Source organism: Mercenaria mercenaria, chromosome 17 (genome assembly GCF_021730395.1).
Source record: "Mercenaria mercenaria strain notata chromosome 17, MADL_Memer_1, whole genome shotgun sequence".
In the NCBI taxonomy this organism is placed as follows: domain Eukaryota; kingdom Metazoa; phylum Mollusca; class Bivalvia; order Venerida; family Veneridae; genus Mercenaria; species Mercenaria mercenaria.
Window position 1 is genome coordinate 60,732,363 of NC_069377.1, and position 134,456 is coordinate 60,866,818.

Genomic DNA, 134,456 nt, shown 5'->3' on the forward strand with positions numbered 1-134,456 from the left:
CAAAGTCATTCTCTTGAATTTGACATTTGACCTCTAAGTGTGACCTTGACCTTAGACCTAGGGACCTGGTTCTTGCACATGACAATCCATCTCATGGTGGTGAACATTTGTGCCAAGTTTAATCAAAACCCCTCCATGCATGAAGGAGAAATGCTCCGGACAAAGTCATTCTTGAATTTGACCTTTGACCTCTAAGTGTGACCTTGACCTTAGACATAGGGACCTGGTTCTTGCGCATGACAATCCGTGTCATGGTGGTAAACATTTGTGACAAGATACATCAAAATCCCTCCATGCATGAAGAAGAAGTTACATCAAAATCCCTCCATGCATGAAGAAGAAATGCTCCGGAGGGTCATTCTTGTATCTGACCTTTGGCCTCGAAGTGTGACCTTGACCTCAGACCAAGGGACCAGGTTCTGGCGCATGACACTCCGTCTCATGGTGGTGAACATTTATGCCAAGTAATATTTAAATCCCTTTAAGGATTGTTGAGTTACAGACTAGACAGTAAAAAAGCACTTTTGGCCTTCAACTTCCAAGTGTGACCTTGACCTTTCAGCTAAGGGTCCGGGTTTTGTGCAAGACACGTTGTCTCATCCAGGGGAATGTTTGTGTCAACTGACATTTAAATCCTGTTTTGCATGACAAAGTTATAGACCGGATAGGGAAAAAATCCTGTTGACCTTTGATCTCCAAGTGTGACCTTGACCTTTAAGCTAGGGTTCTGGTTGTTGCGCATGACATGTCATCTCATTGTGGGGAACATTTATGCGAAGTAATATTGTAATCCCTTGATGGATGACAGAGTTATGGACCGGACAGGAAAAAAAAAACCTGTTGACCTTTGAGCTAGAGGTCAGGGTTTTGCAAATGACACATCGTCTCATTATGGGGAATATTTGCGCCAAGTAATATTAAAATCCCTTAATGAATGACAGAGTTATGGACCGGAAACGAAAGAGACCCTGTTTATGTCATGTAAACATTTGACTGCCAAGTATGACCTTGAGCTTTGAGCTAGGGGTCTGAAAGTTGTGCACTAAACATCGTCTTAGAGATTTTCAACTTACTTCGACGCGGACTGCGGACAGCGGACTGCGTACTTACAGTAGGGTTTTTTTTCAAAATAATTAAAGGTTCGCAAGAAAGAAAACATACCTATGGTATACATGTTTCTTTTACCTATATGTGTAGTAACTTTTGCCTTCGTTGTAGAAATTAGTGCATTGTGATATAAGTATCACGTTTGAAAATATATGGATAGTGAAAAGGCTACATTTAACACACGTAATCGCAATTTTCAGATGTCATCTAAATACTCTGTCGCATTTTACTTACCTTTAGTATGTTGTTACGATTGGGTAAATCATGAGGAAGAATTGACCTCATGACCGATATTGCAGAAAATCGATATCAGGGGAGACAACAGCTATATGGTATTGGTAACAGGTGACCGGTATTGCGATGTCGATATCTATTGCCTCCGGGTATTGTCACCTGGATGTTTATTTCAATATCAAGTGTAATAAAAGAGAAGGTTTTTCATAAGATAATTAAACAACCTTAATTGAAATGTCACTGGAGTTACAAACTATGGAAAAGGGATTTTTCATTAGAAATAAAACAAGTCATTTTTATCAAAAGAATGTTTAATATGTAATTTTCTGAACCATAGCATTTCAAACATGTTATTTTATAATAATTAAATTAATTTTTATATCAATCAATATCAGTAATAAAAACTATATTTTCTTATAAAATCATATTTTCATATAAAAATCATATTTTCATACATATTCTTATATAAGAAGAATGTATATTTTAATATGTTTTCGAAAAACAATGTAACAAATCGGGTGAACACTGCTATCTGTAAACCATTTAGATTCAAGTTAAAGGCAAATATTTTTTTTTTTTCATTTTCAACCAAATCTGAAATGTAAATGACCCTTAATCTCTAGAAAAAAGGAGGTTCGTACACTTCCTTTTATATTTATATAGCACTAGCATTGATATTTTTACGGCGTCTCCCATCTATAAAATACGCTGTCGTTGAAAAATAAAATCTGACATATATATTTAAGAAATATGAACTGCTTTTACATTTGTTTTAAATAACGCTGTCTTTAAGTATAATATGTGTAAAAGACCTAAGTCTAAAAAAAACAACAGCTGTTTACAATTTATAATTACACAGGTGTAGGTTTTGATTTTTTATTCTGAAATGGTTGAACATCATACAGTATATCAATTCAGTAATTCTTAACATATTGGCAAAATAGGAAGTTTAATGAATCGAAAATTATGGTATGTTTGTAAAATTAAAAAAAAAAGATAGTGGCAATCAGCGTGGTGGGTGCACGACATTTCGCCGAAACATGTTTGGTCGAACAGACAAATGGACGAAAAGACATAATGCCTAATGGACATTATGCAGAATGCGACAATAAGTCGATAAAATTAACAGACCACGGCACTTGGTCGAAAATAATTTTTTTTATTTTATGTTTTCCAGTGAATTATGGAGTTTTCTCAGTGAAATAAAAGTGATAATCCACAGTTTTGAAACAGTAGATTATCATTTTTATTTTTCACTGTTTTTGCCGAACTAGTTCCGGTACTCAATCGCGATTGAAGTCCTATGAGACCAATTGTACACTCGACTAATTGTCCTTTCTGTCTAATGTCTTTTCGACCAAATGTCTTTCGACGAATAGTCATGGAAGCCATGCAGGTATTTTGCCGTATTCAAGCAGACATTATTCATTTTAATATAACTGCACATATTCCACCAATATATGAAAACTGTTTGCAAAATAAACAAGAAATATCTTTAAAAATGATGGTCGGCGAATTGTAATAAGGAAAGAAGTTTATGAATTTTTCATTTAACATTCATCTTTCATCTAACATTTTTCAAATTGCAAAACTAAACACCGCACTTTAACAATTTAAATGGTTCTCTTTTAATTTTTCGCAAAGGTTTCGTAGGGTTGCAATTTTGTTTCGTTTATCCTTAGACGAATAATTACAGCAGTAGTTTAATGAAGATTCTTGAAGCGGTTCATGAGAAGAGGTCATTAAACGTGTTTATATTTTTAGCTAAATTGGTCCCTATCCCCATTTGTAACAAAATAGCAGGAGACCTTACGATATTGTTACACATCGAGTTTGATAAAAATCCATTACATTTTAGTGGTTAATGCGAAGAAAGGCATATCTACTTTTAGCTATAGTGGTCCCTAATAATGCCCAAGTTCCTATATAAATAAATTTGGAATAGCATATATATAATAAAACAGATTTCAACTGAGTTCAATATTTGCATACAATACTAAAGAAAAATATTCATATATAATAAATCAGTTAAATAATTTATAACAAATATATCAAAGCAAACAAGTACTCATTTAAATATGCAATCTGAATAAGTCACAAAAGCAAGAAACCTTTTCATATTCAGACGACAATTGTAACATGGAAAATCTTTTAAAAAGCACTTCTCTACATAAAAGACTCTTATCACACCCTTATTCATGTGATACGCAGACCGTATTCAGCTCTTTCTTTAATTTGATATATGTTGGTATTTGAACAGGTTTTTATCATATTTATTAAACTTACTTATCATTTTGAAATATATCAATATTCTTGCTAAATATACTGAGCCAAAGGTAGCTTTAAAACTGTGAACAGCGTCGTTTAGGATAAACGCTTTGTCTACATTTCACTCAGCGTAGCACTGTCAACAGAGTGAAAGGAATTGACACTCTCGTCCAATCAGGCAGAGTGTTGCATAAATCTTCCATTTTGATAAATTATCTATAATGCGTTATCAAGTAGTTTGATTTGCAAACTGAAGTCACGTGGCATAGGTAACGAAAACGAATTTAGACGGCGTTCGCCGAAAAATATGCGAAAGATTAAAATCGCATGATAATTATACCTTGTAATTACAAAAAGAAAATACCCGTAATTCAAAACGCAATTATAGCCTTATCAGTGTTATAAACGTCTATGTTGTTTTAACGTTCCTTATTTAGAGGTAATTGGCAGGTTTTATTACAGGTCCAATAAAAAGGGTTTATGCGTGATGCATACAATATTTTATTACTTCTATAAACTATCATTCAATAGGATTACAGTATAGAAATTGGTTTCATGTAAAATTATCTTGAATTGAACATATACAATAAATTATGAAAGTAAATTAATCACGACGACATTTATGATAACTGAAAAGATCATGAAACCAAGTAAAATTTTCACGAAAACAAAAATATATCATTAAGGTACTGAAGTAAAATTCAATTCTGTTTTAAATGCAGATATTATTTACATTGCAAAAACATTCTTTTACACAAAAATACTCCGGACATATTTCCACCTTTAATTTGATCAAGGCGGACCTTGAATTTATTAGCTAAAATTTATTAAGTAAAATATATACAAAAAATTCTATATTTTACCTTTTTGTACTGTAACTGAGTAGAAAAATAGCGACAGTTTGCATTTGTGATCCAAGGGCCGATAGAAAAGCTATCTCTTTTAATGTTTGATTGACATAATTGGCATAATTGACACTGATATTTAAATGTATATGAAATAAGGTGAGAACAACAACATAAGAAGAAATGCGTAAAATAGATATAGAATAATTAAACATTCTGAATAAAATGAAAGTCTGTTTAATTTTTGTTGCATAGTATAAATACTGTGAGTGTTCTCGTAGACTTCCACTAATATTGATAATTGTAGAATGTTCCATAAAACAGAAGTTTTAATAAAATATCTTGAATTATTTCGTTCAACATTTTGTCTTAACATACAGGAATTTCTCATACATGTATCTTGCATCCCCGTCAAAATAATTACCATAATTTAGCGACAACATCCTGAGTTAGTTATGTATCAGCATGTTTGAAAAAAAAAAGAATAGCATATCTGATACATTACCAGAATTTAGCGACGACATCCTGAATTATTTATGTATCAGCATGTTTGAAAATATTAATAAAAAAGAATAGCCTCTTCGTATTAACATAATCTGATATCATATTTTGAAAAATGATCAAGACAGACTCGGTCTTGATGACTAAGGTCAGCAAAGATTGAATTCATGGACTTCAGTTTTCAAAACATTTTGAATCTCAGCTAAGTTTGATAATGAAACAGTTTTAAATTCATGACTACTTTCAAATAACTATTCAGTAAGGATTGTCATGTCTCAACTGGAATTTAATCTTTAAGTACCGTTTAAACTAGCTTTAAAAACTTCAATTTAAAACCCAGCTGAGACCAAAAATTGTTTTGTGAACAACGGGCCTGGGACGCGTCCAAGGTCAAAGTTTTGATTACATTCCAAAAATGTTTATGGCCAGTACATGCATAGAATTGTCAACAAAATTATATTTTGACTTAGTCATCTCCAATGACACCATTTGAGCAATTCTGTGTGATCATTTGATACAACCAGCTTCGTAGTCGAGACTAGGCTTCTTATATTTTAGTTGAGTACCTTTTTGAATATATGCCTATAGATACTCTGCTTCAAGGAACTTGAACAAAGATTTAAACTCATGAAAACTCAAGGTCTATATTGGTTTAAAAATTCATAATGTAGCCATCATGTATATAACGATAGGGTGAACGGGAAAACTGAATGAATTCAGTACCGTATAAAACTGAATGTGGAGGGTTTGAAATGGTTAAGAATATATAATAGTACGTGCGACATTTTTTTTACTGCGGCGCATTAAAATGTCACACATCGTATCGTGCATATTCAAAATTGTGCGTCGTAAAGTAGCAGTTCAGCGTCGCGAGTGCAATAATACGAAACTCCATGTTTCCATATACACTATATACATTCTTTGATACCAAATATTCAATTATTATAATAAGTAATCACTTGTAACATTTGTTGCTGTGATCCCCTACTGAGCTAAAATAGGTGAACCTCTTGCGGCGCAGGGGAAGAGTGTCTGTCTCCTCACCAGGAGGTCATTGGTTCAAATCTTGGATTATAGGGTATGTTAATCGTTGAATCAACAGCCGTTTTCACTGCTAGCGAATACTGGCTAGAACCTCACGAAATTGACAGCAAGCATACAAATAAGTTGCAGCACTTCTAATATAAAAAGAACAAGCATGCGATAAAGATCCTCTAGCTTCTTATTCATAAATATGGTAGTCGAAAGATTAATCAAAAAACGATATAAAAGATAAAAGGGTAAAAATTTTAAGAAATGTTCCCACGCTGTTAAGAATGCTTGTAAAACAAAATTTATCGGTAATTCATATACAATAAGACGGATATTAATAAATCTTATAACTGTCTTTTCTCAGATATTTTAAATGGAAACAGTATTACGGCATTAGAACCGGGTGCTAAATATGCCACTGTTCAGATATGCATAACTTCCTCATATACAGTTTGAGAAAAACCTATAGTAAGTCCGCAGTCCGTGGTCCGCAGTACGCGTCGAAGTAAGCTGAAAATCCTATTATGAGGTATATTTGTGCCAAGTAATATTAAAATCCCTTAATGGATGGCAGAGTTATGGACCAGACAGGAAAAAAGCCCTTTGACCTTTGACCTCCAATTGTGACCTTGACCTCTGAGCCAGGGTTTTGCGCAGGATGGAATGACGGACATAAAAGTGCATTCCTATAGTCCACGAAACTGGTTTTCAACCAGTAGGGGACTAATAAACATGACAGTCCCAACAATTAATTGTTGTTAATTGACACTATTGTTAGGTAAAGTGTGAAAGACTATCAAAGGATCGATTAAAATAAAAGGAGTTTGTACTAGTCTTATTATGAATAGTGCTTGTCCAATGACTCTAACACAACTATGGCAGGTGCAAATAATTCACAAAGATGCGTCGTTTTCTTCAATAACGTGAATGATAAAAAGAAAATCCTTGGTGCAAAACGAAATTTAAAAGATAGTGATAGATTTAATGCAGTTTACATCTACAGTGACCAAACCAAAGAAGACAGGAAAATGGCATCTAACATGCGTGTAATTGTTAAGGCCATTAAGGAAGGAAATTCTAACATTAGTGTAAGAGGATCGCGAGTTGTTGATTCAAATAAATCTTCAGTCAGCAGTCAACATAGGGCTGGTAATGCTAACAACAATAGAGTGTAAATAGAGGTCAGATTGCTGACAGTCCTCGGGGAACAAATGGGAGAAACGATAACGGAAGATCTCAGCAAAGGGGATGGCAACAACGTGGCGGTCAGCGAGGCGGTCAACGTGGCGGATACCGAAATAACCAATCAGGTGGTCAAAGACGGAGATAGATAGCTACAGGATTTTGGAACGTCAATGGATGGAATCCTGATAAGGGCTCCATTAATTTCCAATTAAGAAATGACTGTATTAATTACCTTGATTTGGACATAATAGGCATTGCAGAAACACACCTTAAAAATAATGACACTATATTTCTTGAAAAATATAAATGGTTTGGTAATAATAGGCAAAACTTGCATGTTAATGCTTGGACGGGTTCTGGGGGTGTAGGTTTTTTTGTGAAATATGATCTCTTCCAATTTTTTGATATATCTGTAGAGAATGATAGAGAAGAAGGTATTCTTTGGCTTTGTTTAAAAAATAAGGTAAATAATGAATCTTTGTATATGTGTGTATGTTATTTACCTCCAAAGAACTCAACTAGGCAAATTGATGCATCTGTATTTTATGATAAGCTTTTGTGTAACATATATGAATGTCAGAACAAAGGTGTCATTTATATATGCGGTGATTTAAATAGCCGTTGCGGCGACGAAGCCGACTATATTGAAGGTGTTGATTGTTTACCTATTAGAAATGTAGTTGATTATACATGTAATGAGTATAGCGATGTTTTTATTGACTTTTTAACTGGTGCTAATTATTGTATTTTAAATGGCAGAAACTATGTTAAAAATGACTTTACGTGTATCAGGCCACAAGGGTGTTCAGTAGTGGACTACTGCCTTGTTAGCCATGATGAGCTGTACTTGTATTCTGAATTTAAGGTCATTCGATCTTCCGAGTTAGTAAATATTGCAAATATCTTACAGCCAGTAGGAGTTCCAGACCATTCCTTTTTACAGTGGAACATAGCATTTGATTTTTATTATGTTGATTCTGATGTAAATTCAGGAAAACAAGATATTAAATTTGATGTACAAAATATTTCAAATAGCTTTTTAAAAGATAATGATGTTGTTTCAGATTTACTTGAAACTGTACATAATCTGGAACATGGTTTTCGTTCACAGGTCGATATTGACGCTGCATATGAGACACTATGCAAAACCATAAAGCAAGATCTGTATGATAAAATACCTTTTAAACGTATTGTGCTTAATAGTTCTCGCATAAATAAAAAGAGAAGGGTTGGAAAACCATGGTGGAATGATCATTTAAGTCAGCTGTGGAACAATGTTTGTATATCTGAAAAGAATTGGCTAAATAGTCGATCTTACAGTATTAGAAAAGAGTTAAATAATATTTATAAAAACTGTCGTAAAAATTTGACAGGGAAGTTCAGAAAGCTAAAAGAATTTTTTGGTTTAAACAGCAGGAAGAATTATTAAGTTTAGTAGAAAAAGACCAGAACAAATTCTGAAAAACTATTGGCAAGACTGGTATTACCAAAAACAAAAATCACAAAATACCATTTGAATATGTTGATGAAAATGGTGTACTGGTTACAGATCAGAATAAGGTGTTAGAACACTGGAAAGATAGCTTCAAAGATCTTTTGAATGGTCCGTCTGCTGATGGCCCTGATGGTTTATCTCGTGATTGTATTCAGGATGAAAGGGAAAATTTTATCCCTCTATTAGATAATAATATATCATTTTATGAAATTAAGAAAGCCATAGAAAAATCTGGTTTACGTAAATCTTGTGGATTTGATAATCTGCCTTATGAAGTTTTCAGAAATGACACTTCTATTTCTTTTTTACATGTATTTTTCAATGTATGTTTTGAAACTGGTAAAATACCACGGGATTGGGGAAAAGGTATTATTAACCCCATTCCTAAGTCTAGTACAACTGACCCGTTGAATCCAATGAATTACCGTGGTATTACTTTGACACCAACAATGTATAAGCTATACTGTTCGGTTATCAACGAAAGATTATCATCTTGGTTAGAAGAAAATTCAAAATTGGTAGACGGGCAAAACGGCTTTCGTAGAAAGCGTAGTACGGTTGATCATCTATCCACCATTACCTCTATTGTAGAAACTAGGTTAAAAAAGAAACTTCCAACTTATGCCGCATTTATTGACTTTAAAAAGGCGTACGACTTAATCAATCGCTCAATTTTATGGAATCATATTTCTGACATGGGTGTTAACTGTAAAATGTTACATGTTATCAAATCATTATACTCTTGTGTTAGTTCTTGTATCAAATTAAATGGATATACTTCAGAATGGTTTGATATTAATATGGGTTTAAGACAAGGGTGTATCTTGTCCCCTGTTCTTTTTAATTGCTTTATAAATGATCTAGCTGTGAAAATCAATGCTGTAGGGCTAGGAATTGAACTAGATGATGGTAAAATCTTGTCAATTTTATTGTATGCAGATGATGTTGTTCTCTTAGCAAAGAATGAACAAGATTTACAGAGAATGTTAGATATTTTATGTGATTGGTGTGCCAGAAATCATATGCTTATCAATTCCCAGAAAAGCAATATTGTACATTTTAGAAGTAAGTCTGCACCAAGGACATTGTTTCAATTTAAATGTGGATCAAACAATTTAGCAATTGCTGATAATTATGTTTATCTTGGTTTAGCTTTGAATGAATTTCTTGACTACAATTTCACTGCTAAATTTGTTGCTAAAGCAGCGGGAAGAGCCCTTGGATTACTTATTGCAAAATTTAAAAGTCTGAGAGGTATGCCATTTGATATATATCAGAAATTGTATGATTCTATGGTATGGCCAGTCATTGGGTATGGGGCAGCTATTTGGGGTACAAGGACTTTTTCTTGCATAGAAGCAATTCAGAATCGAGCCATGAGGTTTTTTCTTGGAACAGGCCGATATACACCAAGTGCTGCAGCCGCCGGTGACATGGGTTGGGAACCAATATTTGTTAAACAACTTAAATGTGTGGCAGGCACTTGGTGTAGGTTGGCGTGTATGAGTAATTTAAGAACAAATAGTTTAGTTAATAAATACTGTATTAACCTTGCTGGTAGAGCATGTAAAAATTGGCAATATAGAATAAAGGAACTTTTTGAAAAATACAACTGTGGTGAATTTTTTAACATAAATGGTGTATTGAATAAAAAGTTTTTGATTGATAGATTAACCACCTCATATTTAAATGAGTATCTTGATACATGGATTGAGACACTACATACCATTAACAGTAATACTGGTAGTGGAGGAAATAAATTGAGGACTTACAGAACTTTCAAGTTTAATTTTGAAACTGAATCATATGTTAAGGCAATGTTGCCTTATAAACATAGAACAGCTTTCGCAAAGTTTAGATGTGGTGTCGCCCCTATCAAACTTGAAATAGGCAGATACGAGAGATTACCTTTAAATCAAAGAATATGCCCAATATGCAGAAATGGTATTGAAGATGAAAAACATGTGTTATTATACTGTCAGGAGTATGAGCATATAAGAAAAGATTTATTTACCAAGGCAGTGTCTATAGATGAACAATTTGTCAATTTATCTGATGAAGGTAAAATGTCATTTATTTTTTCTAATCCAGAAATTGTTAAGTGTGCTGCAAAATCCTGTTTCTATATTCTTAAAAGTAGGAAAAACTATCTGTACACCTAAGAATTGTCTTTTTATTTCCTTTTAGTGCATAGGTTATTTTATCGTTGTTGATAATGGACAGATATTTTCTTTTAGTATTAATTAGCAGTTTTACAGATTCTAAGAAGTTATTGCTAATCAGTTCATCTACGATCTGATCGGGGTGATACTCCATCTTTAAAGACCATTTTTTAAGTGCGCGATAGTGCTGGTTTTCCTTATTCAGCTTTTATGGTTTCAGTTGGACATTTTATATGGTTTTTAATACAACGATTAGCAATGACTCCTTAGTTTTATCATGTAAACAGAACTTGAATATTGTGGAAAAGGGAAGATAAATCTATTGGGCATATAAACAGCTACGCCTAATTAGGCTGTTGAGTTGCCTTTCTTTAATACTGTGTTGTATATACGTGTATGTATGTACATTACTTTTTATGTGCGTGTATGTGTGTATATATATGTAGGTCGGTACCTATGTATGTATATGTAAGGTGGATATATATGTAGATGGGTATGTATATACATGTATTTATGTATATGTGTTTATATGTGTATAGCTGTATTTTTTGTATATGGGTATATATGTATGTTAGTATATGTGTGTATATATATGTGTATGTGTATAAATGTATATATGTGTATATGTATATGTATGCATTTATATATGTGTATGTATATATGTGTGTGTATGTATATATATATACATACGTATGTGCTATGTTTATGTGTGAAATATATATGTGTATTTATATGTATGGATGCTGATGCAAGTATTTGTTTGTATCGGTGCATGTGTATTTTATGTATATTGCATACATGTTCTCTGGTTCACATTGAGGGTGTTGTGATCACAGGGTAAATCTTGTTTTAGTTATTAACTAGAAATGTTACGGTTGTAATTTAATGTTTGATTATATAGTCTCATATAATTCTATGTCAAGAATGGTCATATGCATTTTTTAAAGTTGTTTTTATGTTTTATATGTGTTTGTATGCATGTGAATGAGACTTAAATAAATAAATAAATAAATAACGCAATGTGACAAACTTGAAATTTGCGGATACCAATGAATTTATACACATATGAATTAAAATAATATACTAAGTTTTATGTCAAGGATTAAATGATCAATAAAAGAAATATTTTGTAGCATTTATAAGACGATTTATAAGACGATGACAACGATATACAAGAGGGCCATAATGGCCCTATATCGCTCACCTGTTATCATTGCATTTAAGGACAAAAAGGTCAAAAAATCATAATCAAGATCAATCAAAAAAAATCATGAGAAAATGTAGTTGAAATTTTATTAAAGGTACAGATATGTCAAAATACACCTAAAAATTGGAGGTACCATCCATGTTGTACCACAGAAAAGTGGTCTCGGTTTTTCCCTACGGCCAATAATGAAAAAGTTTCTAAGTAAGCTATTTATAGTAACATAAAAGGGAAGTAATTAAAAAAATTATTGTAAGTGAACAAAAGAAGGATCTGCCAAATAAAAATAAGAGCACTGCAATGCAACGCAAATGCAGAGCAATATACACAACAGGAGGGCCATGATGGCCCTATATCGCTCACCTGTTATCATTGCACTTGAGGACAAGAAGGTCCTCAGAAAAAAATATCTAAGTCCAAAGGACAGGAACAACAAAGATAAAAAAATTTAACCAAAAAGAAAAAAAAATCTTACAAGGTACAGATATGTCAAAATACACCTAAAAATTGGAGGTACCATCCATGTTGTACCACAGAAAAGTGGTCTCGGTTTTTCCCTACGGCCAATAATAAAAAAGTTACTAAAAATAAGCTATTTATAGTAACTTAAAAGGGAAGTAATTAAAAAGAAAATTATTGTAAGTGAACAAAAGAAGGATCTGCCAAATAAATCTGTTGACATAAATGAAATTTCAGATCATTATCTTCATTAGTTACGGAGATATACCCATTTTAATTTGAACTAAAGGGAGCTAATTTTACATACAATCAGTCCATAGTTATCTACCCTGATTGGCTCAGTCCAACTAATGACAATACTTAAATTTCAAATACGTCCTATAAATACTTACTGATATAAATCCATTTTGACTACAATCAGGGGAGGTAATCAGATATAAAATAACTCTGGAACCTAAGATTGGATCTGATTTGTCATGGAATCCAAGATTTATTGTTGTTGAAGATATTTTGGAAGTTTGTATCAAATAAAACCACAAATGAAGTCTCTATATGGCTGCAAAAGCCAAACTAGCCAATTTTGGACCTTTAAGGGGCCATAACTCTGGAACCCATGTTGAAATCTGGCCAGTTCAAGAAAGGAACCAAGATCTTGTGGTGATACAAGTTGTGTGCAAGTTTGGTTAAAATCAAATCATAAATGAAGTTGCTATTGTGCAGACAAGGTCAAAATAGCTAATTTTGGCCCTTTCAGGGACCATAACTCTGGAACCCATAATGGAATCTAGCCAGTTCAAGAAAGGAACTGAAATCTTATGGCAACACAAGTTTTGTGCAAGTTTGATTAAATTCAAATCATAAATGAAGTTGCTGTTGTGCAGACAAGGTCAAAATAGCTAATTCTGGCCCTTTCAGGGGCCATAACTCTGGAACCCATAATGGAATCTAGCCAGTTCAAGAAAGGAACCAATATCTTATAGTGATACAAGTTGTGTGCAAGTTTGGTTAAAATAAAATCATAAATGAAGCTGCTATTGTGCAGACAATGTCAAAATAGCTAATACTGGCCCTTTCAGGGGCCATAACTCTGGAACCCAAAATGGAATCTGGTCAGTTCAAGAAAGGAACCAAGATCTTATGGTGATACAAGTTGTGTGCCAGTTTGGTAAAAATTAAATCATAAATAAAGCTGCTATTGTGCAGACAAGGTCAAAATAGCTGATTTTGGCCCTTTCAGGGGCCATAACTCTGGAACCCATAATGGGATCTGGCCAGTTCAAGAAAGAAACCGAGATCTTATGGTGATACAAGTTTTGTGCAAGTTTGGTTAAAAAAATCATAAATGAAACCACTATTGTGCAGACAAGAAATTGTTGACGGACGGACGCACGGACTGACGACGGACGACAGACGAAGGGTGATCACAAAAGCTCACCTTGTCACTATGTCACAGGTGAGCTAAAAACAAAGACATATGACCTTTGACCCCTAAGCGTGACCTTGACCTTAAAGTGAGCCATCCGAAACATGCGCTCTGCACATCGTTTCGATGAGGTGAACATTTGTGTCAGGTTTCTTTGAAATCCTTCAAGGGGTTCAAGAGTTACAGAGAGGAAGGGAAATTGCTAACCAACAGATAGACAGACAGACGGACACCCAGGCGATAACATAATACGTCCTTTTGGGCGTATAAAAAGGAATCGAGATCTTATGGTGATACAAGTTGTGTGCAAGTTTGGTTAAAATCAAATCATAAATGAAGCTGCTATTGTGCAGACAAGGTCAAAATAGCTAATTCTGGCTCTTTCAGGAGCCATAACTCTGGAACCTATTATGGGATCTTGCCGGTTCAAGAAAGGAACCAAGATCCTATGGTGACACAAGTTTTGTGCAAGTTTGATTAAATTCAAATCATAAATGAAGCTGCTATTGTGCAGACAAGGTCAAAATAGCTAATTCTGGCCCTATCAGGGGCCATAACTCTGGAACCCATAATGGAATCTGGCCAGTTCAAGAAAGGATCCAAGATATTACGGTGATACAAATTGTGTGCAAGTTTGGTAAAAATCAAATCATAAATCAAAGACCTGAAGGGCCTGAGAGTCGGCTAATGATTGATGTACTGGTAGTATAGTCTACCAGTTTCAGTTTGGTTTTAGTTTTTTTCCCCAACTGAACAGAGATTTTGTTACAATAGATGAAATGGACATTCAATCGATGCCTAGTAAAACTTTGACTGACATTATACAAGTATTTAAACCCAATATATTTCTCTAAAGTTGAAGAGTGGTTCGCAAAAATAAAAATGTTGAAAGTACAAACTACAATTTGACAGGTGACACTAAGATACTCCCCATGACTATAAATATTTTTCCAGTAAACATTTGCCTCCGGCATTACCAAACAGGCAATTATCGGCGGTATATATTCGCACATGATAAAAATTGAATATGAAAATTCATGTATTGAAATTTATAGCGCGGATTGCCACATACAATTTGTAACGGATGGACGAAAAAAACTGTTCAGATATTTACAGATAAGGGCCTGGCAATAACCGTGTCACACGCTAGGTATTGTTCAATCATATTATAGGGATGTGAATTTAAAGTATACTTACTTTGCGTTTAAAGATATGTAAATGTTGCTGAGTGTCAATATATAGTGTCATGAATGTTACACTGACAGGAAAATTGTACTTTCGAAACTAAGAGAAGTTACTCGGACTAGCTACCAATTTCGGAAAAGATAACCAATATTAATAAATGCAGTTCTTTTTAGTTAAAACCATCATTTATTCTATTTCAGACCTGTTAACCCCTTCAAAACCATGTCAGTACTCCCCAAGTCTGTGTACTTTCAATTATCCGTTTGATTCATGTAGACAGACAGGCCCAGACTGGGCTGAAAAAATGTTTGAGCCATTTTACGTGGTCGGTAGCAGGGTGGGTTTGGGGAGGGGTGTTCCTTCCCGCTTTGAACTGCAGTCGATTTTGAAAGGGCATTGTGGCAGGTGGTAAAAGGGCAAATGTATCAAAACTGTAAAAGTGGCAATATGGGGGAGGTTGTGGGAGGATACCCCCTCCTGCAATTAGGGTTTGGGTATCACCAAAAGGGAAATTTTGAAAATGTAGACCCTTGATACAGCCTTTGGTGCGATTCAAAACTGAAAATTTTATGTTTCAATTTCTAAATATTACCTCTAGATTCTTTTTAGTATTACAATATTCAAAGTATGAATGACTGTCACTTCATATTTTTACTTTCAGGTCATGCCTCAGCAATAGAATATAAGTCTGATATTGATTCTATGTATGTATTATAAAAAAATTCTAGAATCATTTCTGTTACAATAATATCTATCATGTCTGTTACTTTAATGTTTTAATTTCATAACACAGCTCGATATTTACCAAAATATTATATCCGGATATGATTACACTTTCTTTTATACCGCCAAAATCTCCAGTTTCAACAATATGTTTTACAAATTGTGATGATATGAAGACAGTTTAGCAGCAATTGGCAGTATCTGACATTGAAGTTTATGGTGAAATTATTTAAATCATTTCATAAAAAAAAATGTTTCGTTTCGTCAAAGCACTCTAACATAGACGATCTACTTTCGATTTCAAAAACTACAAGAAAATGCAATTTAATGTTTCGCCGATTTGTTTATTTCTCGAAAAATAAGAAATAAAATCATTTTTAAAATCAGTAGTAATTAAACAAATCAGTAAGAGCTCTTTCTCGGGATAATTTATCCGCTTACTGACTGCAAAAATCAAGCCATGTGTCATCATGAAAAGCAGAATGGGTGACGGTTTCATTTTTTTGCGAACCTGAATCGTTAGCTAAATATCCAAACCAGTCAAAATTCCAGAAAGGTTACGATCTAGATTCTTTCTAGTATTACAATATCCAAAGTATGACTGTCACTTCATCTTTTTACTTTCAGATCATGCCTCAGGACTAGAATACCAGTCTGACATAGATTATATGTAGGTGTAATAAAAATAAATTCTAGAATCATTTCTGTTACAATAATATCTATCATGTATGTTACATGAATGTTAAAATTTCATAACACAGCTCGATATTTACCCAAAATATTATATCCGGATACGATACACTTTTCTCCATTTTCAACAATATATTTTACAAATTGTGATATACGAAGACATTTAGCAGCAATGGCAGTATCTGACATTGAGGGTTTTCGGTTAAATTACCTCTTATTTAAATCTTTCATAAAAAAGTTGTTTCGTTTCGTGAAAGCAGCCAACATAGACGATCTACTTTCGATTTCAAAAACTACAAGAAAATACAATTTAATGTTTCGCCGATTTGTTTATTTCTCGAAAAAATAAGAATTAAAATCATTTTTAATATCTGTAGTAACTAAACAACCAGTAAGGCTTCTTCTTCCGTATAATTTATCCGTTTACTGACTGCAAAATTCATGTGTGTGTGTAGAAACCCACGCAAAGTTTATAGAAATCATACGATGCGGTGATACGTTCAATGTGGGAGAATTAAGGCTGATCGGGATCGGCTATGTTTCCTAACGCATCCAGACGATTCAGATTTTGTTTTTAAAAAAAGCATTGTGTGCATTTCTGTAATTTTATATACGTTTTGAAATTATTAGACATGCGTATTTGCATTATTTTATACGTAATTACGCTAATACGCATCTATCTGGAGCCCTGTGGGACTATTTTTTGTCTTTCGCTGGATGTTACGCAAGCTTTGTAAGCCTGCGCAATTCATAAAATGCACATTTATGCTTAATGAGTTACATTCGAGTATTGCACAATTACAAGTCATAAATATGACAGATTACATCGTATATTGGTCATAGCAAAGGGAATTCACGCAACTTAACTTCATTCATGCAGTGAACTGTTTGAAGTTTGAGAAATCTAATGGAACTACATCCCTTCACTGTGTTATTTGGTCCATTTAGACTTAGAGAATCGCTGGATAGCAAGGACTCGTCAAAACGATTTCATCGTTTAGCCGACTCAATAAAGCTGCTATTGCGCAGACAAGGTCAAAATAGTTAATTTTGGCCCTTTCAGTGGCCATAACTCTAAAACCCATAATGGGATCTGGCCAGTTCAAGAAAGGAGCCAAGATCTTATGGTGATACAAGTTGTGTGCAAGTTTGGTAAAAATCAAATCATAAATGAAGCTGCTATTGTGCAGACAAGGTCAAAATAGCTAATTTTGGCCCTTTCAGGGGCCATAACTCTGGAACCCATAATGGGATCTGGCCAGTTCAATAAAGGAATCAAGATCTTATGGTGATACAAGTTGTGTGCAAGTTTGGTAAAAATCAAATCATAAATAAAGCTGCTATTGTGCAGACAAGGTCAAAATAGCTAATTTTGGCCCTTTCAGGGGCCATAACTCTGGAACCCATAATGGAATCTGGCCAGTTCAAGATAGGAACCGAGATTTTATGGTGATACAAGTTGTGTGCAAGTTTTGTTAAAATAAAATCATAAATGAAACCACTATCGTGCAGACAAGAAATTTTGGACAGACGACAGACGATCACAAAAGCTCACCCTGTCACTGCGTGACAGGTGAGCTAAAAACTAGCGTAAGTAATCCAAGCGTCCGTAAAGAATAAACAATTAATATAAATAATCTAATCAGATTTCTTAATCCATTTTGGTAAAGTTTCAACATTCTGGGTCAAGTGGTTCTCAAGTTACTGACCGGAAGTGGTTTTCCATGTTCAAGCTCAATAGGGGTCATCAACTTTGCATGACTAATCATCCTATGAAGTTTCAACATTCTGGGTCAAGCAAATCTCAACTTATCGATCGGAAATGGTTTTAAATATTCAGACCTCTGTGACCTTGACCTTTAACGAAGTGACTCAAAAATCAACAGGGGTCATCTACTCTGCATGACCAATCATCCTATGAATTTTCCACATTCTGGTTTCTCAAGTTATTGAGCGGAAATGGTTTTCCATGTTCAGGCTCCTGTGACCTTGACCTTTGACATAGTGACCCCAAAAACAATAGGGGTTGTCTACTCCAGCAGCTCTACCACCCTATGAAGTTTGAAGGTTCCAGGTCAAATGGTTCTCCTGGACCAGTTGTTGATCAGAAATGAAGTGTGACGTACGGAAGGATGGACGGACAGACAGGGCAAAAACAATATGTCTTCCCCCTGCTGGGGGAGACATAATTACCGTGACGAGCAACCTTCAAAACTAATTGGTATTTTTGGAGAGTAATGATCCCTTAATTGCGTAAAAAGGATTATCTAACAGTTTGCGATAACAATGATTTTAGAATATTACTGCGCATGAGACGTTTCATTTTGGTTTTAAATTTAGTGGGCACCTGTGCTTTGTTGCGTAATAATAATTAGTATGTCATATGAATGACTTAACTTATTATTTTAACTGATTTCATACCGTTTTGTTAGTAAGTTAATAACATAAATGAACGTTTACACTTCAGATGAAATTCTGCAAAAAATAACAAGAGGGCCATGATGGCCCTATATCGCTCACCTGAGTGCCATTGCTTTAACGAAAAACAAAAAGAAAAAACTCTTACAAGGTACAGATATGTCAAAATACACCTAAAAATTGGAGGTACCATCCATGTCGTACCACAGAAAAGTGGTCTCAGTTTTTCCCTACGGCCAATAATAAAAAAGTTACTAAATAAGCTATCTATATTAAAACAAGGCAGTCTGAAAGACACCTAAATCCCCCGCCACTGCTATGGATAGTGAAAGGGTAAAACCTTTGATTTTAGCTGTGACCTTGACCTTGAACTGACATGGCTGACTCATGAATTCTGCACAACGTCTTGATGAGGTGATCATTTGACCAAAGTTTCATGAAAATCCTTCAAGGGGTTTAGGAGATACAGAGCTGAAACCTTTGACCTTCAGTTGTGACCTTGACCTTGAGTTGACATGGCTGACTCATGAGTTCTTGGTGAGGTGATCATTTAACCCAAGTTTGATGAAAATCCTTCAAGGGGTTAAGGAGATACAGAGTGGACACCAAATGGAAGGCTCAAACCTTCGACCCTTAGTTGTGACCTTGACCTTGAGCTGGCATGGTTGACTCATAATTTCTGCACATCGTTCTGATGAGGTAATCATTTGACCCAAGTTTTATAAAATTCCTTCAAGGGGTTTAGGAGATATAGAGCGGACACAAATGGAAGGCTCAAACATTTGACCTTGAGTTGTGACCTTGACCTTGAGCCGGCATGGCTGACTCATGGGTTCTGCACATCGTCTTGATGAGGTGATCATTTGACCCAAGTTTTATAAAATTCCTTCAAGGGGTTTAGGAGATATAGAGCGGACATAAATTGGCAGGCTCAAACCTTTGACCTTGAGTTGTGACCTTGACCTTGAACCGACAAGGCTGACTCATGGGTTCTGCACATCGTCTTGATGAGGTGATCATTTGACCCAAGTTTCATGAAAATCCTTCAAGGGGTTTAGGAGATATGGACCGGACACGATTTTGTTACGGACAGAAGGACGGAAGGACCATTCCTATAATCCCTCCGCCACGGCGGGGGATTAATAAAAGGGAAGTAATGAAAAAAAATATTGTAAGCAAACAAAAGAAGGATCTGCCAAATAAAAACAAGAGCACTGCAATGCAACGCAAATGCAGAGCAATATTCACATAAAACAAAGTCATATGACCTTTGACCCCCTAAGTGTGACCTTGACATTGAATTTAGCCATCCGAAACATGCGCTCTGATTAACCTTTCAATGAGTGAACATTTGTGACAGGTTTCTCTGAAATCCATCAAGGGGTTCAACAGTTAAAGAGAGGAAAGAAAATTGCTAACCAACATACAGACAGACAGACAGACACCGAGGTGATAACATAATACGTCCCTGCGGGCGTATAAAAAAAGAATCGAGATCTTATGGTGATACAAGTTGAGTGCAAGTTTAATTAAAATCAAATCATAAATGAAGCTGCTATTGTGCAGACAAGGTCAAAATAGCTAATTTTGGCCCTTTTAGGGACCATAACTCTGGAACCCATTAAGGGATCTGGCCGGTTAAAGAATGGAAATAAGATCTTTTGGTGACACAAGTTTTGTGCAAGTTTGATTAAATTCAAATCATAAATGAAGCTGCTATTGTGCAGACAATGTCAAAATAGCTAATTTTGGGCCTTTCAGGGGCCATAACTCTGGAACCCATAACGGAATCTGGCCAGTTCAGGAAAGGAACCAAGATCTTATGGTGATACAAGTTGTGTGCAAGTTTGGTAAAAATCAAATCATAAATTAAGCTGCTATTGTGCAGACAAGCTCAAAATAGCTAATTGTGGGCCTTTCAGGGGCCATAACTCTGGAACCCATAATGGAATCTGGCCAGTTCCAGAAATGATCTTATGGTGATACAAGTTGTGTGCAAGATTGATTTAAATAAAATCATAAATGAAACCACTATCGTGCAGACAAGATATTGTTGACGGACGGACGGGCGGACGGACGCACGCACGCACGGACTGACGACGGACGAAGGGTGATCACAAAAGCTCACCTTGTCACTATGTGACAGGTGAGCTAAAAAAAAGCATTCAAATTCCCCCCATGTACAAAGAACAAGAGGGCCATGATGGCCCTATATCGCTCACCTGTTATCATTGCACTTGAGGACAAGAAGGTCCTCAGAAAAAATATCTAAGTCCAAAGGACAGGAACAAGAAAGGGAAGAAATATAACCAAAAAAAAAATTCTTACAAGGTACAGATATGTCAAAATACCCCTAAAAATTGGAGGTACCATCCATGTTGTACCACAGAAAAGTGGTCTCGGTTTTCCCTACGGCCAATGATAAAAAAGTTACTAAAAATAAGCTGTTTATAGTAACTTAAAAGGGAAGTAATTAAAAAAATTATTGTAAGTGAACAAAAGAAGGGTCTGCCAAATAAATCTGTTGACATAAATGAAATTTCAGATCAGTATCTTCATTAGTTACGGAGATATACCCATTTTAATTTGAAATAAAGGGAGGTAATATTTGACATAAAATCAGTCCATAGTTATCTACCCTGATTGGCTCAGTCCAACTAATGACAATAATGAAATTTCAAATAAGTCATAAGTACTTACTGATATAAATCCATTTTGATTACAATCAGGGGAGGTAATCAGATATAAAATAAATCTGAACCTACGCTCGGATCTGATTTGTCATGGAATCCAAGATTTCTTCTTGTTGAAGTTATTTTGGAAGTTTGTATCAAAAAAAAACCATATATGAAGTCTCTATATGGCTGCAAAAGCCAAAATAGCCAATTTTGGACCTTAAAGGGGCCATAACTCTGGAACCCATGAAGAAATCTGGCCAGTTCAAGAAAGGAACCAAGATCTTGTGGTGATACAAGTTGTGTGCAAGTTTGGTTAAAATCGAATCATAAATGAAGCTGCTATTGTCACGGTTAGGATGCGTACACCGGATATTGCCATTAAATGATAAGGTATTTTCCGAAAACGTGATTATTTTTCGTCAACAAGGTAAGTAAAACCCCGATTTACTATTGTATTATACTACTACAGAAGAAAAGAGCATTACTTTTCATAACTAGATACTGTGTATATGCTCTCACAAGCGTAGAATGAGTCAATCAAGTAGAAATGCTAAAATTTGTGATAAAATTATTGATAAATGCATGCCGTAAACACATTTGTCCCGATACCATAACCTATTTGCATTGTGGGTAAATTCTGAATCGTACGATTTATTTGTTACATACAAAGAAAAAATGTGCAAAATTTCAGCTTTGTACATGTTCAAATCACGGAGAAATCGGTGATAAATGAGCGTCGATTGTGTACTGTGTATTGAGTTTTCAAAGTAATATTTGTACTGTGTATTGCAGTTTGGTGTACTGAGTATTGATATTGAAAAACGTGCATATTTTCAGCATTTATGGTCATTAGATAGACAAAGCATGTAATTCCATTGGCCCAAATGATGGAATTTCTTTTTCTGTTTGCAGATGGCATTAGACTTCACAGGGAAAATAACAAGCACCAGTTTGAACACTGATATTACAACTTACAATTACAGCGGCATGCCAATAGTCACTCCGAGAAACTCTCTAAAGACTAGCCATTGCCGATAAAAGGCCCAGCTACGAAGTTCAGCCGTGAAGTTTTATAATAATGTAACACAGGATATGATGACGATAAGAGTGGGAAAGGTCTCTCCTTATAAGGGAAGCAAACATGAAAATAAATTTTCCTTTTGCCTTCATACTACAGAGACATAAACCTTGGTCAGTAGACGACCTTTATCGATTATGGTGTCAATAGTTCAAAGGTCAAGGTCGTAGGGGCTTTGAACTTTTAAAGTGATTTATCTTCAATAACCTTAGACTCGTTTGACGTAGAACCCTCGAACTAGTTTCACTTGAAATTTTCTTAAAATAATATAGTCAAAGCTATTTTTATTGCTTTAAATGCATTGTTCTGAAAGGTAATTAGCTCACCACTTTCTTCATACGAAACAAAATGGGTGTCACATACACTGAGCAATTTGTTTTAGAAGTAGGAGGAAACAGTGCCATGTGTTATTCTTGCACACTTTATTTGCAAGATATATGTCATTTCTATGCAAACAGTTCGTTATCATTGTTATGTGATCAACTTCCCTGTTAACCAAAATAGAATATTTATTGTCAAGGTCAACTTCGAACTATTTCAAACGATCGGGAACTGACTTGAAGATCATTCCGATTTTTTTCATGTATTCAAACTGTTGAATGTAAAATGTTTATGATCTTTGGTTTAAACATATTTATTCCCAACAATATACATAACTATATTTATATACTAACATTACAAGTACAGTTGGGGGAAAGGATTAGAAAGAAAGACAAATCTTATAGAGTTCTTCTACTATCTTATTATGATCTTTGTTATTTTATGAATTTGTGTTTAGGTTTCAAGTTTGTTTAATACATGACTATTTGTTCTTTATCAAAGTAAAACTTGGCTTTTACAATATTGCTTGTCAAATAATGTTTGATAAAATAAATCTGTCACAACAGAACCTATTTCAGTATCAATGCCCAGTCTTATGTGGAAGTAAGGTACACTCATCACATTTATGCAGTAAGTAGCTACTTCTTTTAATGTCAATAAGTATTTGTCTGTTTGCTTTTCTCTTTCTTCTTAAGTTAGCGTCAGAAATGCGGTCTCTGTTATGCAAGCAGTTGTATAATTGTAAAATCATTGGAAGAGTTATAAGCCTGCTCTTCAAAACAACTTGCAGTCTTCACTATACCTCATATTAACCAAGTTGTCGATGAAAACATTTTGCGACGTCAAAAAATATAGGAAACTATAAAATCAGTAAAAGAAAACGTTTCTTGGCAAACAAACTGATTAAAGGCTATTTATTCATTCATCTATTTTGTCACATTTTTTCATAGACTGTGTAACAATACTCTCCGAAAATCTTGTCTGTCCATGGAAATTGCACTCTGTGTAACATTGAAAGTTCCATGTACACCGCCGTGTATGTGTCTCTAGATTATATTTTTGTACTGGTAACATTGTGTAAATGTTGAGCTAGATGGCGTGGTAGGTAGCATACATTTCCACTATCGTCAGTGAACAGGCTCCTCACCATTTGCCCAAATCAAAGGTTTCTTTCTGTTGCAAATTGGTCCCTTTTGTAATCGGGTTCCTTTTTAAAACATGTATGTTAATATTTTCTGAATCAACAGTATTTTTTCTGCTTTTTTTTCTCTGCATATGTCTGATGCTATCTTGTAATTTACTTTTTTTTTTTCGGTTTTGGCCGTTAGCATACGAAAATATTCTCGTCATTTTGGTGGTTTTCAACAAAATGACATACAAGGGCCTTTAATTCGTTCGTTGAGCCAGTCATAAACACACATACACAAGTTGAATCTGCAACGAAAAAAAATCACAATACAGTATTTATTAGCAGGACCGGGCTTTCTGCAAGATATTGAGAGTAAGTCTAAGTGGCATCCCAATGCAAAATTTTAAAAGATACCTTTAACTGTTTTTGAGATAATTCATTTAATATCAACTTAAACAATGCTCAATTGAAGAATAGAATATATCTATACATTTACAACTGGTAAGCATAACAAAAAATATTGCCCACTGTTGCACCATGGTGTAGACTGTAAGTTACGTTTAGAGCTTATTACATGAATTACAACGGAGTAAACGCTATAAATATCAATGTAAAACATCACGTATCTTCAGGGCTAAAGAAATTACTGTTTTGTACTTTGAAAAGGAAATGATAATGTACATTTTGTAAGATTAATTATATAAAACTCAGCGATAATGTAAACAATACACAGTACAGTAAAATGTGACACAGGTCAATACACAGTACATATATTTGCAATACACAGTACACCACCGACGCTCATTTATCATCGATTTCTGTCATTTGAACATTTACAAAGTTGAAATTTTGCACATGTTTTCTTTGTATGTTACTAAATAAACCATATGATTCAGAATTTTTATCACAAGACAGTAAGTGACGATATCGGGAGAAATGTGTCCCCGACCTTCATTTATCAGATGATAAAGTTGTCATTTTATCACAAATTTAAGCGTTCCTTCATAAGATTGACTCATTTTACGCTTGTGAGAGCATATACACCGAATCTAGTTATTAAAATTAATGCTCTTTTCTTCCATAGTAGTATAACACAATAGTAAATAGGTGTTTTACTTACCTTGTTGACGAAAAATATACACGTTTTCGGAAAATACCTTATCACTAAATGGCAATATCCGGTGTACGCATCCTCACCGTGATTGAGCAGACAAGGTCAAAATAGCTAATTTTGGCCCTTACTGGGGCCATAACTCTGGAACCCATTATGGGAACTGGCCGGTTCAACTAAGGAATCAAGATCTTATGGTGACACAAGTTTTGTGCAAGTTTGATTAAATTCAAATCATAAATGAAGCTGCTATTGTGCAGACAAGGTCAAAATAGCTAATTCTGGCCCTTTCAGGGGCCATAACTCTGGAACCCATAATGGAATCTCGCCAGTTCAAGAAAGGAACCAAGATCTTATGGTGATACAAGTTGTGTGCCAGTTTGGTTAAAATAAAATCATAAATGAAGCTGCTATTGTGCAGACAAGGTCAAAATAGCTAATTCTGACCCTTTCAGGGGCCATAACTCTGGAACCCATAATGGAATCTGGCCAGTTCAAGAAAGGAACCAAGATCTTATAGTGATACAAGTTGTGTGCCAGTTTGGTAAAAATCAAATCATAAATAAAGCTGCTATTGTGCTGACAAGGTCAAATTAGCTAATTCCGGCCCTTTCAGGGGCCATAACTCTGGAACCCATAATGGGATCTGGCCAGTTCAAGAAAGGAACCGAGTTCTTATTGTGATACAAGTTGTGTGCAAGTTTGGTTAAAATAAAATCATAGATGAAACCACTATCGTGTAGACAAGAAATTGTTGACGGACGGACGGACGAACGGACTGACGACGGACAGACGGACGCACAGACGAACGGACGAAGGGTGATCACAAAAGCTCACCTTGTCACTATGTGACAGGTGAGCTAAAAACTAAAAATTTCCGGTAGTCCCACGCTGTACGATGTCGGTAATGTGGACCCGGTAGTCAGTCGGTGTATGATAGCGGTAATAGCGACCCCAGTTTTTATGGTACGCATTAGTCTGCTATGGTAGCCGAAAGGATATGTATACTGTCTGTAAATTCTATGAATAGTGTGTTGGATTGTTATTTTTTTGGATTGTTATTTGTTTAAATATCAGCATTTTTATAAGATAACGTAATTATGGAGTATCCTTGCATTAAGTGTAGAAACGAAGTCAGACCGCGTCAACATGCCATTGCCTGCGACTTGTGTGGCAACTGGCAACACAGAACCTGTGACACAGGTAAGTTATACTCATTTTATTATTGATTGCTTGAATTATTAGATTTCAGTAAACAATATCTTTTGTGGAATACTATCATATTCCTAACTGTCTAACTACTTTTTTGCAAATATGTAATTTTCTGGCTGAACTATACATCATATACACATTATTCAGATATATACATTATTTAAGGAACAAAAATGCCCGTTACGTAGTGTTATACATTTTGTATTTTTACAATTTATCTTGGTTGTGCAACTGAAATAAACAAGGGAATTAAGTAATAATAATTTTCAAAAACGTTCATTTCTAATGAATTTCAGCAAAAATATACCTGGTAATGCAAATCTTTAACAACTTTAAGCAGTTCGGCATATAGAAATATTTCCAGTTAAAACCTAACATTTAGAAAACAAGAGGGCCAAGATGGCCCTATATCACTCACCTGTTATCATTGCAATTGTGGACAAGAAGGTCCTCAGAAAAAATATCTAAGTCCAAAGGACAGGAACAACAAAGGGAAGAAATTTAACAAAAAAGAAAAAAAAATTCTTACAAGGTACAGATATGTCAAAATACACCTAAAAATTGGAGGTACCATCCATGTTGTACCACAGAAAAGTGGTCTCGGTTTTTCCCTACGGCCAATAATAAAAAAGTTACTAAAAATAAGCTATTTATAGTAACGTAAAAGGGAAGTAATTAAAAAAAAAATTATTGTAAGTGAACAAAAGAAGGATCTGCCAAATAAATCTGTTGACATAAATGAAACTTCAGATCAGTATCTTCATTAGTTACGAAGATATACCCGTTTTAATTTGAAATAAAGGGAGGTAATTTGACATAAAATCAGTCCATAGTTATCTACCCTGATTGGCTCAGTCCAACTAATGACAATAATGAAATTTCAAATAAGTCCTATAAGTACTTACTGATATAAATCCGTTTTGATTACAATCAGGGGAGGTAATCAGATATAAAATAACTCTGGAAACTACGATTGGATCTGATTTGTCATGGAATCCAAGATTTATTGTTGTTGAAGATATTTTGGAAGTTTGTATCAAATAAAACCATAAATAAGTATCTATATGGCTGCAAAACCCAAAATAGGCAATTTTGGACCTTTAAGGGGCCATAACTCTGGGACCCATGATGGAATCTGGCCAGTTCAAGAAAGGAACCAAGACCTTGTGGTAATATAAGTTGTGTGCAAGTTTGGTTAAAATCAAATCATAAATGAAGCTGCTATTGTGCAGACAAGGTCAAAATAGCTAATTTTGGCCCTTTCAGGGGCCATAACTCTGGAATCCATTATGGAATCTGGCCGGTTTAAAAAAGGAACCGAGATCTTATGGTGACACAAGTTTTGTGCAAGTTTGATTAAATTCAAATCATAAATGAAGCTGCTATTGTGCAGACAAGGTCAAAATAGCTAATTCTGGCCCTTTCAGGGGCCATAACTCTGGAACCCATAATGGGATCTGGCCAGTTCAAGAAAGGAACCGAGATCTTATGGTGATACAAGTTGTGTGCAAGTTTGGTTAAAATAAAATCATAAATGAAACCACTATCGTGCAGACACGAAATTGTTGACACACGCACGCATGGACGGACTGACGACGGACGAAGGGTGATCACAAAAGCTCACCTTGTCACTATGTGACAGGTGAGCTAAAAAAACGTGATGGGCACAAATTAGTGTAAAAGACCAGTTTTTAAAGTTTGGAACAAATCCATTAGCTGACCAAAATCTGATTAACCACCTTTAAGCAACATTTTTATGTTATTTTATAAAATTTTGTAAAATCTGGTCAAAAATAAATAAACAATATACGGATCATAATCACAATATGAAAAGCAAACAAATTCAAATATACAAGCAATCAGTGCATTGTCAAGTTAATCCAATCAGAGGAGATAATGTGTTTTAACAGGAACAGATTATAATCAATAGGTGTTAATGCAATCAAGAGATTCTGTATATTGAATGGATCAGTTAAAACAAATGAGAAAATAAATAATTTTTATTTATAAGTATCAGAATTTAAAAAAAATACTGGTATATGAAGAAATACACAGATTATTTATTTTTTATTTTTTACCATTTCGGACAGGAAATAAATTCTAATAACTATATATAATAGCGCGGTCTTAAATTCGCACATCGTTTGTAGTGAAATACGCAAAAATTTGTCCAGCCCGAACAAAAATGATTTCACAGTACCTCTTGAACACATGCTGGAATCTATCCAGTTTTCAAAAGGAACCAAACTTATTGTGACTTAAGTTGTGTGAAAGTGTGGTTAAAAACCGAAGGTAAAATATCACTTCTATCGTGTTCACAAGGTAAAAAGTAACAAATTTTGGCTCTTTCTGGGGTCAATCAGGGGCCATAACTCCTGAACCTATGATTGGATCTGACAGATTCATCATGGAATCCAAAATCTATTACTGTTAAAGATATTTTGCAAGTTTATATTAAATCAAACGATACTGAAGTCTCCATATGGCTGCAAAAGCCAAAATAGCAAATTTTGGCCCTTAAAAGGCCGTAACTCTGGAACCCATGATGGGATCTAACAAGTTTTCGGAAAAAAACGAGATATTATGCCAAACTATTTGTGTGCAAGTTTGATTAAGACTGACTGCAAAATGTGGTCTCTACTGTGTTCACTAGAAATTGTGGACGACGGACGATGTTCGGCAGACAAAGAGTGATCACAAAAGCTCACCTTGTCACTATGTGACAGGTGAGCTAAAAATGGAAAGATGCCATACAACCTATCAATGTGTTGGTGTGATGTCAAACCACCAAACCATTCTGAATGGTGTCCCAGATAGGCTAATCAAATCCCATATAAACACACAGAGCTCCTTTGGAATTGCTAATATTTTATTGTGTGAAAATATAGATTATATAGTCTCCTATATTATAACATGAAATTTGCAGAAAAATGTGCATAATAGAGCAAAGTTACATAACAGCAGAAATACAGTTACAATTTGTTCATAGATGACTAAGTTGTGACGAAGAAAAGCAAAGTGTTGTTGTTCTTTGAAAATCTTATATGTCGGTTTTGGTCACTTTTATCTGATTTATTTCTTCCAAAGTTTTCAAAACAAAACTGTTACTGACTCCCCATATTTATGCTGATAGAGGGAGGAAGTACAGTATTTGGTTCTTTAAAAGTCTTGTAGGTCCCATTTTTTAATCACTTTTTTGAGTTATGAAAAAAAAAATTATTATGTTTTTGATTAAAAAAAATGAATAAAATGCGAAATGACTGGAGATTATGAAACTAAGTACTCCTGATGAAAGAGAGAACAAAACTTTTCAGGTCAAAACAGACATAAAAGGTTTCTAAAGAACAGCAGCAATATCTAAGCTATGTTTTATATCTATATACATGTATCATTGCTGTTTACAATCATTGTAAAACAAACAAAATAAATAAAACAACAATACTTAACAAGTGAGGAAAACAGGAATGAAAACAAATTATTTCTACATACAATTTGCACTTTTTAACAACAAAAATATACCTGTATAAATGGATAGTAAATTATTTTCGCTATTGAAAAATATTTCTTAAGCATTCACTCATTTGCACGTTCCACAAAATTCATTCTTCGTTTTTGATCAAATGTGAATCTTTAAACAGGCTTTTTTTCACTAAAGTAAGATCTCTTCAAAACAAACACTGCCAACTTCTAAACATGAAGCAGATTTGAAAATTGAATACACTCTGACAGAATAAAACTGGTTTTTATCTTGAACCAAAACTTCAGTCTTGATGACTCTGACTAAAGCGAGTATAAACTTTAGTAGGACTATCAAGGTCATATCTGTGCCAGGGGCTGAAACAATCTGCAATACAATGCACATCATCAATTTAAAGTAAGGCACTTCATAAGAATAAATTATTCAATTTATTAAACTAGCAATCAACCTAAAACACTGATATCAGATTAATTAAACTTACACTAAAACATATATGTCTTCATTTATCAACATGTCTTCATTTATCAAGCCCTTACACCACTTTTTTGTTTTGATACATTGATTTCTAAATGGTGTCATGGTACATTTACACCTCTTAGTGTCTTAGTATACTGGCATGTGACTGGTGTCAAGATACATTTATTTTTGACAGGCTTCAAGTAAGTTTACTTCTGATTAATGTCAAGAATGGTGTCAATGTATACTGACATCTGACTGGTGTCAATGTATACTGACATCTGACTGGTGTCAAGATTGGTGTCAATGTATACTGACATCTGACTGGTGCCAATGTATACTGACATCTTACTGGTGTCAAGATACATTAACTATTTCCTGGCTTCAAAATAGATTTACATCAGACTAGTGTCGAGTCTGGGGTCATGGGACATTTACATCTGACTGGTGCCTAGGTAAACTGACACTTGACTGGTGTCACCATACATGTGCTTTTGACCGGTGTCAAGATATCAAACTTATCACTAATACAGCTACAACTTCAAGGAGTAAAATATAAATCAACTGCATATTTCACTATAATGTGAACTATTATAAGAAAATGAGGTCAAATTTCAAACATCTTTATGTATGGGCCTTTTGTTTACATCTCTCTCAGTCATAGTGTTTCACAAACTGTGAAAATAAATGCAGCATTAAAAAACCATGAACAAGTCTATATAATTGTGCATTGTATTAATTTCATATTTACCACATTTCTCAGATTTACTTCCTCATCTGTCAATACTTAAACAATTCAGCGGGGAAAACAAGTTTACACGAAATAAATAAAGCACTTAACAAAAGAAAAATACAGCATACTTGAAAATTGGTCTTGACAAACTGTATAAGGAATGGTAAGAAATCAGTATGTATGTAAAAGCCAACACAAATCATATCTTATACAAGAACTGTCGGAAGACAGCATGGCTCGACTATTCAACAGCCTTGTCATCTGAACAAATATAAGTAAAAAAAGGGGCACAATTTTGTAAAAAAGCCAAACAGAGTTATGGAACTTGTGCAATGTAAGTCAGTTCTTCACAGTGAATAAGTGCTTGGTTTCAATCCATTGCCACAAGTGGTTACTGAGTTACCACTTTACACACAAATACTGAATTCCGATGCCAACAAATGGGCGAGTCCAATAGCTCTACCTTTTCTTTGAATAGTAGAGCTAAAAGCATCTTTCTCAACAACATGCATGTATTATTTACAGATATATTGCATGCAGTAATACCTCTGGCTTTACAAGGCTACAAAATAAAATTTGGAGACCAGTCTTAAAATGCTGTCGTGTCGTTGGTCAATTTCAATAATGAGTTCAAAATTAACCAATCAGATACTGGAGATTTTTAGCTGGTCTCCAATCTTTTTGTAACTCTAGGCCCTGTTAAAAGCATCTATGTGAAGCAAGTTTCTCCCTTGAAAGGCAGATATCTATTTTCAACTTCATTTTGTAAAATAAATAAACATCTCCATGGCAACAAACTCAGTACAAAAATTCTCATTATTTCAGAAGTAATTTTCTTATTGTAAATTTTGCTCACACCAACTGAAGACAGTAACTGCCTGTCAAATGCAAAATTTCAGATTTTTTTCCTAGACTGCAGTTTCAGCTGCATATCCGATTTCACAACACCATGTGAAAACAAATTGTTTAAAGGTAGTAGTCCCATAACGACACACAGCAAATTCCGTGTTATTACTTATTCTTGTTAGGCATTCTTCGAACGTAAATGTAGCTAAATGCATGTATGACTTTTCTTAAAATCCAGAAAATGCCTAAACCACATACAGATAATACATAATTTGCAGATCAACATTACGTGTCCACTACCTTCAATCTGTGATGGGGAAAAACAAAGTTTGTTTTTCCCTTTGAACATTAGATTCTGTAAATTATATACTACACCTATCACAAACCTGTCTGCAAAGACCAACCTTAGGAAATACAGTCCATCTTCATTAATAGGTGTTCTTTCAACACATGTTAATAAACATTATCTATGGTTTAACAAAAAGAGAAAAAAGTGGCTTTTATTAGAAATTCTTTAAGTTGCCTTAACTTGGAAATGGTCTTTTGGATATAATGTATATGCTGATAGTGATGACAATTGGCATACTTGTAGGAAGAAAGAAACTGGGCTATCATATTTGATCCGCTATTTATTTGATTTCACATGAAATACATTTTAGTAGAACTGAAATAATATATATAACATATAGATTTATAATATATTGTTTTGTAATCAATTTAAAAGCTCTGCTTTAATTATACCCAATACAGATTATTTCATTCAAGCTTCTGAAATTATTCATTTGACATATACCTTATCCTTGTGTGTTATTAAATTAGAACGGAGCATTTAACCTGATTGTTGTGTTTACTTAAAACACACTTCAGCCTTCTGAAATTATTCTATGGGACACATAACCTTTTCATTGTGTCTAAATTAATTGAAGCACACTGCAGCTAAAAATTATTTCTAAATTGAAAAATGTAAGCAAAATTGTAACATCATAAACTCTTAACTTAGTTATACTGGCATTTACATCATAGCAAAACAATTATCTCGTGCACAATACGTAAAATTGATGGAACATATACTTTAAAGTGTCCAGTTCAATATTTACACATGCTTTAGCAACATTTACCTCTTAATACTAATTTAAGATTGACTAAGTTAAGTTTAAGCACTAAAGAGATGGATCTCAAGTTTTCAAGACCTCTAAAACAAATCTGAATAATTCTGACAAACATGTCAATTAATGCCGCAGACAAATGAGCAAATTTAATAAAAAGAATACAACTAATCCTTACGAAATAATATACCCTAAACTGTGATCTATCGTTGAATAAAATCATTGTTTGCAGTTCAGATGTGAAGGAATTTTATCAAATAGAGTCCAGCCCGAGTGATATAATAATACGCATCTGAACGACAATGATTTATTCAAGAACAAATCACTGTTTGAGATATATCATTTTGCTTCTAATACGTTTTCAAGGATTATTATCTGTATTAAGCTATTCACAAAATATTTGGGGGTTTTTTCCCAGTGTGCCGCTATTAAGTTTGATGATATAACAAAATAATAGTGACATACAAACAGTGCATGTGTTGCATAATAACACACAGAAATGAAGTGGTTTGTGTTAGAATGGAAGTTAACTTCATTTGAGCCGTGCCATGAGAAAACCAACATAGTGGGTTTGCGACCAGCATGGATCCAGACCAGCCTGCGCATCCGCGCAGTCTGGTCAGGATCCATGCTGTTCGCTTTCAAAGTCTACTGCAATTAGAGAAACCGTTAGTGAACAGCATGGATCCTGACCAGACTGCGCGGATGCGCAGGCTGGTCTGGATCCATACTGGTCACAAAGCCACTATGTTGGTTTTCCCGTGGCACGGCTCATTTATACATTTTCTCATTTAAAAAAAAATCATACAGAGATAAAACCCATTTGAACACATTTTGTAGGTATTAAAATCATTATATATTCTCTCGATTTATTGAGTACATGTATATTGATCTAAAAATTTTATCAACTTGACCAAAATTTCTATTAAGAAACACAATATAAAGGTGGTCAGTAACCTTTAAGCAAAACTTTATGACATTTTTCACTTTTCCTATATTCCTTTTTTTTTTCTGATTTAACGTCACACCAACACATGATAGGTCATATGGCGACTTTCCAGCTTTAATGGTGGAGGAAGACCCCAGGTGCCCCTCCGTGCATTATTTCATCACGAGCGGGCACCCGGGTAGAACCACCGACCTTCCGTAAGCCAGCTGGATGGCTTCCTCACATGAAGAATTCAATATTCAATTAGATTTGATTATTAACCTTTAGCCTGCTAAATTTCTAAAATGGACTGGTCCATCATTCATTTTGGGCAATACCATTTATTATTCAAAGGGGTGTTCACTGAAAATGTACTGACTGAATAGCAAACAGTGCAGACCATGATCAGCCTGCATGGATGTGCAGCCTGATCTTGGTCTGCACTGGTCACCAAGACAAAATCACTTGCTGGCAGCAGGCTCAAGGTTAAAGGAACAAAAAGACCCTATACAAAGAGTTACATCCCTATTAGCAATGTATAATTTATTTCTTTTATAAAATTTTGTAATTACCTCCCACCTCTCTAGCACTAATGTCTATTTCTTTTGGTTTCAAAGTAATTTCTAGTTTTACATTTGCATTTGATAAATAATTGGATATTTCAACAATCTAAATTAAAAGGAAGTTTTTCTGTTGTGTGTAGCTTCAGAATTCAGTTATTTCTATCTGTCTTGGCTGAACAAATGAGATGGGCTAAGGAAAGTAATAACAATTTTACAAAATTGCATCTAGGTTTGGCAACAAGAAATTGAATTATAAAATATATAATGATTGTATTAAGCACTTAGTAAACATAAGTAACTGTAAATGAACATATGTTAAAGTTTTGAACATTTCCAAATTCCACACTGACCAAAATCGATCAACCTTAAACATTTTATATATCTACTGCAAATATGCACAATTTCATATAATAAATGATTACTAAGTCAGCAAATTATTGCAGGAAAAAAGTAGTTCCTAAAAATGTTCAAACTGATATTTAATAAGCTGTACCTTCATCATTGCAAATCAATACTATAGATTGCGTAATATTTGTGATTGTTTTGTTTTCACAAACAAAGTAACATGATAATTCAAGACACTTGTGAATATATAACAGCATTATCTTCTACTGAATATCATAAAAAACTACAAGGAGTGAATTCTTAACAGGAAAATGACTGATCTCTACCGAATCACACACTAAAAGTGCCACAAAATTTTCCCAAATCCTCAGGCACATTCATTATAAAAAAATTCTCTGAGAAAAAATACAAAATATTTGCCCTAATGCGATATTCTAATAAAAAGAAAAACCCGTAGAAATACAAGGTATGTGTTTTCTTAATAATCTATTAGTATCATGCAAACTTAAAAAAAAAATTTTGTCTGTGAAATTACTACAAAGCATTTTTGTCTAACAGAACAGACTGAGATACTGTGTAACGCAACAGTGTCAGAGACTCTTGTACATCTGGCTGTGTGCTGTTTGTACTTTCATTTCAACTATTTGTGTCTCGTTCAAACATCTATTCATAACTCTGGAACTGGTCCTGAAAAAAAATAGAGAAAAGCGTTCAGTTTACACTTACTGATAATTAGACTAGTATTGAAAAATATACATGAATTCTGCACGGAAATATTGCGCAACTTTATGAGCGCAATATCATCCAACAAAAGAACGAGTACAAGATGTTGATGAATATGTAATAAAAAGATCATTTGATCATTAGCCCGAGTAAAACTGAAAACACTGTCAGAAAAATTTTTAAACATGATGACACACATGAAACTGACGTCACAAATGACGTCACATACCACATATGATATTTAAACAGTATGTAAAAGTATTAATGTTTCAGGATCAATTCAGAAACAATTCTAAAACTTAAATAAGTCATTCTTTACATATCATTCTTGATGGTATTCATTATCAGAGAAAAAAATTTCCTTTTTAATACTGAGCACCAGAAACTATGGTACCATGTTTTATGCCTTTGGTGTGACATAGTCAAGGAGTGAACTCTCAAAGCAGATGCTCAACCACTAGCGTCAAAGCTAGTTTGTAATCCAGCGCAAATATAACTTTTACACTGCTTACAAAACATATCCCTATATCTCTAAAGGTAGGTTTAATAGTAACTCAGGTATTCTCTAACATAAAGGGGAGTGTAAAAGTACCTCAGATATTCCCTAAAATAAATGGAAGTGTAAAAGTACCTCAGGTATTCCTTAAAATAAAGGGAAATGTAAAAGTACCTCAGGTATTCCTTAAAATAAAGGAAAGTGTAGAAGTACCTCAGGTATTCCCTAAAATAAAGGGAAGTGTAAAAATACCTCAGGTATTCCCTAAATAAAGGAAAGAGAAAAAGTACCTCAGGTATTCCTTAAAATAAAGAGAAGTGTAAAAGTACCTCAGGTATTCCCTAAAATAAAAGGATGTGCAGAAGTACCTCAGGTATTCTCCAAAATAAAGGGAAGTGTAAAAATACCTCAGGTATTCCCTAAAATAAAGGTAAGTGCAGAAAATGCCTCAGGTATTTCCTAAAATCTAGGTAAGTGCAGGAAATACCTCAGGTATTCCCTAAAATAAAGGTTAAGTGTAAAAATACCTCAGGTATTCCCTAAAATAAAGGTAAGCGCCGAAAATGCCTCAGGTATTCCCTAAAATCAAGGTAAGTGCAGAAAATACCTCAGATATTCCCTAAAATAAAGGGTAGGTGTAAAAATACCTCGGGTATTCCTTGATATACAGCTTCATCTTCTTCATCATCTGTGTCCTCACCTGACGAATCATCTGGCATGTTCGTTATACCTGTAACAAAATATATTTCATTCATTTGATCTCAAAATACAACTTTATAATGTCTACATTAATACTTTTACTAATATCCCCATGAATGGCAGTTTTAGCCAAAAGATATCTGATGCCAACAATATTAATTTGTATTATTTGTTCTATTTATGAATGGATAAACAAAATTTACAGTAGTTTTAATAATGGAAACACTTAGCTTCAAATACCAGTAAGGCATGCAGTGAAATCATTTAATTTCCTGGGTGTGAAATCTCATGTTGTTTTTTTTCCAGAATGACAATTTGTGGGAATATCAATTTGTGAGTTTCATCTTTTGAAGATAAGATGAATGGATTTTTTGGTTTCGAATCTGGGCTACATTTAGCACTGGAAAATCTCCTGAAACAAATAAGGCAAAGGCAGCCTCTAAGACTTACCTGATTATGATGTGCTTTTGGCGCTGGAAAGTTTTCTGAAACAAGTAAGGCAGCCTCTCAGACTTACCTGATTCTGATGTGCTCTTGGCACTGGAAAGTTTTCAGAAAGAAGTAAGGCAGATTCTCAGACCTACCTGATTCTGACGTGCTCTTGGCACTGGAAAGTTTTCCGAAACAAATAAGGCAGCCTCTCAGACGTACCCGATTCTGACATGCTTTTTGCAAAGGAAAGTTTTCCGAAACAAGTAAGGCAGCCTCTCAGACATACCTGATTCTGACGTGCTTTTGGCACTGGAAGGTTTTCCGAAACAAGTAAGGCAGACTCTAAGACCTACCTGATTCTGACGTGCTCTTGATACTGGAAAGTTTTCCGAAACAAGTAAGGCAGCCTCTCAGACGTACCGGATTCTGACATGCTCTTTGCACTGGAAAGTTTTCCGAAACAAGTAAGGCAGCATCTCAGACATTCCTGATTCTGACACGCTCTTTGCACTGGAAAGTTTTCCGAAACAAGTTAGGCAGCCTCTTAGACATACCCGATTCTGACATGCTCTTTGCACTGGAAAGTTTTCCGAAACAAGTAAGGCAGCCTCTCAGACATACCTGATTCTGACATGCTCTTGGCACTGACTTTTCCTAAACAAGTAAGGCTGACTCTAAGATCTACCTGATTCTGCGTGCTCTTGGCACTGGAAACGTTTTCTGAAACAAGTAAGGCAGATTCTAAGACCTACCTGATAATATTCTGACGTGCTCTTGGCACTGGAAACGTTTCCTGAAACAAAGCAGACTCTCAGACCTACCTGATTCTGACGTGCTCTTTGCACTGGAAAGTTTCCCGAAACAAGTAAGGCAGACTCTAAGTGGTTTTGATGACTGTTGAGGTAACAGCCATCGTTTACTGGAACAATCATCACATACAACTAGTCCACATTTTCGACAATGATGCTGTAATAATAACATATAATCTTAAAAGTGCTGTAATAATAACAGATGTGTCGCATGATCTGATTAAGGGTACAGTAATAACATAGAATCTTAATAAGAAAACCAAGTTTATTTCAAATGGCAAGCCAATTTAAGAAATACATTTGCATCTAAATGGTTCTTTTCTACTTATTTGGCAAACAATTTTTTTTCTAGTTTTAGAAATAGTGAACTTTGACCCCAATAAAGGCCTATATCCTCATTTGCAATCCTAACTTTACTGTATTAAGTACACATTATCATTTTACAGCTCAACTTTCATTTTATTCATTCTACCCTACCTTGATTTACTGAGCTTACACTTTTTCTATTTTTAGTAACAGTGACCTTAACTTTTGAACCCAATGGCTCGACCACAATCTTACCATAAGCTACCTATAATCCAAGTTTCATTTGAATATCTAAAACTAAACTAAGTTACTAAGCAGACATGGTAAGTTTGAGATGGAAAGCCTACCTGACAATATTTGGCATTCTCATAAACAGGTTCCTGGTGTTCAATTTTGAAAAACCTTGTTAAAAATTGTTGCACATATGACAGACTCCTGTATACATCTATTTTGGGACAATATCCCACCGAAATCCAAGTTTTAACCATTAAAATTTGTAACTGCTATAAAGTCAGTTTTTGCTCATCTTTGTTGGCATGGCATAGTTTAGTTGGTGTTTATTTTGCAAAATACTTCTTTGGGATCTAATCTAAATGTTTTATAATTTATCCTTAATCCAGTCATAGGCATGAAAAAATACTTCAGATGAATCTTTTTTTTCATATAGCAATGCACTTGTATTTTTGAATTTTTTTAGTTCTAGCCTGGTTTTAAAAAATACATCACCAAAGCGAGGGTACTTGTTACAAATTTAGTATCTGTCATTGACCTATTTACCACAAAATGTGAAAACTGTATCTTAAGTCAATGTAAATTAATACCGTCAATCTTGCTCATCTATTAAGAGACCACCAAGTCTTGCATTAGGAGACCATTTCAGGTCCATTTTTGGCTTACGGAAGGTTGGTGGTTTTACCCAGATGCCTGCTGTGATGAAACAAATGAATGAAGTATTGCCATGCAATACAAAGTCCCCTACTAGAAGGCACCTAATTTTCTCTACTGCAGTAAAACATAATGAACTGTTGTCTGTCAATGATGTATAAACAATATTGTACTATATATACAATATGTTATAACAAAACACTTTGATTAAAATTTGTATATATAAAAACCTACAGTTGTTTTCATATGGCATTTTTTTGGCCAATTATAAAAAAGTTATCATGTAAGTTATTCATAGTAACAACAAAGGGAAATTAATCCAAAAAAAAAAAAAAAATCTATATAATGTAAGTCCACAAGAAACTCTTACCCAGGTAGAGATAGGTCAAAATACACCCAAAATTGGATTTAACATGCATGTTGTACCACAGAAAAGTGGTCTCGATTTTTCCCTATGGCAAGTAATAAAAAAATTACAATATAATCTATTTATAGTAAAAACAAAGGGACGTAATTCTAAAAAAAAAAAGGGTGCCTCATGGTGGTGAACATTTGTGCCAAGTTACATCAAAATCCCTCCATGCATGAAGAAGAAATGCTCCAGACAAAGTCATTCTTGAATTTGACCTTTGACCTCTAAGTGTGACCTTGACCTTTGACCTAGGACCTGGTTCTTGCGCAAAACAATCTGTCTCATGGTGGTGAACATTTATACCAAGTTACATCAAAATCCCTCAATGCATGAAGAAGAAATGCTCTGGACAAAGTCATTCTTGTATATGACCTTTGGCCTCTAAGTGTGACCTTGACCTTAGACCCAGGGACCTGGTTCTTGCGCAAGACACTCCGTCTCATGTTGGTGAACATTTGTGTCAAGTAATATTAAAATCCCTTTAAGGATTGTTGAGTTACAGACTGGACAGGAACAAAGCCCTTTTGGCCTGACTTCCAAGTGTGACCCTGATCTTGCAGCTAAGGGCCTGGGTTTTGCGCATGACACATTGTTTCATCCTGGGGAATATTTGTGCAAACTGATATTTAAATCCTGTTTTGCATGACAAAGTTATAAACCAGACAGGAAAAAAATCCCATTGACCTTTGATCTTCAAGTGTGACCTTGACCTTTAAGCTAGGGTTCTGGGTGTTGCGCATGACAAGTCGTCTCATAATGGGAAACATTTATGCCAAGTAATATTGTAATCCCTTGATGGATGACAGAGTTCTGGACCGCACAGGAAAAAACCCTATTGACATTTGACCTCCAATTGTGACCTTGATCTTTGAGCTAGGGGTCCGGGGATTCGACAGAGTTATGGACCGGACACGAAACAGACCCTGTTCATGCCATGTTAACATTTGACTGCCAAGTGTGACCTTGACCTTTGAGCTAGGGGTCTGAAAGTTGTGCTTGACACATCGTCTTATTATGAGGTACATTTGTGCCAAGTAATATTAAAATCCCTTCATGGATGGCAGAGTTATGGACCGGACAGGAAAAAAAGCCATGTTGACCTTTGACCTCCAATTGTGACCTTGATCTTTGAGCTAGGGGTCCGGGTTTTGCGCACGACACATCGTCTCATCATGGGGAACATTTGTGCCAAGTAACATTAAAATCCCTTCATGGATGACAGTGTTATGGACCAGACAAGAAATTGCGGACAGACGGATGGAATGGCAGAATGATGGAAAAGCACATTCTTATAGTCCCTGAAACTGGTTTTCAACCAGTAGGGGACTAATAATGCACAAAGGGGCACCTGGGGTCTTCCTCCACCATCAAAGCTGGAAAGTCACCATAAATATTGTCACAGAAGCAGGAAAATATTACCCAAAATGTTAAATATCAAAAGAGTTTTAAGTTCGAAAGGGGACATAATTTGACCAAAATGCATATCAGAGTTATGGGACTTGATGCTATCAACTAGTTTTATAATCCCATGAAACATGTTACGTTTCAATTCCATATCTGCATTAGTTTTGGAGGTAGTAAACTTGCATGTAAAACTTTAACCAGAATTTTTTAAGTCCAAAGGGGGGCATAATTTGCCAAAAATACATGTTACAGTTATGGGACTTGACCCAGTGAGCTTGGTAATTGATCTAGAAAATGAAAAAATAAGTTTCAAATCTATATGCCTTTAAGTAATAGCTGTATGTACTTGCACGCAAAACTTTAACCAGAATTTTCTAAGTCCAAAAGGGGGCATAATTTGGCCAAAATGAAGGTCAGAGTTATGGGACTTGGTGCTATCAATTAGTTTTATAACCCCAAAGACGCGTGTGAAGTTTGAATACAATATCTGCATTAGTTTTGGAGATAGTAACTTGCATGTAAAACTTTAACCAGAATTTTCTAAGTCCAAAAGAGGGCATAATTTGCTCAAAATACATGTCAGTGTTATGGAACTTGACCCAGTGAGGTTGGTAATTGACCTAGAAAAAGAATAAATAAGTTTCAAAGCTATATGCCTTTAAATGATAGTTGTATGTACTTGCATGCAAAAACTTAACCAAGGTGTGACACCGACGCCGACGCCAGGGTGAGTAGAATAGCTAGACTATTCTTCGAATAGTCAAGCTAACAAAAAACAAATCATTATAGAAATTAAGCAGGGTAAGGGTTATTGTACTGAAAGTTTAAATTAATAAATCATATGTACTTACCCTTCTATTAAGCATTGAAAACTGAGAACGTTTACAGTGCATACATTTGGAGGCTGATGAGTCTGGTACCCAAACTGGCGAATCATGTTCTGTATTGGCTTCTTGAGTTAAACCTCCTGAGAGACAAAATTTAATCATTTTCAAAACATGGAATTAGAAGTTAAAGATATTACATAAATAAGAGACGATATACTGTTTTTTTTTAGATTTGTTTCAGTGGATTAAGAAATATTTGGGTACTTACGCTGCCAAGTTTTAAGTCTCACTGAAAAAAATTAATGTGACCTTGTAACTTTCCAGCTTTAAGACATGCATTTCTTAGAACTTACGTTTATGGAGTAAATCTGACACGCATTTCTTGATATGTGAGATCCACTGTTGTTTCTCGACACCAGTCGCTGCATAAACAACAAATGACTTCTTTGGACTGATCAGCTTCCAACCATTTCTTAAATCTGAAGAAAAAACAAACCAAAAGATATTAGTACTCCAATTATCTAGTGTTCACTTATAAAATACGATCACATTTCATTTGTGTGGAATTATATTCTTTTTTCTATACTCAGAAAAGATCGCAATTGAAATAAAGGCCAATGGTTAACACAGAGATGTTTGTAATTTTTTTTAGAAACTACCTAAGACATCACAGGATATCAGAACATTTCCAGAACAGTTTAATCATAGAAATGGCAATAAATGTTCACACAGTTAAACATACAAAAAGCAATTAATCTTCATATTTAAATTTAACCAGAGAAAAAGCAGTTATTAATTTTTTTTCTTGGTGGGTGGAATTAATTTCACACATTTAAAGATGTGCCACAGAATAATTGTATTCTTTTGTATTTCCATTATACATATATCTACTAACAAATTGGCAGTGACATAAATTAGGCCATGACAATGTGTTTAATGTCTAAACATTCTATTGAATAAATGTAGTATTATGCACAGTATTTCAATTTGATATATTAAGCTGAGTTTAGATCGACCTTGTTTGTACAGGGTAAGATACTTGTTTATCTATGTTTTTAAAGCTATACTGAACAGAGATTGACTGACTAAGTTTGTAGATGAAGTTGTGAAAACACATTAATTCAGGGAGGGCATAAATTGTCCACCAGACATCATGCAATATAGCTGTATTATACCAGTACTACCAGAATGATTTTCACAAAGTTCATGTGGGAGGAAAACGTAGGTCACTAGGTTATGGTGGGTCTTTAACCATAGAAAAGCAATCATCTATCAAACATTTAATCATAGATAAAGCAATTAATTTTCAGACTTTAGCAGGAAGTTCTGATCTCCATCAAGACATATTAATGTGCTTTAATAGCTGCTACAGACCAAACAACACACAATAATTTCATATGGCCATAATTACCCGAAATAAAAAAAAAAACAGATGAAATCAGCTGTGTTTCAAGCCTTGTTTAAAACTTTCCAAATGAAATGATTTGATACAAAAATACAAATTTGGTACATAGCTTCCCATAATCTTGCTATTTTTCAATAACAATGAAATGTTGCAAGAGGCCAATTATTCTTCTTCTAATTTTTTTAAATCAGGACTCAAAAAGCATTATTTATAATTTTATTAAAAAGATAAAGATGGTTAAACACAGAAAAGGCAATAAATTTTTTTGTATTAAACCACGGAAATGACAAAAACTTTTCACATGTTATACCAAAGGAAAGGGGAAGAAAAAATTCACACTATAGTATCTACATCCCCTTCAAAACATACCTAATGTAAAGACACTAAAAGATAAAACAACACACACAAACTTAAATGTTACCATAAGTATCTGAAATAAGAAAAAAACAACAGAAATCAGATAAAAGTTACAAAACTTTGTTTAACCTTTACCCTGCTAAATTTCTAAAACAGACTGGTCTATTATTCAATTTGGGCAGTACCATTTATTAGTCAAAGGGGTGTTCACTGAAAATTTACTGACTGAATAGCGAACAGTGCAGATCATGATAAGATGTGCAGGCTGATCTTGGTCTGCACTGGGCACAAAGGCAGAATCATATGCCGCCAGCAAGCTAAATGTTAAAGGTTCATAAAGCCTTGCTTAAAATGTGGCTGTCAAATTTTCTGTTTGTAACATGAAATACTCGGTATATTAATTTCATATTAAATCCAATTTCCGATAATTGTTTTCTCTAATATTTGTCAAAGATTTGAGTATTGATGAACATACATAGTAGAAAATTTTGTTAAATCTGTTGTTTCTATTATCTACCTTTATGACTAATGTAAATTTTAATTTGCAGTATTAGAAGTATCTCTTCTCTAACCATGTACTTCTGAATATCATCTGGCTATCTTTTTCATCTGTTTTAACAAAATTTAAAGACTTCAAGGCTCGCAATTACAAATCGCAGGATAATTTTCTCTTTGTTAAAATGTTGCAAACTGTGACCAAGTCCTACAAGTATCAAAGTCCTTTATTTAACATGGATATAAAAGAATGAAATTAATGGTATTATCATAATGAGTTTTTGATATAAAATTTTGTTAACTTTTTATGACTTGATCAGACTTGTTGTAAGTAAGTTAAATGAAAACTGTAGACATTTTGCTGTTCACACTGTATTTAAGTTTAAAATGTTTCCAATAAATTTCCGGTAATACTCTCTTGTGACTAAATATTTCCCCTAACAGTTCTCGCCTTTTATTTTCCTGCCCAAAATTTAATCACATACTTTAAACAACACTTCTACTTTACTTTACTTTCTAGATGAATTTTTAGTTATAAACATACTGTGAAATAATCATTAAAATCAAACTGGGATAAAGTTCTATGAACTACAGTTGTGCCAATCCATAAACAAGAGGGCCAAGATGGCCCTAGGTCGCTCACCTAAGAAACACTCCATAACAGTGTAAAACATGTTTGACCTAGTGATTTCATGGAAACAAATATTCTGACCAATTTTCATTAAGATTGGACCAAAAAATTGGTCTCTTGCGATAAAACAAGCATTTTCTTAGATATGACCTAGTTTTTGACCCTAGATGACCCATGTTCAAACTCGACCTAGATTTTATCAAGGCAATCATTCTGACCAAAATTCATGAAGATCAATGAAAAATACAGCCTCTATCACATACAGAAGTTTTTTCTTTGATTTGACCAAGTGACCTAGTTTTTGACCTCAGATGATCCATATTCAAATTCGACCTAGATTTCATTAAGGCAATCAACCTGACCAAATTTCATAAATATCAACTGAAAAAAAACAGTCTCTATCGTATACACAAGATTTTTCTTTAATTTGACCTAGTGACCTAGTTTTTGACCTCAGATAACCCATATTCAAAACCGACCTAGTTTTCATCAAGGCAATCACTCTGACCAAATTTCATGAAGATCAATTGAAAAATACATCCTCTATTGCATACACAATGTTTTTCTTCGATTTGACCTAGTTTTTGACCCCAGATGACCCATTTTCGAAATCAGCCTAGATTTTATCAAGGTAATCATTCTGGCTAAATTTCATGAAGATCAGTTGAAAAATACAGCCTCTATTGCATACACAAGGTTTTTCTTTGATTTGACCTAGTGACCTAGTTTTTGACCCCAGATGACCCATTTTCGAACTTGGTCTAAATTTCATCAAGGCAATCATTCTGACCAAAATTCATGAAGATCAATTGAAAAATACAGCCTCTATCGCATACACAAGGTTTTTACGTGATATGACCTAGTGACCTAGTTTTTGACCCCAGATGACCCATTTTCGAACTCGGCCTAGATTTCATCAAGGTTATCATTCTGACCAAAATTCATGAAGATCAATTGAAAAATACTGCCTCTATCGCATACACAAGGTTTTTCTTTGATTTGACCTAGTGACCTAGTTTTTGACCCGAGATGACCCATTTTCGAACTCGGCCTAGATTTCATCAAGGCAATCATTCTGACCAAAATTCATGAAGATCAATTGAAAAATACAGCCTCTATCGCATACACAAGGTTTCTCTTTGATTTGACCTAGTGACCTAGTTTTTGACCCGAGATGACCCATTTTCGAACTCGGCCTAGATTTCATCAAAGTTATCATTCTGACCAATATTCATGAAGAAGAATTGAAAAATACAGCCTCTATTGCATACACAAGGTTTTTCTTTGATTTGACCTAGTGACCTAGTTTTTGACCCCAGATGACCCATTTTCGAACTCGGCTTAGATTTCATCAAGGTTATCATTCTGACCAATATTCATGAAGATTAATTGAAAAATACCACCTCTATCGCATACACAAGGTTTTTCTTTGATTTGACCTAGTGACCTAGTTTTTGACCGAGATGACCCATTTTCGAACTCGGCCTAGATTTCATCAAAGTTATCATTCTGACCAATATTCATGAAGAAGAAATGAAAAATACAGTCTCTATTGCATTCACAAGGTTTTTCTTTGATTTGACCTAGTGACCTAGTTTTTGACCCCAGATGACCCATTTTCGAACTCGGCCTAGATTTCATCAAGGTTATCATTCTGACTAATATTCATGAAGATTAATTGAAAAATACAGCCTCTATCGCATACACAAGCTAAATGTTAACAGACGACGGACGACAGACGACAGACGCCAGACGACAGACGACGGACGCCGGACATTGAGCGATCAGAAAAACTCACCTGAGCATTGCTCAGGTGAGCTAAAAACAAGAGCTGTCACTAATGGTGATAAATGCCCCCGCATTGTCTTTTGACCTGGTGACCCCAAAGTCAGTAGGGGTCGTGTACTCAATAAGTACTATCAGCATGTTTAGTTTGAAGGTCCTGGGTGCAGTTGTTCGCGAGTAAAGTGCCTTCATGCAAAAAGTTAACGTTGTGACAAACGAACGAACGGACGGACAGTTGAAAACTAATATGCCTCCCTTTGGGGGCATAAAAAACAAACCATAAGAAAACACTTGAACTGGTTAAAGTACCCATTTTTTTTTTACATAAATAAAATTTAAACAAGAGCTCGTCGAACATGAAATGCCCCTTGACACATTCAGAAACTGCACACGGAACAGAAATTATTTGCTCACTGTAAACAGAAGTTCTACTGTTCTGGTTCAATGTGACATTGACCTTTGACCTATTGACCTCAAAATCAACAGGGGTCATAATCAACTTCCCTATTAAATTTAGTGATCCTAGGCCCAAGCATTCTCAAGGTATCTTCCGGAAAGGGTTAACTGTTCCGGGTCAATGTGACCTTGACCTTTAGCCAACAGATTTCAAAATCTATAGGGGTCATCTACAGGTCATGACCAACCTCCCTTTCAAGTTTCATGATCCTATGCCCAAGCGTTCTCAAGTTATTATCTGGAAACGGTTTAAATGTTCTGGGTCACTGTAACCTTGACCTTTGACCTACTGACCTTAAAATCAATATGGGTCATCTGCTGGTCATGATGAACTTCATCATCTTTCATGACCCTTGGCCCAAGCATTCTCAAGTTATCGTCCAGAAACCATTTAACTGTTCCTGGCCAATCTGACCTTGAACTTTGACCTAATGACCTCAAAATCAATAGGGGTCATCTGCTGTTCATGATCAATCTTCCAATCAATTTTCCTGATCCAAGGCCCAAGCATTCTTGAGTTATCACCCTGAAACTGTTTTACGGTTCTTGGTCACTGTGACCTTGACCTTTGACCTACTGACCTCAAAATCTATAGGGGTCATCTGCTGGTCATGATCAACCTCCCTATCAACATTCACGATCCTAGGCCCAAGCAATCTTGAGGTATCATCCGGAAACCGTTAAACTGTTCTGGGTCACTGTGACCTTGAACTTTGACATACTGACCTCAAAATCAATAGGGGTCATCTGCTGGTCATGGCCAACCTCCATATTAACTTTCATGATCCTAGACCCAAGCGTTCTCAAGTTATCATCCGGAAACCGTTTAACTGTTCAGGGTCACTGTGACTTTGACCTTTGACATACAGATCTCAAAATCAATAGGGGTCATCTGCTGGTGATGACCAACCTTCCTATAAACTTTCATGATCCTAGGCCCAAGGGTTCTTGAGTTATCATCCAGAAATGGATTGGTCTACATACAGACCGACCGACCGACCGACATCTGCAAAACAATATACCCCTCCTTCTTCGAAGGAGGGCATAATAATCTATAAATAAAATAGAATAGAATGCATGGCTGTGTTTGGGGTGCTCTGTGCTTCTAGGAAATCTATCCTTACCTTTTTTTTATATTCCACTACCATATATTCCCTCAAAGTATTAACCCAAACCAGAATAATAAGATAAAATGACTTTACAGCATTATACAGTAGGACCCATAACAAGCACAGATGTTCTGATTCTACTAACATCCATGCAACATTTTATATAAACATACAATTGGTCTATGTCTTTTGAAGCAATACTGTAAAATCGTTAATTTTTGTGGGAGACTTTTTCTGCGGATTGGGTGGCCATCAATCCATGAAATTTAATCCTAGCAAATAGGTAAAATTTCTATTTATTTTACTTTCCAAACTGAAATCCACAAATCTATATCGCCATAAACAGTAATTTTGGTCAAAATCACAACAATTTTGTGCCCATCAAATGAAACAGTTTTACAATACCATACATGTATATATTACAGGTTTTAAACAAGACAGTTAAGAACACTTACTTCCTACATCCTCTACGCTCTCAATTTTTACATCCTCTAGTGGCATAATGTGCTGCTTATTGTACTGGAAATATATAACATTACATTTTTAACCACACAGTTGACTTAACTTTTACAAAGTAATCAATTATCCCTTTTTAAAACATATTTATATTCATTTCCATTATACAAGGCAGTCAAATATCCACTATAAAACCTAATAAAATCACATGTAATTTGCAACAGTTTTTCTGTAAGCTTTTTAATTGTAAAACAAGTACAGACCAATCTAAAATTAGAATGTCTTAATGACCAACAACTAGAAAGAAAATAGCGGTGAAACATAAAAAGACCATATAAAATAAAGTTTTAAATCAATGAATACTAGACCGTCCAATATCATGACTGGTGTCATCTACCACTAAACATTTAATAAAACTAGAAGATGCTTTTGTAAAAAAGCACATGTCTCCCCCAATGCATAGTCGTACAGGCAAGAAGTCAAAAGGGGACAGGAGCGAAAGTCAAAGAAACATTGATGGTTGGCTGCACTAGGGATCATCTACTTGGCATGTCCAATCATCCCACTAAGTTTCAACATTCTAAGCCTAGTGGTTCTCAAGTTATTGTTCAGGCTCCTGTGACCTTGACCTTTGACCAAGTGACACCAAAATCAATAGAGGTCCTACTCTGCATGTCAAATCATCCTATTAAGTTTCAACATTCTGGGTCAAGTGGTTCTCAAGTTATTGGTTGGAAAGAGTTTTCCATGTTCAGCCCCCTGTGACCTTGACCTTTGATAGTGTGACCCCAAAAACAAGAGGGGCAATGCATCTACTCTGTAAGTCCTATCACTCTATAAAGTTGGAAGGTTCTAGGTCAAATGGTTCTTAAGTTATTGACCAGAAATGGATTTCCATTTTCTGTCCGCTGTAACCTTGACCTTTAATAGACTAACCCCAAAATCAATAGAGATCATCTACTCTGTATGTCCAATTATCCTATGAAGTTTCAACATTCTGGGTCAAGTGGTTCTCAAGTTAGTGTCCGGAAATGATTTTACATGACCAGGCCCCTGTGACCTTGACCTTTAATAGAGTGACCCAAAAATCAATAGAGGTCATCTACTCTGCATGACCAATCATCCTATGAAGTTTCAACATTCTGGGTCAAGTGGTTCTCAAGTTACTGACCAGAAACGGTTTTCCATGTTCAGGCCCCTGTGGCCTTGACCTTTAACAGTGACCCCAAAATCAATAGTGGTCATCTACTCTGCATGACCAATCATCCTATAAAGTTTCAACATTCTGGGTCAAGTGGTTCTCAAGTTACTGACCGGAAACGATTTTCCATGTTCAAGCCCCTGTGACTTTGACCTTTAACAGACTGACCCCAAAATCAATAGGGGCCATCTACTTTGCATGACCAATCATCCTATGAAGTTTAAACATTCTGGGTCAAGTGGTTCTCAAGTTATTGATCGGAAATGGTTTTCAATGTTCAGGCACCTGTGACCTTGACCTTTGACAGAGTGAACCAAAAATCAATAGGGGTCATCTACTCTGCATGACCAATCATCCTATGAAGTTTCAACATTCTGGGTCAAGTGGTTCTGAAGTTATTGATCGGAAATGGTTTTCAATGTTCAGGCCCGTGATCTTGACCTTTGATGGAGTGACCCCAAAAACATTAGGGGTCGTCTACTCTAGCAGCCTTACCGACGTATGAAATTTGATGGTTCTAGGTCAAATGGTTCTCCCGTTATTGATCGGAAATGAAGTGTGACGTACGGACAGGGCAAAAACAATATGTCTCCCCCAGCGCGGGGGTGGGGGTGGGGAGACATAACTATTACTCCTGAGGCATGAGTCTTATAAATGTCTATTTATCATTTAAAGAATCCAATGCCCATCCTCCCTTAAAGTATATTTTCATTTGTGTCTAAAAATGTCATTTAGTGAAAGTCAATTGTTAAAAAAAGACTTCGTTTTTTTAGTGGTAGTACAAATTTATTAAGTTTTTACTTATACATGTTTTGTGTACAATTTTAAACCTTGTGCATACAAAATTGTAGCACTGTTGATATACATAAACATGTTGATTTTATATCTACACATAATTTGTGTATAAATCATTCGAACTTTGATCATTTGAGCATCGCTCTTCACTCAAACTCATCGTCAGGTCCTGACAAAATCCCTGTATAATGTACGGTATATTGTTCCACGGCTCAGACTACTGATAACTTGAACAAATTTTGTCAGTACAGTCCAGTTCAAGCAAATGCTGTATGATTGTATGGAATTTGTGTCTAGTATACCTTTAACCCTTACCCTGATCATGATCTACACTGGTCGCAAAGGCTGGACCAATCGTGTCCAGCATGATAAGGGTTAACTGGCAACTAAAGTGAATAAACAGACTCACCTTTTTCTTATTTATCACAATATTGCCGTATACAAGTACATCATTAAAAAGGAAAAACTGTCTAGGTTTGGGCTTCTTTCTACACATCTTTGTAAGTACCCCTTCTCCCACCAACACTCGGCCTGGCACAGCTAGTGGCTGAAAAATACACACATTTAGAGGTGGTTAATTAGAAATTATATCAAAGTTATCATTTTAAGTCTTTAACACACACATGTTACATTTCGTGTAGACTTTTCGTACATAATATAAGACAGAAATACAATTCAGTGCTTTCATTCAGTACTTAAATTCAGAATATTTTCTATGAGTAGTTTTCACAGCTTTTCTTTCTTTGTAAATTATTTGCAGACTTGGCCTAAAAGAAAAAAAATATCTGTTAAGGGTTACACATCAAAATGAAAAGGAAGGCTGTTTTAACTGAACTGTTACATAGGTCAGAAAATAAAGTTGTTTGTGTTTTACTTAACAGATAGAAAACGTAAGAGATTGTATTGACAACTTAAAAAGTCTATTTGCATTAAATCCCATTTAAAGACACTTGCCTCCAGATCATAAAACGAAAAAAAAAACACACATTAAAAAAAACAAAAATAAAGCTGAAGTATCAGGAAATTAATGCTATATTTCTTAAAAATGCTTTGAAACTTGATTACTGGCAATATATATGTTATAGAAACACATGACAACTACTTGTTTTTACTAATTCTTACAGTGATAATAGAAAAGTGTTTCTAATGCTTTACTTGAGGTTACTATCTATATTTAATGTGTTAAACATATAATTCTCCGTGGTGGTATTGGTAAAAACAGCAGAAAAGTTTCTAAAAATATTGCCGCCAAGGCCTGGGATTGATTCCCGATGCAGACATCTTTTTTTCTTGATTTGGCATTTTTAAGTTTAGAAACAAAAACTCATATTCCATTGTTCAACTTCATAATATGACCAAACTTCAGTTAAAAAGAAAGATCATTTTTAGCCAGGGCCTTTAAAACTCTATATTTGCTAAGTTACAAAAGTTCTGCTACATAACTGAAAAAAATCTCTAAGGCAGGGCTTTTTTTGCTGGGTTACCCTAAACAAACAATTTTTAGGCCTTGGCTTACAGTACTTTGGGTATTATCAATAATGTACATGACAATCCATTTCATTCATAATGCATCTAACACATTATTGAATTTACCTGGCCTGATGAGCCAAAACACTGCTCCACACATGCTATACGTCTTGTGTTGGACTCACTGTTCACTGAAATATAAATATATGAGCATTTAACTTTGTATAAATATATGAGCATTTAACTTTGTATAAATATATGAGCATTTAACTTTGTATCAAATCAATGGGCCAGAAGAAATGGCAGAGCTCCAGATAAGCTTTTGGTGCAATTGGGTATTTACCCATCACTTTTTGTCTGAATTGGGCATTGGAAATTTGAATTGGGTAAAAATAATATCATTACCCAGCCTTTTCAGAAGTAATTGGGTATTTGCTAAAACCAATTGCAGGGACTACATTAGCCTGGAAATTTAGGGAAAAGTGACTTCTCCCTCCTGGGGAAACAGGGAGAAGTTTTGAAATTTTGGGAGAAGTTCGGCAAACGTGAGACAGGACATTGCTTACATGCATTAAATAACAATAATAATGTTTATTCAGTTCCATTTGTAGTATTATCTTGCTATGACTTAAATAAAAATGGTGTAATGTTTCAACAATACAGTACATATTTGTACTGTTTTACTGCAAAATGTTTAACAACTTGACACAACAAATCTTTCCTCATATAATCAGTACTTAATATTTCTTGGATTAAATTTCTTCCTTCCTACAGCAGCTTTCTCAGGTATGTGAGCATTCTGAATTTTTTATGTGCCTTCAATTTGACAAACTACAGAGTTTAAAAAACTCTCAAACTTACAATGAAATGTTATTTGTATTGATCAGTAGATAAAATACTTAAAAATCAGGGGCAATATTTTTTAAAACTACATATTTTGACATAAAAAATCTAAAAATTGGTTAAATGTATCACCTCCCTTTAACACATTTCAGAATTAACTAAAAGAGTTGTCTGCTATTTTTATCAAACAACAAATTTAATAGTTTATCAAGGGCCATATAGTTAACTTATATATGTTTTTAATGAAAGAGAAATGCAGATTAAAATGAATAGTAAGCAGATCCCAATTGTAAAATAAACGTCGGGAGTAACGGCTAGTTTACACTGTGATGGCAATAAAAATTTCGAAACGATTTTTATCTGAAAACAAGAATAACTGGATAAGACAAGTACCGAGGGCGTTCGGTTGACCCGAGGTTCCGTGTTTTGACCAGCGAAAATCAAGAAAAATTCGTAGTTGACCCGCACAAAAAAGTGTCCCGTGCGTCGGCTCGATCCGCGAAATGCATCTCGAGTTCGAAGTTCTGCAATGTGAATCAAAATCTCGGTGAATTTCAATTGTTCGCCGCCACAAACTAAGTATGGCAGTAGGCGGAGCATCGTATGTTAATTATCTACTGACAGATGTCAGTCACTCCACGCGCCGACTGACACCTAATTAGGTTTGTAATTCGGAAGTTAATTATCGCCGTTTTACGAAGTTTTCAGGCTCTCTGATCTCCGATGTCGGTCAGCTTTAATTATTACTCTTTCATTCTTTAATTAACGTTTACTGCAATCACATTAAATGCAAACAATTAGCAGCTTATCATGCGGCGTCAATCTGAAATCGAGTGATCATCTTTTGTTGCCATGGACACGTTTCGCCGCGCGTGCCTCCCGGTGACATCCTGTGTATTGTGTATTGTGTTTACAGACTTTACATAACCAAGAGGTATAATATCGGCGCACTTTATTGCCGATTATGTCTTTTCATCCAATTTTAGGGCGACTTGAACTTTGCTTTTTTGGGTGGGAAGGGCGAAGTGAAATATTTTAAAGCGAAGTTTTCGCTCAACTTCGCCTATAACGCAGTCCCTGCAATTGGGTATTTTACCAATCTCTCACTAACAAAAAATAATGAGTATTTTTGTTTACAGTATACATGGTATATATCATTAGACAGGATTGACTAAGTACCTAAGTACTTTAATGGCGCCCTTCAATGTTTAATACAAAAATGTATTTAAAACTGTAATGAATGTTCCATACTGTTGTTTCCTTTTTCACTTTTAATGCAGTCGGAGATCAGTTCATCCACAGTATCCCAAATGATGTGGTCACCGCAATATGCATTCTCCCAAAAGATGTCATCCAGTATTGGTGACACTAAATCGTCACAAACAGATAACTGTCATTGTTGAACAGCAAAATACCCTACTAATTTGTTTGTTTGTGGCTTTGTGCTGCAACAATGTTTCTTCTGCCACCTCCTTTACATTTTATCGGCGTAAAAATTGTTTACAAAGCGTCCAAATAACACCGATCAGCCGATTGAATGGTCCTGTGATTTTCCGATAAACTGCAACCTGTTATGCGGTAACGTATAACCAGTCAGTTAAATCTAGCGTTAAAGTCTTGTACCCATTCTAGTAATAAGGAAAATGCGATATGCAAGCGATTTTTTACGAATTGGGTATTAGGAATTTAACTTGCGTTTCAGTACGCACACTGTATGAATTCAACTGGGTTTTCTGCAATTTTAATTGCGCAAATACGCAGCTTATCTGGAGCTCTGAATGGTTTTGTGTAACATGTCTTTTTTACTTCCAGGCCCAATTAACATCATTTCGATGGGTCAGTGCAACATGGTCGTAACTTGATTTTTTTTACCAAATACACTTTTTTACATAATTTGCCTTATTTAACAGAAATACATCACTTGTTAAAATATCTAAATCACATTCTTAAAATTAAAGTGAAAAAAGTAAAATTGTCAAAAGGTTGTATCTCAGGAAGACACTTTCAGTCAGTGCAACATGGTCGTAACTCAACATACGTCTTTGTTGCACAGAGTTAGTATGCTATTTCACTTTGAAATTTCTGTGCAACATGGTTGTAACTCACAAAGAGTAACATATTACAATAGTTAAATGATAAATAAGGATGATTTTAGTTTTTAAACAACTTAGAAATGGTATTTATACTACAAAATTAATATTATTACCACATTTCATATTTTATCAATGCAAAGTGATGTTTAGAATTTATTGACCAACATGTTCAGGATTTTACCAAAACATTAAAAAGTCTTGCTCTGTTAAAAAAATACTCTGTTAACTATTTCTAAGCAAAACCTCTTCCAAATTCAGTAGTTTTTAGCATCAGAAGCCCTATTCATAATGTCTTGACTTAATTTTAAGAGGAAAAAATGCACCTTTTTCAAACCTGTCAAGACACACGCATTTCGGCCCTAGATCACTCTCACATGCCTTCTATTCAAGGTCACACGCATTTTAAAGAAATAAAGAAATCAATTGTTTTTTTTTTTCGTAGAAAATTTATAATAATACTGAATCAAACATGCGAGGAGACATTGACACGGTGTTTCCATACCGTATAATAAAGCTTTTACATTCACCAGTGCAACGTGTTATTTCTACCGCATGAATAAATGTCACAAAAAGTAAACACGGAGGGAGACTATTCAAAACTAGATATATTTTGTGTTAAAAATCTATATTTTCCGTGTGAGGGCGTTTCCGGCTTTTAGGGATTATCGCCCTCTAAACCCCCATGAGGGAAAACCTTCCCTTTGAACCCCGATCACACTCGTGGCCTTTGTGGAGCCTTGACAGCTATGCTTTTAATACTTGTAATTTTTAAATAAACTTTCCTTTATGCAAGTTTCATGTAAAACTGTGAAAGGATAACAATGAACATTTTTCCTTTTGTATGCATATTTCCATGAATTGTGCAAAATACAAAATGGTATTATTAAAGGTGGAAATTTTTCTGTGCTATAAGTGAAGCATGACTTCTGCTTGTAAAGCTCGTATTCCGATAAGTTTTATTTGGATATACAGAAGATTTTGTTAGGTATATCGAATATTTGTATAAGTTGTTAAACCACTAAAACATAAATGATCAGCATTAATAATTTTACATTTAAATTTAGTGAATGATTTACTTGATTTTTATGTTGCAAAACACCAACATAAAGGCCTGGCTGATCAAGGGCCATGGCCAAGAGAGCCCATGCACCCCCTATATCCCCCACCCCACACTGACTTAAACTCATCGAAGTTGCATGCAAACAAAATAATATTTTCTCAATATATAGACCCAAAACTGCACCAGAGGCCACCATTTCATGCCTGCATTTCAAAATTTCCAGGAGGGGAGATGCTCCCGAGCCCATAACAGGAGGGAAGTATCCCCTCTATACCTAAACATATAGACCGAGGCAAATGCACTAGAGGCCATTATTATGTCTCCCACACCACTGTGTGGTGGGAGACATATTGATTAACTCCTGTCTGTCCATCCATCTGTCTATCACAGATCTTGTCCACACTCTTTAAGTCGAACAGTTCTCATCCAATTTTCCCCAAACTTGAAAAAATGTGTTTGCCAATAAGTCCTCATCCAAGTTTGATAACTAGCCAAATCAACCCAGGCACTTTGGAAGTATGGCCCTTGAAACATTGGTTTTTGATAAACAACTGAAGCACTGAAAGTCTGATTGCATTGTATTTGATAATCAAAGTTCTGGAAGTCTGATTAGGTTGTATCAAAGCTCTGAAAGTCTGATTGGGTTGTTTTTGATAATCAAAGAACTGGAAGTCTGATTGGGAATTAAGAATATATAGGGAGAAGGGTTTACGCTTGAACATTTCTCGTCCTATCTCATACTACTATTCTGACGACTTGGCAGCTGTGGGAGACATGTGCTTTTCTCAAAAGCAGCTCTAGTTTCATACCTAATTTTCAAAAACTTCCAGAGAAGACACATTACCCCTCCCCAAATAGGAAGGAGGTATTATACCAAACAGGAAGGCGTTATCCCCTCCTGTACTTCGAAATTTAGGCCCAGAAATGCACAAATGGCAACCATTTCATACCTAAATTACAGAAATTTCCAGGGGAGAACCCTTCCCCTCTCTCCTCACTTTAGTCTTACTAACAGTAGGGAGGGCTAACCTCTTGTACCTCAAAATTCAGACCGAAAAATGCACAAGAAGCCAGTATTTCATAACTATGTTTAAAATATTTCTAGGGGGAAACCCTCTGAACCCCTTCTATACCTTTACATTTAAACCCAATTGCACCTGAGGCCAACATTTCATACCTATATTAAAAAAGAAAATCCAGGGAGAGAACCACCTGACCCCCTTAACAGGTGGGAGGTATCCCATCATGTACCTCAAAGTTGTGACCCAAAAAGGCACTAGAGGCTTCTATTTTATACCTATATTCCAGAGGGAGACCCCCCTGACCAACCTAATAGGAAGAGGGGACCCTCTTAATACCTGAAAATTTAGACAAAAAATATGCATCAGAGGCTGCCACTTCATACATATATTACAAAACTTTCCAGGAACAGACCATACTGACTTTCAAATTTTACATCAGGTGTATGGCATCATTTTTGATGTTAGTTTCATGTGACTGTGTTGTTGTGTTTATCATGTTCTTTAATTGTAACATTTTCAGTTTTACTCAAGCTAAAGAACAAATTTATACCATTGATAATTGTTTAAGTGTAGATTTTTATGTAATAAAAAGACATTTATACTTGTATCAAGAAGCATGCACATGTTTATTTGCAGAATATTATTTTGCTCCTGGGGCATGTGTTATTCATGCTGCAGAACCGGTGCATATTTCTTGTTGAAAATCTAATAACTAAACACAGACATATTCAAATACCTTAGACCTTAAAGGCTCATAATGCCTATATTCTGTAAAATATGCAAATATCTTGTACTTTAAAGACACTCAGTGTCTACATACTGTAAAATATTCAAGTACCTTGGACCAGTCAAGCACTTTTTGTCCGTTTACTGTAAAATACTGAAATAACTTTGACCATAAAAGCTCTCAGAACCTATATTCAGTAAAATATGTAAATATTTTGGACCAGTCAAGCTTCTATTGTCCATTTACTGTAAAATAATGAAATAAGTTTGACCATAAAGGCTCCCAGTGCCTATATTCAGTAAAATATTCAAGTACCTTTGATCAGTCAAGCTCTTATATTATGTCCATTTACTGTAAAATACTGAAATTACTTTGAATATTAAAACTCTCAGAGCCTACATTCAGTAAAATATGCAAATATCTTGGACCAAGTCAAGCTCTTATTGTCTTTTTACTGTAAAATACTTTTAATAATTTAAAATGTGTTTTTGTAGTAGTACATTTTTATTTCTACATATTGTATGATTTTTTTTTTGACATTTTTGCGAGTAAAACAAGTCAATGAAAGTACAGAAAAAGATAAATGGATATGCTTAAAAATATTGAATTAATAGACTTTTGAATAAACATCTCTGTTATGAATTATCTCCAATAAATTATTTGATATCATTTAGTTACGACCTTGTTGCACTAATTTTTTGACAAAATTTCCACACATTTCAGCGCAACATGGTCGTAACTGGAAAACTTTCAAATAACTCCTCAGTGAACATTTTTTTGACATTTTTTCCCATAGTATTGTAGTTATTATTGTTATTTGATAAAAATAATATAGGTTGTATTGTTTTTCATTACATCATTTGAATACAAAAATGTTTTTTGCTTCTCCTGTAAAGTTTTCAAAAAATGAGTTACGACCGTGTTGCACTGACCCATCGATTTTATGACTTTATTATGATTTATTGGTTTGAAAAAAATATGACTATATAGTTACTTCCCCAAATTGCAATAAAATGTAAATCAGACAACTAGATAATTATGAACTCTAAAACTTTTACACTGTAAATGTTTATAAACACTATAAAAAGTGGAACAAACAATCAACACAGGATGGTTTTAAGGTTTGTTTACTAAATTTTTAATGATTATAAACAGTTAGAATTTTAACTAACTTTTTACCATTAACAGTTGGAGTTACGTTTCCTGTTTTCATAACTTTTACTAGTCAAAATAATTCGACTTTGTTTTATATTTGTGACGGGCAATCTTAACGTCAGAACTTTGAAGGACCAAAATAAATGGAAGTTATATCACAGTACACAGTCATGTAAGGTTTTATATGGCGTGTAAACACAAAGTAAACGTTGATCGTGTACAGTACATACAATGATACAAAGGTTTAAATCACCAGAAAATTCGTAATTTTGGATATCAGGGTTCGAATTTAAGCTCGCATACTCGCGAAATGCGAGTGCAAATTTCAAACTGCGAGGTGAGATTTCAGACACCGGCATTTTTTTGCGAGTGAAAATTTTTGGCCGAATAATGTGCATTTCTAACAGTCATCTTGATCTTACACTGTTCTTTCTTTAACAACTCGCGGTCATTGCAGCGCATTGTCATTTGCAGAACGAATTTCGGAGCACTCTTTCATCTTTCGTCGTAAACGGAAGTTTTACACTCGATACGTCCCGTGCGCATGTCTTTTCAACTGCTGACAAGTACCTGCGCTAATTTTGATGACGTTTACCGCATCCGGTGGGTTTTTTGGTAATCTATAATAAGTTACTATTTACATAGCACAGATACGATTGGCTTGACTCGTCACGTGGATGTTTGTGTTAATGTTGTAATAAAGTGACAAGTCGCGGAAAATGCAAGTTGTTTTTTCATTTAGCAAGTTAAAAAAAATACCACTTGAGAAAAAATGCAAGTAGAATATCTGGCTAAATTCGAACCCTGGATATTATTTGATAAGTTTAACATAGATTAATGAGGAATTGAACCCCCTTTTGATACATGTAAGTTATATTTTAATTTATGTCCAATTTGTGAAAGGCAGTGGCTACGATTACGGTACCGTAATCCTAGCCTCCAGTTCTAGGATTACGGAAGTTCCGTATTCCTAGAAAACCCTATGAGAATAGGCTAGGATTATGGAAGTATTTAAGAGGCATCAAATTTATGTTGGGACATGCATTATAAATGACATTGTAAACTTACTCATTTCACTTAATTTCACTAATATTTCGTGCTATCAATCGGCCGTTTGGGTTAGTATAATCTTAATGGCGGTGCGCGGAAATATTTTAGAATTATCTATGTTTCGTATATACCTGCATTTTTTTTCATCAAGTCAACACAAAAACATACAATTTGGTTATAAATCATATAATTCAAAGTATAGTTTTTTTGTTTGTTTTTTTTTAAATCTAACTTTGACACTCATATTTCTAATATATTTCCGCGCGCCGCCATTAAGATTATACTAACCCAAATCGGCGGCTAGAAAACATCAAATAATAAGGCAGGCATGAAAAATTAAGTGAAATAAGTAAGTTTACAACATCATTTATGCGTGTCCTAACATAATATACTTTATGCCTCTTAAAATACTTCCGTAATCCTAGCCTATCCTCATAGGGTTGTCTAGGAATACGGAACTTCCGTAATCCTAGAACCTGAGGCTAGGATTACGGTACCGTAATTGTAGCCACTGCCTTTGTGAAATAATAGCCAGAACTAGACGTGCATGATTATGACCATTTTGCATTTGATTTCGACAGATTTTGCATTATTGTTATTGGTTTTATAGCAACTTGTTGCAATATATAGCTAGATTTAGCTATATAGCTAATTTGTGACTTTTCTGGGACCTGGTTACCGGACCCCTAGCCACTTCCTAAAAAAAAGGCGGTGAATAGAAAGACCGGAAAGCACCGGATAGCACCGAAACACCGGAAAGCACTCAAAGGACGGGATAGGATAAGGACCAAAAATGGCCCCCACTAAATATGCATTAAAAACAACACCATTCAATTGGTAATTAACTATATTTTTCAAAATCCACTAAGATATAATGACCAGACGTCGGTAATGAACCAAAAATAATTGATTATTACACCTATCTAAGACTTACGCTGAAAAGATATTTGATCATTTAGAACGGGGGTATAGAAAACTATTTTGCAATATATTTTATTTTATATTGCTGAACCCTATAAACTGTATGTCGTCACAATACACAGTGATCCAACTTCTAGAAACGATTTTTTATTTTGTATTCTAAGACAGAATGATCGTGCAAAAACAAGGAAAACAAGGGAGATAACTCTTTCATGTAAGGACGACCGAAACCTCTTTAAAGAAATAAAAAAAAAAATTATTTTATACATCTTCATAGGCGTATTCTCTACTTATTATGTCTGTTTCGTTTTATTTATTATCAAGAAAATTTCTAAAACTAAAATCCAAAACTTTCATTTCATATGCGTTACCATAGCAACATAGAAACAGTTTTGCATTTTTTGGATTTATAGTAATTTAGCGAGTTGTTTCACATACTTGATGAAATATTAACTTTTAAAAAAAACATTTTTGCTTCTATATCTCCTTACATATTTAGTGTTTTGTTTTTTTTGTTTCGTATACGGAATGTTCTTCTTGTGTAATAAATCAAGAGGCAGGACTTTGTCTTACAAGTTTAAATTTTTCATATTTTCGGTGATTTTTTATTTAAATATGTAATAAAGTATTTTCATCAAGTAAGTTGAAAAAACGACAGTGTTCATTTTACTTGAATAAATAATATACGACTTGAATATTATTAAATCCTTACCACATAATTCAAACATGTACCCGCAGAAATGTCGCCGGAAACGAGTTAGATCGGTATACAACTATGGAAGCATATCTATGTAGTTTATTCAAATTAATTTCTTGGATTAAATCAAAAACGTTTACTTTGACACGAAACTATAATATCGATATGAGAAGCACGAAATATACATTAGCGTATGTAAGATCATTACGAAGGAGTGACATGAAAGGCACGTGCAGTTTCCCGCCAAAATTCCCTTATATATGTAACGTAAAATGCTTCCGATTTCCTGCAAAAGATTTTGGATTATAAATGAAAGAAAATTATTTGATTTTAGTCCATTATGTTATATTCCAATTACAATTGTTGCATTTATATTATATATTGCGTTTATATTAAAATCAGTTTACAAGACGACCTGGGATATACCCAAGTAGTAACATTTGTATGCGCGCATGAAGACATTTGATTTTATTCTAATGGCATTGAACACTGAATTCATTAGAGCGGTAGGTATAAATTGTTTACAAAATAACAATAGGTCATGGTTGCACAGTGAGAAGCAGATGACCCGGCTTTCCTCTGGATTACCGCTTTTCCTTTCCTCGAATAGAAAGACAGACAGATTCGAGACGAAACGGCTGCAGCGATAAAGAACCGGCATAGTTGCCAAGTACGCACGTGTTAGTCTAAGAAACATCTGCGCACGTGCCCACGTATAAGCTAATAAGTGATGTCTATAGTAAGCTTCAATCATGCAGAGTGATATGTGCGCAGAGGTATTTTTTATACTAATACGTGCGCAGATGTTTAATACAATTACGTGCGCACGTAACACGTAACGTAATTCTTATTAAGTGCGCAAGTAATAGATATTTCGTGAACACGAAGTAACTAATACGTGCGCACGTTTTAGCATGACAAAAACGTCCATGTCCCCCTCTGTGATACCTTAACTACATGTATATACATTCCTCGGTTTTTTAAAAATCATTACTGTTATTCCAGAAAAGAAAGAGATAAAACACAACACCTGTATATGTGCCTTTATTTCAAAAGCGTATTCATTAACAGTGCTTATTACATGAGTACCTATAAATAGTAACAAATTTGTGCTGAAAATTCTTCCATTATCGCATTGCTTCATGCATTATCACATTATCATAATAAGCCCCGAGGCCATTATCGATAATGGCCCTGGCGTTAGCGCGGGAAATTAACGTCCGTAAACAGAAATGACGTCATGGCGTTTCGAGGAGGTAAAACAGCGAATATTACCGTTTTATTTTATCATCTTGAGCGTAACATCGTGTATTCTTCGTGAAATATCGTATTTTTATCCCTAAATTATGCAATAAGCAAGAAAGTACATCTATCCAGGTATTTGATTTTATGCAGTAAATAGACTCTTATACTAATAATATAGATCTAGAAACTGAAAAGATGAAAGTTATTGTGCCGGAAGATGCAAGTACCCATAAAAATGACACAAAAACATTTCTTACTATATTATAGGTAAACATGTAATAAACAGGTAAATACATGGGAGAGCGGTGCCTTTGAGTGATAATGGCCCTGGAAGAAGATAATAGCCCTCGGGCTAAAGCCCTCGGGCTATTATCACCTTACCAGGGCCATTATCACTCAAAGGCACCGCTCTCCCATTTATTAACCTATACAGAAAGCCTAGTTAGTCCGGGCCCGCTTCGATGAATGGATTCATCAGGAATGAAATGTCGAAACTGATTTATATAAGTTGAAGAACTTGCTTCGCAAGCTGAATAAGGACACCGCAGATTTGCGGATCGCAGGATCGCAAGTGCGATCCCCGGGCGAGGCTTTTCATCTCCGTGACGATTTGATAGTGGGTATTGTGACTATAATCATTCGTCCTCCATCTTATAATCATGCGGGTAAGTTTACAACTACTTGCGGAGAACAGGTTTTTACTGGTACGGAATCCAGGAACTCTAAGTTAATTGTCCGTTACTGTTGAAAAACGGCGTTAAAACGCAAAACAAAACAAATCACAATCAACCTGCAATAAATTATTAAAAACAATAATAAGATGACGCGTCTTTCGATATTTTAGATATTTCAAACACAAATATAGCTTAGCTATTGTGTTTTAAAAATGGCTATATAGGGATTTTATCTTTTATTCATAAAATAAAATATTTCACACCGGAAATGACATGTCAGTGACATTAATTGACTCAACATACATTTATTTATGAAACTTCGTACGGCGATGAAACGGAGTATTTTAAAATTGATGAAACAATTCTGAGTTGTTGACTTACTATTTTTCATACGTCATAAAAATGAGGTATAAAAACACATGTTTATATTTATCACAGACACAGATAAAGAATAATTGACTAATTATAGAAATAACGCGGTTAAATAGTTTAAAATATTTTAACTCGCGGATAAAATATAAAATCTAAATATGGTTTGCAACTCACCATCAAAGAATAGTACTTTATGTCGTTTTTGACAGAAAAAAAAGTTTAACAGGATTTGTTGGGAATCGATCTCGCATACCACTGACACTAGGCATAAAATTTCGTTTCAACCGTCGTGCGTACCGATTGCGTCACTGAGACTTATATACAAACTACGTCATAATTTTTACATAAAAGAACTATCTACATGTGTCTACTAGTTGCGGTGTGCATGAGTTATCTTTCTTGTCTCTATAACATTTATGTAAACAATAACAATTTTCTTTTTAAACAACTTTAATTACACTTTATTCTTTCTTTTAAAATGCCGCTTAAACAAAATCAACTTGAATATAATCCCGAAATACAGTTCAAGTAGATGTAAAACATGTAACTGATCATTAAAATGTCTAGATCTACTTTCAGTTTCACTTTTGCATTAAACTCGTCTCTAAACATTTAATTTTCTTATAAAAACAACAGTTGGTTATCAGTTTCATGATTAGAACAAAACTCCCGCGTATCTGTTTGATGCTCGGTTGCTTAGAGATGAGCATGTTATCCTGTTTCCTTCAAAGAAAAGTGAGCCTAAAAATTGCGAAAAAAGTGGAAATTCAATATGAGCCGGACCGAGTGTCAAGCTGATTTTTTCTGAAAATGTATATTTTAGTAACCTTATTTCCTCAGCAAAACTTCAGCTTGACACCAGCTCCGGCTCACAATGAAATTCGAGCATGTAATGTGTAAATTGTGTGTAAAAACGGAAAAAGTCAAGGACCTCGAGTATTTTAAAGGTCTGAGTCGTACAAATAACTTGGTTTTGAAGTTTTTAAAAGTCATAGTTTTAACGATTATGATCTTCTTTTTTGTTTTAGATAGTTAAAATTTCAATTATGGAGTTTTCATATTCTAATTATTTAGGGGGCCATTTCGCATATCTTATCATATCCCGTCCTTTCTTATAAAAAACATATAAGGGATGTTCTGGGCGGGTTTTCAATGTTTTAAATCGATTTATTATTGAAAAAAACATATATTTTGATTAAATTTGGACCAATTAACTTGCTTGTATCAGGATAGTATGATAATTGACAATTAGCGAGTGCTTTCCGGTCAGTGAAAAAAGAAGAAATATATATATTTCTGTTTGAAATATACTGCAATTTTATCTTTCTACATGCTTTTAAGTGGTTTTACTTATTTATTAAGTAATCTGTTTCACATAGATTTATATTTGATCATATTGATGATGTGACTATGTTCATTTGAGTAGTGCTTTTCGGTCAGAATTAAAAAAAAAAATGTGCTTTTCGGTCAGAATTTAAAAAAAAAAAACGTTGGATAAAGTAATGTGAGAAATATTTAAGATATATAATAATGATGCCAAAAAATATGTAAATGATGCAATTACGTTGGGTCTATGTGAGTAAACCATATTCCCCAAGCTGTCGAAAAGCAGTTCATAAAAACATAACATCTGAAACCGGAAAGCACTAACAGAAGTGTTTTTGTAGAAATTGAATAAAAAATAAAATAAAATAAATGTGTTTTTATATTTATATTTTAGTTTTCAATATCTGGATTATATGTAGCAAAAACAGACCTATATGAACTCACTTTGACTGACTATTAAACATTTCTAGATCACCGGAAAGCACATAAGACATCACAATATATTACTTAAGATATGTAATGTTAAAAAAAAAACTCGCTTTATTTATAAAGTTAGACAGTTAATTCATCATTAGAATACCTGATAACCTGATAAGAAACTTTAATTTAAAAAAAAAATGATAAACACAAGAAATAAACACGAAAAAAAAAAACGAGCAAGAAACAGACTTAATAAACTCAATATTCACTCGAGATCACCGGAAAGCACACACGACGTCAGCGGGATCAGAACTATTATTACTTAAGATTTTTAATTCATAAATATAAGTACTTTATAAGAAATATTAATTCATTATTATGTGTACTTGATAAGAAACATTGATTAATAAAATTAACGATAACCACTAGAATTAATAAAAACAAGTAGATCTAGCAGTAGTATAACAAGTGTTAATCTAATCAATGATTAACGGTTTAGCGGCCTTACAGAGGTGTTAATTTAATCAAAGATGATTAATGGTGTTGTTTATCGAAAATGAAAAGAAATTGCACCGACCGGTTGGCTTTAATTTTGAAAAAGGATATTATTAACAGCGGTTTATCAAAAGCATATATGGCCAAACTGAGGAAACATTTAATGTACGATCCATTTAATTCTTTTATTTATTTTTTCTGAGATAATTAGTACAGACACCTTTTTTTAAAGAGATGACATGAGAATTTTCCGACAAATTTTCAAACGGCGGTTTCCTTTTGATAAACACACCATACACCTTACATTAAACAATATATGTGACCAACAAATAGTTAATAAAGAACAATTATTTTTTGAGTAGAATCTACATTTAGTATATAAACACTGAAAAAGATATTCCTTTTACCATTCGATATTGCTATTTATGCTTATCTTATAGTATAACGATATCACTCTTGTGATCATCAGGCTACAGTATGGCCCTCACTCGAGCTCATTTCCAGCTACTTCATTGCTAGTTATCCTTTCTGTCGGATTTGAGTCCGAATTGCCAATACATAATTTGTGTACATTTTGTATATACAATGTAATATATTTAAGTAGTAATAAGGAAATGTGCTTTACACATCTATTTTAAGTCTCAATCTGATCAAGTTTATATTAAATCAAGAAGGAGGCTCGAGTGTGGCCCTCACTCGAGCTGTGATATGAAAAATATTATGTGTACATGTACAAAATACACCAATGCTGATGCAAATGTTATAGATCTACCATGAAAACGGATTAAAAATGAAATAAAACCAAGCAACTCTATGAAATGGATAATGAAATGTCATTCTATTTACATAATAAATTAATAACTTTAATAACTTATCATTTTGAATAGTTAAATCAAGTCTGCCTCATATTCGATGTCTGTAATTTGTTTTGTGTACATAATTTAAGACAAATGTATTGTTTATATTGTGTGACTATTATATTTCTGACACATGTGGTTGTTTTTATTCTGTGTATAATCATTATAATGTGTTCTTTTATATGTATGTTTTATGTATTAACTTTATTAACTTTGTATATAGAAATTGTGATCCGGAATTACTGACACTTAAGAAAAATAATAAAACTAATATAACATGTTATTTTTTATTCCTCTCTTCTGATAAGACCACCGTGATGATTGGATTAACGCCTATTAATTATCGCTAATATACAATCGCTGTGATTAAATTAGCACCTCGTTAACTATAGATGTACAATACACGATGTGACAAGTGCTTTCCGGTAACCTTGAATTTGCTTTTCGGTACACAAATACAAATAATATTGAACGTAAACAACTGTAAACATGTCATATCATAAAATAGTTAAAGAAAAAAAAATGTTTAGTAATTCTGGATCATCGTATTTTTAATGTTTTTAATGTTTTTATATGTAAGTCTTGTCTTCAATTTGTGATCATAAAAGTTCAACAACTACGATGAATTTTACAGACCGTCATCTGCTTTACGTTTGTATGTATATTATATGTCGTATGTGCTTGTACATGTTTGTATGTTATTTTGACAGTTGTCACAAAAATAAATATGAAAATTGTTTTCAGATATGTTTTTTTTTTTTTTCTGTTTAACAAGTTTATTTATTTTAACACAGTTTTCTCAAAACCGGAAAGCACTATTGAAATAAATATTATCAAATGAACGTAATTATGAGACTTAATTTGACCAAATATTTATCACTTTTTATTACTTTTTCAATCATTACAAGTTAAACAGATTCAACGCTATGATTAAAGATTGCTTTCCGGTCGTGTTGATATATTCACGAAGTGAATGGACATGTGCGTCGGATATTTAGTTTTCATGTAGACATTGATAAATTCGCTTATAATCAATTAATATAATAAAACTTTAAATAATTATCTGAATTTCTGCTGCTCTTATAAATTCCAATTTCCTTCAAATATTATTAATCTCTTATAATTTAACAGGATCGTAGAACCGGAAAGCACTCGCGAAATGTCAATTATCATACTATCCTGATACAAGCAAGTTAATTGGTCAACATTTCATCAAATTATATCTTTTTTTCAATAATAAATCGATTTAAACCATTGAAAACTCGCCCAGAACATCCCTTATATGTTTTTTATAAGAAATTTGAGTGCTTTCCGGTGTTTCGGTGCTATCCGGTGCTTTCCGGTCATTCTATTTACCCAAAAAAAGGAACCACAAAAAATTGACCAAGCCAAGGTCGTTTATGTATGCAAAGCTTACGACCATAAAATGTTTACTTCCAGTTTCTCTACAAAAACAGGTGGTTATTTCTTACGCATGTCAACGCAAACCGTTCATTTAGGAACTAAGTGTGAAGAAATGCAAAAAATAAAGAATTTTACCGAGTCTGTCAACCATCTTGTGGTCTTGAATCACTTCCGCATTTGAGTTTGCAATAAACACCGCCTCAGACCGTTTCGTTGGTCCGGTAATATTGGTCATAAACCACCACTTATTTGTATTCTTACCTCTGTTGTTAGGGTGGCAAGATATCAGTCTTCTATAACCCCCTCATGGATTTGTACCCAGTTCTGTTCCGGATGGGTGGTATACTTTGCATTTCCCATATATGCCTGTTTCTCGTCGATTCGAGCTTTCTCATTGATTCGAGCCCTTGTGTTCCAGTAAAATTCATGCTCATGTAGCATGTTCTTCCATTAGAAACTTGTGTCATTCACATTTTAAAATGCCTTGGAAAATGTTAGTCATGAAACCACTGAAAAAATGAGTAAATACCTGTTTTAATATTTTGCATCAAAAATTGCTTATTTGTAAAGGTAATTACATAGTGGGTAATATTGTGAGCCCAAATTTCAAATTAAAAGCATCCTGCGCATATTTCGACTGTTGTAACGAGTGAACAAGAAGTCAATCTTGATAGAAATTTGCTTTATGGAAATAAAATATGCAAACATTAACACTTAATGACCTTCCAAACAAAGGGCTCGAATCGATGAGAAAGTTTTAAAATGATGCGGAGTTTGACCTCCTTCAGTCTTGTGCAAAAAAATACATATAAAAGATGATAAAAGTGTAATTCTTATTTCCCATTGTTAAATGCAAATATTTTTGTAACTAAAAACAAAAATTATTTAATTGAACAGGTTTACAAAAATATGCACAACCCTAAACGATCTAAGAGGCTCGAATCAAGGAGAAAGCAGCTATAGGTATCGAGTCTATTCTTGAAACTTTTGATCGATGGTTCACTAACAATAATGTTTGGGAGTCCATTCCATTCAGAAATAACCCGCACTGAAAAGAAGTGTTTCCTAATTTCTTTTTTACAGGATTTATTTTTCAATTTAAAGTCATGACCTCTTGTGCTAGAGTTTTCATTTAATTCAAAGAAAACTAGCAGACAGGCGTTGGCCCAACGTTAGGCCAACTGCAGACTCTTCATTGGCCCAACGAAGATTGCCAACGTTGGCCCAACGCCATTTTTATAATTGGCACAACGTTGGCCCAACGGTTGGTACACCGTTGGCACAACGACTGGTATCCTACATTTATCATTGGCCCTCCATTGGGCCAACAACTGGTATCATACACTTATCGTTGGCCCTCCATTGGACCAACAGAATTTTTTCGTCTATCATGGTTTGTTCAAAGAAGTATCTCTTTGGTTTGTTCAACGTTGGGCCAACTCTATTTCTTTGTTGGCCAAAAGAAGGATGCCAACGTTATCCCAACGATTACGAATTTGGAAAAAATCTAAATCTATATTATTTAGTACATATATTTATTTTCAAATAATTGGTGATTTTGTTTAACTGAAAAAAAAATCTGTCATTTTTCTTTTTTCAGCCGCTTATTAAATCCTATTAAAATGAATTACTGTCTATATTTTAACTCAATATATATCATGTTCTGTCTGACTGTTTTCTTTTCTACTGAAATTGTAGCTTTCTATAGTTCCTTTTTTCCTGTGCACTACAGTGCTATATAGTGCCACGAAACCTTCGATAAGCAAGTGTTGGAATTTCAGTGTTTTTAGACGTTGTTCATACAGTAATGTCTCACTTCTTTAACTAGCTAAGTAGCACGTTTCTGAACTGATTTAATAGCATTTATGTCCTTTTGAAACGAGGATGCAAAATAATCTTTATGTGCGGTATTGGCGGCTGTAAAAAGCTCCCCCCCCCCCCCCCCCCCCCCCCCCCACCCCCCCCCGTACTTAAATTCAGGTTGTTATATTTTCTGGCCCTTTGGGATCATGGAGTACTCTCATTTTTATTGTAATAGAATTCCACTTAAGCCGGTACTAGGGGGCGTGAGGGTTTTGCACCTTACATTACCTCTCAGAACAGACTCAATCCAACCAAGTCTGCTATTAGTTTGCTGGTTGCATTCTATGCTTCCAAAGGATCTCTTTACAGATTTTATAACTATCACAACAGCAATCTTTAATTGCCATGTGGCGGCCGTACTTATATTCAGTGTTGTTATATTTTCTGTCCTATGGGATCATGGAGTACACTCGTTTTTATTGTAATAAAATTCAGTTTAAGCCAGTGCTAGGGGGCGTGAGGGGTGTTGCAACTTTCATTACCTCTCATGAACAGGCTCAATCAAACCGACTCTGCTTATTAATTTGCTTGGTTGCATTCTATTGCTTCCAAAGATCTCTTTACAGATTTTGTTATCAGCATTGCATACCATGTTGATGTGTTACCCTAGGTTTTACTTATAATCTGATTGGTTATTTTGTTGTTTTAGTTACAAAAATATTTTAGTTTTATTGGTCAATCAATTATAAATATACCATTCTGAGATTTGTTAAGAAGGGAGAATAGTTTGGGTTTCCAAGGGATAACACTGTGGTTCTCCACTAGAAAATAATTTGATATTGTTTTAAATATATGCTCTTCATTTGTAACGTCCAAGCTAACGTTTAACGAACTTGCTATTTATTAATGTTCTCTACTTAGAAAGTAACATTAAATGTATAAAACGGAACTTTGTGTCAGTGATTAATTGCACAAACACGTAGTGCCAGCAACTAACAACTACAACATCACAATATATTCAAGGCTTTTACATAAGACGGGGCATCAAGATGAAATAAAACAGATATATCAAGCTGCTCATTTATGATGAGCTTTAAAAACTGCCCATTTGTTGTATGACCCACTCCGTCTATAATAAAATCTGAAAAGTAGATCCCTCGGAATCATCGAGAACAAGGCAAACAGTGAAAAGTGCAGACTCGATTTGATTGAGTCTGTTCATGAGCAGTATAAGACAATAATACTTTTGTGAGGTTTGCGAATGATGTTATCCGACAGGTACCTGATATCCCATTGAATATTTATTTATTGGGCGTCACATGCTGCAGACTTGTTTTTTTATTGCTGTGAATGAGATTTCATTTTAAGCTTGTCTCCAGATATGCAGATAAATATTAACAATATTGAATTTACACTAAGCGTTCTAAATTCATCCAATCAATGACAATATTGGAAAATGGTAAAATTGATAGTAAAATACAACTCCTCAAGCTGCAGAAAAAAAACACATCTTTCGAAAACATAGGACATCTCTGCATTTTCTGATAAAGAAAAGGCCAACACATGAAACGATTTCTTTTGTTTCTATTTCAAGGATTGATGATTCACAAGCTAATTTACCAGAATTTTAACCAAAATAAAAACGAGTCATTACTGTTACAGATAAAGATGTTGTGATGTTGTAGACATTTGATCAAACCTTATCATTAATACAAGAGCTCGTCGAACACGAAATGCTCCCCTTGATGCATTCAGTAATTGCACAAGGAACAGAAATTATAAGTTCACTGCAAACAAAAGTTCTACTGTTCTGGTCCGATATGACCTTTGACTTTTAACCTATTAACCTAAGAAGAAAATCACAGAGTGATCTTGGCACCGACCACTGAGCCATTTTTTAATGTCCAAATTTCAAGACTAGCTCAAGATCAAAATCAAGATTGAATTTCATTTCGGGACAAAACACTGTGCATGTGGTCCAAATTTGAAAGCTGTGGCTTGAGAAATTTTGAAAGTTGGTCACTAGATCATTTTCAATGTCAGAGTTTATTTCGGTAGACAGAACCATGCATGTGCTTCAAATCTGGAGGCTTTTGCTTGAGAATTGTGAAAGTAGGTCACTAGGTAAAAAACCAATGTCAAATTTCAATTCAGAACACAAAAATATGCATGCAGTCCAAATTTGAAGGCTGTAGCTTCAGAAATGTCGAAGTAGGTCACTAGGGCAATCTCAAGATCAAAGTTCATTTTGGTACACAAAACTATGCATGGTTCAAATTTGAACGCTGTAGCTTGAGAAATGTGAAAGTAGTCACTAGGTAAAAACCAATATCAAATTTCAATTCAGAACACAAAAATATGCATGCAGTCCAAATTTGAAGGCTGTAGCTTCAGAAATGTCGAAGTAGGTCACTAGGTCAATCTCAAGTTCAAAGTTCATTTTGATACACAAAACTATGCATGTGGTTCAAATTTGAAGGCTGTAGCTTGAGAAATGTGAAAGTAGGTCACTAGGTCAAAATCAATGTCAAATTTCAATTCAGAACACAAAAAAATGCAGGCAGTCCAAATTTGAAGCCTGTAGCTTCAGAAATGTGAAAGTAGGTCACTAGGTCAATCTCAAGATCAAAGTTCATTTTGGTACACAAAATTATGCATGTAGTTCAAATTTGAAGGCTGTAGCTTGAGAAATGTGAAAGTAGGTCACTAGGTCAAAATCAATGTCAAATTTCAATTCAGAACACAAAAAATATGCACGCAGTCCAAATTTGAAGCCTGTAGCTTCAGAAATGTGAAATTAGTCACTAGGTCAATCTCAAAATCAAAGTTCATTTTGGTACAACAAAATTATGCATGTGGTTCAAATTTGAAGGCTGTAGCTTGAGAAATGTGAAAGTAGGTCACTAGGTCAAAATCAATGTCAAATTTTATTTCGGAACACAAAACTATGCATGTGGTCCAAATTTGAAGCCTGTACCTTCAAAAATGTGAAAGTAGGTCACTAGGTCAATAACAAGGTCAAAGTTTGTTTCGGTACACAAACCTATGCATGTGGTCCGAATTTGAAGGTTGTAGCTACAGAAATGTGAAAGTAGTTCACTAGGTCAAGATTAAGGTCAACTAATGCCAAGGTTCATCTTGCAACTTAAAACAATACATGTGGTCCAAATTTGAATGATGTAGGTTATAGACATGAAGATTCTAAGTGTTTCCCTATATAAGTCTACATGAACCATGTGACCCCCGGGGTGGGGCCATATTTGACCCTAGAGGGATAATATGAACAAACTTGGTAGAAAACCACTAGATGATGCTACATTACAAATATCAAAGCCCTAGTCTTTGTGGTTTGGACAAGAAAATTTTCAAAGCTTTTCCCTATATAAGTCTATGTTAACCATGTGACCTCCAGGGCGGGGCCACATTTGAGCCTAGGGGAATAATTTGGACAATCTTAGTAGAGGACCACTAGATGATGTCATATACAAAATATCAAAGCCCTAGGACCTGTGGCTTTGGTTAAGAGGTTTTTCAAAGTTTTTTCCTAAATAAGTCTATATAAACCATGTGACCCCCAGGGTGGGGCCATATTTGACCCCAGGGAAATAATCTGAACAATCTTGGTAGAGGATCACTGGATTTTGCTACATACCAAATATCAAAGCCCTAGGCCCTGTGGCTTTTGACAAGATCAGAAACCGTTCAACTGTTCCTTGCAAATGTGACCTTGACCTTTGATCTAATGACCTCAAAATCAATAAGGGCCATCTACTGGTCATGACCAACATCACAATCAATTTTCTTGACAATAGGCCTAAGTATTCTTGGGTTATTGCCCGGAAACCATTTTACTGTTCCTGATCACTGTGACCTTGACCTTTGACATATTGACCTCAAAATCAATAGGGGTCATCTGCTAGTCATGACTAACCTCCCTATCAACAATCATGATCCTAGGCCCAACTGTTCTTGAGTTATCATCTGGAAACCGTTTTACTGTTCAGAGTCACTGTGACCTTGACCTTTGACATACTGACCTCAAAATCAATAGGGGTCATTTGCTGGTGATGACCAACCCTCCTATTAAATTTCATGATCCTAGGTCCAAGCGTTCTTGAGTTTTATACGGAAACCGTTTTACTAATCAGGGTCACTGTGACCTTGACCTTTGACAGACAGATCTCAAAATCAATAGGGGTCATCTTCTGGTGATGACCAACCTCCCTATCAAATTTCATGATTCTAAGCCCAAGAGTTCTTGAGTTATCATCCGGAAACTGATTGGTCTACATACAGAACGACCGACCGACCGACAGACCGACCAACATCTGCAAAACAATATACCCCTCCTTCTTCGAAGGGTGGCATAATAAGGCTGACGGGCCTGGTGATATCAGCAATAGAATGCTTTATAAAGAAACTTCTCATTCGATTCGCAAGACTTTAACTATAGTATACTTTTCAATAAATCCATTCAACTAAATATATATCCAATTATACGGAAAGATCTACAGTTTACCGACCCGTAGACATTTATCATCATATTTGCAAAGCATTTAATGACAGAGAAATGTATAATTTTGGGGACATACATACCATCAACTGTGATATTGAAAAAATATGTGGGCAAAAGAATTGTTAGTGTAGTTCAGCGCTGCTAAGTCTGAAATAATGTACTTTTCACAGTCCAGAAATAGTCGCGATTCTCTTAATATATATTTTCAAATCAGACTCTTAAATTTCAATGACTTACATAAGCAACAAGGTGAGACATTATAAGGATGATGGAACACGGCATAAACATATTTTAGATATAGCATCGTCTACCTAAAAAAATCTTGGAACAATGTGAATAATTGGAGCCACGTATAATCAAATTTATATATCGGAATTTAGACCGGTTTTGAATACTAGTGTGTATCCTTAGTATAGGATAGCCATACTTAATATGTACGAAAAAAGTTCTTGAAAGTATTAAGTATGACGCTGATCGAATAGTGACAGGTCAAACCAGGACTCTTTCTATAGATAAACTTCTCCGCGAAATCTCATTGCCAAAGAGGATGAAAATGCAAAAATTAATTTTAGTTTACAAATACAGCCACGGCGAATAACCTGGTTACTTGAACGATATTTTTAAGAAATAGTTCGCGATACTAATACATATCATTTCAGAAATAATGACAACTGTACTACAGTTGCTCGACGTCTCGAAATATATTCTATATCAGTTATACCATCGTCTATTAAAATGTGGAACAATTTCGATATGGACACGCGTAATACACTTTCATCGTTCAAATGCAAACTTAAAAATTGTTCATAACGCCAGACGTTACGTCATATTTTTTCTTGGTGACAGATTTCTTCAAATACATCATACTAGAATCAGAAACAATTGTAGCAATCTAAATGCAGATTTCTATTACAATCACTTACTCGATAATTAAACATGTTTTCAAGTGTCCATAGTACTCGGACCTGATGTGTATCTTATTTACTCTTTGGAATAAACCATTTAAGTGACGAAGACAATAAAAGACTATTTTAACATGTTCACTGTTTTATCATATCGACAAGAAGGTTCGAACATGACTAAATATGGTCTAGATTTAAATTAAAACACATTTTAACAATTACTGTCTGACATGTATGTCCGGTGTTTGCGGTTGGGGCTTTTGGCAGATAAATATCAACTCAGTTTTATTTCTTCCTTCACTCTTTTTTTCAAAATAAAGTATTTCTCATTCTTTGTACTTTTCTTTACTTTTTTCCTTTCATTTATTTTTTGAACTTCATTATTTATATAAATATCCTTATTATCATTTATCAAATGTTACGAAAATACAAAGGAAATAATCTCATTCTGAAACTCTCAGTATCATGATAGGGAAGGGCTAATAGAAAAAGTAGAAAACTACAGGTCGCCCAACACGACATAAACGAAAATGTTGCAGGCTTGGTTTGATTGAGTCTGTTCATGCACGGTAGTGGAAATGCAAGCTACCGTCCACACTCTCTACCCCCGGGTTCAGCAGAACTACACACTCATGTTAAAAGTACCAGAATACAATTTAGAGACACCCAAAAATGTATTCATGGAACTTTAATTCAATGATACAGAGTGCAATTCCATAAAAAGCGGCGAATGGTCCCCATTTAACAGAACTAAAGAAACAGGAACTTTTGGCCCGATCCTATTGCTTTTATATATAATATGTATAAACATGCAATCTTAAATTTAGTTCACCTTTTGCATGCATGTCTTGTACATTTGCATTGCTATGTGAAGAAAGCAATAGAATGTGAATAAAGCAGATAAATGTCGCTACTGCATTTAACATCCATTAACGTTATCTGGGCGATATATTATACACGAATAATTTAATGAGTAGAATAATGTACTTTGACACCATAACCATTTATATTAAAATGATAAACAGGTCTGCACGCTATATGTAAAATTTGACTATACAAGTAATGTTTCTCAAATGTTTTTTTTTTCTTTAACCTATCATGTTTTTGGTTAAGCACTATACATATTTTAATATTAACTACTATGAAAACTGCCCGATAACACTTGCCAGATATTGTTTGTTATCACGTCAATGTCTTGATATTAAACAAAAACTGGCCCTCCCATCATATTGACGGACTAGTTTTTACATCAGTTCCATTCCAGATTCAAGTCCAGTCCGGTTTTAATGTTGTATTTCTAAACAAATTCTATAATCTCACCTAGTAATTTCCTTAAATCTGATTGAAACAAACAATAGACTAGAATATAATGACACCATTACGTACATCATGACATCAGAATGTTTACATAGATCGATTCATGGAAAGGCTTCTACACTTTAGACGATATTCTTATCGTGCACTCTTGACTGCATAATTATGCCTAATTCTAGGCATTTATTTTTGATTAGGTAGTTGCAAGTGTGGTGTGTTAAATTTGGGGATTAATAGTCTCTCTGACTGAGTCTGGAAGTAACATTATCGGCGCTTGGGGCATGTGACTGTCTGTATCAAATGTTTAAAAATATGGAAATTAAGTATGTTCTGATTTATTCAAGAGGGTGATTTTTTTTTATTTTTACGAAGGTGGGGGCTGTTTTTATTGTTAGTTTTTATAAGAATATCAGGAAGTCACTAAATATTTTCTTAGCTGTATTCAACCTTCCGTATTGTTTATTCAGATGTTCTAGGAGCGGATGAATTTTCAAATCCATAAACTTTTAATTTAATTTATCTATTGTTACTTCAGAAATCATTTACGCAATATGATAAATATATGTTGTTCTAGGCATGTTATATGAGCTCATGATAAATAGAATAAGAGATAATTGTCTTTTGATATCAATTTTACACACTATTGCCAACATGTTTATAGGGCAAGGAATGTCTGACAGTAGTTACTTTTAAATAAAATCCATCTTCAAAACATGATATTTTTTCCATTATATCTGGAAAAGTAGAGAAATTATTTACAGAAACAAGTAAGTACAGTCCAAATAGTATCTACAAAATTAATAAATCTGCCATTTTGTCTTTTGTTGTCATGGAAACAAAATAGCCGCTGATTATTTTCTCATGTTTAAGCCAATTTTGGAAATTCTTTCTCTTTTTAAATTATTAAAGAAGTTTCTAAGCAGACGGAATTACATACGACAACATTTCCTTTATCTTTACTTGAACTTTAAGATAAAAGATGAGATCGACAAGATAATAAAAAGCAGTAATAAGAGATAACAATTCTTACAAACCTGACAAATGTAGTTCTAGTGATAATGCGTTTATGGTTAATCATTTGACTAGATAAATAAATAAATATAATTAATTCCATCATTATATATGTGACTGATATAAGTTGAACAAAAAATCACTGATACATGATTGCAACAGCACCTTAACACAGATTAAAGAGTCATGCAAATGAAGCATAATGATATTACATAGATGTCAAAGGTAAAGGTAAAAGGTAACGGTAAGCTTTATTTAACGTCGCATATAATCCAACATACAACATGAGGTATAAAGCTCTTGTGCTTATTTTACTCCTGGTACAACCTTTCAGTGCTGAGTGCCAAGCAGGGAGCTAAAGTGGACGCATTGGTCGAGAGGGCTAAGACGCTTTCCTACGGAGGCGAAGACCTCGAGTTCGATTTCTGGCTACTCCCATTGTGGTGTGTCCTTAGGCAAGGCACTTTATCGTGATTGCCTCAGTTGACCCAGCTGTAAATGGGTATCAGCAAATTGCTAGGGGTAATGTATAATTGGTTTTAACTGTTCTTAAATAGTGCCGCTCAAAAGATCTACAGAGCTTATGTTCATTGTTTCACAAAGCGACGGTAAATAAGATATACCTTTACCTTTACTACCAGTACCATTGTTCACGTCTTTGGTATGACGCGGCCAGAGATCGAACCCCATACCTCCCGCACTCAAAGTGGACACTCTACCACGAGGCTACTGAGGCTGAGGTCAATCAGCAACAAGGCAGTCATGTAAGCAAAAAAGGTTTCAAGCAATATAGTGCAAACCAAACATCAGACAGCCAAATAAATACATAAATAAATTAATTAATTAAGTCACTAGGAAGCTAGGACAAGCTGATCAATTCGCTTCATTGCAGTAGGATCATGTGTCTAAGTTTACAACATCATTTATGCATGTCCTAATATATATTTGACGCCTCTAAAATACTTCCGTAATCCTAGTCTATCCTCATAGGATTGTCTAGGAATACGGAACTTCCTTAATCCTAGACTATGATTACGGTACCGTAATCGTAGCCACTGCCTAAAAATAAACCAATAATTTGCTATCCAGGCAAAAAAGGTTTGGAAGCAATATCGCATGTGTCAGACAAAACAAAACTATTAAAAATACGCTGCTAAAAGAAATCAAGCAGCAAAGATTTGTCGCCAATCTAAGTTAAATTTTGAACGCCTTCTTGCAAAGAACACTAAATCTGATAGTAAATCCTTTTGGAATTACGTGCGTTCACAGTCAAACACTCATAGTGGTATAAGCGATTTGAGAACTGAGGATTGATCATTATCAAATACTGATCAACAGAAGGCAGAACTTTTGAACTCGTTTTTCTCAAGTGTTTTTACCGATGAGGATTTGGATAATGTTCCAGAACTTGAAGATAGGGGATTCATTGGCCCATTAATTAGTATTAACATGGATGCATCGCTTGTAAAGAAGAAATTAAATGCTTTAGAAACCAACAAATTTCCAGGCTTGGATCAGATTCACCCGTTGTTTTTAAAGGAATGCAGTGCTGAGATTAGTGACATAGTTTCCAAGCTTTTTACAATTTCTTTAGAGACTGGGGTTTTACCAGATATATGGAAAAAGGCACAAGTAACAACATGGGTTCAGGTCAAACAGATCTTGTGTTACTCAGTTATTGGAAGTAATTGAGGAATGGTCAGATATCCTCGAAAAGGGTGGTGATCTGGACTGCACATACTTAGATTTTGTGAAGGCATTTGATACTGTACCACATAAGAGGCTTCTAAATAAACTGTATGCTTATGACATTAGGGGTAATGTGTTAAGGTGAATTGAATTTTTTTTAAATAATCGTCAACAGCAAGTCCGCGTCGGTAATATGCACTCTAACTGGGCTGCAGCTAAAAGTGGTATCCCTCAGGGCAGTGTTTTAGGCCCGACATTATTTCTGATTTACACTAATGATTTGCCTGAGGTTGTTGAAAATATTGTAAAATTATTTGCTGATGACACTAAGTTGTATCGTGAAATATTAACTGACATGGATAGACAGAGTATACATTCGGATTTATCAGCTTTATCAACTTGGTCAGATAAATGGCAACTAAAAATTTAATGCCGGGAAATGCAAGTGTATGCATCTAGGGAAGAACAATAGTGGCGCACAGTATTATATGTCTGGTAGTTCTGGAAATACCCCTATTGAAAATATCAAAAAAGAAAAGGATTTAGGTGTAATCTTCGACGACAGACTCAGTTTTAATAAACATATTGCACAAAAAGTGAAAAAAGCCAACCAGTCTTTGGGGATGATCCGTAACACCTTTACTTCATTGGATGCTGATAGTTTTGTTCCTCTGTACAAGAGTTTTGTCAGACCTCATCTTGAATACGCAAGTGTAGTGTGGACCCCAAAATTTAAAAAAGACATTATTTCAATTGAAAATGTCCAGAGGCGTGCTACAAAACTTGTGAGCGGAATGAAGGATTTTACATATGAAGAGAGACTTAAGAAATTAGGCCTGCCCACATTGTATTATCGACGTGAACGGGCTGATATTATACAACTTTTTAATATAATGCATGGATATGACAAAGCCTATATTCCTAACATAAAGTTTTCAACATCTACGTCTACAAGAGGACACTGTTACAAACTATCTAAAAATCACGTAAACAGTCTAGTGAGTCAACATAGGTTTTCCAACAGAGTCGTAAATAATTGGACCAATATGTCCCAACAGACAGTAGTAGCAGAAAACGTAAATGCCTTTAAGAGTGCACTACACATAGAATGGAAAAATAAAGATAATAAGTTCACCCTTCAGTAGACTATGAAAATATTTCACCATCCTTAATGTGTGCGTACATGTGTAACATAACTTTTTTATTGTGAATGTATGATTTAAATTGGGCCAACACGAGTTTTAACTCAGAAGACGGCTATCAACATCAAGGTAAATCAAGGTAAATCATTTAGTGTTCTTAACCCTGTGGGAATGGGAACGGGGTTTAGCGGTTATTAATAAAACCCGGCCCGGCCCGGCCCGGACCAAACCACGGAAATAGCCGATTCCGATTGTACGGAAACCACCGGAAACTTACGGACGGTAGGCTAATATAATTACGAATGAATGGTGATACCGTCATCTTAATCAAGGCAAATTTATGAGTATTTTATTTCATTATTACAGAAACTTACGGACGAAAGGCTAATATAATTACGAATGATATCTTGTCGATATCAACTTACATATTTAGAATTTAGTAAAAAAACACTGAACTTTATCATGCCCGCGAGGAACTTCTTTGATGAATGGGTTAAGACTGCATATGTTCTTTCTGGTTGCAAAAAACGTCTTAATATAATTTGTAAACTTGTGCACAGAGGAAGTCGTTATACATTATATGTATAGTGTTGTTTTGACGAGCCTTCTAATTATTTCCGAAATTTTGTATCGTTATCATTATATACTATTTATAATCACGTATGTCCAAAAAGTTGTTATCTTTCGAAGAAAGAATTCCTCTCGGGCCTCAAAGAATTTTTGTTTCACCTGTGCATTTCTAAAGCCTAAATAATCTTTTGTCCGGTAACATGCCTAAAAATAGGTAGTAAATAGGCATATTTTTTTAATACATTTTTTGTTCAATGAGACTTTACGGAAATTATTTTATGTTAAAAAAAATGAATACGAATAATTTCTAATATCACTGACACTTTTTTAAAGAATAGAATGAGCAGTTTTTTAAAACTTTTTATTAAAAAGTTTTAAAAAATCTCAAAGACCATAAAACATTTAGGGTCATCTGGAACAACTGGTACGTATTAGACCCTCCTGGGGTCATGTAAAAAATTTAGGATAGGTCGGGATACCGATTACACACGAAGAATGCAGCGTTGAATATTGAAAAGTTTTACACACGGTACCCCATATTTTCAAAATATTCTGTATAAATATATAGAAACATACTGAGATAGGTTTGTTCACGCAATATTCTGAGTATCTCTGGAACTTGGTCGACTGAATTGATGTACGATGAAAGTCACAAATTGAATATATTGTGGTACATTGCAGTTTGTGGCATAGTCTTTGCACTTTCGATAACCGATTTCGTATTCGCAGGTTGCTATGATTTTTAACATTTTTTTTTCAAGTTTGCAAGTAATCTCTGAATAAACTGACTAACTTAAGTTATATTCAAATTAGTTCAAAACTATATAGAGTAGAATCGAGATACAAATTTACCTTTTTTCATTTTTGTACAGATGTCTCGTAATCCGGAGGTCGCGGGGTTGAATCCTGTCAGGGTGAACCAAAACTCGACGCGAAAAAAGAAATCTTTTAAATGGGAACAAAATTACCATTTAATGCACTCAATATATAGAACGATTCACACTGTTTCGTGAAAAAGACCAAGTAACTTGTTAAGGTTCGTTTTGATATTTACCAATGCTCTATACTTTCAGATTATGCATTTAGATGCTTTCAAGATTAAACTTCAATGGTTAGACATATCTTGCAAAACTTAGCAATTTATTTAGGTTGATTTGATATATTATTGTATACAGAATGCCCTTTCAGTCAGTTTGCTAGTGCTCAGCATTTTTGATACATACAACAGAAGAATCGTTTGAGCCCGCTAATCATAATTTACAAATAAGTCTGGAAAAAAGCAAATAAAACTTTGTATGGATTGTTGTTTCTTCAAATCTGACAAGATTTTTTGTAAATCTATCAGTATCACAGTGTACTGCAGACGATTTACTCTAACATGGCTTACTTTACTATAGTCACGTGACCACACCGGAAGTGAACTGTACTTGGATCTATATTGAGCAGCTTTAATGCTGTCGCATTCTGAGACCCTACGTTTTGTGAGTTTTTCATTGGTAGAACCAAACCTATTGTAATTATGCAAATTAAAATGTTGCTCTTTTTTATATACAGAGTAATTGCACGATAGTTTGCAGTTTTTTACGAGGGATCTGAGTGTAATTCTCCAGCTAAAATGGTTTGTTAAACTGCCCATGTGTGGCCAAATCCATAAAGCATCTCAGAAAAGTTTTAACCTTACACATGTTTTCAACTTTACGGTAAAGAAAGTGTAATGAGCGGGTTTTTTCCAAAAAACAAGTTGTATCCTTCATAACTTGTTTAAATAATAGTAAAAGTTGATCTTCGCCCGATAAAAGGGCCCGCCCGCTTAGCTCAGTAGGTAAGAGGGATCCTCGGGCGGGGCGTATGTTCTACGTGACTATTTGATAAACGACATTGTGTCTGAAATCATTAGTCCTCCACCACTGATAATTCGAGTGGGGAAGTTGGCAGTTACTTGCGGAGAACAGGTTTGTACTGGTACAGAATCCAGGAACACTTGAAAGGTTAACTGCCCGCCGTTACATGACTGAAATACTGTTGAAAAACGGCGTTAAACCCAAAACAAACAAATCACCCGATAAAACATTGTATTGAAAAGGTAAATTCGTACTTCTTACGCAAATCGCGTCGAGAAATCACATTTTAGCCCTCAACCCTAAATATATAATAGTTGTGACGTTTCTGTTTTTACGGAGATTAATTTATTTTTGGAGTTGTCCAATATATCCAAACGGTAATTATGTTTCATTTGGTGTAACAGGCCCATTGAAACCTATATGTTTTCAAATGGAATGGCTAAGTAGTGGCGTTTTTTTTTACAAATACAATTATGATAAAAAAAAAATTGAATTGTAATATGAGCGAAAGTAAACAGGGGTCTCCTTCGTTTTCGCGTATTGTCTTAATTTTCTCCTACCCTATTTTCACGCGCAGGTATTGCACCCTCAATTTTTACATATACAAATGCTTGTATCTGAGGGAAAAATAAGTTAATCACCAAAAAAAAGTTTACAACAGCATAAATTTCATTTTAATTATATTCTTATTTTGTTAGCCATTTTCGATTTCTTTCCGATCTTTATTGTTACGAGGTGTATACCTGAATACATGTTACACACAAAAGCGGCGTAATGAAAAACATAATATAGTACTTCTTATTAAACATTTTACTGATCGTTCGCCGCTCAGTATGTATCTTTTATTTTCTGAAAATGTTCCTGAAATGTTTTTGAATGAAATAAAATATTAAAATGACTACAGGTTCATTTTCATGCTGCAGTGCTAGAAAAATTTGACTGTGCATATCAAAGTCCCCGACCAACTTAAAAGTCAGAATTAGCCGGGAAGAATTATTTCCTGTTGTGGCTTTTTAGGATTTTAAGCCCATTTTCGTCAACATTTTATTATACATTTACATTTTGAATACTAAACTCTTTCTCTATAGTAACTTACAATTGTCGCATTGAAAAATATTAGTCACGGATAGAGTTATTTCGAGGGATCACCCTCTCAGGAATACATTATTTTTTTATTATACGGAAAATAAATGAAATGTTTATTTAACGTTAAAAAAGTTATTACTTACCAAATAATGAAGACAAAATTAAGGAGGCTTTACTAGTAAGCATTTAGATTGTCGCGACTTTGCTGTATAAAAAGACTTTTTGATAAGTATAGTCTTGAGGTTACATATCGCTGTATTTATGGGCATACTTCAACAAAATCAGCAACAGTAACATTCGGAAAACGGCGATAACTACGGAACATATAAGAGAGCACTCATTTTCTTAGTAGTTAGTAGTTAGTTAATTTCCAATCCGATGGTGATAGTTTCAGTTTAATATTTGATAAAAAATTGTTTTCAAATGTTGCATGTAGAACAAATCATTCAAAAGCAGAAAAGAAAAATAGGCCGGGTGCATCTATGAACACAAGATAAAGTAATTTAATCCTATGTATAAATAAGCGCATCGTCTTGTAATCAGTACGAAAGTATCGATCTCTCATAGGGGACATGAAAATGTAATATCGCATGCGCAGAAAAACAAAATAGCGTTGTTGCGCATGGGATATAAGAATAATTATTTTTATCATTAAATCAATATTATAGTCCTTTCCATTTTTCTAGATGCAGTCAAATATTCAACGATAAAAAGTCGGAGAGTATTTTCTCGAAGGCGGAGTCAAACACACATTTTGACCTCCAGCTGTGACGCCCACGCGTTATACGTTAAAACAATGCGACGTCGTATACAATTAACTACGAATTTCAAAGATGACCTAAGGCTGCAGGACATTTGTATCTAATGTTTATACTTATGAGTAGGCTGGATTTAATAATAAAACAATTGTCGCCTTTTATGTGTGATCGATATGTGGATTTATCGACCTGTTATACGATATCAAGTCGATAAATTCGCCCGAGGTTGATATTGCTTTTATCAGGCCGATAAATCCACATATGAGCCACGCCATGAGAAAACCAAACATTGTCTACTGCGATTAGAGAAACCGTTAGCAAACAGCATGGATCCTGACCAGACTGTGCGGATGTTGGTTTTCACATGGCGCGGCTCATATCGACCCCACCAAAAGGCAATTATTGTATAATATGATTAGTTGCACAGAAGTTGAAAATAACGATTTTGCGCACGAGATATAAAAACACTTGTAAATAGTGATTATTATTCAAGTTAAACTAGTGGGAAAATTGCATTGGACATTGTGTGGGGTATAATAAATTTAACATCTGAATTGCACACATTTGTAATCCATTTTAAAAAACAAAAAAGTTACCATCGTGTGAATAGTTGTATAAGCATAAGCTGAATAGTTCGTAGTCCGACCAGACCGGGGTTTGTTTTTTTTATTCTGTGTTAAAAAAGATATGCTAGTATTATTTCAAATATAAAAGAAAGAGAAATAAAAAAATAAATAATTAATTGAAATATAAAAATAACGTTAGCAGTAAATTGTTAAAACACGAAAGTTCATTGCTATCACTACCCTCCCATTTATCCATATTAGATATTTACCGTTTTTTTTTTTTTTATTGTTTTGTTTTAAACAGACTGAGCGCTAAGCGGGCATGTTTCGAGGGGTGGTGGGGGTGGGGGGGGGTTGCGGGGTCCGGGTCGAAAACTTTGCGACCGCTCTTTCATATTTTTATACTCAGTTTATTCATTTCTACAACTTACTGTAACTCCAGGTATCATGATACATATCACCCGTTTTTGTTTAAAGCTAAATCATATGATTATCATTTGAGCAACATTTTATGATATTTTTTTCAGTTTTCTTGTATTTCAGGAACAAAGATCTATTACACAGAGTTATACCTCTACTGGAAATGTTTACTTTGACACTTTTTATGAAATTTTGTAATTGCCTCCCTTTAATATGAAAAAAAAAATGTAAAATGTGGACTATTTTTTTAGCTTTAGATATAATTTATAGTTTTATATTCAAATTGAATACCTCAACAACCTGAAACAAATGGCAAGTATGAAAACAGCGCATAGCTTCGAAGTTCATCTATTTTCGATCTGTCTTGGTTGCGCAACCGAGATAGGCAAAGGAGTATAATAATAATTTCATAAACTTACATTTCTAGTTAATTTTCGCAAAATGTGTACTTATCAATGCAAATCTTTGACAAACTTAATATAAGAGTGTTATATTTATATGTTCCCTAAGGCAAGATATTTCTATTAAATTATACTTATATGCTAAAACGCTATCTTGGTCGGGCAAACAAATTTTATAAATACTTCCAGTGCACGTTATAGACCCCTTCGTCGTACTACACAACATAGTGTCACACTCTTAGGTGTGAAATAACAACGTTCCATTAACTAGCCTGTCAAGTACCGTTGAAAGTATCTGCAAACTGCTATATCGTGTCAGTCCGGTACACAAAATGACACATCGCCGTGACTGCCGAACGTATTACTTCTTTGATTGAGTGTGATTCAAATATCTTGTTATTTTAGGTCTTTGCTTATGTTAAGTGCAATACTTCATCAAACATACGTATCATCAATATTAAATACTTTGCTTCTACTTTTGTAATAATGAAATAGAATACTCATAAATTTGCCTTGATTAAGATGACGGTATCACCATTCATTCGTAATTATATTAGCCTTCCGTCCGTAAGTTTCCGGTGGTTTCCGTACAATCAGAATCGGCTATTTCCGTGGTTTGGTCCGGGCCGGGCCGGGCCGGGTTTTATTAATAACCGGGTTTAGCCATTCATAGATTCATAGTCAGATGACTTCCGGTTAAAATAAATATTGAAAAATATTCACAAAAGTTATTCAGCCATGCCTATTTGTGGCCCAAAACTCTCAATATGCTGTACATTGTTAAGCATATGGGGTATAATCATGTTGGTAAGTACATACTCTACATTTGTGGTCACTGGAAAAAGTATGATTTGCCCACTAATAAAAATTTAGTGGGAGGGGTACTCGAGTCGATTGTTTTTTCCTCCTGTGTTGGAATCTGTATTGGTTTAGTATAATCTTTTGCAAGTATGGAAAGCTTGCTTTTACATCAAACTAATATTTCTTCTATTTTAGCTTGATTATATGGAGAGCTGTCCTCATCCCAACTTTATGTTAGGAATATAGGCTTTGTCATATCCATGCATTATATTAAAAAGTTGTATAATATCAGCTTATTAATTTTACCCAGGAACTTTATAGTAATTTAGAACAAGGCCAACAAACTGACGTCATCGTAATGGATTATTCTAAGGCATTTGACAAAGTTGACCATTTGAGGCTAATTTACAAGTTACAATCCCTAGGTGTTAGTTCCCAAATAACTAATTGGGTCAAATCCTTCCTCTCTAATCGTACCCAGAAGGTCGCAGTTGAAGGTCACCTGTCCAGCGAACTTCCAGTCCTGTCTGGAGTTCCACAGGGGTCTGTCCTTGGGCCTTGCCTTTTCCTTGTATACATTAACGACCTGCCTGACTCAGTCAAATGTAAAACCCGTATGTTTGCAGATGACACCATCGTTTACCTCACTGTCAAATCAAATAATGATAGCATAGCCCTTCAAGAAGATCTCCATAAATTAGAACATGGGAAAGAGTCTGGCAAATGGAATTTAACCCCGACAAATGTGAAGTCCTTAGAGTAAGTAGGAAGAGAAATCCCTTTATATATCCCTACAGGTTACATAATACAGAGTTAAAGTCCACCTCATCAGCTAATACCTAGGAGTAACTATCTCCAATGACTTGAACTGGTCACAACACATAGAAAACATAACTTCAAGGCAACCTCTTCCTTCGATTTATTCAGAGAAATGTCAAGACAGATAACATAAAGGTCAAAGAAGCTGCATACACCACCTATGTCCGCCCACAGCTAGAATACTGTTCAACTGTGTGGCATCCCTGGCAGAAAACCCTCACCCATAAACTTGAACGAGTCCAAAGGTCAGCAGCTAGGTATGTTATGAATGATTACAACTATACAAGCAGTGTAACTGAAATGTTGAAATCCTTAGAATGGAAAACTCTCCAGTACCGTAGGTTAAACTGTTCATTACTTTTGTTTTACAAAGTAAGGACCCAGACCGTTGCTATTGACCAAGGTTACTTGTCCCCCATTAGAAACCTGAACTACTTGATCCCTTATTCCAGCACTCAATACTTTGCTAACTCTTATTTCCCTAGAACCATCCGTCTCTGGAACTCCCTCCCCACATCAGTCAAAGCTAGCCCCAGCCTCAGTATCTTTACAGAGAGGCTGGCGGCGGTCACTATGTAATTCTTCAATTCTGTCCTATTTTAACTGTAGCATACTGTCCTTTTATCTTTTACTTTTAATACTGTAATATACTAAATTTCTTTAACAACTGTTTCTCTGACAGCGCCGACCAGTCATAATCGGAAATCGATTGTTGGTTGTAACGATGTAGATGTAGATGTAGATGAATGTCCTAGTCTAAATAATGAGACCTCGAGTAGACCGATTTTACATTCTGATATTTCACGTTGTCTACCTGGAGTTCTCAACAAGAAAGGGAGTGGCTATTCTTACGGTCCGTAAGAATAGCCTCGCAGGCTATTCTTAGGCTCTCCCTTAAGAACTGAAAAGCCTGTAGGTTGTTCTTTTTACGGCATTGTTTTTATTACAAAACATAGTACTGAAGTCATTCAACTGATATATTTTCAACTGATTTCGGAAATGACATGTAAACACACTTGGTCATTGTGTTACAAATAATTTGTCAGCTTTCAATTGCTGCAAACATGTCAGGCTGATGTGTGACAAACGTCCAATTAGTAACTAATGTTCTGTAAATGTTCCATGTATTACTGAAATAAAATATGTTTAAACTAAGTATAAAAATAAATTAAAGGTCAATTAATATGTTTAGAGTGGTGAGAGATACGTGCTGTTTTGAAAAATTTGCATGCATATAAACGAAACAGATGAATAATTCTCTTTAGAACTGGTTTAGTTGAAAACGCTTAGTAAATATTTTTAGTGTTTCATTATTAATAACATGACATTGTGTATTAGCATCTACATCTGTACAACCAACAATCTTTTTCTGTCAAATTTCACTTAAATAGGTATTTTACACTAACGACAAATCACAGACGGGCTTTGCACTATTCTTACGGGAGAGCCGTAAGAATAGCCTGTAACACTTCCAACCAGAAACAATCAAAACTGTGGTCGAAAATGTGATCGATTGAAATTCCGATTTATCTGTAGCAGGGCTCACGCTGTCGGGCGCCATTTGCAATTATTTTATTTAAATGGCGGATATTTTTTCATTTTTGACTACATGAACTGGCGATTATTTCATATAATAGCTGCATAGATAATTATGCCATCCGCGGTCAGCTAGCATAGAAAAATCAATAAAGCAGACTGTTTATTGCCTCGTGTATTCCAAACAGGACTGGTGTCAACTATACCGATACATAGCCTACGCCACTATATGTATAGTGTCCGTTGACCTGTGAACATTTAGTAGTTGTATACATTGTGCATGTGGGAGTTGTTCCCCTTTGTTTTGTGCTCGCCATCTGTACTACCTGAAATCGGTTGTAATTAATAAACATAAAGTCTATCCCGTATTCTTGTTTACTGGCGTGGTGGCAGCTGGATGACGACCCAGACTTCCAGAACAATTTAATTTCTATCGTCATTAACGGACAGTTTACAAAAATTTAGCCAAAAGCGGCCGGGAAAAGACAGTTTAACGTACAAATCGGTTCCAAATTCAAGATGGCCACCCATCGTGCTCCCAAACAGTGGACTCTGACAAAGCATGAGACAATTACTTCGTTTGAGTCTTGGCATCAAACTCTCCACTACATTCTCTCTTTGGACACAAACTTTGCCCCATTTTTGGTTGACGGGTTTACATGGCTGAAAAAATCTGGTAATCCCTTGCGTGGTCTAACTGATGATGGTGAAACAGTTCCGGAGGCAAAACGACGTACAGCGGAACAGAAAGTGACTCACCTTGATTTAACGCTGGGACAAATTGCGAATTACTGTCCTATCATTTCAAGAAATACGATCGTCAAGAATTCAACATCCTTAGTTAACATATGGCAGGCTATTCGTCTACATTATGGCTTTCAAAGCTCGGGGTCAAACTTTTTGAACTTTAATGACATTAAATTGGAACCCGACGAGCGCCCTGAGGATTTGTACCAGAGACTAATTAGTTTCGCAGAAGACAACCTTCTCAAGGCAGGCAGCAATATTACACATTACGGGGACGTTCCAACTGATGATGAGGATCTTTCCCCATCCATGAAAAATTTCATCATTCTGACATGGCTTCGCTTAATTCACCCAGGTCTTCCAGCTTTCGTCAAACAGCGCTATGGAATTGAGCTCCGGTCGAAAACTTTAGCTTCAATCAAACCCGAGATTTCACAAGCGTTAGACAGCTTACTGGATGAAATCCAATCGCTCAACGAATCCAAGGTTCTGAGAACTGCATTCAAATCCAAGTTACCTTCAAGCCCGAAACAAACACCAATCTGCCCACTCTGTAAACAAGCTGGCAGATCACGTTACCAACATTATTTAAGCAAATGTAACTTTTGACCAGACTCTGATAAACAGTTCTTAAATTCCAGAGTGAGACAGACCACCGAAGATAACGATTACGTTGAGAACCGTTACCAAACCGATGATCAAGATGATCAGTATGAGCATGAGACTGATGCCCCGCAAACACATTATCCCGCACCCCCATCTTCACGTAGAGTTAGTACTAAGAAATCACCTACGATGAAAGTTTTCTATAAGCATTACGCGTTAACTGTCACGCTCGATACTGGCGCGGAAATTAGCATGATCAAAAGTTCTGTTGCTAAACATATTGGAGCAACTATTCAGTCAACCAGTCAAAACGCACTTCAAGCAGATGGGTCAACTCCGCTTAACATTACGGGGGAGACACATATCAGGCTTTCACGGGGCAGTAATCACTTCAAACTTGATGCGCTTGTAGTTGATAATCTCGATGTTGATGTTTTAGCTGGTTTTACATTTATGGCATACAATGATATCTCAGTCAGACCTTCGAAACATGAAATCACTATAGGTGACTCTGAGAAAATCAACTATGGTGCTTTCAGATCCGAAACTGAAAACTCTAATGTGCGTCATGTCCGACCGTTTGTTTGCGTATCTCCTCCTCTACGGTAGTTTGGCCCGGTGAATACATTGAAGTAGGTATTTTAAGTGATGCTCACCCAGATGCTACTCTTGCCATTGAGAGGCGTTATGATTGTGACAAGACTGTTGCTGACTGGCCATCTCCTCAGATAATAGAGGCTGTCAATGGCAGGATTCGCATACTTAATGACTCTACGGAGCCGCAAAAGCTTCATAAGCATGACCACTTTTGTCAAGCTTGACTAACCTCCCCTGTTGCAACCATGCAATCAGCTTTAGACTTCCCTATTTCACCCCCTTCTTCGGTTCATTTGAAGAATTCCCATGATAACCTCACTGCTAACTCAGATTCGGTTAATCTAGATCCTGACAACATCCTCCCACCCAAGTCACGCTCTGAATTTCAGGCCCTACATGACCAGTATGATAATGTTTTCAGTACTGACATAAATAAAGGCTACAATGGTGCTGTAGGTCCCTTTCAGGCTAAAGTCAATATAGGTCCTGTACAACCTCCCCAACGAAAAGGGAGAGTACCCCAATATAACTGAGATAAGTTAGTTCAATTACAGCAAAAATTTGATGAACTTGAATGTCAAGGCGTTTTCTGCCGTCCAGAAGATCTTAATATGTCTGTTGAATATCTTAACCCATCATTTTTGGTTAAAAAACCCCAGGGCGGTTACAGATTAGTTACAGATTTTGCCGATGTCGGCCGGTACAGTAAGCCTCAACCATCCCTTATGCCTGATGTAGATTCGACTCTTCGCATTATTGCTCCTTGGAAGTACATTATTAAAACTGGTCTTACAAGTGCTTTCTACCAAATTCCACTTTCCAAGGATTCTATGAAGTACTGTGGTGTTGCTACACCATTTAAAGGCGTAAGGGTCTATACTCGCACTGCTATGGGTATGCCAGGGTCTGAGACAGCATTAGAAGAACTCATGTGTCGAGTTCTGGGTGTTTGCCTTCAGGATGGCATTGTTGCTAAGTTGGCTGATGACCTATATTGTGGTGGTAACAGTCCCGATGAGTTGTACACAAATTGGAAACGTGTCCTTGCAGCCCTTCACAAGTCCAATTTGAGATTGTCACCTTCCAAAACTGTTGTTGCTCCTACTTCAACAACAATTCTAGGTTGGACATGGTCAAATGGTATCATCACTGCCAATGCCCACCGTATTTCTGTACTGTCCTCTTGCCCACCTCCTACAACAGTACGTGGCCTTAGGTCATTCATTGGTGCTTACAAAGTGCTTGCAAGAGTTATACCTAATTGCTCCCCTATACTTGCCCCACTTGATGACACAATTGCAGGCCGGCCTTCACAGGAAAAGCTTGAGTGGACTGATGACTTAAATGTACAGTTTGCGAACGCTCAAAAACTTATAATGACACATAAGGCTATCATACTTCCTAGGGCTTCAGACCAGTTATGGATTGTTACGGATGGTTCTGTTGTCAGACGTGGCATAGGGGCAACTCTTTATGTGACAAGAAACGACAAACTTTCACTAGCCGGTTTCTTTAGCGCTAAGTTAAGAAAGCACCAAGTTACGTGGCTACCTTGCAAAAAATTGAAGCGCTTGCGATTGCCGCTGCAATAAAACATTTCAGTCCATATATTGTTCAGTCTAAACATAGGTCATGTATTTTGACAGATAGCAAGCCATGCGTACAGGCTGTTGAGAAACTCTACCGTGGAGAGTTTTCTGCCAGCCCTAGATTGACATCGTTTTTGTCATTAGTTAGCCGGTACAGTCTTAACATTAGGCATTTAGCAGGATCCGCAAACATACCATCAGACTTCGCAAGTCGCAATGCCCCAGACTGCACAGAACCGCACTGTCAGATCTGCTCTTTTATAATTGAAACAGAAGATTCTGTTGTCAGATCGGTTCAGGTGAATGACATTCTGAATAATTTGTCCAATTTACCGTTCACTACGCGTTCTGCATGGTCGGATATCCAGTCTGAATGCCCGGATCTTCGCAGGACTCATGCTCATCTTAAACAAGGCACTCGTCCTTCAAAAAAACTGACCAATATTAAAGACGTTAAACGTTATCTTAATGTGGTCTCAATCGCAAAGGATAATCAATTGGTCGTACCGAAAAATGATCCGCTTACACCCTTCAATGAACTCATAGTTGTACCGCGCTCAGTCATTGATGGACTTGTGACAGCATTTCATCTAAAGCTTAATCATCCAACCAAGCATCAAATGCAACTTGTAATGAAAAGGCACTTTTATGCTCTGGACATGAATAAAGTCATTGATCGCGTTTGTAAATCGTGTCATACCTGTGCATCATTGCAGAAGTATCCAGCTACCCTGAATAAACAGTCAACGACACCTCCACCAGAGGTTGTTGGAATTTCTTTCGCGGCTGATGTTTTAAAACGGAATAAACAACTGATACTTGTGCTTCGTGAAACTGTAAGCTCTTATACCGCAGCTTGTATAATTGAAAATGAAAAACATGATACACTCCGAAATGCTTTGTTGAAACTATTCCTCGGGTTACATCCACTTGAGGGTCCATTTGCTGTTATCCGATGTGACGCAGCTCCAGGGTTTGTAGCCTTGCGAGACGATGAAACACTCAAATCCCTCAGAACTGTGCTTGAAATTGGTTGTGTGAAAAATGCTAATAAGAATCCTGTAGCAGAAAGGGCAATTCTTGAATTTGAAAATGAACTACTCCGTCATGATCCATCTGGTGGTCCCGTTTCAGAATTGGGTCTTTCAGTTGTTCTTGCAAGACTGAATTCGCGCATTCGTAATTGTGGTTTATCATCACGTGAACTGTGGACTCAACGAAACCAGTTTACAAATGAACAGTTACCAATATCAGATAGAGATGTTATTTTAAGTCAACATGAAAACCGTCTCCACAATCATCCCTACAGTGAAAAATCAAAAATGAAGGGAGATAAGCCTTCGACATGTCAAGAGTTATCAGTGGGCGATATTGTTTACCTTGTTTCTGAGAAAAGCAAGCTCAAGGGTCGAAACAGATACCTTATCGTCTCTATTGAAAATCCATGGTGTTACGTTAAGAAATTTTCCGGATCACAGTTAAGAGCAACATCGTATAAAATAAAACTTAGCGAGTGTTACAGAGTTCCAAGTCAGTTTAGTGAGTGTATACCAAATCAAGTAAAATATGAAAGTTATGATGATCTTAATGAATCTGAAGGCACGGTACCACCAATTATTAACATTCCAGACACTCTTTCTTGTCCGGCATATGAACCACAAAATGATCCTATACAAAATGAAAGTGATTTGTTAAACTTGTCTACGGAAATTGTTGACGAGTCTGATCAAAACTGTAGTGATTCTAATGTTGAACTCTCTGATCATAGTAATACAAACGAAAGGCCACAAAGGGCTCGAAAACCTCCTAGCTATCTAAATGATTATGAGTTATCTTAATATGACATGACAATATGTATGTAATGTATGCACATTTGCATTAGTTGGTATGAATATTAATCTGCAGTTATTATGCCTTTTGATTTAACACGTTATTGTTTTCAAAATGTTAATTTTGCTTAAAACTAACCATTTACTCAGAAGATGCTTGACCATTTAATTTTATAGGAGACATATATTATTTCTTGTACAACTTTATTATTAGTTGGGGAAAGGAAAAAAGGAGTCACGCCACTATATGTATAGTGTCCGTTGACCTGTGAACATTTAGTAGTTGTATACATTGTGCATGTGGGAGTTGTTCCGCTTTGTTTTGTGCTCGCCATCTGTACTACCTGAAATCGGTTGTAATTAATAAACATAAAGTCTATCCCGTATTCTTGTTTACTGGCGCTAAGGCGGTAGAATGCAGACGACAATTAAACCGATTATAACTGGAAAGCAGTCTTACTTATCTAGCATTTAAGTCACATTGAACTGGTAGGCTACTTTTTGAGAACATTTTCAAACACCATCCCAAATTTTCTTCAACTCAATAGTCAGCAGACGACACTTAAACCCAAGTACTGTTAATTTTGTATGTTGAAATGCAATTGTTTGAAGTGAGAAAATCTCAGTTTTTCGATTTTCCAGAATTTGGAAAGAACACGAATGTAGTCTACATGTTGAAATATTACAGGCCAGATTTTTTTTTTACCAAGACTATTCTAACGTAATAAAAAAATTAATAAATGTCTGTTTTGCACATTAAACCCAGAAGTAATTGGGAAACCCAGTCTTGTTTCTATTTTTAGTAACATGGCCAATACGGGCAGGCTAAAAAAAATCAACAAATAGATTTGCTTCCATGCTCATTAGCATAAGTAAAAACGTTCTAAAACACATAAAAAAATAATATTTATTGAAAAAAGCATCAAAACCTTGTTGACAAATAGCTGTAATCAGAGTTTTCCCTCGGAAATTTTGATAGGGGGTCATTATGACCCCTTAATGTTTGACTTTAGGGGTCATTTTCAATTTCAAGGGGTCATCTTTTAAGTTTCAAAATATGAATAAAATGGTAGTGAAATCTATACTGTATGAAAAAATCCAATAGAAAACACTGTGTTTTGTTAACTTGCGATGCACTGTTTAGAACAAAGAGAAATACAGGTACATCTACAAATTAACTTTTAACACTTTTTAGCTCACCTGAGCAATGCTCAGGTGAGTTTTTCTGATCGCTCGATGTCCGGCGTCCGTCGTCCGTCGTCTGTCGTCTGTCGTCCGTCGTCTGTCAACATTTAGCTTGTGTATGCGATAGAGGCTGTATTTTTCAATTAATCTTCATGAATATTGGTCAGAATGATAACCTTGATGAAATCTAGGCCGAGTTCGAAAATGGGTCATCTCGGGTCAAAAACTAGGTCACTAGGTCAAATCAAAGAAAAACCTTGTGTATGCGATAGAGGCTGTATTTTTCATTTAATCTTCATGAATATTGGTCAGAATGATAACTTTGATGAAATCTAGGCCGAGTTCGAAAATGGGTCATCTCGGGTCAAAAACTAGGTCACTAGGTCAAATCAAAGAAAAACCTTGTGTATGCGATAGAGGTGGTATTTTTCAATTAATCTTCATGAATATTGGTCAGAATGATAACCTTGATGAAATCTAAGCCGAGTTCGAAAATGGGTCATCTCGGGTCAAAAACTAGGTCACTAGGTCAAATCAAAGAAAAACCTTGTGTATGCAATAGAGGCTGTATTTTTCAATTCTTCTTCATGAATATTGGTCAGAATGATAACCTTGATGAAATCTAGGCCGAGTTCGAAAATGGGTCATCTCGGGTCAAAAACTAGGTCACTAGGTCAAATCAAAGAAAAACCTTGTGTATGCGATAGAGGTGGTATTTTTCAATTAATCTTCATGAATATGGTCAGAATGATAACCTTGATGAAATCTAAGCCGAGTTCGAAAATGGGTCATCTCGGGTCCAAAACTAGGTCACTAGGTCAAATCAAAGAAAAACCTTGTGTATGCAATAGAGGCTGTATTTTTCAATTCTCTTCATGAATATTGGTCAGAAGAAACCTTGCTGAATTAGAGCTTTGCCAGTAAAAACTACAGCTATCACTAAAGGTGATGAATGTACCCACCCCGATGCACTGACACAGTACATTGCAATTTGACGCACACAAGATTGCATAATTATGAGGACTGTATGTATATAGACTGTATGTATACAGTATAGTAACAAAAAACAAAGTCCGATAACTATGCAGAATATTTATCTAAAAGAATGTAACATGCACCAAGCACAACTAGGGTTGGTACTGATCACTTGTGTGAAGTTTGATTAAATTGTGTGCAAGGGTTCGGAAGATTAGGCGCGCACAAGACTGCATATGCAGACTGTATGTACATAGTATGTTAACAAGAAACAAAGTCCCATAACTCTGCAATTTTTGTCGTTGAAAGAACCTAACATGCCCCATGCACAACTACTGTTGTTACTGATCACTTGTGTGAAGTTTCATTAAATTGTGTCAAGGGGATGAGGAGAGATGGTGCGCACAAGATTGTGTCTATGTATATAGTTTAGTAACAAAAAACAAAGTCCCATAACTGTGCTATTTTTTTTTTCTGAAAGAACCTAACATGCCCCATGCACAACTACTGTTGTTACTGATCACTTGTGTGAAGTTTCATTAAATTGTGTAAAGTGGATGAGGAGAGATGGTGCGCACAAGATTGTGTCTATGTATATAGTATAGTAACAAAAAACAATGACCCGTAACTGTGTTATTTTTTTTCCTGAAAGAACCTAACATGCCCCATGCACAACTACTGTTGTTACTGATCACTTGTGTGAAGTTTCATTAAATTGAGTCAAGTGGATATAGTAACAAAAAACAAAGTCCGATAACTATGCAGAATATTTATCTAAAAGAACGTAACATGCACCATGCACAACTAGGGTTGGTACTGATCACTTGTGTGAAGTTTGATTAAATTATGTGCAAGGGTTCGGAAGATTAGGCGCGCACAAGACTGCATATGCAGACTGTATGTACATAGTATGTTAACAAGAAACAAAGTCCCATAACTCTGCAATTTTTGACGTTGAAAGAACCTAACATGCCCCATGCACAACTACTGTTGTTACTGATTGGGTGAAGTTTCATTAAATTGTGTCAAGGGGATAAGGAGAGATGGTGCGCACAAGATTGTGTCTATGTATATAGTTTAGTAACAAAAAACAAAGTGCTGTAACTCTGCCAATCTTTTTTTCTGAAAGAACCTAACATGCCCCATGCACAACTACTGTTGTTACTGATCACTTGTGTGAAGTTTCATTAAATTGTGTGAAGTTTCATTAAATTGGATGAGGAGAGATGGTGCGGACAAGATTGTGTCTATGTATATAGTATAGTAACAAAAAACAAAGTCCCATAACTGTGCTATTTTTTTCTGAAAGAACCTAACATGCCCTATGCACAACTACTGTTGTTACTGATCACTTGTGTGAAGTTTCAATAAATTGTGTCAAGTGGATGAGGAGAGATGGTGCGCACAAGATTGTGTCTATGTCTATAGTAGAGTAACAAAAAACAAAGTCCCATAACTCTGCAAGTTTTTTTTCTGAAAGAACCTAACATGCCCCATGCACAACTACTGTTGTTACTGATCACTTGTGTGAAGTTTCATTAAATTGTGTCAAGGGGATGAGAAGAGATGGTGCGCACAAGATTGTGTCTACGGACGGACAGACAGACAGGCAAGCTGAAACCAGTATAACCCCCCTTACAACTTTGTTGTTGGGGGGTGGGGGGGGGGGGGTACAAAATACAAGTTAAAAAGGGACATAACTCTGTCAAAATTCAAATCAGAGTTATGGGAATTGTCTCCTGCTGTAGACTTTGACAGTAAATAACTGTATTGAGTTTCAAGTCAAAAGCTTTAATAGTAACAGAGATATTTGACTTTATCAAAAATTTTAACAAAACATTCTAAGTTAAAAAGGAACATAATTCTGTCAAAATTCATATAAGAGTTATGGGAATTATTTCTCCTGGTGTGGACTTTGATGGTAAACAAGTATTTTAAGTTTCAATCAAAAGCTTTGATAGTAACAGAGATATTTGACCTTACCAAAAACTTTAACCAAAAATTCTAAGTTAAAAGGGGGCATAATTCTGTCAAAATTCAAATCGGAGTTATGAGGATTGTTTCTCCTGGTGTGGACTTCGATTAATAATAACTATTTTGAGTTTCAAGTCAAAAGCTTTAATAGTAACAGAGATATTTGACTTTATAAAAAATTTTAACCAAAAATTCTAAGTTAAAAAGGGGCATAATTCTGTCAAAATTCAAATCGGAGTTATGGGGATTGTTTCTCCTGTTGTAGACTTTGATGGTAAATAAATATTTAAAGTTTCAAGTCAATAGCTTTGACAGTAACGGATATATTTGACTTTATCAAAAACTTTAACCAAAAATTCTAAGTCAAAAAGGGGCATAATTCTGTCAAAATTCAAATCAGAGTTATGGGGATTGTTTCTCCTGGTGTAGACTTTGATAGTAAATAACTATTTTAAGTTTCAAGTCAATAGCTTTGATAGTAAAAAGAGATATTTGCCTTTTTCAAAAACTTTAACCAACGCCGACGCAGACGCCGAGGCGAGTACAATAGCTCTACTTTTTCTTCGAAAAGTCGAGCTAAAAATGTCTTAAAATTAGCATGAAATGTCCGGTTCACTTTAATCTTGGTCAAATATCTCAAAAATAACACATGGACCTATACATTTTATCTCTCCAAATTATAGATCATGTGTTTATTTAGAACTGTGAGAAGTTTCATCAAAATCTACATTGTAGAAAAATTTCTTTTCTCGAAAATGTATATGAAAGTTATGATTTTCCCACAGACTCCCATTATGAAATACTGTGCGAGTTTCAAATTTTTCATATCAGTCTAGCAAAAAATCAAGCACACGGCCCTATCTTTTTTATTTGGTGAATTTTCTTGGTATATTCTGAAGTTTTGACAAATCAGAGTTTAATCAAATTCTACATTGTAGAAAAAATTTCGATCCAAACATGCAGAACTACCTTAAGGATCAGACAACTGGCCATCTGATAAGCTTGGAACCTGGTACATATGCGCATTAATGTTTTAAAGCAGCTAATTAAACCTCATTAGCAAATACTCAATAGTTTGATCTGAATTACACCATTTTGTGTATGCATATTAAAAGTACACCATATACTATATTTCTCACAGGATCAAAGAAACTTGAAAGCGACATTTTATGATAACTGTTTTCAAGATTTCAAGATTTTATTTCATTTTACCTATGGTGGCCTCTAAACATAGAAGAATATGTACAAGAAAATGTAACACCTGATTTCATTGCAGGGATCATCCTACAAGGCGATCTGAGCGATATCGTCGCTTTAAAGTCGGCCACTTCGCCTAATTATCGCCTCCGGGCGAAATCAAAATCGCCGAGTTTTTCAGCGAGTTATTATGTTTACTTAAAGTTGTAAAACTTGATGCATATTCTAGACAAAATTATCGATAAATCCATAGTCAACCCTGCCTACTCGCCTGTCAAACTTCAGCCAATCGTAGCATTAATATCCCACAGTGTCAATCAATAATATTGTAAGCCGCCACCATTTTGAAAATTTTCAATCAGCGTGTAAAAAGCCGATATACTTAACGAGAGCATTAATGATCAGTTAATTTAGTCTTATGCAACAATTGTATATTATTATTCTTTTTTATTAAAGATTACTTCAAAAATTATTTCAATTACCATGATTACGGTCAATATTTCTGTAAATGAATTGCTCGGGTACTGTGGATAAAAAATGATTTCGCGGACGTCAGAACTGCCATACAAAATATTGTAAAAAGATCGCCATTATCTACGAGTTTGATATAATTTTCGAAAAAAATAATAAATAAATTAAATGTATAAATCTGAACAAGTTGATGCAAAAATCGGGCATTATAAAAGCAAGAGAATCGAAACATGAATGAAAATTTCACAGCGTTTTGATCGTACTTCTGTTAAATTTACGAGTTTCGGACATGTAAATTTCGGATAAAAATTTAAAGGCAACTTTTTCATAGCTAAGTTTATACTTTATTTAGAAATTCATGAAAATGATAACGCAAGAATCAATTTCCTTAAATAATTACCGTTTATAAGTTACAGCTAGACCCACAGAAAGCGGATATATATAGGCAGGAAACTGAATGCTATGCCGATTCTTCTCCTTAAATTCTTCAACTTATCCCTACATTCTGTGGAGGGAGGTCACTTCTCCCTAAAATTTTGACCTAGGATGATCCCTGCATTGGTCAGTGAATTTCGTACATTCTGGTATTTAGTATGATCCTAGAGTCATACTAATTCAATTGTCTTGAAACTAAATAATATGTCTTTAAGTTATTTCAATTTAGTACGACCCAGGGTCATACTAATTGGAATATGTCCAACCCTGGGTTGTACTAAAGATGGCTGCTGTAACTGAGGGTCATACTAAATCGGAATTGTCTTAAAGCTTATTAGAATATATCCGACCCAGGGTCATACTAATTGGAATATGTCCGACCCAGGGTCATACTAAAGATGGCTGCTATAATTGAGGGTCATACTAATTCGAAATTGTCAATTAGAATTAATTGGAATACGTCCGACCCAGGGTCATACTAATTGTAAATATGTCCGACCCAGGGTCACACTAATTGGAATATGTCTGACCCAAGGTCATACTAATTCAAATTGTCTTACAGCTAAATAGATTTATCTTAATTCAGGGTTGTACTAATTTGATTTAGTATCATACTAATTGAAATTGTCTGACCCTGGGTCGTACAAAATGAAATAGCTTTAAGCTATAATTCTCAACCAGGGTCATACTAATTGGAGTATGTCCAAACCTGGGTCATACTAGATCGAATTGTCTTAAAGCTAAATTGGCATTTTTGACCCTCACACAAAGAGCTATAAAAAAAAATAGACTGGCAATTTGAAAGGCATATAAAGCAAATCTCACCAACATCCCAGAATAACTGAATGAGATCTTGTTTACGGGAAGTGAGGCTTTCTCCATGCGCCATTTTGTATGCGAAAGCAATTATTCATGGGTATATTAATTATCACAGTATGAACACGCTTCTTTTGATGGCAAGAAAGGTGTACTTTGTGTCTTAAAGACTGTTTCACATTAAACTAATGTTGTTTTAGAAGCTGACATGTATAGGAGAGATTGCCGTGACATCACGCGCACCTGATTTATTTATGTAAACACCGCTGGTGGGCAAAAAATCAATTCACCGTTAGCACCGGCGAGTCAACATAATAAATTGTACAAGTATTCTACAAATAAATTTAAGCAATCGTTCTGGAAGCATACACTGACCGAAATCATAAAGTAATTTAATACCATATCTCTGTCTTGCCTCCAGAGGTAACTTTTTTGCATAATCTGACAGATTAATTTCATCAGATAATGGATCAATTCTTTTACGGGTCAACAAAAAGTCATCCATTGTTGTTTGTTTTGCCCACCAGCGTAGTGCGCATGCCCGGAAAAGCGTCGGTTTGTTTACAAACACAAGCTCTCCTATTTTAAATGTAGTTTTAAAGGTACAAATTGTTAACTCCATACTCGATGTTTGTTCTTACTAAAAAACGCCAATTCATGCTCTGGCACAAGATCACGTGAGATTACAGCCAGTTGCCATTCTGTGTTTTTTATATTTCTTTGCCTCATGGCTGGAACAACTGATACGGGGACTGGAATGCAGCATTTATCTTATCTTATGCTGTTGTCCAATCGAAGTGTATGACGTAGCTTATTCTGCTATTACTCAAACACTTACGCCTTACAGTTTAACTCGTCCTTTCAGTGAAAATCTGGGAAAGCATTTGTTGCATTTTTTGTTGAAAACAAGTTCTGCCATGAAATTATTGCCTGCATCTGTTTTTAAATGGAAAATATCTACATTACTGTTACTTTTCACCCTGTGAAAATGGCTAAATCTAGGCTTGTCTTACTCAGAAAGAAAGATGTTGTTTTTTACATGATATTTGCCTTGTTGATTCAGAGTATTTACAACAATAAAATTAGGCCAAATTTTAATGAAAATATCAAGTTGTAACTGTAAACTGTTGCCTGAAAATATTTGTTTATGATGTTGCTTTGTTCTTCACCATTTAAATGCGTGTTAAACCTAGATGATTTTCTGCAGTTTTATCTAAACATTCGGAATACTAAATGTAACTTAGTTGTCGGCCTTTTTTAAAATTTCCTTGTTATTTTAATTTAAAGACATTGTATTTTTCACACATCAGTTTTAAGATTAAATTAATTTAACTAATTTTTGGAGTTTAAACAATTTCGTTTGAAACATTCTCTGCGTTCAAGATGTAGAAATCTGACATTATTAACAATAATTATAATCATGGTTCACAAGATTAAAAAGTGTCAGCTTTCTGTTGTTTTTTCCATTTTATTTATTCAAATCCAACAAAAATCAGTCCTTTGATAAAGGTTTGAAGTTATGTGGTAAAATATTTCTCCAGGGAAGTGAGCTCGAGTTAATTCGTGATAATTAAGCATAACACCACATGCAGTCGCATGCTGTTTTTCCTTCAGAATCCCTTTAGATCAATCTCTAATCATCTAATTATCGCCACTTAACATGTGACTGGTGAAACTTTCAACAAAAAGTGTTATAGCTCCATGATTAACATGAGCAGGTCTAGGAAAGTAGTATATTTACAGATTATCTGTAAATTTACAATCTATAAATTTACAGATTTTTCGATCTATAAATTTACAGATCAAATGTTTGAAAGCTGCTAAAATCATACTTGGACTCAAAATCGCAGCTTGAAATTAATTGATTTACTTATGGTATGCATAAATAAAGGTCAATTGTAACTTTCAGTCATTTCCGTTGACACTGATTTTTTGGAAAATGCCAATAACTCAGTCAGTAAAAATGGCTGAAACTCACAAATGACGTTAATTTATGCATACTGTAAATAAACCAATTAATTTCAAGCTGCGGTTTTGGGAATAAATGCAATTTCATCAGTTTTCATACTCTCAATCTGTAAATTTACAGATCGAAAAATCTGTAAATTTTGAGATTATTTGTAAATTTACAGATAATCTGTAAATAAACCACTTTCCTAGACCTGATGAGGTAATATGCTAATTACACGCTAATCGATAGTGGCGGAAACAAAATATCAATCGCTAACGACTGGTTGATATTTACAGGTATGAACAACAGCATAATACAGATAAATGTATTGATTTATATAGAGTGTGTACTCCCCATATTAGACCTTCCTGCTCATGGTAGATTCTACCACAGGAGTCTGAAATTCTATCAGTAAGACCATAGAACAATGTTTATTTTATATATATAGGGGGTATTTTTTGTAAAGATAGACTTCTATGGTCTTACTGATAGAATTTCAGACTCCTGTGATTCTACTCATATTTGCAAGACAAAATTTGCTTAAATAAAATTCAATCACAAACTCTGAACTAGCTCTAGATCACTAGCAACATCGACCCTGCCACATACAGGATTTGGCAGGAGAACTATTGATATACCCAGTGCATGACTTCGACCTGCTTATCAGAAGATGGCAATGGACTGGCCACTTAGGGCGGGAACATCATTACAGGTGGGTGGGGTGTAAGGGTAAAATTTTTAAGAGATTTCTGGCAGCTGAAAAAAAAAAGAAACCATATCAATCTTACTGAGGTCCGTAAGCTCTTCCTGTGTAGAAGGCACTAAGCCACAACAAAGAAAACGAACAGCACGACTTAAGAAACTCATGCAAGACATTTTCAAATTGAATGCGTTACCGACTTTTTACACTCGTATCATTCAAAGATTTCCGGTCGACAAGCCCCTTATATATAGGCACTATCACGTGACCCAGATTAGCAGTGGCGGCACGGGTTATGTAGATAAATTCACCCCTTTGAAGCAGTCAAAAGCAGACTTTCGCAAGAATGACGCTGACAAACAAAACAGTGAGCTGAACCGAACGTAGACTTTAAATTGGTCAATTATGCTGATCTAAGTTTACTGCCTCACGCCTCTTGCGAGTATTATGGGCAGGATGCACACCGGGAGTTAAGTGAAGATAAAAGTGTAGGCCTAAAAGTAAAACCGGAAGAAGACTTCCAGGCATAGTAAGAATATAAGACATAGATCTAGCATGGTTGTTAAAATGTTAAAAACAGTAGAATAAAAGAAGGTTAAAAACAACTGCTATAATATTTAATACTGGAACAGGGCCACTGCCTGCTTTCAAGAAGGATTCAAGATCAGGCAGAGTCGCAGTATGCGGGGGTAACCTGTTCCACAGGACTGTGGTGTGGGGGAAGAAGGAGAATTTAAAGAAGTCCGAGAAGTACCTCAAGCTACATCTTATGGGGTATATATTTCTCAATTAATTCGGTTTGCCAGAGCGTGTAGTCATGTCAAGCATTTCAATGAACGTAATCAATATATTACAAATAAACTTCTTCAGCAAGGCTACCGTTATTACAAATTGCGTAAATATTTTGCTAAATTTTTCTATCGTAATTCTGATTTAGTTTTAAAATTCAATAGTAATTTAAAGACACTTCTGCGAGAAGGTATTTCTAAACCCGTTTTTTATGGGGATGTTGTTTACAAACTTCGTAAGATATTGGGTCATGGTAATTTTCCAAATGTATTTGGTAAAATTATAAAACGTTTTATTTAAAGAGGTTACGACCCAACTGTTTTGAGACATACCGCATGTTTAGTGTTCAACCCGTTTACAGTTGGACACTACGCTTCCCTCTTTGATTGTGTCTGACGGAAGAGGGGGAAGACTCTATGATAAGCAGTTTATAAATCCTACCAGGACTGAACTGTTTTGATATTTGTCTTCTGGCCTGTTTCGTCGGGCCCTTATGGGTGTTTCTCTTGTTGCTCTGTCTTCTGAAAAGGCATTGAGTACATACGTTTTTGGTTCTTAAGGTTTGCTTTTTATGTATTTATACACGAGCATTTTTGTGTTTTACATGCCATGCCTTTTTGTTTCCATTACGTGTGTAAGAGATTCACCTGGAGGGGATTACTTTTATTTACACTGTCCCGTGTCTTTGGAACATGGTGGGGGTAAGAGTGAGGTTGGGTGCGCACCATAAACTGGTTTAAGCTCCCCAGTGGTGTTTTTGCCACTGACCGTTCCAAGGCGGTGCCCCACTGTGTTCCTTTGTTTGTTCGTTTTGTAACGATTACTGAATGCATAAAGGGAAGTTATTCCATTAATATGCAAATTTGTAAACCTGTCAATTGTCATTGGAGTAAAATGACAGTATATATGCGCATTAAATCACCTTTGGTGATGAGCTAGCTTTTCACCGACGGGATTTGTGTGGCACTGAAACGTTACAAATGGTGGCAGCGGTGGGATGAAGTCAACTGCCGGACTGGAGTTGCCTTACCCATGTATTTCCCAGGCCAAATCTTGGGACGAGATTTCTCGGAGGGGAAAGTAATGTAACGATTACTGAATGCATAAAGGGAAGTAATTGCATTAATATGCAAATTTGTAAACCTGTCAATTGTCACTGGAGTAAAATGACAGTATATATGCACATTAAATCACCTTTGGTGATGAGCTAGCTTTTCACCGACGGGATTTGTGTGGCACTGAAACGTTACAAATGGTGGCACCGGTGGGATGAAGTCAACTGCCGGACTGGAGTTGCCTTACCCATGTATTTCCCAGGCCAAATCTCGGGACGAGATTTCTCGGAGGGGAAAGTAATGTAACGATTACTGAATGCATAAAGGGAAGTTATTCCATTAATATGCAAATTTGTAAACCTGTCAATTGTCATTGGAGTAAAATGACAGTATATATGCGCATTAAATCACCTTTGGTGATGAGCTAGCTTTTCACCGACGGGATTTGTGTGGCAGTGAAACGTTACAGTTTTTTCCTGATGTGTTGGCTTTGTGTGTGTGTGTGTGTGTGTGTGCGTGTGTGTGTGTGTGTGTGTGTGTTCCTTTGTTTGTTCGTTTTGTCCTAATGTGTTGGCTGTGTGTGTGTGTGTGTGTGTGTGTGTGTGTGGTGCACGCGTCTGCGTGCTGTGGGTTTCGTTTTGAGGAGGCTGCGTTTTTGGTGCGTGGCATTCCCTGTTTGATATTTGTCTTTGTTTTTTTTTTGACGTGAATTTGGCGGAGACTGATGGGGTGCATCTGTCTGGTTAACCTGGTTGGGACTTTTAAGTAAGTTGGGAGGGGGATGGCTACAAGATGGTGATAAATCTTGTAGAACATGACCAGTTTTGGAGTCTAGACGTCTCTTCTCAAGTGTGCTCCAGCCTAAGGTGTTCTGTAGGTCTGTTATGCTTGTGTATCGTGAATAATCATTTTTGGTCCATCTGACTGAACGTCGCTGGACCATTTCCAGCTTGTGTATGTTAACCTGCGTATTGGGGGACCATACAGATGATGCATATTCTAATTGTGGTCTGACCTGTGTTTTGTATGAAAGTGCTTTGACCTTTTCGTGTTTTGTTTTGATGTTGCGTTTGAGGAAACCTAGTGTTCTATTTGCATTTGTTGTTATTCTGTTGATATGTGTGTTCCAGTTGAGGTCGTTGCTGATATCGACACCAAGGTATTTTGCATCCTTAACGGGGGATAATGTTTGACCATGTAGCTTATAAGGAAACTGGATGGGCTGATTGAAGCAATCAATCTGTATATAGCTCTAGCTCTAGTAAATAGGTGCTGGAATTATTTTGGGGTCCTGGACTGTCTGTAAATGTTGTTGTTTTTTTTTTAAATAATATATAGCATCATTATTGACCTGACAAATGCGCCGAATGCCTATGCATAAGTCGAACTAATCGTACAGTCTGTTTTATATTGTCACGGGCCGAAAATGTCAGAAATTATATAAAAGACAGTAAGCTGTGAGATGGTAATGTTATTCCTTAGATCGTGTCTTTGTATCATGTGTTGTAATAATCATTATGCTTTTTGGGAGTTTAGGTCTGCTATCGGTGATAAACTTCATAGTTATATATTGGGTTTATAACGATGTCATCAGATGTTTGTCCCCCAGTCAGAATCATTATATTCTGTATATATACAGAGATTATTACTTAATCCTCTGATATTGAGCTTAATCCGGACCCGCAACTGAAACCCAGTAAATACTTGATGCAATTAACGAATCAAACCATAAAATTGAACAGGTGAGAAGTTAAGTGTTGGCTGTCAGATCTGAAATAGTGGAGGTAAAAAAAATCAAGTGTTTGAAATTAAGTTAAGGTAGAACGCGACACTTTGCAAACTTTCGAGTAGCGTCTTGAAATTTTGCATGTGTAAAGTTGACCATATTTCAAACAAGATGTAGTTGATTTTATACCGATAGAGCAAACCAGTTTTTGTACACGAGACGTCAAAGTTCACCACCAAAGCCCGTTTTTGAAACTGACGTTGCCGCGTATCCTTGTCAACTGTTACGGGTACTGCAACGGCACCAGCAAACAAATTTTCTCAAATTATACATTATTCGACGAGAATTAGTTTTTCCTTTATGGTGATGTAAAAATCATTGTTTTACACCGACAAATATTTGAAAAATGAAAAGAAAATCGCCGTTTTTGACTAAAAATTGACGTTCAGTTTCGCAGCATTTTTCGACTTTAAACCAGCATATTACAAAATCCCTGTATTAAATTTTTGATTTTTTTCAATAAACGGTGTTTAAAATGTATACCGAGTCCAACAGACAAATAAAACTGGGGGGTCACCGACTTAGTTTTTTTGGTACATGTGATTTTATTTCCCCCACCCATATGCGTAAAATGACGTCGCCGCGTATCCTTGTCAACACTGTTACGGGTACTGTGACGTCACCAGCAAACAAATTTTCTCAAATTATACATTATTCGGCGAGAATTAGTATTTCCTTTATGGTGATGTAAAAATCATTGTTTTTGACGGACAAATATTTGAAAAATGGAAAGAAAATCGCCGTTTTTGACTAAAAATTGACGTTCAGTTTCGCAGCATTTTTCGACTTTAAACCAGCATATTACAAAATCCCTGAATTAAATTTTTGATTTTTTTCAATAAACGGTGTTTAAAATGTATACCGAATCCAAATGACAAATAAAACTGGGGGGTCACCGACGTAGTTTTTTCGGTGCATGTGATTTTATTTCCCCCACCCATATGCGTAAATTTTGTACCATAATTCGACGTCTGCAGTTACGTTTGAGACATCATGGTTTGGCCATTGTGTTTAGCTTATCAGCTGCACCATTTAGTGTTTTGCTGGTTCTTAAAGAACTTTATACAAAACAAAAATAAACATTTTGTTCCATGGCAAAACGTTTATATATAAACAATGATGAAAACGTATTAAAAAGTGAAATCTTAGTATATTTCAATACATTATATAACCATGATAACGTGTCAATGGTGCAAAACAATAACAAAAACAAAACAATCCAAAGCGTTTTGGTATCTTTAAATGCGTTAAGTGGACACAATTTGCTATAAGTAAGGAGGAATGCGTCTAAATTCAGAAGTTAGTGGGTTCCGTTTCGACATTTTGTTTAATTTAAAATTCAGCATGTTCCTCTTATAATGCGTATTTTACATTTTTGATATTTCTGTAACTTTTTTTCTCCGCAAACCTTAGACGTCCATTTTTGATGAACCGTGATTTCTCGTCCGTCGGACTGTTTTCGTAAATCGTTCTGTTCAGTCAACAAATATCTGCATTTAAAATGGTATATAATTTGTGGAGATCACTTAACCTTAGACCCGATATTTACGTTAAATAATAAAAAATATGCTTTAATCTTGTCTAATGTAAAGCCCAGACAATATAATTTAACTAAAAAGTAATATGATGATAAACACTTTATTTAATTGCAATGAGTATTTGTTTCTGTAAATCTTCATTTTAAGATAAACTCTACATTTAGATCAAAATAGCCTTTAAAACTCGGTACCGTGGGCGAAATTATTACGCTGAATTATATTACTCTACCCCTACCCCAGATACAAATACGTAATTAAACGGGTTCTCGTACGTCTTGTGATCAATTTTTAACCTATTTTAAGAAGAATTAAGTCAACAGAGACCTTTACAACTTTGCAAGGATTTCTTGAATTTCCTCTTAAGTTCATGATTATACATACACTGACGAGATAAAGAAACGCCTCATTCAAACTCGGTATACAATTTTTCGTTAACCGTGATTCAAAATTAGAAAAGAACAATTCCATTCGCAAATTAGATGCTTTACAAGAATTTATGGTCAATAAGAAATCATTTCATTGTCGCATTAAGCTTAAATCTTGAATTTTAATAGCCCGGTCGGAGAAATTGCATTAGAAAACTCAGTAGCGCGTGTGGCCACCTCTGCTAGCAACCACAGCAGCAAGGCGACGCCTCATAGAGCCGCACCAGTTGCGTAACAGATACCGTGGGATTCTGGCCCACTCCTGGTGCAGCGCTGCTACCAGTTCCCGGACGTTTGCTGGCTGGGGTTGACGTTGGCGTAACCGCCGTCCGAGATAATCCCACGCGTGTTCAATCGGATTGCAGTCCGGTGAACACGCCGGCCAAGGTAAAACATTAATGTTTCTAGCCTGTAGAAAGTCCCTGGTGACGCGTGCAACGTGAGGTCGCGCGTTGTCGTGCTGATAGACTAATCCTTGACGTTGACGGAATAAAGGGACAACTACATGACGTAATATTTGGTCGATGTAACGCCTGGCTGTGAGATTACCTTGGCAAACGACGAGTTGGGACTTAAACCTATGGTTGATTGCTGCCCACACCATTACTCCACCTCCACCGTAACGATTGTGCTCCAAAACGCAATTGTTTGCGTAGCGTTCATGGCGTCGTCTATAGACACGGATACGTCCGTCGGCGTTCCACAAGTTGAAACGCGACTCGTCACTGAACACTACGTTCTGTCAACGCTGGCCGCGATGGTTGCGGGCCCAAATAAGACGTTGGTGACGGTGGCGTAACGTTAGAATTAGACCGCGGTAGGGCCTACGACAGGTAATTCCGCGTTCTCTGAGTCGATCTCTCACTGTATGTCGACTAATTGGACGTCCACGGTTACCTACAACTATACGTGACGTAGATTGCGCCGTCACAAATCTGTCACGTAAATGACGTTGACGTATATAATTATCCTGTCGTATTGACGTTACACGCGGTGTACCTGAACGTGGTCTATCGATAGACGTTCCCGTGTCTTTAACACGTCGAATAAGACGCACAATTGTCGAACGAGAGACGTTAAAACGTCGAGCAACTTGTTCCTGCGTTCACCCACATTCAAGCATAGCCAAAACCTGAGCCCTCTCTTCAGAATTCAGCCTCGGCATTACGAAAACTAATGTTTTTTTCAGAGAATAGCTGAAAATATGGTTGTGTGTCGTATTACACATGTACATGTGCAAAAATCGTTCAATCAAACCACATGGTTTACATGCACGGACTGCACGAGGAAATCATGACCAGGTACATGAAGTGAACAAATGGCTGAATGAAATCGCGCGAGTTTTTGTTCACTGTGTTTGTCGGTCAGAGTACATGTAGATTTATTACATTTCACAACAATTAAAAGCGTTAGGAAAAAAATAACGCCAAATTTCAATGAGGCGTTTCTTTATCTCGTCAGTATAATTAATACACACGTCATTGCAAATATTTACAAAAATAATAAGAAAAAAATAAAAGCCCTAATATCTTTGGAATATACATCGCAAATTTATTTAACTTTATTATAAATTTTACGTTTTGAAAATATTTCGATTGTTTTAAGAGTAGTTAGACACCCCGATTTCAAATAAAGTGCAGCCACGGGGAAACAGAATTTTATTCATTGTACGGAGGCTGTTGCTCTGAAAAGGTTAATTTATTAACAACGTTAGATAGAAACACCATCCTTTACAAAGAGGTTTAGCTCTCCAGAGATGTGTTTAAAGAAAGGTTATCCTTGTATTCATACACACATAGTAGAAACATATTCCATATATAAATATTTTTCCTAATATTAGAGACCTATCAGACATAACAAGTACGAGTACATACTCCGCTAAAATGATAAATATTCCATAAAATAAAAAGAAGAAAACTGTTTGTTTTAGGTTTAGCGCTGTTTTCTGTTACGATAGGCGGTTAACCTAACCAGTGTTCCTCAACAAGTAACTTTCAACTTCATCACATAAAATCGGAGGTGGAGGACGAATGATTTCGGACAAATACCTTCTACCAAATTGTCACGCCCTACCCCGGGTCGGAAAAAGCGATTCATAGAATTGAGCTAAGCGATGGGGTAAAAGAAAGAAACACAGAAAACAGTGGTTGTGATGGAAACTCGCTGTAACTCATCAGCGGTTTAAACATGTATAATTCTATGTTGTAATTATCTATTTGAGCGACTCAAGAATCGTAACATTGTACCTAGAACAACTGATACGACCTTCCTGATTGTACAGAGGACCGACGGCTCAAACTTGCTGGTCTTGGTTTCGTATTTACGAGATACTAGGATTTGTACCAGTATAAAAAATAAAATTATGTATATGTGTAAGATTTTATATTTTATTTATTTTTATTTTAATAAGCGTCTGAGATGTCAACATTCAGAATGTAACAATTTTCAAACAATTTAGCAGTTCACTCATCATAATTTTATTAAGCTACGCTTATGCGTTAATGTAACTTTAGGATACACGGTGGGGAAACCACGTGACTAACTTGGGTAACGTGCACGCAAAAGTGCTAAAAATAGGCCCGCTTCAGGTATGTTTTTTTCACTATAACTTTTTGATCCGCAATTGTTTTTAAACGAGATTACGTGCTTTAAACCCCGCAAAAAAAAAGCTCTTTCATCGGATGTATGTAACTTGATGAAACTCTCTCCCGTTTTTACGTAATCCTTGCCCCAACCGATTCGAAAAGATGCAAAATATTTGGTAACGAACACGTCTGTTCTCAAGTTACGCACCTAGCACAGATTCTGCAGAAAATTTTTTCGCTGGAATTTAAGTTTAAAATAAAGCTTGTCATTGTCCAAAGTCCTGTACCAAATAATTAACATGACTATTCAGGAATATTAAAGATATCGTAAGACAAAAGGTGCGGTAACGTACACGTTGCGGTTTTTCAGGAGGTGACGTACACGTCATTTTTCCCCAGAGGGTAACGTACACGTCAAAGACTATTTATCATGCATGTAGACCATCTTTGTCTTTAAATGACTGAATTGTTAACATTTTGACATTGTTAACAAAGATGCAAATGCTGGGAATAGGCTGTTTTTCTTTCGGTATGTTAATATATACAGAAATGCTACAGTGAAAATGTGTAGCGTCGGTCCTCATCCTAGCTTGGAAATAATTACCGTTTACAGCTCTTGTATATCTATACATAAATAGGCAAGATGATAAAATTTTGAAATTATTTTGCTCTAAATCCATCATATGCGCAACTGACCATGTATCTTTGAGTGAAAAAGTTGACAGTTGCTTACGGGTGATGGAAGCCTAGTACTTGTTCTTTCCAGTAACGATAGTTAGTTTAGTTGTCCGCACCATAATTATGATTCTGACTTTTGAATAGAGACAAACAAAAAGAAGTATTAAATACGCATAAGGTATAACTGTTGCACCGAGAGTAACAGCAGTAAAACTATTATCTATTTATAGCACGGAGAATGAATATATTTGCCAGGAGTGCGAAATGTCTTTTCGGAGAAAAAGTAATTTAAAGGCGCACGAGAAGAGACATAGTGGAGCGTGAGCCTACCACTGTTGTGGGAAAAAACTTTTTTCGGACGACCCATTTTTTTAAAAATAACAACAGAAAAAAACTTGTTACTTTTTTTTTTGACATGTTTATATTTTGTATATCATTGATTTTACTTGGATTCCATACAAGTTTCTTATACATACAGAGAGGTAATTAAAAATGGAGTCAGTAAGAGTTATGATTCCTTATCACTGCACTTTCTTTCACTGACCTGTATTAATGTACAAAGTATCAAATCAATCCTTCATAGTTTTTGGCTTGGGGTTCAGTCAAGCTTCTTGCTTTTCCTTTTCATGCATAAAGGGAGGTGATTCAAAAATGGGGTCAGCTAAAGTATGGTTCTTTGACACTGCACTTTGCTTCACTGACATCTATCAATGTATCAAGTATCAAGACAATCCTTTATATGGTTTGGACATTGCCCCAGACAAGTTTTTTCCACAGATAAAGGGAGGTTATTCAAAAATAAGAATCATTAGAGTTATGGTTCTTTGACACTGTACTTCCTTTCATTGGACCTCTATTTATGTGCAAAGTTTCAGTCAATCCTTTAAATAATTTCGACTTGGGCTTCAGACAAGCTTTCTATATAACGATAAGGGGAGGTAATTTAAAAATGTGACCATTACACTGCGCTTCCTCTGTCAATGTGTAAAGTATCATCAAATTCTTCAAATAGTTTTTGACTTGGGCTCTGGACAAGTCTTTTTTATAAGGATAAGGGGAGGTAATTGAAAAATGAGACCACCTAGAGTTATGGTTCTTTGATACTGCACATCCTCTCACTGTGTTCGATCATTGTATGAAGTAACAAATTAGCACCTTTATTATTTCTTGAGTTATGCTCCGGATAAGAAGCGTGACGGACGCCAGCCGGTCGCCAACGGACAAAAAGACGGACGACGGAAAAGTGATTCCTATATGTCGCAGCTACTTTGTAGTAGGCGACACAAAATCTGTCTAAGTCAACTGTACTTGGTTAAAAAAAAATCAACTTTTTTGCGACATTTTCTAACTTTTTTGCGATCCAATATAGCTTAGTTTAGTAAAATAGTTAATTGTAATCTCGTTAATGCTTATATAAGGTATTTGATTTTGTAAATGAACAGCCTAAACATAACCGAGGCTGTTACTTTAAAGCTTTGAATGTAACTGACGCATTTATAGATCTATATTATCAGAATATGTCAGCATTTATAATTTAATCAACCATGGAATGACTATGTCCTTAGATATGCAAAATTTAGGTCAATACTGATATGTTGTTTCAGTAAGGAGGTCTAAATGAATAACTAGCTGACCAACAAACTGTCACTAACCCACAGAAAGAATAACATTACTCCCGCACGATAATTTAAACGACAACGTGTTTATATTATTGGCTGATTGTTATGGTCCAATGCATGATAGAACTCAAACAGTTTGTCAATGATTCAAATAAGGTGCATGCTGTCATATTAAACAAAAAGATTTTCTGTATTGTAACGTTTTAGTAAAGAAAAATCATGGTTATCAAGCATGCTATCGTTCCAGTTATCGTCCAGAATTTATACTAATTTCAGCATCTTTTTAACAATATAAAAAATGTTTACAGTTCAACGGGTCATCAAAAAGATTTGAACATATGGATTTGATTAAACCCTGCTGACAGACGGACATGGTTTATTCCCAGAAAACTAATTAACTTTTGTTAGTTGGAGAAAAAAAAGTTGACATTTAAAATGGCAACTGCTAACAATGTCTACTTGTCAAAATAACATACACGATTAGACCATAAAATTCCAAATGCTATTCATTTTCACTGTAGCATTTCTGTATATATTAACATACCGAAAGAAAAACAGCCTGTTCCCAGCATCTGCATCTTTTTTTTAACAATATCAAAATGTTTACAGTTCAGTCATTTAAAGACAAAGATGGTCTACATGCATGATAAATAGTTTTTGACGTGTACGTTACCCTCTGGGGAAAAATGACGAGTACGTCACCTCCTGAAAAACCGCAACGTGTACGTTACCGCACCCTTTGTCTTACGATATCTTTAATATTCCTGAATAGTCATGTTAAATATTTGGTATAGGACTTTGGACAATGACAAGCTTTATTTTAAACCTAATTCCAGCGAAAATTCTCTGCAGAATCTGTGCTAGGTGCGTAACTTGTGAACAGACTTGTTCGTTACCAAAATATTTTGCATCTTTCGAATCGGTTGGGCAAGGATTACGTAAAAACGGGAGGGAGTTTCATCAAGTTACATATATCCGATGAAAGAGCTTTTTATTGCGGGGTTTATGCACGTTATCTCGTTTAAAACAATGGCGGATCAAAAAAGTTATAGTGAAAAAACATACCTGAAGCGGGCCTATTTTTAGCACTTTTGCGTGCACGTTATCCGATTTAGTCACGTGGTTTCCCCACCGGGGATAGTATTCAAAGCGATACCTCTTATTGAGCCGTGCCATGGGAAAACCAACATAGTGCATTTACGACCAGCATATATGACATTGGGATGTGCGGGCGTGCGTGCGTGTGTAAAGGGATAATATCAAGAAAAACTTTACTCTCGTGGAGGGCAAACTTTAAACTATATATAACTGCTGTATAATACTGATCTATGATATTTTACAATAATTATGCTTTTACTTTTGTTTCAGATGTGAAATCTCCGAACTATCTACACAATTGCATATGTATGAATTCTTCATTTTAGCAGTGTATTACAACGGAAAACTTGTTAATTTGGTACTTTGAATAAGAAAAAGATTTTAAAGAATCATTATAATATAGAAAATATATTAAAAGCGATTTTCAAAATGACTGAATTATGATGTCTCGAACGTATCTGCAGACGTCGAATTATGGTACAAATTTTACGCATGAGGGTGGGGGAAATAAAATCACATGCACCGAAAAATCTAAGTCGGTGACCCCCCAGTTTTATTTGTCATTTGGACTTTGTATACATTTTAAACACTGTTTATTGAAAAAAAATCAAAAATTTCATTTAGGGATTTTGTAATATGCTTATCTAAAGCCGAAAAATGCTGCGAAACTGAACGTCAATTTTCAGTCAAAAACGGCGATTTTTTTCCATTTTTCAAATATTTGTCGGTTTAAAACAATGATTTTTACATCAACATAAAGGAAATACTAATTCTCGTCGAATAATGTATAGTTTAAAGAAATTTGGTTGCTGGTGTCGTCACAGGCCGTAACAGTGTTGACAAGGATACGCGGCGACGTCATTTTACGCAAAGGATGGGGGAATATAAAATCACATGTACCAAAAAAACTAAGTCGGTGACCCCCCAGTTTTATTTGTCTGTTGGACTCGGTATACATTTTAAACACCGTTTATCGATAAAAATCAAAAATTTAATTCAGGGATTTTGTAATATGCTGATTTAAAGCCGAAAATGCTGCGAAACTGAACGTCAATTTTTAGTCAAAAATGGCGATTTTCTTTCCATTTTTCAAATATTTGTCGGTGTAAAACAATGCTTTTTACATCACCATAAAGGAAAAGTTAATTCTCGTCGAATAATGTATAATTTGAGAAAATTTGTTTGCTGGTGCCGTTGCAGTACCCGTAACAGCTGCCAAGGATACGCGGCAACGTCAGTTTCAAAAACGGGTTTTGGTGGTGAACTTTGACGTCTCGTGTACAAAAACTGGTTGGCTCTATTGGTATAAAATAAACTGCATCTTGTTTGAAATATGGTCAATTTTACACACGCAAAAATTCAAGACGCTACTCGAAAGTTCGCAAAGTGTCGCGTTCTACCTTAAAAGTCGATGGCATTGAAACAGAGCAGATCAGCATGGAAGCTAGAATTACGGAACTTGAATCTCAGACGGAAAACATGTCTTACAGAAATGAAGTTCTTGTATCAGATTTTGAGTAGTTAGCATATAATTATGAGAAGAAATGTGAAGATTTTGATAAACTAGAGTAGCAGATTTATTACTAAAGAGAATCGTCGAAACAATTTAAGAATGTTTGGTCTAGGCTGTGGATGGAGGAAAAAAATGAATTCTTGAAAAGTAAAATTGAAGAAAAGGTTCTGAAAATTGCCGATCCAAATGATGAGTACGATTCTTTTCCAATACTTAGTGCTAAGAGAATGGGAGCTATCCAAGATGACCAGCCTGGAATGGTGTTGGTAAAATTAAAAAAGTTTGATAATAAAATAAAACTTGTCACGGTGAGAAACGAACTTAGGAATAATGGTATTAAAATAGCAAATGACCTTACAAATTGTGAAAAGAATAAGTTGAAAGAATTGGGAATGCGAGGAAAAAGAGGGTATTTGAAGAATGGTGTTTTACAGATTTTGCCTGACATGGAATAGGATGATGTGCAGAAAACAAGAGTATTTAGAAAGGCATCAAGGAAATCAGATGTGAATCAAGCATAAATCAGATGTGAATCAAGCATCTGACGTACAAATGGATACCACTATAACAGGGGCGTCTTCAAATAATGACTAGGGAGGAGGCCAAAGTTCTCACGTTTCTATAATAACTTGAACATTTTATTCTGGAATATATGTGGTTTCGTAGAAAAGGTAAATTAATTTGACTTTATTGAGTATCTAAAAACATTTTATAGTATCTGTCTAATAGAAAGTTGGGTTAATGATACAGATTCAAGCCAGTATTATTTGAATAACTATACTTGTTATGTTTGCAATGCAAAGATGTCGAAAAAGGTGGCAGAAAAATAGGCGGTCTTATAGTTTCTATATTGAAAATAGCATTTCAGCACTATTTAGCCGTTTTTTGTAAATGTTATGAATATGTAATATTTTTTTTGATAAAAAAAATGTTTTAACTTAGGGGTAGATGTTATTTATTTTTGCGTATTAATAACCCTGATAAGTACAGAGGCATTGCACTTATAGATATTTTATGTAAACTGTACATAGGCATATTATACTACACGTGTAACTTTTATTCCGAGGCATTTTCTTAAAATTACCGAGGCTCAGGCAGGATTTCGTTCTGGGCATTCAACCATTGACAATGGATTTGTATTATATTCTATAGTAAGTAAATATTTATGTATGAAAAGGAAAAAGGATATGTCGCCTTTATAGATTTCAAGAAGGGCTATGATTCTGTAAATAGATCTAAACTTTAAATGCATTGTTCCATCAGGGAATCAATGGTGAATTGCTTATGTCTATACAAAGTGTACATAAAACAGTAAAACAAATGTATGAGATGTAATAACACAAATACAGATACTTTTGAATGTCCTATTGGGCTGGGACAGGGCTGTAAACTAAGGCCTGTACTGTTTTGTTTATTTATAAATGAATTAGATTTCTTTATAAGAACGCGTGTAACGCATGTAGTACAAAAAGCACAAGGCGAAGTTGAAATATTCCTTTTGATGTTTGTTGATGATGTAGGATTGATTTCTGACACCATTGGTGGCTTGCAGTCTCAGTTAAATTCTCTACAGCAATATTGTCTGGAATGGAAGTTAAATGTACACGTTGATAAAACAAAAATCGTTGTCTTTAAAAATGGTGTTCAGCTCTCTAGAAGGGAAACTGAGTGGTTTTATAACGATCAACTTATTGAAACTACAAATGCTTTTACGTATGTTGGTCTATATTTTACTTGTAAATTAACATTGTCTGAACAAATGGCTATAAGACCAAAAAGGTATTAGTAATGCTTTTGAAAAAAAAAATATAATTTACTACCAATGTCACATAAACATATTTCAAGATTTTTGACTCGAAGGTATGTTTAATTTTGTTATTAAGGGTCAGAAATACGGGGCCTGGAATTAGAGATTGTATTGAACGGGTGCATATATATATATATATATATTATATATTATATATATATATATATATATATATATATATATATTATATATAATTATATATATATATATATATATTTATATATATATATATGCTTGCAAGAGATTCGTGGATGTTTCTTTGAATTCATGCAATGCACTGTCATGGGTGATTGCGATAGATACCCGATATATACATGATATATTCCTCAAAAAGATGTATTAAATTTGGATAGAATTTTGTATATGATTAATGATAGATATGTTAAGAAATGCTAACTTATGCTTAAGCGCTAAGATGAACATGGATATAAAAATTGGGTGACTACTTTAAGATTAAATCTATATAAGAATGGTTTTGGTTATATATGGGAGAGACAAAAAGTAGAAAACCCAAATCTATTTATTACAACTTACGTTATTAAATTAAAAGACCAATACTGGATATGAAAAGTTGGAGTAATGAATGTTTTGAAAATAGGAAATTAATGTTATGTAGAAACTTTAAAAGCAGTTTTGATTTTGAAATATACCTAGATTGTATTGATATTGTGAAATTCAGGCGTAGTATTGCAGCCTTTAGGTCTTCATCTCCTCAACTGATGATTGAGAAAGGAAGACATATTAGAATATCAAGAGATAAACTTTTGTTTTCGCATTTTTTTTTTGTTTGTTTTAACAAAATCACACTTTTAACTCGCCATAACTGTTTTGTCAGCAACGAACTGTTTTGCTCGCAACCGGTTAACGCGTGTGATAATTGGTTAGTGTTGGTACATGTTCAAATATATCTTCCGACAAAGTTAGCATGACCATCAATCCCTTTATGTTAGATTTATATAAATACATGTTGTTGTTTTTTATATAAAATAGAAATGTTTACTTCCAAAATAATACTCATATCTTGACCAATATGAACAGTTAATTATACTTGTGTATTTAATCAAACCAATATTAGTAGTATATAACGAGGCGTTTCGGAGAGTTGGGGCAGCGGTGCAGCGGTGCAGCGGGGCAGCGGGGCAGCGGGGCATTTTAATCCGACTTAATCCCTAAACCGACATAATCCCTAATCCGGCTTAATCCCCTTCAATGCGTAATCGTTGTGGAGTGTGGTCCGAATTCAAGATCTATATAGCAATGATATAGAATATGTTTAATTCTGGCAAAATTGTCTAAACTACAACCTAAGGGCTGCGACCCTTTGTTCCATTTATATAAAGTTATACGTCACCTTTTATAAAGCTAACAAAGTATGTTATCCCCTATGTTCATTTATTAACATAAAATCGTTTAGATATCATTGTTTCAATACTCCACCATACTAAAGTTCCTGACTTTTCTAAATAGGTTTTTAAAGTAAATTATAATCCCACATAACTTTTATACACTCTCATACAAGTGTCGATTTCTTGTCCAGTTCAACAGTTAAAATGCTTTATTTGATTTTGGCTGAATCGTTCTGGTTTCGATGAGTAAAAGTCGTATACGAGGCCGTAAAATATACATTTGTCATGATACAAAATATTTCAGTGTTAAAGTTTATATTTGGAGCAAGCAATGTAGATAAACCGCTTGACTGAGTTTAATGTTTTGGGCAGTAAATTTTTGGCAGTAAAGTAATGTCGCTGTTTCCCGAATGCCAGCCCGCGATTTTTTTTTAAATTTTAATCACCAAAGCATAATTGAGAAAACCAACATAGTGCGTGTGCGACAAGCATGGATCCAGACCAACCTGCGCATCGGCGCAGTCTGATCATGATCCATATTGTTCGCTAATAGTTTTTCTAATTGCAATAGGCTTTGAAGCGAACAGCATGGATCCTGAGCAGACTGCAAACGCACTATGTGGGGTTTCTCATGGCGCGGCTCATATCTTTTTATAAAGATAAATGTTTCCGCTGTCGTTTAATTTAACGGATTGTTTATATTTTTCAGTATGAATTAACCGATATCTAGGCTTGTGAAATGTATATATTTGTTACTACGACGTGTGTTTCCGGGAGTGACTGATGAGCCCCGTTAGGCTATGTTTCGTAGATGTATATTTTGATTTCCTATATCTACTTTTAAGCGTTTTTATTAATTAAACAGTCTTTTAATTTGTTAGGTCTTTTTGCGTTTTCGTCGTCCTCAACAACATATATTAAAATGAACATAATGTATTTTTCCAAAATACCTTGCACAAATATGAACTTCCGCTTTAACATGACACTGTTATCTTACCTTCAGATTAATTAAAAATTGTAAACTTGTCATCTAAACTTACATTATGAGACCTTGAGAAACACTCAAGGGTCCCAAGAACCTCCATCAACAGTCACTCACTCTTTGGAGTTGGCTCGACTGTCGCTCACCTTTATGAATACAAATGGAATCTTTCTAGAGTAAAGACGTGACCGTTAGGCAATCTATTTGAGTGTACTCAATGAGTTGTGTTGGAGTATTGTCTATGAATATAGCCCTATATCTCAGATTTGCAAAATGCTATCACATTAATTTTGATGCGATTGTGACAGAATAACGGCGATTTCCCTTGAAAAAATACAAGCACCGCCAGGAGGCGCTCGTCAAAGGAAATGTGGACTCTGGACGATTTTATTTCTTCGCCAAATGAAAGACAGGAGATGGTAGTACATCTTGGGTCTTCAGCAAGGTGACCGAGAACATAATCACCAAACTATTTTTATAATATATTGGGTAAGAAAAAAACATATAGGTCAAAGCCATTGAAAACATGCATAAAAACTTGTAACTTACCACAAGGATCAAAGTCAACGGTCTCTGCTGATACAGTAACTTCTGCTTCCACCTCTCTGCACCGTATCTTCGCCAACACACCCCTCACAAACTGCGAACTCGTCTAAGCGCCATACGGTATCTGTAAGTATACAAACAACAAGAGCTGTCAGTGGACAGCGCGCTCGACTATTTTCAGTGCTTGATAGTATAATATAAGCTATGAGTAAAACTTTAACATTACAATAAGCATATTCTAAGTCGAAAAGGGGCCATAATTCAGTCAAAATGCTTGATAGAGTTGCCTCCTCCTTTTTACAGACTGGGATATGATGGTAAACAAGTATGCAAAATATGAAAAACAATATCTCAATGGACTTTGAAAATATTTGGGGTGGTACGCAAACTTTAACATTATTCTAAGTCGAAAAGGGGCCATAATTCAGTCAAAATGCTTGATAGAGTTGCCTCCTCCTTTTTACAGACTAGGGTCATGAGGGTAAACAAGTATGCAAAATATGAAAGCAATATCTCAATGGACTTTGAAAATATTTGGGGTGGTACGCAAACTTTAGGTTAACATATGTGTGACGCTCACGCTAACGCTAACACTAACGCTCACGCCGACGCCGGGGCAAGTAGGAATTGCTCACTAACAAGAGTTGTCCGTATGACAGCGCTCCACTATCCGGCTATTTGACAGTAAAATGAATTTATTTCTCATTAAGAGACATCTAATTTAAAAGAAAGATGCACCAACTACACATGCAGATGATGATGATGATAAAGATACATTTGAAGTTTCAAGTCATTATCTTATATTGTACTAGTTACATCTAGAATGCGAAGATTGCCAAAAAAAAACTTTCAGTATGAAAGAGGCATAATTCTGTCAACAGGTGATGATTATAAAGAAATATTTTTAATTTCAAGTCCTTATATTTTAAAGTACAAAAGATATGTCTATAAACGAAGCTTTCGAACAAATATAACATGAAAAAAAAAATCCAGGTATAACAACTTGGTGACCTTGACCTAAAGGTAAAATCGGCCCGGTCCCTGCACATACTTTGTTTGTATGCTGGACAATGTTTATGTGAAGTAAAAATCAGATATCAGCAATAATAACAAAGATTATGACAGAAAAGCAAAAGTTGCCGAAAAACCTTAACCTTAAAAACAAAAACAAAGTTTAACACCTTGGTGACCTTGACCTTTGGCATAATGGGCACAGCCCCTGCACATACTTTGTTGCATGTGTACAGTAAGATATAAGCAATAGCAAAAAAGAAAAACAAAAGTTGCCGAAAAACGTCAACCAAGAAAGCTCACGCCGACGCCGACGCCGGAGCGAGTAGAATAGCACCCCTTTTCTCCAAATAATGGAGCTAAAAATTGGTAGTACCCTACATAAAATACTTAACAGATTACTGTCATTAGCTGTTAGGATACCGAGTTACATTTCATAGCATGATATGCCTAGATATAACCTTACTGTTTGCAGCCGACCTTTCCAGCTTGATCCATGCAGATCCATGAATCTATTCCACGCCCCTTTTACACCAAGCGCCTGGATTCTCCACCCTAGCGCCAACATAAAAATAACATTTCTTTCAAAATATACAAATAAACTCTACCAGAGCGGTAAATTGCCGCCTCGGCGAGACCATATTGAGTGTTTCTGACATATCCTTTTGCTGCATCACTCCGGTCCTGCATCGCTCCGGGTCCTGTCCTGCATTTCTCCGGGTTCCGGTCCTGCATGTTTTCCGGGCCTGCATCACTCCGGTCCTGCATCGCTCCGAGCTCTGGTCCTGCATCACGCCAAGCTCCTGTCCTGCATCACGCCGGTCCTGCATCACAGAAAAAATATACATGCATGCTCAGTGTCTTTTTCAAAACAGCCTTTCCACTGAAACCGTATTTTTGTGAATAAAACCCTTTAAAGCAAACTCTTAGTTTGGAAAACGGTATTGTATAATGTAATAGTTTTTTCTTTTAAGGAGGTAGGTTACCTTCATATTTGTATGTGCGCATGTCCAACCGGAAGCTAACGTGACGATTTACGACGATGTTTACGACAAATTAAATGTGTTTGTATATTCATTCTCCTGAAAACAAATCATGAACCTGCCTCCGATCTGATACTTTATGGTTTAATAATGCAGAAATAATGAATCAATTGCCGCAGAAACGCTTCAAAACAATGTTGCCTTAAAATGACGTCATTGACGTCATGACGTTACGTGTCAGTTACCGCGCAAAATTAATAGATTTTATCTTGAAAGTACGTAATTCTGTGCATTTTCTTTATTTTAACTATCTTCAAATAACAAATATTTGCTGAAATATTTGTTATGAATCTTTTGCTCTGAATAATCATCAATATTTTGCTTCTTTTATGTAGTTATATTGAAACGTTATGCGGATTGTAAGAAAATGGATGATGGTAACCAATGTTATTTGGAATATAGCTGGATGAAAGGTTACTTGTAACGGCCATTTTCAAATAAAAAATCTAGCAGTTTGATTTGTAATACCTATTTTTCAGGTTCCGTTGATAATTTGTTACTTATATACTAAAACTAAGATCTAAAATTGTTCAAATTTCAGTAGAAAAATGTGGTTCCTTGAATTTAATTGATGTTACCATGGAAACGAAGCCCGTGACCTATGTATCTAAATGTAGATTTCAAAAGCGTTGACACTGGTCTATTTAAGAAACACAGCTTCGGCTTTTTATTTTCATTTCAACAATATCCATGAGAATAATAGCAGCACGCTGAACGATTTTTCCATGAAAAATGCTAGACGAGGGGTACTGCCGTATGTATTCTAAGCTGTGAAATTTGTTTGAATCAATGCAAATAACAAGAAAATATAACTTACGTTAGAAATAATATGTTTTAAAGCTACATTAACTAGAATGATAATCTTATTCAATATTTTTTTTATAAGAAATTACGACAAAAAGCAAGATATAAGCTATTTTAAACATCTCTGTTGCCATGGTTACTGTAAACTTTAAGAAAAATAGGGTACCATGTAAAGTGCTTGGTATTTTGCTTATATATTTCCCAAATATTCCATGTTGGTCATTAACAGAATGCCACTTAAGCCGTCGAAAACCCCTATTTTTATACATAGTTGTTTAAAAATGAGAGAAAATGCGTTACCATGGAAACACGAGCCCCGCGACATATACATTTAAAGCTTATATTAGAAAGCTAACGTGCATATTAGTAAAATTATCAATTATGCAGACTTCTACGGATATCAATGAAACTAAAATACACTGAAAAGTGTTAAATATCCGTATTTTCCTTCTTCTTTTAATATCAAATACCTTTAGAGGGTCATGTTCTTCAAACCTGGATAAAAATCGAATTTGAAGGGACAGAGACAAACGAAATTGAGATTGTAGCAGGTAAAACTTCATATTACACGAAATACAAACAAATGCTGCGGTTAAACTAACTTGAATTTACCCTTGTAACAAGGTAACCTACCTCCTTAAATAATCTTGAAATTAATCTCATGTTTTACAATTTAAATGATAAATATACATACAGGCAAGCATAGCAAAATAATGTTTCCAGATCAGTTTTCGTAACATTCAGGCTTCACTTTAGCTAGTATGACGCAAAGTTAGATAAAGGGAGACAATCAGCTGTTTTGAAACATACTTTTTTCGTAACAGAATGATGCGACCTACAGAATGACTGATGTCTTTGCTTCGTTGTATACTGGACTGTTTACATCTTCTTAGTGAATATAGCTCACTGTTATTTATCAAACATTGTATAATGTGTCACACATTACTAAATAGGCCTATAAATATGCATCAATTACAGTTTTGGTAAAATTAAGAAAAGGGATCTAGACCACATTCAATCTGAATGTCATTCTTTGATTTACTGTCTTCACTTAAATTTTGTGCTGAAAGATGATTCTCGCAAAGACGGGCATCCCTGAGAAAAAAGCAAAACATTACATGTACACGCATCAGACGGCAAGCGCACGTGATTATGTTAAATACAGTTAATACACTGATTATGGTTTTGTAATAGAGCCTTGATTGAACAGTAGCCCACGGTCAAAATTCACAGTTATGATTAACTTTTTACATTGACCAGTCACACACTTTGTCTACGCAATATTTTATCGTCAGAAAAAAAAACACGATTAAATTTTGTCCACTTATGAAAAGTACAGTGTTTTGAAAATATCAGCCGCCGCAATGAAAAAATAATGTTTCACTATTTATTAGTCTTGTAAATGTAATATTGCATGGGTACAATCAATTTCTGAACATCTTTTTTTATTCATTTCTTAACATTAATGGCAATAGCCAATGTATTTAGTATTCAGTATTCACGCCTGGTAAACTACAGGGCTACCTCTTTAAGAGGCATACGGAAAACCGTCTGTCGCAACTTCCAAGGTAGTGCACGTCGCGATAAAAGAACATCAGCAAAGGTGAGTGTCACTTTACAGAGAACTTACAGTTCGCTAATTCATTCTTAATTTGTGGCCGTGGTGATGTTTACCAACAAACTGATTTTGCAGTAAATTTGGCCATTTCGTCATGAAAGCGCTTTCATTGTCAAATATTTACATTCTAAATAATATTAAGAAGCAAACCGAGTAGGCGTGAGATAGCTGTAAAATATACAATGCATTTGGAAATAAAATATGTACCGAAAATGGTTCGGGAGTAAAATTATTCACTTTTTATTGAGAGAGAGATGTCTCTGTCGTGAAGGAGATAGTCATGTCGCCAAGGAGATATCTCTGTGTTGCATTAACAGTTTTGAGCAGTGTTGAATGTATCCGGATAGTAGTAATGTCCACTTACGAGATACAATTCAATTATCTCATTTTTGTATTTATACATCATTTGTATAATACATATTGCTTATATTTTTATATATTTTTTTTGTTTGTTTTGTATTATTTTATTGTCGTTTGAACAAGTACTTCTGGATTCAGCACCAGTACTTACTTGTTCTCAGCAACTAACTATTAAGTCCTCCTACAGACACATTGTAAAATAGTCAGAGGGTTCAAACTCAAAGCCCATGATCAATAGATTTGCACTTTCACTATTGATATAAGCGAGCAGGCTATATTTTCTTAGAATCGGCATGTTCTACTTTTTCTATAAAAAAAGATAAATTCAGTTACAGAATAATTAATATACAGAGCTATCTCTCTCAATAAAAAGTGAATAATTTTACTCCCGAAACATTTTCGGTACATATTTTGTTTCCAAATGCATTGTATATTTTACAGCTATCTCACGCCTACTCGGTTTTCTTCTTATTAGTTAAAATGTAAATATTTGACAACGAAAGCGCTTTCATGACGAAATGGCCAAATTTACTGCAAAATCAGCTTGTTGATAAACATCACCACGACCACAAATTAAGAATGAATTAGCAAACTTAAAGTTCTCTGTAAAGTTAAATCATATCTACATCGCCTACCATTCCCCGATTTTTGATATTCGATACACTGCTTGTAAAAATGCAAAAAATATTATGACACTCACCTTTGTTGATGTTCTTTTATCGCGACGTACACTACCTCGGAAGTTGCGACAGAGCAGTTTACCGTATATCTCTTAAAGAGGTAGCTCTGTAGTTTACCAGGCGTGTACTTTATATCATTGGAAACCTGTGTTTAGTTGTAAATATGGCATTCCTTAGACTGCTAATTTCTAACATGGACTGGTCCATCATTCAGTTTGGGCTATACCATTTATTATTCGAAGGGGTGTTCACTGAAAATTTACTGGCTGAATAGCAAACAGTGCAGACCATGATCACCCTAGACGGATGTGCAGGCTGATCTTGGTCTGCACTGGTCGCAAAGGCGTAATCACTTGCTGCCAGCAGGCTGAGGGTCAATTAAAGTCCTATGTAAATTAAAATTCCTTTTTAAATAGTTTAGGAACTGCCTCAAAGATTAATCTATTAGGTAAATACTGAATCACTAAAGAAACCTAAAGCTGTGCTGAACTTCATGTTCTGACATATTTCCCCACTATTTTGAAATTCGTTCTCGAATTTCAGCGGGTTCTTTATATATTGGGAATTATACAGACGTCGGAGACAAACCAGTGTAATGTCGTCGCGGTTCCATTTCTGGCGAAATTTGTCGCCGGCTGCCAGTTAGTGCTTTGGTCGGGGTTGGACGTGACAATAGAAGGGAAACACCCGATATTTGTTGTGATATGTATTGTCTCAAACCAATATACAGTGATATATAAATCAACTGAAACATATATAAAATACCATAATAAATAAACAGCTACTGATATAAAAGTACTATATTGGGCAATACTTGAATCATACGATCAAGCAATAACGGGATCGCGATGAATGCGCGTTACACGGACAACTGAAATAATGTCAACAATTCATCATTCATCGGACCATTCTACAATTACCAATACACCAATCAACAAATAAGTGCATGTAGTTGTAGATAAAAACTAGCGGTATTTATTATAATTACCTGCTGATATATGTAAATATATGTCTATAGAATGTTAGAATGAATATTTGTTAGCACAAAAATATGGCGTCATACTGATGTTTTGCAAAAATGGCGAGTGCGAATGTTTATTTGCTGTGAATGGTCAGTTTAGGTCATGTGATTTGATTGTCCGAGTACATGGTCAACAGTACATGTCCGTTTATGGTCAAGGGGAAGCAAGGGATTTCAAACTATAATAAAGCTACTGTTGTAATACTACTATAAATACATTTACGAACGATGGACAACGAAACAATAGACAATATGTATCAGCAATATAGATTATTTGTTCATGTATTACCAACTTATGACAATCTCTTACAATTACAAAATAAAACTAAAGTGTCATCAAAATTATCACTTTACACAACTTCACGGACATCACAGCCTTGTAACATCAAATAAAATTTGTAAACATGCGCTGACCAAACCGTGGCAAGTGATGAAAAATCGGGACTTTTTTAACGGACAATTCAAAGAACTATTGTTAACGACATAAACTGAATTGTTTCATGAAATAATGTAAAATACATGTAGATACAAATACAAACACACGGAATTATATATATTAAAAAATGGTTAGAAATGAATTCAAACCCATGGTAACGTCATTACAAGTCAGATAGCTTACCACAACACCACTGCGCCGTTGGTTATCTAAGTTGATTATTTTGATAAAAGGTATTTTCAGGGCACAAATATCGCGTAAAACAACGAAAACACCCGAAAATATTGGCGAAGATTAATAAGTGTCAGGTCAATACTTAAGGACAATACAAGAACGTAAATTTCGTGCATTCTGACCCTCGTGGTGTGTAAACTTCTGCGACCCTCGTGGTATGTAAACTCTTGTAATTAAGGTATGGTGTATTGGACAAACCATTTGTAATTTCTGATTGAGAGTATCATTTATGTTGACGAAATTTAACTGAGTATTTAATACTTGCAAAACGAAAACGGAGACAGAATCAGTGTAAGACTTTCACAATAGTAAATCAGCGCTTTTGAACGTTTATATTATAGATGAAAAGAGCGCTATAAAATCTGGTAAATAATAATAATAAATATTTCAACCTCACTTGAGGTATAAATTTCTTCATGCAAGGAAGCCACCTTATCGAAGGTTGGTGTCTTTACATAGGTGTTCTCCTGAGCCTAAAAATGCCTGCCTGCAGGGACTCCTCGAGTCTTCCCCGCCCACAAAATCTTGGAATTGTGTCGTTTCGGTATTACTCTAAACCCAACAAAATAAATAACCCCCGTCAAGCGAAAAAGGTCCTTATTCATTTTCTAAAAGAACAGTTTATTTTGTACCGGAAACAGAAGTTTCAGTTGCCCACCTTCAGTAAATATGGAAATATGCTATATTTTGTGACATGATGTAATTCAATAAAAAAAGCAACATTAATTTAATTCAGAGTTTTTTCTTTTGACCAGTATACAGATTTCATCATTTTATTAATATCTGCAATTGAAAAATAGGAATGAACTGTTTAAATATTCTACAACATATACACAAATGATGCTTTTCATCTATAAGTTGTAAATGGAATAAAGTTAATTATAATTTTTTGTTGCCATAGCAACGAATAACAAAATTAACAAAATATTATTTTATTTTATGATATTATAATCAAGAAGAACTGCCCACAATTATAAAAAAAGGCACACAAAAGCATTGAAAATGATCTATTTTGCATAAATATGTGTTTCCTGTAATATAATATCCTTTTAATAAGAAAGCGTAGATTTTGGATATCGCATCCAGAAGTTGATGAAGCAATTTTGTCTTAACTTTTCATCGGTTTCTCTATTTGCGTAATAACACATATATTTTTATATTATTAAATAACTGACTTGTACTGTCTTTGCCATGTAAACTTAACGTCTGAGTAAAACACAGAATGGCCAGAATCGATAGCTACTGTTTCTATAGCAACTGTTTTTAAGTAGAAAAATGATACTTTAATTCAATATCCAAATAGCTACAAATTTATACTTCTGCACGTGATATTAAGAAACCGCTAAAATTCTTTTATTTGTCATTTTTGTTCATTTAATCACACCAAACTATTACTTAAACAACAAAGTAGAAAACAATATAGGCCTGGTGAAATATTTCCAACATTCAGTGTTTTTTCTACTAGAATTTCATTAGCTGTTTCCTTTTCAATGATTCGATAAAGGCAATTGTACTTAAAATTTTACTTTGCACACAGATTTTACAGATTTGAGAATATTAGCAAATAGATACTATCAAAAATTCCTCGTTTCCATGGTAACACTATGATATGGTATTTCTTCTAAAAATCTTTAAAAATAGACTTACGGGGTATGACCTTCGGAACATTTCAAATTCAGTAGGATAACGGAACATGTTACGCAAATAACTAAAGTTTCGTTACCGGAAAAAAAAACTGGTTTGCTTACTTACTGCACACGATAGTTACACCGGTTTTGGGAAAATATTGATATAATAATAATAATAATAATAATAATAACTTTATTTTTCTGAAGGTGACATACTAAGTGTACAAATACAGATATTTTACAACTTATTTCCAGTATGGCCTTCAACTGATATACATTCACACATACGCACAATGATACAGTCAATTTATAATTTAACATTTCCATGTCTGCCATATCCGTCTGCACCATAAATTACAGGAAAGTTGCTGACTGACGATTTTGTCAACTACATCAACTATGTGTTGCGGTGTGTCACAGTCTGTTCTCCGGTATAACTTTTTGATGGTTCCAAATCGCGCATCTATCAAGCACCTGTGAAATGACCATAAGTAATTTGATAGAAAATCTTAAAAGTTATTACTTTATTATATATATTTATCAAACAGGTACTGACATAGTTTTCAATGTACATAGGATTATCCGAACTTCATCGCTTAATGTCTACATACCCGGTAATGACTGGATTTTTTTTACTAATAACTCTTATAATGGCCCATTGAGTTTTAGACACGTAACTATTATACGCAAGTAGCTAGCATTACATCTGGAATATCAGTGAATGACAGTGACTGTGATTATGACAGGTCGTCAGCAGACGACATGGTTTATCATTTGAATTACCGACTCTCATTATGAGAAACAGCAGACTAACATGTAACGCGTATGAAACGTGTAATTTTAACCATACCGTGTATGTCCGGGAATCTGCATCATGTGTGTAATAGTTTTCCAACCATGATTCTCCAGGCAAAATACGCCAGAACGTAGTCCTGTTGAAGATGCACAGAATATTAATTACGTGTATGTATCATAATCTGCCGACAATACTGGTGCAATATTTAATATAAACATTAAACGAGTTTATAAACACAATAGTTTAGGACTAAAGTTTATAAAACAGGACAAAAGTTTACAAAACAAATTTATTTAATTCCAAACACCAAGCCGTGACTTGCACGTTCTCCTCGGCATTTACGATAGTATTCCCATAAAGTGCATTCAGGGCTAAATGCTTGAAATCGTTCTAATATCGTTACAGAATACGGGTCATATTATGTGACTTCTGAAGCAGGGCAAATTACTATATCTTCGTGACAAAATTATTTCACTTTTAGTACTGTTGCATCTAACTTAGATAAACCCGAGACTTAGACAAACTTGACATTTGTACATATGAGTTTGTCTTTTATCTTTTATGATGAATAAATTATTCATTTAAACAGTCATTTAGGAAAGCCAGTACAAAACATAATAAAATTAGAAGAATAACCATTTAGCTGATTTATCGAAATAATTGTCAACATGAATGCTACAGTCGTTCTCGCCAGATCCGAATGAATGGAACGCGTGGTCTAACATGGAAATAACTGAATCTGGTCCGTGAGCCAGCTGTCCACCACGACCTGCAATATGTTGATGACTTATTACACATTATCACAACATGTTTGTTGAAATCATTCATTTAGAACATTATCAAACTTTATTACCGTCTATTCTGACCAAACTAATGCATTGCAAAAGTGCATCCAAGTGTGTGTTATTGGATTATCGAATACAAAATTAATGTTGTTTTTTTATACGCAAGTGCAGATGGTAAAAAATGAAAACAAGCGCACGTACACACGCACGCACAAATACAAAATACACTACTTACCTAGCGTTTTGTTTTCACTGAACTGATGATGTAGTTGTACTAGCAGTAACCATCTACCCGGAAATCAAATATCTGTACCTTAACGTACTGGTAAAAGTCAAATGTATAATGTATATCGTCCATTGAAAAATTGTCTCCCGCAGATGGATCAAGTTCTTGTCTTTACCTAAACATTTCAGCTGACCTTCCTACACACTTCTTGTACACATCCCCTTTCTAGCTTGTAGAATATGTGATTGATATCTTCCTGTCGCCGACAACTTATCATCTTCCTTCATAGCAAGTTTATTTCTTGTCTAAGATCTGCGCAAGTGCGACACAAATGTTCCATTGGTGAACCTATCTTTATATGCGGAACACATGTTGACCACAGGTCTTTGAATGTTGTTAAACCATTGTATGATTTGTCATTCTCTATGCACAACTCTTTGTACTGCTGATGGATTAAAACCTTTGAGTCCGACCACGGCAAATATATTGGTGGTTCATCACTGCGACCTCTTTGAGATCTTTGTCGCGTTCTTTCTTTATTTTTACATCTGGCATTATCACCTACCCTTTTTAATGCCCCCATGAGACACATTTCTTTTATGTTCTTGGACAACTCTCGTAGACTGAGAATATGTGTCTGATTTCGGTCCACAGTAATCTGAGACGTCATATATATCACTCTGAGGATCATTTTTATTGGTCACAGCGACGTGGTCGTCACGTTGATCCTGTGTCGTCTGCTTGGCAAGCCTCTTCTGGAACCTCCACTGCTAACACGATCATCTAGTGAAGTTTCAGCATCAAAAGTTGGCGATGTTCTACAGGGAGACTTATCTTGTGTGGCATGTGTGGACGGTAACACCGATAGCAAGTCATTCAATTCCTGCACAAATACAAGAAAATAAAGATTTCAAATTAAAAGTTTTATCTAGTATTACTGATACGTTATAAAATAAAAAAAGGATGTAAAAAGTTCCCAATAGAAATCCGAACTCTAAACCTGAAGCTTACAAATACCCCGTCCGATAACCTTCGCGCCCCGTGACGGAGTAACTAAGCATTACTGGTCTTAAATATCGATAGTATTTAATTCCGATGTTAAACAATAAAAACAATTTTAAATTTTATATTTTCCAAGAATATTAAATATCATTTAAATAGGTCGTATTTTTAAGATACGAAAACTAATTTCGCGACTTGGCGCATTTAAAACCTCCCTAATAATATTATAGGCATATTAGTCCATGCTTACAGAGTTTAGAATACTATCATAGATGAATGAATAGGATTGAGGAGTAAGCTATTAAAGCTTATATTGAAACCTCTTTTCTGTGTATTGTGATTAATACATATTTAATTAACAACAAAAGTTTC

At 35.1% G+C, this 134,456-nt stretch overlaps 1 protein-coding gene across 2 annotated transcripts; it reads right to left on the minus strand.

Moving 5' to 3' along the window:
• Window positions 1-28,442: 28,442 nt before the first annotated feature.
• LOC123536527 (pleckstrin homology domain-containing family F member 2-like) lies at window positions 28,443-68,623 on the minus strand. Of its 2 annotated transcripts, none has more exons than XM_053528348.1 (9): window positions 68,562-68,623; window positions 52,192-52,256; window positions 51,008-51,145; window positions 48,602-48,665; window positions 42,262-42,387; window positions 41,933-42,048; window positions 38,087-38,231; window positions 36,782-36,864; window positions 28,443-35,602 (listed from the first exon to the last, which is right to left on the minus strand). In XM_053528348.1, the coding sequence occupies exons 1-9, from the start codon at window positions 68,575-68,577 to the stop codon at window positions 35,579-35,581; spliced, it is 777 nt and encodes a 258-aa protein (XP_053384323.1). In that variant the 5' UTR covers window positions 68,578-68,623; the 3' UTR covers window positions 28,443-35,578. The 2 variants fall into 2 exon arrangements, with proteins under 2 accessions (XP_053384323.1, XP_053384325.1); XM_053528350.1 differs by lacking the exon at window positions 68,562-68,623 and adding an exon at window positions 54,160-54,288.
• Between the last annotated feature and the right edge of the window lie 65,833 nt (window positions 68,624-134,456).

Coding starts and splice junctions, on each gene's coding strand:
- LOC123536527 (XM_053528348.1), bottom strand. Junction 51,146..52,191: donor GTTTTGGCTCATCAGGCCAG/GTAAATTCAATA, acceptor TGTATTTTTCAG/CCACTAGCTGTGCCAGGCCG. Junction 42,388..48,601: donor GAGCGTAGAGGATGTAGGAA/GTAAGTGTTCTT, acceptor TTTTTTCTTCAG/ATTTAAGAAATGGTTGGAAG.